Raw genomic sequence first — 141,598 nt, forward strand, 5'->3', positions numbered from 1 at the left:
GCAGAGAAAGGAGGGATGTAAATCCAACTCTTCTTCTTCTTCTTCCTCACAGCTGGAGGTTGTCCACCCTAGTTGCCATGGAGGAAATGACTGCTTAAGAGTGTCGAGTTCATGGCATTATACCCTCCAAAGTTCTCTCCCCTCCTCACGCCCCACCCCCAGATCTCTAAGAATTTTCTTTGCTAGAACTGGCATTGGCAACCCTATTTCCTTCCCATCCAACAGCCAATCTGCCTTTAAGTGCCCCTCTGTCTTAAGCTTTCCCTCTCCCCGCTCCAATTTTTTATTTACTTCATTTATGCCCCACTTTTCTCCACAATTGGGACTAAAGCAGCTTATATAATTATGCACTGCTTCCCTTTTGCCCTCACAACAACCCTGTTAGGTAGGTTAGGCTGAAAGAATGTGACTGGTCTAAATCTAAAATCATTTGGTGAGCTTCCACAGCAAGATGGGGAATCCAATCAGGGCCTCCCAGACTGCATTCTGAAACTCTGGCTTTCACAGCGTGGCAGCTGTTGAACAGTAGCAAGCAGCCAGACCTAATAGAGACATGCAAACTGAGTGGTATCAAGTCAACCAGAAGTTGCTTCCAGGTCAAGTGTTGCCAACCTCCAGGTGAGACCTGGAGATCTCCCAGAATTACAACTGAACTGTAGATGACAGAGAGCTGTCCCCTTGGAGAAAATGGCTGCTTTGGAGTGTGGGCTATAGGGCATTACATTTGTTTTATTTTGTTTTATTTACTTATACATCACCCTTTACGGCAAGCATGCTCAGGACAGTGTACAGCAATCCAGTCACAATACTAAACATAACATTTTCATATAGTGTCATATGTCACTGAGGTTCCTCCCCTCAGCCCCCCCCCCTCCCTAGACTCCACCACAAAATCTCCAGGAATTTCCTTACCTGAAGCTGGCAACCCTACCCCTAGGCTGAGTCCTCCCTCAAAGGTTAAAACATTCCTGGAAAGGGCCATGTCCCCTCCCTCTGCATTTCACTGACAGAAACGGAAGCCTGGAATGCTGTAACTGCCCAGTGAGGGAATCTGTTTCTTAAAGCCACTGGGGTTTTCAAAGAAACCCCAGTGTTTGTTTGTTTTTTAGATTTCACATATTTCTGCAAACCTTGGGTGTTTTTCAGAGGCCCCTTCCGCACACGCAAAATAATGCGTTTTCAAACCACTTTCACAACTGTTTGCAAGTGGATTTTGCTATTCCGCACAGCTTCAAAGAGCACTGAAAGCAGTTTGAAAGTGCATTATTCTGCATGTGCAGAATGAGCCAGAGCCTCAGTCTCCAGGTTTAAGTATCCTCAAGTTTGACTGACTTAGCTATTAGTATATAGAGGATTATTAATAATAATTAATCATCATCATCATCATCATAGCTCTCCTTCCACTGTAATGTCTTGTTATGAAAATGCATGGCATGATATTACTCCTTCAAGGATTTCTTCACCCTTTTAATCCATATTACTGAGAATGGTCCAAATAATGACATTGCATCATGTGGTACGCTAAGTGGATATGACAGCCAAGAAAGTGGGGAAGACAGAGGCTGATTATACACTGGCGCTCTGCCCCACAATGAGGGTACACTTCCTGCGGGGCAGAGATTTCTGTACCGACACCATCCAAGTTGCAGTGCTGAAGTTCCCAGAAGCTTCGCAGTTAGTGAGAGCAGGGAAACCCCGGTATTTGCCTGTCGGTTCAGGGTTTTGCTCCTTCCAGGTCGCTCCCCTGTCAAAAGCCAAGATCAAACATTGCCCTTTTTTAAAACAAAAACCCTTTACTGGTTGTTGTGGGCTTTCTGGGCTGTGTGGCCATGGTCTGGTAGGTCTTGTTCCTGTTTTACCTGCATCTGTGGCTGGCATCTTCAGAGGTGTATCACAGAGAGAAAACCCTTTACTTGTAATATTGACATTTCTTAACTCAATATTGTGCAGGCTGCTTTCATTGCTTTTGTATTTTTAGGGAAATCCAGCTGTGGATCCCTGCATAGACTGGGGTGGGGGGTCTTGGCTTTTGATGGGGGAGTGACCTGGAAGCGGGGCCAGGCAGGATCACAAGCCATGCAGCAGGCACCTCCTTGCGTTTAAACAAGGGAATGCAAGGAGACCCCACTGCGAAGGCACTGCGGGACTAGGAGCATCGTAGAAAGCACTCCATGCATATTGGGCCAGAGACACCCAGCAGTAAAAGTGCATTTAAAACATCATCTAGGTTCACTCTCTTTTTTTTTCTCCAAATGCACATAGAAATCAAAGCACAAATATCCTGAGGTTTAACTACCAGGATCAGGTTTTAAGGTGGGCAGTTTTGTTTTGTTTTGTTTTTTAATTCCACTGCAGGTTTCCTGCAGTTTCTTATTTTCAGGGCAGTTTGCTTCCAGAGCATTTGATTTCCATTTGAGTGCCCCTGAAGTGAATGGCTGTGTTTTCACTGATGGTACTGGAAGCTTCTTTTGTAAATCACTGGAGCACAGCATCATTAGTGAGAAGTGCAGAGAAGTTATACAAAAAGGGACTTGCCAAATTACTAATCAGTGAAAACCCTCATCCATCTTAATGAGACAGGGTTAAGAAAACAGCATCCTAAGCTGGCACAATAGAGCCCTATCCAAGCTGTTTATTTATTGTGTTCAAAAGTAGTTCAGAGCTCAGATGATAGGGTGAGATAGTGGCTCAGTCTTCTAGTGCAAGCAACAAGAACTAGATTTTCACAGTCTACCAGCCATAGAGGCTGAAATGTGGGATTCAGATATAAACTGTGTGGGGACTTTTCAATAGCGCAAGTCTGTAGAAAGCCATAACTGCAAATTAAGCCTGATGAAAACTTTCTCCATCAGAAAGGTAGAAGGAATGGCCTTCTTGATGGTGCATAAGAGGCTAATGTATTCTCCCGTGTCTCAGTCTAAAATGTCATGATCTAACCCTGTCCCGGCCCAGTCCTGTCATGTCTCCCTGGTGGGATGTGGGATCCTCTGCCTGGGACTGCTGTCTCTTGCCTGCTTTTTAGTTTTGCTATTTCGCCCAGGCTAATCAGCTTGTTAGGCACCTGCTGACTTCTACACTTTAAAGCATAGGTGTCAAACTCGCGGCCCTCCAGATGCTGGCAGGGGATAATGGGAACTGTAGTCCATAACATCTGGAGGGCCGCGAGTTTGACACCTGTGCTTTAACGTGTTGGGGACTGTGTTTTGCTCTGGTGAAGGCCGGGCCTTTGCCTTCCAATGAGAATGGAGGGGTGCTGTTCCCCTCTTGGGAACTGGTGCCAAAAGGCGGTGTCAAGTGACATAGAAGGGTGGGGGGATAGAGTGAGAGTACGATGGAAGCTGTTTTGGTGCTTAATTCTTAGTTCTGTCAATGGAAGTCTAAATGCTTAATCCTGATGATGTTTTCAATCAAGGACATCTTTTGAACATGAAATCTCATTATGGAACAGTCCAGGGGCATGACACCCTTTGCAGGATGTCAGGAGAGGCCCCTGCAGAGAACATTAGAAAAGCAATGCTGGGTCAGACCGACAGTCCATGTACACCAGCACGCTGTTTCCAGCAGTCGCCAGACAGGTGCTTCTGGGAGGATGGAGAAAGTTTTCATCAGACTTTTCCCCATCAGCCGCATGGGGAAGCAAAACCCCTCCCCACCACCAATAATCTCACCATTGGGTCCAAGCCCCAGGTGTCAGTGTCCCAAATAATGTCAGCTCTACTCCTGGCCATGCTGCTGGAATACACTCGTTGTGCTGACAGAGCCAATGGGGGCTCAGGAGCGCTGACACTTTGTTCTGCACTGCATCTGGCCTTCGTGGAGGACTGTGGCTGCCGCCTGCTGGCAGATTTGCCCCTCCACTGGGTAAGTGCCCCTGGGAGAGCAAATCCGCTGACATAGGGTTCAGCCACCTCCACAACTTCCTTCACCCTAACACTAACGCTAACCCCCCTCCCCAGTGGATTGGGCTGTAAAAGACACTGAAAAGATGAATACAATTTTAAAAGGGTTTGTTGGAAATGTAAAGAAGTAGATGGATCTTTTGCTCATACGTGGTGGACTTGTAAAAAAGTTTAAAATTCTAGAAAGGAATACATTCGGAAATGCAAAAGAATATTGAAAAATCAACTTTTAGATGGATGCCAAGCCAATACTATAAGGAATTCCTCCAATAAATCTGCTGGGAAAACTATTCTTGTATCTGTTAACAACAGCTAGAGTAACATTAGCATTTAAATGGAGAGCAGAAAATTGTCCAGAGTGAGAAATCTGGGAATAGAAGATAAGAGAATATGCCACTGTGGTGAAGCTTACGAGTCTTGTAAACAGATGGTCGAAACAAGAATTTTATGAGGTGGAAGTTGTACTTCATGTTTCGTGCCAATAAGTTTCAGTAAGGCTTTTACTTAATGGCGCCGTGATGCTTGGATCCGATGATTAGAAGAATGATTGATTATTCTAATAGAAGGGACTTAATGAGTATAAATGATATTTTGATTTAATGTTGATTTAATATAGATATTTATTTTTGTTGTTCTGACTTAATCTAGATTAGACCATAATTGATTGATTAAAATATAAGGGGAAATGTAGTTGAAGATTGATGTAGATATAGATATTGATAAAAAGATAAGTCAAAATAGTATAATATAGATCCTGCTTTTTTAAAAAAACGAATATATGTATATATTATAATTGGCTGTTGTTTTCAGGTGGCAGTTTGAATGAGCGGGGACCTACTGAGCATGACCTACTGAGCATGGGGCCTTTCCCCACTCTCCCCTATCCCCCCTGGCACGCGCCCCGGCATCCCCACGACCCCGCACTCTGCGCGGGGTCATCAAAAGGTGCCCTTTGCAAGAGCGCCAGGGATGCCGCGCGCTGGGGGGGCACGACAGCGGCAGCGTCAGGGTGGCTGCGCTGTCACCGCCCCTCTTGTGGGGAGTGCCGGGGGACCCTGCACTACTCTCCACAAGTAGCGCGGGGTTTAAGGTAAGTGGGGAAAGGCACATGGATCCAGATCCAGAGGTGGTGCAGCTGCTGGGTGTGATTGTGGTGCTGATGGCGTGCCTCGTCCACCTCATGCGTGTGCCCACTACCAGGAAAAGATGGCCCGGGCATCACTTCAGTCTGCTGTGCTGAGGAAACGTCACAGGTGGGCACGGTTTGCTCTGGCGACTGCACCCCAGCACCATCACTGGGTTTATCCACACAGGAGCAGGGACTGGTGGCACAACTGTGTAATGGCTGGTTGGGTTGACACAGAACGGCTGAGAAATTTTCGCATGACCAGGAAGACCTTCATGAGGGTCGTGGACAGCCTTAGACCCCATCTGCAGCACCAGGACATGAACATGCAGGCTTCATTCCCGGAGATGGTAGTCAGCATAAATATCTGGTAGCCCAAGCAGTTTCCACAAGGTGAAACAGCAGTTTGGCAACTGTCGCAGAAGCTGTGCATGAATTCTGCCTGGCCGTGAGGGTCGCACTCTTCAGGAGGGTGGTCTGCTTCGCCGATAGTGTGGAACAGATACGTAGATTCTTGTGTCCAGCTGGGGTGGCCCCTTTGTGAAGAGACTGCGTGTATCAAACCGCTTCTCACTTTATGTTCTTGGTGTCAGTAATATTGTGTGTGAGCTCATGACAGCCCCTCCTCAGAGCCGCTGTGCATACATGTGTCAAGCCCCTTCCCCTGTGGCACTTTTTGCTCTGTGATGCTTTCTTATGCCTCTCTCAACAGGTCATGGTGGGATTTGCCCAGCTGGGCTTCCCCCAATGTGTGGGAGCCATGGATGGATGGATGGATGGATGGATGGATGGATGGATGGATGGATGGATGGATGGATGGATGGATGGATGGATGGATGGATGGATGGATGGATGGATGGATGGATGGATGGATGGATGGATGGATGGATGGATGGATGGATGTCATATTCCCATGGATCCATCCATGGATGGATGTCATATTTCCATCAGAAATCCTTCCGATGCGCTGGGGTGGTATGTGAATAGGGGAAAAAAATGCCTGCAAGGGACAGTTCTTCAAAATCAACATTGGACACCCAGGCAGGAGTCATGATGCCCACGTATTCAGGGAATGCCACTTCATCCACGCCGTGGACAGGGGTGTGTTTATTCCAGAGAATCCAACATTGACCTGGAGGGGGTCGCTGTTCCCCCGCTAGTTCTGGCTGATGTTGCGTTTCCCACGGGGAAGTGGCTTGTGAAGCCGTATGCTCCCCCGCATGATGCGAGGGTACATAACTTCAGTTACAGACTTTCCCAGGCAAGGAACGTGGTGGAGCGGGCATTTGGGAGACTGACGACCAGGTGGTGTTGCCTTCTTATGAGACTCCAGGTGATGCCCCACATTGTCAACCCAGTTGTGGGAGCATGTGTTGTGTATGTGAAAGCAAGGGCCATGATGCTCCAGAGAGCAAAGCCCAGGCTGGACCGCTGCTGATGCAGTTGAAAGAGGGCAAAGCAAAGGAGGCCCAGGAAAGGAGGCAATACAACTGTGTGATGATACCAATCTCACGAAGGGCGGGGCTATGGGAGATGCTCTGGCCACCTACCTGCACAGGAGCGAGGGCCAATGACACTTGCTCCAACTGTGGGAAATGGCTGTAAATTGGTGGGGTTGGGAACATGGACATTGACCGCCTCACCCTAGCTTACTTCTTGCTCCTGCCTCTTAATGTTTTGGTTGTGGTCTCCTGTCTGTGCAAGCCTTTTTTGTTCTTGTTATATCCAGTGTCAGGTCAACGCAGGGGGAAAACCTGTTCTTTTAAAAAGTGTTTTGAAACTACACAAATAAAAAAACAGAGTGTGTTCTGGAACTATGGCACTGTTCACTTTTCTTCCTCAAGGGTCCCTGGCTTGGTGGAAAGGATGGTTCAGACCAAGGGGGGGGGGGTAGGCCCCTCAGTGGCCTGCCAGCCGCCTTCTGTTCAACCCATGGCTGGCAGGGGCTGCCCACATGCTGCCTGGCTGTATGGGGTTTGGTGGCTGTTGTTCCTTTCACAGTGGCCTCCCCTGGCAGTGTTCTAGGGAACGGTTCTCTCAGAACCTGGCAATTATTGCTGTGCCAGCATGAGTCAGTGAGGGGGGGTGGCAATGTTCACCACTTTGTTTAAAAGCCAGGCAGGCAGCACGCCTTTTTATTTGTGCCCACCCAGCAAGAGAGCTTGTTATCCACACAGATTCCGAGCTTCCTCTCTGAGGGCTGGGCCAACAAATTGCCAGGTTCCGAAATTCCGGTCCCCAGATGCCTGCCTGAGTGAGGATGCAGAGTCGGCCTTCCTCGCCCCTGACCTCTAAATGTGGGTGAGCATGCAGGAGTGGCCGCAAACGGCAGTTCCGGGTCCCTCCCTGATCGCCTGGCCTGCGGTTGGGGATTTCGCCCTGTGTATGTGGCTTTGAACCTTGAATTGTCAGTGCTGTTAATTATTTATAGCCCACAATGCCTTTCCTTGGGCTAATGAGCTGATCTAGCTGTAGAGAGATGCCCTAACATCGCTTACTGCTTCCTGGTTGTTTCCTTCATTAGTCCCGGCCAGCCTCTTTGGCTTAGAGATCATGGACACGGGAGAAAGCCGAGCAGCTTCGGGTCTCCTCAGTGAGGCCGGTCAATAGCTGATACATCTGCTGCCTTGTTCAACCTGGAATATTTGGATGGTGCAGAAACAACTGAATAGTTCGTTCTTGGTTGGATTGAGTTTAAGCTTGTTCACACTGATCTTGGTCATCACTGATTCCAGGAGGGTTCAGTTTATAATAGACAAAAGGAAATTTGCTGTGGAGGATACCAGTTGGCTAACTCCAGAGACCTTGCTGACACATCTCCCTTAGAAATCCAAAAACCCTAGAATGATTTTGTTACCATTTTTGCAACTAAAAAAAAAAGATGAAAGTAAATTATGCATTTTAGTGTATGTATAACACTTCCAAAAGATTAATTAGACAGTTCATCTGAAGTATGATGGATTGGGCAAGATTAATAGCTGAGCCAGCATTCAACTTGGTGGTATGTATGCACAATAGGCAAATTTCAAAGCCGAGATCAAACCACAGGTATATGTGTGGAAGGTTATGTTAAAAAGGTATGTTTATCTGCACCTAACACTAGTGGAACATTAGTTTGAAAATCAACCAATAAGATTGTCATAAATAGAAAATTCAACTTCATTTTAAGCTATGGTTGCCATTAGTATAGTTATACCTGTACCTCTGCTTAAAATTGTACTGGAAATGGCTTTTACTAGGCAAACCTTGTGGCTTTCCTACTAGGATAAATTGTGATGGGTGTTCTCTGTGAGTGCCAAAACCAAGGGAAGTTGGGAGGTGTGGGGGTGGAGGAATTCCTCTCTATATTCTTTAGCTTTTAATCATTAGAATGGGAAAATGAGGTAGTGTCACACTCTGGTCTCCAGGGCCCTGGTTCCATTCAGGGCTTTCAGAAAACAGGGTCAGACGTGTCTTCTGACCTCCGACCTCTCGCTTCCCTCCTCACCATAATTATCTTATACTGCGCTCCCCCTGTCAACTACAATGAAACAATTTGTCACTTCAATTGTCTGTCAGTCAACACTGAGCCCTTTTCAACAGCCTCAACACATGTTTTTTTGAGAGCCTGTCAGCAAGGCCTGTCTAGCCAGACACCATAACCACAGAAAATAGAACCTTTGTTAATTCTGGTTCTTAGAAAAGTAAATCCATTCACTTCTACCCACTCCCTCTCTCTCTCTCCCCCTCTCCCTCTCTCTTTTTCTAGGCCTCCAGTTTGGAATTTCCACCAAAAGCCTGAATTGCTCCTGATCCTTAAATGATTGGTCAAAGGATTTGCATGAGGAAGCAGAAATTAATTATTCTTTTCTTTTGCATTTTTCCTTTCTTTCCTTTTTAAAAAATTCTATAATTGTGTGTTTAGAAATGAGATTACATTATGGAACAGTGCAAAAGGTCTCAGAAGAATTGCTTTGCATTCATTTAGTGCCTTAGAATTAAGATCCTCCTAATCATTTAAAGCGTTTCCTAAAAGTCTCCCTTGCTTTTAACATTAATGACTAAACAAAGAGTGGAGTCCGTTCCCCCAGAGATTTCTTGGCCGCTCTTTGGGACCAGGAGTTAGGGGGGTGCAGAGAAGGAAGCAGAGGACTCTCTCCTGTGAATTTTGTTTATTTTATATGGTTAATATCTTGATACCAAAAGGCCCATCTTGCCACTCAAACCAAGGACTTTGGAAGCTGGGAAATATAATCACAGTTATGTAATTAGGGTGGGATCTGCAAGAACTTTTAAGCAGCTGGATCAGACTAACCCGGCCACGCTATTGTCCAGTCCACAAAGCAATTTTACTCAAATTTCTAATAGGAATCCCCTGAATGCAGAAAACTAAGTGACTTGAATAAACCCCCTCAGGCTAAAATTAAGAGTTACCTGGAGCCCTCTTCACAGGCAAATGTAGAGTTACATCTCCATTGTCTGGGCCATCCATACATATATGTGTAAAATGCCGTCAAGTCCCAGTTAACTTATACTGACCAGTGCAAGGAGTTTTCGAGGCAAATGAGAAGCAGAGGTGGCTCCAAACCTGCCAACATTTCAGAGCTGAAAATAGATCATGCATGTAATATCCCTGCACTCACTGCCCAAAGCTTCATCCACATGGCAATGATTTCCTGTTATATACTTGTTTCCACTGTGAATGTAGACACACTCAAAGCAGTGGAGAATCCACACAGGGATATTGTCTGAGCTTTCTCTCCATTTCCCCTCATGCCTGCCCTTTCACTCTCCCCTCCAATGCCATTGGGTGTTGGAATTTTTAATGGTATTAGCTGAATTGTTATAGCGTCATTTCCCTAGGGCAATACATCTACTATCATGGATTTTTTAAAGTTAAGTTCTCTAGTGGCACAGGTGAATTGGCAAGCATGAGTAAAAATGGATGGAAACACTGAGAAATCCCTGCTGCAGTTTGAGACCCAAAACAGAACGAACACCTTCAAGTTACACCTTGCTGTACATCCCTGAGCCGCTGTAAATGGCCCGTGCAGAAAGGGCCCAAGATTTTATGATTCAATAAGCCAAGTGTTCTCCGCTCACCATCTCCTATTCACTTGGATACTCATGTACCCCATCCCCAGAAGCCACTCTGAAGCTGCCATTTCCTCTAGGGCAGGGGTAGGGAACCTGCGGCTCGAGAGCCGCATGCGGCTCTTCTGCCCTTGCACTGTGGCTCCATGAGCCGAGCCGCCAGCCCCATCCTTGCCCACCCTGCAGGCAGCAGGGCGGGTGCAACAACTGCCCACGGTCGGCTGGGCCGCACCACGGGCTTCCCCTCTCACCCGCCCCGTTGGAGCGGGGCGGGCGCTTTCCCGGCAGCCGGCGAGGCCAAGCCGCCGGCTTCATCCTTGCACGCCCTGCAGGCAGCAGGGCGGGCGCATCCATGTGCTTCTCAGAATGAGCGGAGGAGTAAAAGGTTAAAAAAAACCTATGTATATTGTGTTATCTTTATTTTAAATATCAAAAATTATTTGCGGCTCCAAGTGTTTTCTTTTCCTGTGGAAAACGGGTCCAAATGGCTCTTTGAGTGTTAAAGGTTCCCTACCCCTGCTCTAGGGGAACCAATTTCTGTAGTTGGGAAGTCAGTTCTAATTCTGGGAGAAATTCTGGCAACCCTTGTTAATATCAACAAGAACTTTTGTGCTGAGTATTTTTTACCTGAGTTTGGGGTAGATTTATTTAAAGGCTGCTTTTAATGCTGATTTTTTAAAAAATACTATCAACACCTTTGGCAGTTCTTTTATAAACTATATTTGGCCCCTCTGGGGGAGAGGTGGGCAATAATTTTTTGAAATAATGTCATGTTATCACAACCACAGCACAAAATAAGCCAGTAATCAACCAGGTTGATACTTAACACTAATTACAAAAAAAAATAGCAAGCAGTGATGGTAAAACAATGGAACAGGCTCCTAAAGATGCTGAAATGGGTCTTCCCTGCCTCTCCCCTCTGAATGCAGTCTAAAATATCCCCAGCAGTACTGCAGCACAGGAGATTCCAAGGACTGCCAAGAGGACCCCCCACCCCCTACAAAACCCTCCCGCTGGTTACCAGGCACTGTGTGGCAACCCTTAATCAAAAGGAGAAATTGGCAAACCCCTCCCCTTATTATTTTATTATTATTATTTATTATATTTATAAACCACCCTCCCCCGAAGGGCTCAGGGCGGTGAACAAACAGATAGATAGAGAACAATAAAATCAATAATCATTAAATAATGGCTCTATATACTTAAAACCAACCCCATTAAAATGCAGCTTTCTAACATCAGATATATCAATGGTGTCCTATTAATACATCCCCTAACGGAAGAGGGGGAAGAAGAGAAGAGAAGAGAGACAGCATGGTCCCCAGATGTTAGGAAGGGGGAGGGGGTTGTGTAAATCATCTGCTGGATCAAAGTCAATAATTACAAATTTAGCAATGCCAAAGGTAAATGTGACCAGTTCATTGAATATTTCTATTTTTTTTTTTGGCTTTCATCCTGGACAATAAGGGTCAGCTGACCATTAAAAAAAATGAACACATTCAAATCTAAAGTAAAAATGTAAAAGCAATTGTTGGCGAAGAAATTGTAATACCATGGATACTACCTACTCAGTGACATTATATGCTTCATGAAGTAGTGGGCTGTAGTCAGAAGATAAGTGGGCAGTTGACCAGACAGTTGACAATACTTGTGTAGTCAAGTAACTGAAGGGCCCACCTTACCCTGAGATAATTCCCAGCTTCACCATTTAGGGCTACTCGGGCCAGGATGCTTGTTGCATTTAAGCTTCAAGGTGACCAAAGCCAGATTGCTAGCCGACCTGTCATCCCAGGGTCACCTTGGCAACCTTTTTACAGCCAATGTTTCCTCCAACCAGACATTCAGACTCCAGTCAATGAAGCTCCGGGGAATATGGATAGAGGGCAAAGTCGTACAGAAGGTTTGTCTCATGTTACATAGCTGATGGGGGGCGGGGAGGGGGAGGGAGAAAGTCTGTATTTCTTCCATATGACAAGATGAAGGAAAAGTTGTGAAACTTCACCACACTGAATTATGTCTACGCATTAGGTGTATTGCAGATCAGTATTCTTTTACGCAAACTCTGAAGCATGTATGACCCATCAGATTTATTCTTATATTGCCAGAAAATTAAGAATCCATAAATAGGACTTCGCAGCAATCCTAAATAGAGTTCCACCTTCTCAATCTATTCAAGTCAATGGAATTAGAAGAGTATAACTCTGCTATGGATTGCTTTGTTCCCCAAATTTCAAGCCTCAGTCAAATGATGCCGAATCACAATAAATATCCAGTTATTTACTCCTGTGCTCTCACAGGTTCTGGGGGTTGGACAACTTCATACCATTATGCAGCTCTTGTCCATTTCAATGGGATTTATATAGGAGGAATTTCCATCAGCTACAATCCACATCAGAGGTCCTACTCTGTGTGTCCCCACTATGTTTGCTAAGTCTGCGCCTGACCTATGCAGGAGCTTTTGGGGATGTGAATGTATGATTATAGAGATTTGGGTGAATTCCTAGCGCATCTAAAGTTTTGGGAAAGATCACAAAAAAGCCTAGATGTCTGTTATCTGGGTGGGAACGTTTGGATTCTCCTAGTTCACCCATGTGGCAACCATTTTCTCTGTCTTTTTCCCACAGTGGTCATTTTATCATCCCACATCCTCACTAATCTTTTTTTTTAATTTGCAAGTGACTATTATTATAACCATTTTGCAAAGGTCGGGTGACACATGGTGGGGGTGGAAATATCAGTGCCAATGATGCCAGATACAGAAATTTCTCTGTTATAATTACAACTGATCATTATAACTATGGGATCTGATCTACCTAATTGTTCCAGGGTTACAAGAAGACTTTTGCTGAGAAAAAATAATGCGTAGTGCCATAGTTCTATGCCCTGACATTAAGAACATTAGTCTGGGGAGACACCAGAAAGGGTGGGGGGAGGGACTTATTCTGGGTTCTTTTTCCTTGAAAACTTTAAAACAATTTTTCTGATTGACAAACTGCAAAATTTGGGGGAACACTAAAAATGCCTCCTATTAAATGTTTCTTGAAGCTAGGGTTTTCACACTCAAGAAAGTCTAATGACTTTCATTTTTCCCAGTATAGACATGCCCATTTTCAAGAATGTTCTTGTTTAAATGTAAATAATTTTGACCAAAATTAATATGCATAATTAGATGTGTCAAATGATAGCACATTATTAAGGATTCAATGTTTTAATATTATGAAGTTTAGTTTAATACTCAAACTCACTGGTAGTCCTACCTAATATGACTTCATGAAATAATTTATTTCCAAATAATATGCTTTCTTTTATTTAGTACAGAATTACTTCCTGCCTTCAATGTTTATGTTTTCCTGCAAAAATAAAATATACATGTGTTATGGTAGTGTAAGGTGAAGCAATTTGCAATATTTTCTCAAGCACTGAGTATCCATGCAATTTTTCTTATAGAAAACAAATATATTATATTTTTAAATTCCATAAATGTGCTAGATAGTGTAATTTTATAAGCTGACTAAATTTTAAACTGTATACATTATGTTGTTTAATCAGCAAAAAAAAGTTTAGGGTTGACAGTAAAATGCTGTACACTTTTCAATTTTTCCAAAAGTTTCTGGGTGAAGGGGAAAAACTGGAAAAAGGTGTGGTTTTTTGTGGCATCAAAATTTCTGGAAATTTTACATCTTTGGGGTGCTGTCTGTTTTCCAGGCTGTATGGCCGTGTTCTAGCAGCATTCTCTCCTGACGTTTCGCCTGCATCTGTGGCTGGCATCTTCAGAGGATCTGAAAGATCTGCTTAAAGACTATCTGTTTAATGATCTGCTCTAAAATCTTTCCTGGTATGAGTCCACACACCTTTTCAGCATTTCTTTAGATAACACTGCTTTGATCTCTTGGTTTAAATTTCCTGACCATCTAACCCTTTTGCCTAGATATTCTAACTGAGAAAGATGTCTTTGAATTGGATTGTTTCTATTTGATGTAAAAGAAACTTGTAGTTGAAGGGGCAGATGATCTCCCTCGACACATGGGAGGACCTGGAATTTTTGAATTTTTGTCAGTAAGGAACTGCACACAAGCATATAGTCTATTGTGCTTCCTCTGTTGCCTGCAACAAATGTCAGTTGGCCAGGATAATCTCCAGGACAGAAACCATTCAAAATGTGAAGGCATCTCCTGGGAGTAAGATACTTTAGACATAAGCCTAAGCATAGTTGGCAGAGTGGATTCCTTTTGAATCTGCCGTGACGAGTACGTGGTATCTGTCCCACCTCTCCAAATGTCCACAGCAAATGTTCTTTTAAACTTGTTTGCCAGAAAGTCATCAAGCTTTGGTCCTAATCTGGCATTGAAGTCCCCTGTTATTAATATTTGTGCTTTAGGGGTGATTCATCATCAAAGATGTGATATAATGATCCAGCCGCGGGACTATCTATTTTTCCACAAGTAAGGGCTTTTAGGTGTTCTTGGGTGGTAAGTAAACATTCACAATGATTAAGCTTGGACTTTTCTAGATGTCATGTGCATAAGGCCAAAGGGCCAGATGTAAAAGTGGGGGGTTTTCATTTTACAGTGAACATTTAGGGCTGTGGAGACTAGAATACTTAGTCCGCCCTTTAATCTCCCCGGACCTTTTCCTGGGTTTGCTTCTAAATTAAAACTATAATATCCATCCAGTTCTAGAGGAATATCTGTCCATGTCTCTTGTAAAATAATAATTCCATAGTCATGTTGGAAGAATGGGACATCTTGATAGGTATATAGACAACGGTTCCACCCTGCCACATTCCATGAGATGATTTCAAGGGGTGAGTCTCTTAGTCAGTCTGATGTAATTTGGTTCAGCTTTCCCAGATGGAAAGGCTGACTGGACAGTAATTGTTTGGGTCCTCTTTTTCCCCCCTTTTTGAAGATGGGGACAGCATTAGCCCTTCTCCAGTCTGTTGGGACAGTTCCTTTTCTCTAGGAGTTCCCAAAGATTACAGCAAGTGGTTCTGAGATTACTTCTGCCAGCTCTTATAATATCCTGGGATGTAGTAAATAGCAAATGCTAATAAGCTCACAACAGAGCTACTTGGCAAAAGGATCCTCTGAAGATGCCAGCCACAGATGCAGGCGAAACGTCAGGAGAGAATGCTGCTAGAACACGGCCATACAGCCCGGAAACCACACAGCACCCCAGTGATTCCAGCCATGAAAGCCTTCGACAATACATTTTACATCTTTATTGTCATGTGGTTGAATCCTATGATTTCTTTCTACCAAGGTTTCCTCCAACAGAGAAATATTTCCTTCAATAACCAAACACTTTTCATCACCAAAGGAAGCCTTTTTCCATCACAAAAGGTCATTTTCCATGACTGGTCTTTCTGCATTAAAGGGAGACTTAGTAGAAGAGAGGCATAGGATCCCACCCACCCATAGGTTTCCTTCTGGTTTTATATTGTTTTAACTTTGTTTTAATTGGTCCTTTTCATTCTGTTCACCTCATTATTGTTTATATTGCTAATGGTTTCACTTTTTGATGATGGCTTTAATACTGTGAACTATTTGGAGCTGGGTTTTTTTTTAAATGGAGACGCAGCTAAATAAATATTTTAACCCACAAAGACATTCGAACATCCTGCTGTGAACTCAGTGTGCCTGATGGGTTGGGTTCGGACTCCCACTCTGCTTGCGCTCCAGATCTGCTGCCTCTTTTTCCCTCCCAGCAGGACAGACTTTGCAAAAACCTTTCCCTCCAAACAGCCTGACAGAGACTGACATTTATTTTTCCGAAACTTCCCTCTGGGAAAACAAATTGACTCTCGCTGTCTTCTCAATGGGCCAAGCCACTGACACAAAGAAATGGGCAAAACAAATGGATCCATGACAGTCTGACGGTCCGGAAGGTTTTACACTGACTACCTGCTAACACAGCATGTTTAAAATATTTAGCACAGCAAGGATGGGTGGAGAGGGCATAACTGAAGATCACTGAGGCTAGAGGCAGGCTGAACTTTTCAGAGAGCTACAGAGTTGTTTTGAGACAAGCTGCGCTGCCCACAGCAGACAGTAATGTACTTATTTTGTCCCATGGCCATCTCTGATTAAGAGGTTTACGACGCAGTACAATAACCTGTGCCAATTGTTTGAAAAGTGGGATGAGAAGATGTACCACAAGTGGTGATGCATCTTTCAAAATCTGTGGGAAAATAAAACAGCCACCATCCGTGGCCTATGGGAGCAATCCTAAATAGGTTGGTTCAGGTGTTGTATTTCATTCAGTGGATCTTACTCCCAGGAAAAGAGTCCTTAGGACTGCACCCTAAACCACAGGAATTGTTTAAAATGCTATATTCATTCATTGGCTTGCAAGATAGAGCATTCAAAATGCTGTCTGTGGCTTTAAAAAAAATTAACTGATTTTTCCCCCCCCAAAATCACAATTATGAAAAGACAGCATGACCAGTCAACCATTAAAAGACAATTTAATGTGTGTAATCCGGTCCTTTTGCCAAGTAGCTCTGTTGTGAGCTTATTAGCATTTGTTATTTACAATCAATACACACTGATATACATAGCCTTCTACAAAGTAAAACAAACATTTTTTAAAAAAATCAAGTCTCTGCCCCAGGGAGCTTATACTGTAAATTAACAATGATAGCAAAAGAGGAAAGAAAAAGAGCAGGAATTAATTTATGTTCCTTGATCACCAGTTTTTTTATTTAATACTGTTTATTTAATACCTCTCCTCCCAAGAGCTCAGAAAGCATGTAGCCTCTTATTCTCTTTGCTTGTAATCCAGAAAGCAATCCCCCAAAGAAAGCCAATGGTTGTTTTCACACAGCTCAAATATAATGGGCCGAGGAAGCTATTTATCCCAGGTTTCTAAAGGGTGCCAAAGCTAACTTTGCAAATGGGATCTCGAAACGAAATCCCTAAAACAATGGGGTTTAGCTCATTATATTTCCCTCAACCTGGGTTTTATAAAAATTGCTACCATCTTTTTGGAGAAACTGTAAGAACCACAGCAACCTAGACTGTTTGCAGTCACTGGGTTCATTAATAACGTGTTACACATGTTTTTAGTGTGCTGTGCAGAAACCACCAGTGACTCATGGTTGGGGCCAGTTCACCAGCCAAGTGGCCCAAGCAGCTGCTTCAGGCATCACCATAGGGCACTGATGAACCTACCACTGGAGTTCAATTTGCTTTGGCAGCATAGGAAGAGGTGACAAGTCTGAGGCCGTTTCCGCACGATCGGGAAACAGCTTCATGCGCCCCCATCGCTGCCAAGAGTTTCTGCCGGGCGTAGGGCGCATGGCCTGTTCGCGACGCTAAGCGCTGGCGAAAGCAGGCCAAGCAGGAGGTTCTCAGAGGGAGAGGCGGTTCCGCGAGGGAGTCAGCCACCCCTTCTCTTTCACGATAGTCTCCACGTTGCTTGTTGGCCGGGTGGAAGCCTCCTCATCGCTGCCCTCCGGACCCCTGGAGGTCGGAGGATGCAGTGGGCTGGGCTTCCACGGCCAAAGCAGGCTACCAGCCTGGAGCAGGCGCATCGTGGGAGGGGCGGAGTAGCGTGGAGACAGTGTCTTCCCCGGGTGGCATGCCAGTTCAAGACCGCACAACAGCCAGGAAGATCGCTTCAACAACAACAACCTTTAAAGCTGGTTGAAATGTTTAGGGCGGCCTGACGCCGCCCTGGGGGGGGGGAGCGCAGTCAGGTCGGCGCTGCTGCATTGCAGCAGCGCCGCCTGTGCGAACGGCGGCCTGGGGGCGGCGTTTTTACCGCCCCCAGGCTGTCGTTTTTGGGCCGTGCGGAAACGGCCTGACTTACACCCCTTGTCATCTTTCAGGTCCCCTCCCATTTAGGCCCAAGGCAAACGTAAGAAGCTCAGTTTCCTCATGGTCTGCAGTTATGTGGGAAGAAACAGTGGGCTTCTCTTATGCTCATTATTTGTTCTCTTATGCTCATTATTTGTTTCCTCCTGGAGTGATGCTGCCACCACCTAAATAGGATCAGAGCCCCTGCAGTGTTGGACAGGGGCATACCGACCATGGGGACATCCCTGTCCCCAGGTGCATGCCTTTGGGTCATGTGGGGGGGAGCACTGGCCAGGTCCCCACACCAGACCTCTCCTGCGGTGCCCTGGCCAGTGCCCATTGGCTCCCCCCATGCCGGGGCGCCGCTCGCCGGTGCCCAAGGCCAGGCGCAGCCAGAAGGCCTCTCCCCCACTGGGGGATCGCTCTGGCGTGCCCAAGTGTTGACCAGGTGTTGCTCCCCAGGCGTCGTTTTCCCCAATACACCTCTGGTGTTGGGGCTTGGCTTGTTCTTATCACAGATAACACACCAGCTCAAAGCAATGCAGTACCTAGAGCTGGTGCTGCCCATGGTTACCAACTAAGCATCATAATTTGGTGAACCTTTGACTCCAGCCTTTTGTCACCTACAGCCAACACTCAAACCATCACACCACACTGACTCCACTGCCCTAGTCTTACACAGGAGAATATCCCAGCAGACTGTGTTCCATCATGACTATTGAGAGGAATAATGGTTGGAAAACACTTTGTGCTGATCCAAGCCCACATACTGTTTATTTGCTTTTATTATATTGATATGGCCACCTTCAGACAAATGCTTCCCAAATCGCAGGAGTCTAAGATATAAAGATAAGGGACAGAAGGAAAAGAAAATGGAAGAAAAGGGTACAGAGGAGATATCAGTGCAATGGAATTTATTTCCAGTGGGGGAATTAGCTGATCTTCCATTACTGGTGGTGTTTGCGTACCAGTAGCTTTGCACCTATCCTGCAGTCCCTGAGTAACTGGCAGATGCAGCAGAATTTTTTCTGGGTGGGGTGGGGGCAAGCAAGCTCCCAGCTTCTGCTTCTTCTCTGGATTATTGGAGCCAAGCTTGCTTTGTAGGGATGCCAACTCCAGGGTGGGAAATTCCTGGAGATTTGGGGTAGGGGGAGTTGAACGTGAGGACGGCAAGGTTTAGGAAAGGGAGGGACTTCAGTAGAGTATAATGTCATAAAGGCAACCCTCCAAAGCAAATTGATCTCTGTCGTTTAGAGATCATTATCCTATCTCCTTCCCATGGTGTTCTTGGGAGCAAGGGAACACAAGCTTCCTGTGGTCCTTAGTCCTATGACAGAGGCCAGAGTGTCTTTTGCAAATGATCCCCGTGAGATCCCATGGAGGTGGGATTGCGGGGAAAGGGCATGGGGTGGGTCAGAAAATATCATTTCCTATCATCTTGAGCCTCAGCGCCTCTCACTTTACAAATTAAACAGTGGCTGGCCAAGTCAACCTGGGTGCACGAGCTCAGATGCAGCAGCCCACCCGCTGAGACTGACATTTCCTGAGAAAGCTGAAGAAAGATGGAGCTCCCACAAAAGGCTCAATTTGGGAACCAGCAGCTAAATCCCACCTGCTCCACCTCCCATGCCCGTCATCAAAAGGTTAGAAAAACAAGACTCTGGCAAAATCCTGACATGGCCTCCCTCGAGGAATGGCAAGCAAGGAAAAATTTTAAAAAGAGCTTCTGTTTCAAGGGCAGCACAGAAGCAGGAATTGCCTGTCCTCCCTAACCAGGGCATTTGAGGGAGGAACACCGAGGAAAGATTATTACGGCCACTTTCCTGGAGTCGGCCCTCTTACCCATTTGACTGCATTTTCCCATTAATACAAGGCATCCTAAGGATGAAGACAGACACAATATTTGTTCAGCATCCTCACTTTGTTAAATTAAAACCTACCTTTTTTTCTCCAGAGTCAAGCTCCTGTGTTCATGCGTGTGTGTGTGTGTGTGTGTGTGTGTGTGTGTGTGTGTGTGTGTGTGTGTGTGTGTGTAAGTCTGCAGTGAAAGTCAGCTGTACGTAGTGCCAACTGGCATCTGCCCAGGATGTCAGCAAAAACCTCTCCCAACAGATTCCCTAGAGCAGTTTTACAACTTATTTGTATGTTTCCGTATTTTTAATAAAGAAAGAATGTGAATGAACATGGCAATTTAAAAGACAAAGAAAAGGCACCTAGTCCACCTGAGCCAGAGGCATGGCCCAGTGTTTCATCTGACAGAATGTATATCTCCCATGAAAACTGTGAATTTGAGAATAACCTTCTGTGACTTAGAGGTTGATGTTTGTCTCCATCCAGAAACAATGGCTTATTTCTCACTGAGGTTAACACAGTTAACCAGTGGTTGAGATGTAACATGCAAGACCCCCCCCCCCCCGCCTTCAGTCTGATTTGGTACAGTCCAGACACAGGTTGACCATAAGAGTTAAACATCTCAAAGTTTGACCTGCTAGTTTGGTGGGTTCAAATACCACCTGTTTGTTTGGCAGAATTCCAACATGTGGGCTTTGCTGGAATGGCTCCCTTAGTATCGGTCACTCCAGGGCTGACTTTAAAGTGCATTTGAAGATTTTTCTGTTTCACCAGGTGCTTCTGGAAGAGGCTGTTCTCGGCCTGGAAGTCATATCTACACTACACATTGATATCAGTTTCTTACCACTTCAGTTGGTACAGTTTACTCCAAAGAATAGCAAAAGATGAAGGTGGGTGAAGCACTTGAAAAATTCTGTATTAGAAATCCCACCTCCATCATCAAACTGCAGATTCCAGAATTTCTGGGGAAGAAGGAATGATGATTAAATTTGCACACATCTGTCTTGTAAATAAACCTTTTATATGTTTTTTCCCCTTTCTCAAAACTTTCCAGTGCTAATGTCTTGTTAGAAAGTACTTGGCATCATTTGCAATGTATTTAAACTCAAAAGTATAAAAAATTGTCCTCTGAACTGACCTTTCCCTTTCCTGATCCAATGTTGTCATTTCCCAGTTTATGATTGTGCCCCCCCCCCCTTGTGCTTCCTTTGCAGGGGCTCCCATCCCCAATTGGACAGGCTCGGCACAGCAAATTGACACCTGAGGAAGGAGGGGGAGGTGGTTAAAGTTTGCAAACACGGACCCACTGTGAACAGCCCCGACTCAAAAAAGCAGCAACATTTGGTATTTCTCAGATGCTGGATCTCCAACCTTTAGATCCCAGCTGGTTTGACTTACCAATAACAAATACAATCTTGTTCCTTCAGCTTCCCACCAACATAGGTTCGAATTACCTTGGGGGAGGGAGAGAAGGGTGTTCTCAGAGTCCTTACTGAGGAACATAAGATAAATATACCATACAAGAAACAAAAAAGAAGGCTGGGAAAGAGAGGAAGAGCAGAGGCTGAGAGCAGTGGTTCCTAGAAGAAAGTAGATTCCTTTGAAATGTGGTATTGGAGGAGAATTTTATGGATATATGGACTGCCAAAAAGACAAATAAGTGGACTGTAGGTCAAATCAAGCCTGAACTGCACCTAGAAGCTAAAATAACTGAACCGAGGCTACTGTGCTTTGGTCACATTATGAGAAGACCGGAGTCACTGGGAAAAATAATAATGTTGGGCAGCAGGAAAAGAGAAAGACCCAACACGAGATGGGTTGACCTTATAATGGAAGCCAACCCCTCAGTTTTGCAAGACCTGAGCAAGGCTGTTAACAATAGGATGTCGCCATTAATCGGAAGCAACTTGATGGCATTTCATGCACACGCACACACACGAGCACAGATACAAAGGTTTTATACACACTAGCATCTGTCTTACACATAGCACCAAACTATGCATGATGATCCATGACTGGATGCCTCATTTTTGGGTCTTCTTGCAGGCAACAGTCTCTGGAGTGCAGGGATGTGTAATATGGGGTTTTTTTACCCCCCAAAGCTAACATTAAAGCTCATGGCAGTTTCAAATAATCCATTTTAGACTTTAAAATGCCAGCATTGTCCCAGTAGCGGACTGGAAGACGCCACCATGTCTAGTTTGGTTCTGTGGCGGTGGAGTTTAAAAAATAGAATAATTTTAGAATGAGTCCTATTCAAAGAACTGAAAAACCCATAGCTGTGAGGAACTGACCCATCTAAAGCCTCTTGGCTGGCTTATTAGAACATATGAAACAAGTAGCTGAGGGATCTGTGAATAGATCTCCAGAGAGTTTTTATTGGTGAATAGCAACAGGGAGGAGTGCAAGGGGAAGGGGCTTAAACCTTTCCCTATTTGCTGTCCCCCCCACCCTTTCTCAAATGTCCTTCTATTGCTGCTTTTCTCCAGCTATGTTGCTGGTGTGTTTCCCGCAGAATGGCAAGTAGCAGTTCTGAGGGGCTATTTGAGGTCAGTGAAATGGAGGAAAGGATTAATCTTGCTATCTCTCTGCTGCAGGCCCAAATCCAGCCCCCTGGATTTGCCAATTTAACATGATCAGGAGATCTAGTTGCCTATCGCCAAGTATCTCATCTGGTTTGATTCTAAGAAACCGACCTAATTTAAATCTCAGCTATTCCCTTTCTCCATTCCTGGGAGCTACCTTTAAACCCATCCTTTTCAGTATTATTAGGTTCCTACTGCAGGCAGGGAGACAGGGTGGGTTGCCCATGGCAATACAGTTTTGGCCAAGGTTAGGTTGAAGATCTTAGCCAGTATGCCAATATTGGCTGTTATTCTTCCAGCTGTAAGGCAACGAAATGTCTTGCTCTTAACCTTGAATAATCAGCCAGGCTCATAAGAAACCCTTCCCCCTGCTGCATTGCAGGCTGGAACAGCTGGGGTGCTGGCTGGCTGGTTCAGTGATGGGAGCGATCTGTCTTTAAGCTGAGTAAGTGCTTGCCTCTCTTTTACAATTCCACAGTATATCATTTTAACAGGCTTACCCCTAGCCATAAGCCGGTGGAAATTACCCTCCACTTGTGTATGAAATCATTTTTTAAAAATTGCAATGCAATAAGGGGCTTAGTTAGAAACAGATCTGTCATGTGAATGTGTTTTGAATGTTGCAAAACAGATCTCTGAATATTAAAGAGGCAAAGCAAAGCGGGAGGATTCTCAGAAATGAAATGCTTTATTGCCTCTCTCTCTCTCTCTCTCTCTCTCTCTCTCAAAAAGCTACAACAAGGACATGGTGGGAGAAAGAGCATCCATTTCTATTCCTTTTCTGCCCTTGCACTTGCTTTGGGCTGAGATGTGGAAAAATAATATTCCTCCAGTGTGTTCCTGTAGCAGAAGGAGAACTTGCAAACAGCATTAACAACCCAAGTGGGAAGTGTGAAAATCTAGCAAAGGGTCTGCCTTGCACAAGAATTTACTGGGGGTCAGTGCTGGCAATTGGAGGCCCCTGTCACAGTCTGGACTGAGCCCAAAACAGTTCCTAAAGAACCTGGAGTTGGCCCCAAATCCCTTGAGAACCAAGTGCTCAGGAAATGCTACGGGCTCAAGTCCAGACAATAACAGAGGGCTCCAGTTGCTGTCACAGATCTTTAGCACAATTCAGGAACTACGCAATGTCCAGAGGGATGCACAATTGGCTCTAGAACACCAACAGGCCAGAGCAGGCTATATAATGAGCCCCAAGCCACTATAAACATTTGTGGCTTAAGGTTGTTGGCACAGCAAGGCTGCAATCCTAAAAACACTGTCCTGGGAAAAGGCCCCTACTGTTTGATTTCTCCATATTTGAAATCCATGGTTCAAACCTTCCAAATCGGGGATTTCCAGTTAGGTGATCACCTCCCTCTCTGTCTGGTTCTATCTAAGGCTCATTCCGCACATGCAGAATAATGCACTTTCAAACTGCTTTCAGTGCTCTTTGAAGCTGTGCAGAATAGCAAAATCCACTTGCAAACAGTTGTGAAAGTGGTTTGAAAATGCATTATTTTGCGTGTGTGGAGGGGGCCTAAGTGTAAAGAAGCTTGTGGGGTCTGTGTGCCATCATCTGGGTGTCTACCCTGACGGACTTGGTCCTCCAACTTGGCTGCTTCACTCCAGGACTTATTTAGGTCTCATAGGGCCTTTCCCCACTTACCTTAAGTAGTGTGGGGTCCTTGGGCACTCCCCACGACAGGGGCGGCCACAGCGAAGCCGCCCCGACGCTGCGGCGGTTGCACCCCCTCAGCGCGCGGCATCCCTGGCGCTGGAGAAAACGGCACCTGTTGATGACCCCGCGCAGAGCACGGGGTCGTGGGGACGCCGGGGCACGCATCAGGGATGCTGCGCGCTGAGAGCAGCGCGCAGCATAGGGGGGATCCCTTCGAGTGGGGAAAGGCCCATAGTCTCAGTATCCATGTTTTTCTAGTTAATGCTGACTCGAGGCAATCTCCAACTTCGAATCATTAGTTAACCATGTTGTTGATTTTGTTGCTGAAATCCTCTACGAGGAAACCTAAACCCAACAGTAATAAGCTCCCCTGGTTTGATAAGGAATCCTTGGCATGTAACAGAAATATTCATCGTCTTTATCAATCTTACAAAAATTCCCAGTCTCCTGTTGTTCAGAACCAGTTAATTCAATGTAAAAACAACCTTTGTCAGCTAATGAAATCAAGGCAGCTTGAACATGCTTACCATTGAATAAGCAGACCTGTTTGGGGTTGTTTCCTAAGGGATGCAGTTTACCCCTTACCCACCTTCTGGCCAACTTGGTTAGCAAGCTGCCCAGCAACTTCTGTTTCGCTTCCACTGATGCCAATGGAAGGGTTGTAGCATGTGCTGAAATATTTTTTTCCTTTGGACCTATTTGATTATTTATGTTGCCATAAGGCTAATCGCTACCTTAACCCTAATCCCAGACTGGACATCGTTTAGGAAAAACAATTAAAATGCTTATTTTAAAAAATCAGTCAAAGAATATCCTGTTCGCTCCAACCACAAAACATGTGTCCAGAGATAAAGATCTTTTATATAACCTTCCCCAGAACTCCCATAATGTTTCTCTTAAGGGCTGATTCACATTACAAAGTCCTTGTGTCCTCCAAGGGTCCTGTCAATCAGATGTTCTCTGAAAATGTTTTGCTTGGAACTTAATTCTCAGGTACTCGTGGGCCCAGTTCAGATCAGAACCATGGTGTTTAGGAAGGGGATGCTTAAGCTCCCTCCTCCCACCGCTCAACATTTTTGTAAACTGGGAAAGGGTCCCAGAGGAGTCTTTGTTGGATCTACTGTGGTAACTTATGCGAATAAACATGAATCAGCTTTATACTTGATCAAACTATCAAAGCCAGTATTGTCTTCTTAGGCTGGAAGCAGCTCTCCAAGGCCTCATGGAAGAGATCTTTCACATTATCTACTGCCAGATCCTTTCAAGTGCAGGTACTGGAGACTGAATACAGTTGCCAGCACCGGGTTGGAAAACACCTGGGAGACTTGAGGGGTGGCACCTAAAGGGGATGGGGTTTGGGGAGGGAAGAGACTTCAACGGAGTATAATGCCATAGAGTCCACCTTCCAAAGTGGCCATTTTCTCTAGGAGAGCCAATCTCTGTTGTTTTGAGAACCGTTGTAATCCCAGGAGATCTCCAGCCACCAGCTGGAGGTTGGCAACCCTAGGATTGAACCTGAGACCTGCATGCAAAGCACATGATCTTCCATTAAGCCATGGCCTATCCCCTTCAGTACTGGTGGATACAGATAGTTTCATAGCATAAGCCAATGAGCAGGTCATCTCCTTGAACCTGCAGCGTACATAGTGCTCTTGAGGCAAGTTCTAACTACTATTTAAATGGCAATAACAATAAAACAGCAATAATCAAATAAAAGTGCTGGATTATCTTTTTTTCATACCTCCCAGTCTGTGTCGACATATGCCACTAGTTGAGGGCATTCATTGATTGGTAAGCTTATAATGAGTGGTGCCCTTTAGGTACCTCACAAGACTCTTAATAGCATTCCAGTCTTTGTTAGCTGGTGATGCAGTCTTTCTACTTAGTAAATCTACTGCTGAAATAATGTCTGGTTTAGTCAGTGGGCTAACGTAAAGAGGCTTACTCCATGCTTCATGGTATACATTGTTAGCAGGCAGTTCTTGTGTGTTGTCTTGCTGATTTACATAACTCGCTTCCTCTGCCTTTTCCGCACTAGTTGTTTACAATGTATCTTGCCACCAAATGTTACTTTTTCCCATTTATGCATTTTCCCCCCTCCATTTGATTCTGAAATAGTTTTTCCTTCATTTTCCCTCCATCGTTTTCCGGAGCACTATTACTACTTTTTAAAAAACTGTTTCTGAGCCAGCTTCCCTTGAAGGTACAGTTTATTTCTTTGACTCACCAAACACCTGGCACTTATCCACACACCCATTTCTTTGCCCAACCTCCCCTTCAGCCACATTCTGCTTCCCCTCGTCCTCCATTTTTGCAAGGAATTTCAATTATTTTTCTTTTGGTCATATTGCATTAGTGATGTAACGTTAGGGCACAGACACAGCCCAGATCGCTTCTATCAGCATTGTTATTTCATCTTGAATTAGCAATGTAATGTTAAGGCAAACATGCATTGTGTCTGCAGTTAAGAGCAAGTGATGTTGACAAAGGAAGTCACTTGTGTAGTAGGAGACTGACAAGGGACTTACGGCAGCTCTATGGGAATGTGGTTCTTTGTGTAGGGGGTGTGGGCTACATGTTTCTGCTTCTTCAGGTAATGGCACCTGCTCCAGTAGTTTTGTGCAAACATGCCCCATGTAGATTCCCAATAACCCCTTCAGTTTTTCTCCTACCCCTCCTCCTCTGTTTTTAAAAGAATTGTTTCCCTCTTAGTCATACTGAACTAGCAATGCAACGTTGAGGCAGAGATACAACTACCATGGTCAATTGAAATGGCTTCGTCAATTTCACATAGAACTTGTGATCTTAACTTTCAGGAAGAGATATAAACTAGCATAGTCAGTTGGATCAGCTTTGTCAGTTTCACATAGAACTTCTGACCTTAACTTTCAGGAAGAGATATAAACTAGCATAGTCAGTTGGATCAGCTTTGTCAGTTTCACATAGAACTTCTGACCTTAACTTTCAGGAGGAGATATAAACTAGCATAGTCAGTTGGATCAGCTTTGTCAGTTTCACATAGAACTAGTGACTGATGTAATGTTAGGGCAGAGATTAGTTAAGCTCAGGATAATTGGAAAGAGCACTAGGAGTAATCACTGCATGTTATTAGAAACTGTAAAAATAGTGCATTGTTGCATACAGAAATGCCCAGCTTTTGGTGAGTTATGATTCTAGTATAGAATGCATCTTCTTGGCTTTTTCAGAATCTCTTATAGCAGACAGGACTGTTTTACTATGAAAGCTAAAAGGTTTTTTTGCTTTTCTGTCTTGTTTCTCCCATATTGTGTGTTCACAGTTATTGTTCCAGGGGGGGGGGGGCTCAGTAAGTAGATCTATCAATTCCTTTAATCCAGTGCAAACTTCAACCTGGTTCTCCATGAGGAAAACTTGTTTGTCGAGAAGATTTCCATCTTCAATTTTTCAATTGCTGTTTCTGAAATTCACTCCAGAAACTTAAGCACATATGAACCTCACTCAGCATGATCCTTTTGTCAGGTAAATTGAACACCAGCAAATTCTCTAGCTGGAGATAAATTCAACTCTTTGGGTACTACAGTTTATCTACTATAATCTGGCAGTGACACCATGATTTGTTAGTCTGGGATCCATAACCTGTTGGATTCAGAATCTGGGCCTCTAAAGCTGCAATATTCTGACTCTGGTAATTTAACAGAGTGCACAAAGACTATTGTGCACAGCAAAGCCAATCTACATAGATCAGATCCCCTGGAGAAAATGGCTGCTTTGGACGGTATACTCTATGACATTAGACCTGATGAGGCCCCTCCCTTCCCTTTGGGGAAGGGCAACTGAACAAATCAAATAAATAAATAAAAACTCTGTCCTCTCAAGGATCCATCCCTGAATCTCCAGGAATTTACTGACCCAGAACTGGCACCCTATGACAGGTATACATAATTTGACTGTCCTTCAATGCCCTTCTGATTATATCTTGCTAGCAAGGCAATGCTAAACAGAGACTGTGAGTTCAATGAATTTAGGAGGGTATAGCTTTGCTTATGATTGCACTATAAATATTGCATTTGCTCCATAAATATTGCATGTGCTCTCAAGTACATTTAAGCATCCTAAGAAATTTCTTTTTTAAAAAAAAATGGCAGCTGAGATTCTCAAGGAACTGACTTTCAAAACTACATTTGGCAGCTCTACCCAAGTGCCTACAAAAATAAGCCAGTTTTGTTTGTAAAAGAGGCATGCCCTGAATACCAAAACAATGTTCCTATTTTGCAGGATAGAAAGTGATCCTCTCTTACATCTTAAAATGAACATTTCACTTCCAATTGAAGCCACAAGAGATCTTCCTTGTTGTTAAGGGCTCATTCAGATGACCCCCCCCCCCAATAAGAAACTGATTACAGCTGGAGAAAAGATCACATCCATTTGTTTTTCATGTGTTCATCATCACATTGTGAGAGCTATTGGACTGAAATATCGGCACATTTGCATACAAATTTAAGAGATGCCTATATCAGTCTCAAGGCAATTTTACCGACAGGGCTTTAGCATTTACTGCAAAGGCCCAAGGAGTAAACTCCTATAAAAACAGACTTCTGGATGTTGTTGTTTTTTAAATGCTAGTAAAATTGTAATTGGATCAAATTTTGTATTCAAATGTGCATTCTTGCAGAATGTTTTATATGCGTGTAAAACTTCAGAGAAAATCTTAACATTATGATCTTAACTGCCTGCACATTTGAGAGAGCTAAAGGTTAGGAAAATGCAGCCCATCTGGTACTGTACAATAAAAATTTGATTATTTTTGTGTGGTGTACATCTCCTCGGGGGTTAAGACGTTGGTTGTATAGGTTCCTCATTTTGCATAGCAATACAAACCAAAATGCTCATGATGCCATTATCAGAAATCATCCAGATATTAATCTATGTAATGTTTACATTTGGGTCTTGTTCACACATTTATGCTTACATTTGTGGTTCTGTGCATGTGGTATATGTTGAAAAGCATCTGCCTGCTGCATGTTACAAAAAGATAGTGGCTTTACTCCATAAGAAGAACCTTCCTGCACTGGACTTCAGTCATGGTGTATCTAGCAAAATGTTTGCAAAAAAACCCCTGCAAGGTGGTTCCAAGGAGAGAGATGTGTTGTCTGATTATGGTTCCATGACTGTACCACTTCAGAGTGTGTGGGAGGCTGATATATGTGTAATGTTCTCCTGTGTAAAAAAAATGGAGCAAATTTAAAAATTAGCACATCAGTGAGAAAGCACTGGGCCTTTGGCTTGCTGTACTAGTTGTCCATTTACAGGGAATTATTAATGTTGGGGAACTAAACGATGTGCTCTCTCACTGGCAGTCTGAAATGGTATAATCCGTCCTTGCACTTCAGCTCTCTTCTACCTCATCCCCACCTCATTCTGCCAGCCTAAGGTATTGCCACGTAGCGTGTCAGAGAATTCCACCAACAAACGACTTGCTGTCTGAAGAAGGACTTGGCTATCTCCAGTTCACTGCCAATCCTGTCCTGCCTGACTTTCCTTTAGCTGATTTATCTCATCCTCCATCCATCTTCATTCCAAGCCAAACATTTCTACCTCCCTATCTCCCACCAGCGTACATTTTCCATAGCCACCCCTTATCATTGGAATGCACACCCAACATCTGCCTTTGTCGGTGCAGCTTCAAGAAGCATTTAAAGATTTGTCTCTGCTCTCATGCCCTTTTCCAGCCCCTTTCCTTGGTGCCCCTGCTAGATCGCAGATTGGAAGCCAGCAGGCAAGGGCTGCTTGTGTTTTTATCTTGGTAAGGTGCCCTGTCTGTCTTTAGACAGTTAATAAATAGTGCACATGGTAGATTAAATGTCAAATAGGTGGTGAATGTTGACATATACCAGTAAGTCTTAAGACTGTGTATGGCAGTAGCCAGCCTTACTCAAATCCAGATTTACAGGAAGTGTGCTCTGCATCTCAGAATTCCTGCAATAATTGTCTAATCTGCAATTTAAGAGGCAGAAGATATACTCTGTTGATCGAGCAAGGGCAGAAGGCCAAGCTTATGATATTGTACCAGTATTATCTGTCTGTCTATCAAAGTTTTCTTCCTCCAAGAAATTCAGGGTGTAGTGGCATCCATGTTCTTCTTCTTCCTTTTATCTTCACAACAAGCCAAGTCAGGTGATAGAGAATGAGACACGCAATACCAAATGAGTCTACCCACTATATTACACTGGATCACTCTTGCCTGGACAATTTGGAGGCTCCATGCAGCCTGCCAATTGTAAGGCTCAATGTTGCTGACAGTATTCCCTTCCCCTGCCAGTAGCAGAGGGGACCTGGTAACCCTAGGGTGGAGTCTAGGCCTACTGGGTGGACCCAGGGTCCTGCTCTTTGAAAGCAGTGTGCTGGGGCTTAACAGTCATGTGTGACCCTAAAAGGTGTGAGAAGCCATGATTGCTACTCCTCCAGCTGCTCCTCTTCAGCTCCTTGGGTTTCCCACTGCTTCTGTGAAGCCTGTTTGCTCATGAAGCCCCATGAGGTGTTTATTAGCATTCATTACCAAGTGCCAGAGGGCTAATTAGTTCAGGCTGTTCCTTCAGGAACTTTGGGGGAGGGTGGGAAGCTGACAAGGTAGGTGAAGCAATATGAGAAGAAGCCTTGTTTCAATTCCCGATCCAGCTTCATGCTACTGCCAACTGGGTCTATTGGTGTGACCTGTTTGCAAACAACAGTGAGACTGCATTGGCACAAACAAGGTAGAAGTTTTGCTTTTCTCAGAAAAGAAAGCCCAGCCATTGCACACTGGCACAGGTAATAATAACAACAATACTGGTAAATGTTTGTTGCATGTGGCCAAAGGCCATTACAGAGATGGTCTAAATCAAACATAGGTAGAACACAGGAAGACTAAAATCAATCATCAAAGATAAGACACTGCATAAATACCGTGTTTCCCCGAATATAAGACAGTGTCTTATATTAATTTTTGCTCCCAAAGATGCGCTATGTCTTATTTTCAGGGGATGTCTTATTTTTCCTGTGTTCTGTTTGTCCGGCATGCTTCCAAACAAAAACTTTGCTATGTCTTACTTTCGGGGGATGCCTTATATTTCGCACTTCAGCAAAACCTCTACTATGTCTTATTTTTCGGGGATGTCTTATATTAGGGGAAACAGGGTAAAACAGATTACAGAACTACAGATTTTAAGTTTCAGACACCACTTTTGCACATATTTTCTTGGCAGTCAGGGTATATAGGGCAGCCATGTGTGTATCTATAGCCACAAGAAGGAATATTATTTTCTCTTCATGTGCATGCAGTTAGATTGGCTAATACCGTTAATGTAAATTATAAGAATAACAGTGAAAGAACAACAGTATAACAAAGGCTGCAGTTTAAAACTGGACCCAGATGAGTTGAGGGCGGTGTCAAATAGACCCGTGCCACTCCTGACCCCCCCATGTGAAATTTGAGAGGAATCTGCCCCGTTCCCAAGCTCTTCATGGAGTTTGGGGGTGAAGCAATCCCCATTGGCTGGTGTTCAACTGCGCCCCTGCCACAAGCTCCGTGAGGACCTCAGGAAAAGGGTGCAGTTGCGATGGGGGACAGTCGTACAATGTGACCCCAGGAAGTGGGACCTGGGGCTCGAGCACCCCCCTGCACCCCTCTCTACACCACTGACTCTTTGCATGAGGTGCCACTTGCTCCACCCTCAGCTGGCAGCAGTGAAGCCACAGGAGGAGACAGGTCCTGTAGGGTCAAACCCAGGGCCACAACTGGAATCCAGCATGGAGGCTTTGGGTCCATCGGGATCAAACCCAGGTCACGAGCAGACTTTTAGCTGCAGTACTGCAGCTTACCACTCAGTGCCACAGGGCTCCTAGCTAGTTTGCTATAAGTAGATAATTTTTCACAAGGGAGGTGGGAATAGGACTTTTCCTTCTTTGGTAGGAGACAATTACAGTAAAACAGTTGGCTTGGCCTTGGGGAGACCAGAAGTGAAAGGAAGGAAAAGAAAAACAGTAATTCATAAGCAAAGGAAGAGTGTATTAATAAAAGTGGGCACTAGAGAAAACTCATTCTTTTGAAGTCCCATCTCTTTCCAGGGCAGGACGCCTGTTCAGTGTGCTGCCGTAGCTCCTTTGCACTGTTGTATTCACTGGGGGGTACTGGCAAATTATGAACCCCTGCTTGTTATGCATGCTGCACATATCTCTGCAGGAGCTGGACTTATGGCATGATGACTTCCCACTCAGTCATTGTCTACAATATTGTATGCTTATGAGTGCAACTATTTGCATGCTTCAAACACTGATGTAACTTACATCTTTACAATACAATATTTACAATGCAAGCAGGGACCCAGAATTCCCCCCACCTACATTTGTGTGCTGTGTTCAATGGCTGTCAGTCCCGCAGTTCTTTATTCTTAGTTCTAAGAAAGGGAGATGGGTTCAAAATAATTTTTGAAATTGCTCCTTCTAAAGTTTTGAAATGGGGGTGACAGCATTTTACCTATTTTTCTTCTGGATTTGGACACCAGCTTCACCCAGCATGTCAATACCAATGGTAGTTCACAAGGGAGAAAAGGGGGGGTTGGGGAGAAGACACCTGCATTTTTGCCTTTGGCTCTGCAGTGCCACAACCTAGAAATCACCCTTGTGCCAGTTGTGCATCCAAGTAAATGTGGAAAGACATCTGCTGCTAGGAACCCTGGCTGTGTACCTGCTCATATCCGTGTCTGTCTATCAGATGGCTGGCCCAGGTACTTACTTGCTTGCTAAACGCCTGCTTCGTTTGAGAAGCAATCTGTAATGAAGCTGAGTAATTTTCTTTCTCCCATGACACGTAATGCATCTATAGCCATCCTCCTTGCTGACAGAAAAAGAAAGCTGTGGAAAAGATGGAGAAAGAGAAGCAACAGTAACAACTTTGGAACCAAAATGTGGATTGGAACGTCAAGAGACAAAACACCATACACTGCTTTCTGTTTGTTATAGCAGGTTTATCTACATCCTTAAACAAACCGTAGAGTAGAACTGAAGACTGGAAGAAACACAGGGCTGCCACTGAAAATGGCAGTTGTTTCATGTTTTCCCCTTCCATAACATCCAGTAGGACTCAACTGGTGCTCTGACTTTGTTATGTTGCATATTTCCTCAGTGCGACCATTCCCATAACAGCGATCTGGAACTGGGCTGAGGAAACACATAGCAAAGGGGCCTTGAATAAGTTGCAGAGGAATGAGCTCCCCCAACACAGAATGGCCACAAGAAGCCCTGTGGTTCTTGTGACATTAGTCCTGCCTTTAGAGAAAATATATGTGCCATACTTTTTGTTAAAATATATTGCAAAACAAACCCCAACTTTCATTCTCTTGATATGTCATATAATGAGGAAATTCTTAGAAGAAGAGTTTAGATTTTTATCCCACCTTTCTCTCCTGTAAGGAGACTCAAGGTGGCTTACAAACTCCTTCCCTTCCTCTCCCTACAACAGACATCTTGTGAGGTAGGTGGGGCTGAGAGAGTTCTCAGTGAACTGTGACTAGCCCAAGGTCACCCAGCAGGAATGTAGGAGTAGGGAAACACATCTGGGTCACCAGATAAGCCTCTGCCACCTAGGTGGAGGAGTGGGGGGATCAAACCCAGTTTTCCAGGTTAGAATCCACCTGCTCTTAACCACTACACCACATTGGCTCTACACAATTGAAAAATATTTGGGATACTAGATCTCTACTTGAGCAAACACTGGAAGTAGAGAGGATTGGGAAAGGTTTTCAATTTTTTAAATATACAGGAACGTTTTATCTGCAGTGTCATTGCAGGATAGGTTTTACCACTGTGGTTCTTCTGAGTGTACAAACTGGCCCAGATAGGTTCCGCAGAAGGCATTAAAAGACAGCTTCAAATCTCCAATGTGCAATCTGAGTCAATGTTGTTAATGCAGGATAAAGCACCAAGGGGAAATGAAACCTCATCTATGTAAAACTTGCGTTTCATAACAGGCTGACTTAAGCAAAAGCTGGTTTAAGCCTCACATGCACAGGACACCCAACAGCTTTGAAGCTGGGTTCCCTGAGATGATGGCCATTGTGTACAAGCATTTTATAATTAAACGGTCAGCAAGATCTGCTTAAATTTTGCCCTGAAAATCTACATGTGCTGTATCTTGGTCTGCAGAACACCAGTAATCTACTGGAGTGACAGTTTAACAAATACCTGATTGGTCGATACTGTGATTGTCATTTGGGGTAGCTCAACAAAACGCACTCAGGAACTGGGTCGCTAAGAACTTCTACATTCCTGCATTTATACTGTGAAATCCATTAGAGGCCCTTTCCAGCAAAAACTGTGTTAGAAATTGACAATCAGTTTTGGAGCTCAGGAGTTCATTGCACCCATTGCAACATGGCACACACCCATTTGCCACTGGAAGTCAAATTAAACAAGACACTCAAGTTGCTCTTTTGCTGGAAAATCAGTTAAACCAGGTGGCAAAAAGTGTCCTTTTTCATCATCATGTGGCACAGTAATTGCCCCCTTTCTTGGATTCAGCTGTCCTAGCCATGCTCGTCCATGCTGCAGCACCATCAAGACTGCATTTCGGTAATGCACTGGATGTGGGGTTGTCCTCAAGGACAAACAGAAATGACAGTTGGGCCCTTTCCGCATGGGTGGAATATGGCGGCCTGGGGACAGCAAAAACGCCATCCCCAGGCCGCCATTCGCACAGGGGGCGCAGCTGCAGCGCCGCCGCGCCGCCCTCACGCCGCCCGACCGGCGCGAAGCCAGCGTTCCCAAACCACGCTTCCAAGCGCCTTCCCCACCCCCACTGGGCGACTTACCAGTCCCGCAGCCCTCCGGCACATCGCTGAGGCCTGGGGACACGCCCCCTTTGCCCTGCGACCCTGGAGCGGCCGCGCAGGGCAGGGGGGCGTATCCCCTGGCCTCGGCGACGTGCCGGAGGGCCGCGGGACTGGTAAGTTCCCCGGACGATGGCACAGCTCTGCGCCGTCGTCCCAGCCAGTTCCAGGACCGTCCATGTGGACGGTCCCAGCGTCATCGTGCGGAAGGGGCCCCCGTGCAAAATGAAGCAAGATTGTTGACAGGGATTAAGCATTCAAAACATATCCTATGCTACCTTGGCTGCCAAGTTGCTTGCATACTCAATTTCAGGAACGGTGTCAATCTTAAAAACTGTTCATGCCCTGGGACCTTCACATGTGGCCACAAAGTAGTTTTGATCGCTCGTAAGAGCTTTGTTGCTCAGGCTTGTGCTTTCTTAGCAGCTGCACTTGGGTGGTGGGATAGACCTCCTGGGAATGCAAGGAAGGTCCCAACCTTGAACAGACTTCAGAGGCTTTGTAAAGTGGACCTTCTCCTGCAAGTTTTTGATAGCTCATGAGTAGAGTTTTGTTTCCTTTTATCTGTGCTTTGCTTGATCTAACATTGTGTTTGGGTTTTTTAATTTAATATCAGCTATTTTGAGGTCTGTTGATTGGGAGAAAAGTGGAAAAGTCTTCTTCTTCTACAGTGTGGTACGGTGGTTAAGAGCAGGTAGAGTCTAATCTGGAGAACCGGGTTTGATTCCCCAGTCCTCCACCTGAGAGGTGGAGGCTTATCTGATGAACCAGATGTGTTTCTGAACTACTACATTCCTGCTGGGTGACCTTGGGCCAATCACAGTTCTTTGGAACTCTCTCAGCTCCACCTACCTCACAAAGGCCGTTTCTGCACGGCCCCCTCGCGCCCCCACGCCGGCAGGAGTTCTGTCGGCGTGGGGGCGGGAGCCTGCTCGCACGCAAGCATGCGAGCAGGCAACGGGGAGGCCGGCAGAAGGCAGGGCGGCTCCGCATGGAGCCGCCTCTGCGCCCTCCCCCGCCCCACTTACGGCGTCCTCCTCGCCGCTTTCCTTGCGCAGCGTCGCCAGTCTCGCCATCGCTGCCCTCCGACGAGGTCGGAGGACAGTGTGGGCGGGCTGCGACGCCCCGTAGGCGACGAGGAGGACGCCGTAAGTGGGGCGGGGGAGGGCGCAGAGCGTCTTCCCAGCGGCGCGGTTCGCACCGCGCCGTAGAGAAGACGCTCCCTCCCCAACAACAACCCTTTAAAGGGTTGTTGTTTAGGGCGGCTTGACGCCGCCCTGGGGGGAGGGAAGAGGCGTCAGGTCGCCGCTGCTGCGTTGCAGCAGCGGCGCCTGTGCGAACGGCGGCCTGGGGGCGCCTTTTTTGGCGCCCCCAGGCCGTCGTAAAAGGGCCGTGCAGATACAGCCAAAGTGTCTGTTGTGGGGAGAGGAAGGGAAAGGAGCTTGTAAACCACCTTGAGTCTCCTTACAGGAGAGAAAGGTGGGGTATAAATCCAAACTCTTGTTGTTGTGGTTGTTCTTTTTCAGAATTCACATGTCAGTGCTCAGACTGAGGTCCAACCATCTTTTCCCCATCGACACTCTTCTATTTCGCAAACCAGCTTTGCTGTGATGTTATTGGGCAGACCACAGTACAAGTGCATTATCCAGCCAACTGGACAGGAAAGTATGCATTTTTCCAGATCTGACTCACATTGACAATGTCTTCCTTATGCAAGCTAACCATGACCACCATTTGCTGCAGCTTTTTATGTTGTATTTATTTCATTGAAATATTAATGCTATCCATCCAATTTAGGGTCCCTGGGTTGGCAAACAATCAGAAACATCGAAGTATCATTAAAATACAAACAAAATAATGAAACAAAGCATGTAAACTGGAAGGAAAGTCAGTGAAGAATGATCAAACTAAACAAAAAAATGATGTACTTCCTCAATTCAGTCACAATGCTATTGGTAGGGTAGCAAACTCCGTTTTCTTGCAGAGGAAAAGTTATAGCACTGATAACCTGGCAAAGGAAATGAACTCCAAGCAAGTTGCACAGATAGAACATAAACTAAAAGAAAGTCCCTCTTTTATCATAACTCTTGTTAATAATTTGTAGGTTAAGTGTCCAATCCTCCCCAAGTATGCCTCACTGGCAGTGTAGATGAACATCAAACTCAATGGAATAGTGCTTTATTGCCTTAATAAAACAGGCACCAAGCTATCCTGATGTACCTATAGTTTTGTTCTGAGCCACAAAAAATACAGAAGTGATGTTCAGTAAAGGAATAAAATTGCATTGTACGAGCTATAGATACTTCAGTAGCTTTTCAGTGAGCTTGGGGTAGGCAGGTCCTTGTAGTATCTTCTCTAAACAAGTCCCAGTTAAGTCAGCCAGGAGCATTTTTGTCTACAACAACATGAGTTAGAGATCACATTTTACTACCCACGTCTGGAATTTCAAAAGCTCACGAAATAGATAACATCTGGATTGAGCTCTCCACCCATTTTTGCAAAACCTTATATTTAATAAATGAAGACGGCTTATTAATTTGCTGTACAATTTCATAATCTGCTCCTAGGCAAAAATGTAAAATATCTAACGGGTGGCAGAGTGGGGGAGAACCTAGCAAGCGCTTCCCACAAGGGGACCCTGGCTCCAGCTAATGAAAAGAGCACTGCCTCGTGTTTTCGCTTGTTATATAACTGTTAAGCCACATTGTTGTTATTGCTGTGTGTGTGTGCGTGCGTGTGTGTGTGTGTGTTCTGCATTAATGTGGTTCCATCACAACCCAAGTTCATGCTCTATTTATTTTTTTACCTGGTGTTTACCTGATGTTTCCAACATTGGGGAGGGAAGAAAAGTCCCACAGTGAATGATATGGCAATCTTTCAGATAAGCATGCATTTTTATTCACAATTTTTTTCCAAGTTATTCTTTTGGAGAATCCTCACACCCCATTATAGACCATGAGTATCCATATCCATCATCTCACATGATCCATCCTCCCCCTCTTTCTCCACCCACAATCCTCCTGATCCACCTCCCATCTCCCTCCCCGCCTTTCAATTTCTAAAAAAAATTATAATTTGATTTTTCATAAATATAAACAGAACAGAAAAAGGAAAGAAAATAGAAACCATATCACAACAGCAGTTGCAACTGCATTTAAAGAAAAAGAGAAGAAAATATACATATATAATAAACAATATATAAAAGCAGTAGACAATGTATTACACTAGCAACCATTATGAGAAGTAAATGGCGATTATCATAATAATGAATTTTAGCATAAATTATAAGCTACCCTACATGGCAAACACAATAACAGTGTTAGACAGTATTGTGAGATAAATTGTAATTAAATAAAATTTAAAAGGGGGAAAAACTTGCAGTAGTGATTAGTATTATAAATTTCTAAAAATATTTCTCAAATATCAAAAATTGAGTTCACATATTATTATTAATGTCTGTCCATGATATATTTAAATGTCCCCTTTTAACACCTTGCCAGTAAAATATATAACAAGAGAATTATTAGTAATTCATGTCTATCATTTCAACAACTTTGTTCTTTGCTCCCCATTTTTAAAGAAAAAAAGTTGTATGCTTTCCTTTTGTCTTGGAATTCTTTCACAGGTCTTTTATTCATATAATCCATTAATTTTGCATGAAACAGAATGCTGGACTAGATTGACACTGCTCTGATCTAGCAGAGATCTTCTTATGGCCTTATGTTCAGGCCTTAGCTGCTTTGAGTTAACAGTAAGCTCAAATGTGAATGGATCATACTCCTCTCCACAGCACAAGAGTTTCCTAGGCAAATTCTCAAGGGCTGCTCAGCAGGGCAGCCAAAGTAGAAAATATTCCCTGAAGGAAGAGAGTTTGAAAATCACCGAACTAAGTTTTGAGTTTAATTGACCGATTAAAGTGATTATTAAACCATGCAGCTCTTCTGAGAACAGACACCTGCACATCCATTACTTGGAGGACTTCCGAGCTATCAGCCGCTCGGCTCACCCTGAGCAAAACCACAGAACACAAATCAGAGCGGAATGTCTTTAATTCCCAACATGAATTGCTATTTATAACAGCCGGTAATAAATTGCACGTTTATTAAAGTCCCAGAGCTGGTTTTTGAAATGTATTAACTCAGAGTTGCAAGCGAAAAGCCTCGTGATAGAGTCATGTTCTTGCTTTCCCTTTGTCTATTAATCGTTAAAAACAGCACAACATCTTCCTCAAACAGGAAGATTAAAAAGATTACTCAGGAGGAGGTTGAGTTGGGCTGTTATCAGTTGCTCCGTTGCTACAGGGAGGGGCCATAGATCAGGGAGGAAAGATGAGCCAGTTCCCCTTCCATGATCCTTTTAAAGCAACATTTTTTAAATTACAAAATACAGGCAAGGAGGCAACAGGGCTGTGATTTAGAGGTGGGGGCCTTTGAGGAGTAGTTGTCTAAATCCTTCTCCTAGCCTTGTTTTCTCACTACAATCTATTCCTGCCCCCTCCCCAAATTTAATCCCACTTGAGAATCTCAGTTTGGGAGTGTAAATACATTCCCAGCTGCCAGTAGGACACAGTGTGCAGGCACAATCCTGTTCTTGTGCCTGAGCATAGTGTTCCCTCTCCCCAACTGCATGCATTCACCCTACACAGAAACCTGACTTTCCGCTGCATAAACTGTACACATGCAAACTCCACCCAGAAGCGTAGCAAGGGGGGAAGGCGCCGGTGCACCGGTGTGTTCTCGGCCCCTGCCACATCCCAGAACGTCCCCGCCATGCCCCCAGAACGCCGTTGCTACACCCCCACAGGGGCACACGCCCGGTGCATCACACAACCCCCCCCCCCTTGGAGCTATGCCTCTAACTCCACCCCAGCAATCAGGGACACGTCTATTCTAATATTCTTGATCATTGGCAGTGTGCTCATGTACGGATGGAGGTTGTGGCCAGTACATTTGTTCCCACTCTGCTCTGCCTTGTACAGATGATGACCTCACAATGTCATATGTATCATGCTTCTGCATTGCTATCCCAAGGGGTGAATCAGGACACTTCTTTATCCGTTCAGAAGTCCAGGGAAGCAGAGCAATCCTAAGGTTCTGTTCACAGTTGGCAGAATCATGGCGGACGAAGGAATTATCTTAGTCAGCACTCCACCCGGTAAATAATACTTGCCCACATTACCATTTTACCACATATGTAGTAAAATTCTCCCTGCCACTTAGTAGCTTAGAGGCATTACTTGGGAAAGTTGTATGGTGTTGAAAATCCTGGAAAATGCTAAGGATTCTCCTCAATATGTGTCAGGAGTTTAGAGACCACCAGCTATTCACACCATGGTAAATAACCACTTGGTAAACTGGCATCTATACGTGGCCCATATCTGCCCAGTGAGAGACTTATATTGACCAAACCATGACTTCAACCAAGGCATCTTGTCAGTATTTCTGAGAAGAAAAATAAGCATATAACATTTTTCTCTTGTTTCTAATAGTGCCAAGCTCTATTCAATAAATAAACAGAAAGATTGAAGGTTCTGTTTTTAAAAAATCTTACTTGGCAAGTTATCTGAAGCAAAAACAACCTGCCTTGTTGCCGTGAGATTTAGAAAGGAGTTGAGCATCTCCATCAGCTCGAGGGCTGACAGTTGTAAATAGTTTCTTAATTAACAAGGCAGCATATTAAACAAACAAGCCAGCAGCTTGGCCGAGGCCCCTAAGACCATTATCTTTCATGTGTGACTTAAGGAAACATCAACTGATTACTCTTCCAATGGTTCTGGCTCCCAGTTTGGGAGCATGGGGGAAGTTGATGTTTTACTCCACATCTGCTAGCCAAAAGGCCCTGACAATTCACTCAGATTAAATTTGGGGGTTTTCAGCCAAGAAGCTCTGACATCTACAAACAAAAACCACACAAACATTTTGAGAGAAACCCACAATGAGAATATACCAATAACACAGCCAAAATGCACTGGAGGTTTGTTTCATCTCTCCTAGAAATCAGCTGTTGTGCTTCCGCATAAGTTCGTGCCTAATTTTGGCAGCGCAAACAGCCAGAGTTGCTGGTTGCGTGTGAGGATCTGATCCAGCCGGCTTTACCAGGAAAAGGCTCTTCTAAATTCTTTAAACCTTCCAAAAGCTTTTTGTTCACTCCAGTTGCAGGCAAGAGATTCAGAAGTAAAGCTTGGTCATTATAACAATATTTCATATATATATATATATGGCCCATGCGGAAAGATATATATATAAAGATTTTGCCTGTGTGAGTTGGGTTATGGTAAAGATACCTGCCACAATATGGTTTTCTGTCCTTTGTACAGATTTCTCAGAGAGGCATTTTGTGATTATTTCTTATAGATATGATTGATTGGCTCCATAGTCTGTTACTGAACATAGACCAATATGCAACATAAAGTTGTTAAACCCATGGTTTGCGGCTTGCGCTGCTATGGGTGCTTTTCATCTTACTCTGAGGCGGATTCCGCATGGGCCAAAAACAGCGGTGTGAAAACGGTGTAAACCATTTTACACCACTTAAAACCATTTTACACTGTTTTCACACCACTGTTTTTGGCCCATGCGGAATCCACCAGAGTGATTTGCTGGATTTCAAATGACCTGCAATTCTTTGTACTGGGCACTGTTTAACCTAATAATTCTCAGCCTGTGTGATCCTTTTCAGATACATGATTTTGCACTCTAATAGCGTAATGGCAATAGCTTGTGCATTATCTTCCCAATACACACACCCTGTGTGAATGGGGTAACGTACATATTTCCCATGCTTGTATTGTCACAAACCTGCTCTGGGTCTTCAAAGTGGATGACTTCTGGGAGCTCACTGGGAAACCATTTATGCCTCTTTCTCAATGTAAGAAGAACATGTGCTTCCTGTATTGATCCAGAAGAGAAAAAATGAGTCTCAAGTTTCTAAAGGCTGAAAGACATTGATCTGACCTACTAATGAGAATGCAAAGAGCTTCCTGAATTACCACCTTATGAGAGAAACATACTGGAACCTTGGCTTCCCCTGAGGCCTGATTCACACATGCAGGAGAATGAAGCAGTGGAATGTTGAGGTTGTGGAACAGACTGAGCTTCTTCCAGCTTCAGAAACTCAGCACAGCAAACACAAACATAGAAGGGAGGACGAGGGGGCTTTTTCTCCCTGCTCTGCTAATTTTCTGTTTGTTTTGGAAATCTATTATATAAAAGAGCATGCAAAGCTGGAATCTACCACCTGAAGGCTGGGTGGCTGTAGGCTATTCTATTTTTGTTTTGTTTTGTCCCTCCTTTCTCTACCCACCCTTCTTTTTCATTTTGTTTCATTTCATTTCATTAACCTTTCAAGGTTTCATTAACCTTCAATAGGCATACATTAAAATTTACATAGACACATCCTACAACCCCAAACATGGTTTAACGAGAGAAAGAAAATGATCCTCATAAATAACCAGAATCACATTGGATTTGAAAGAAAATTGCTAAGAATAAAAAGATCAATAAAAGCCTCTACACAGGCAATATAATATTAACATATAAATAAAACAGTTTAACAATTTAAAAGTAAAGTAGAACATCTGTAGGTATCCTAAAAGGCATAATTAATAATGTCAAACAGATTTTATATTGTTCTGGTTAACAGTGTTGCTAAAAACTTGGCTACCAGAGCAGAAGTTCCGATGTAATAGTCTGGCAGGAAAAAAACTGAATTAGCTGGGCCTTGTTTACAAATATTTTGGTCTGAAGAAAGACTGAAAATCATTCACTCCGAAGACCTTCTTATAGTTGACATTCAAGGACAATGTGGAGTCTGGCGATCCAGACCACAGGTACAAAGCCTCTCTGGTTGGGGGATATGCTGAAATATTCTTTAGTGTTTAACACTCCGCCCAAGAAAGAGTTCTGTAAAACTTGAAAACTATCTCACTGCTTGTATGATTTGTAGCTGGTCCTCAGCTTCAGTCTTGCTCCCAACCTGAAAGACAACTGGGATTGAAAGAAGAAGTGGAAGTGTGAGTGTTTGGAGGCTACGTTGTGAGCACTTTCTTTTTTAAGAAAAAGAGAAAGAAAGAATCCTGGACAATAAGGGTTGCAAAACTCCAGATGTGGCCCGTTTTCTCCTGGAATTATGACTGATCTCCAAACCACAGAGATGAGATATAATATATTTGCAGTTTCCTTTTTTTATTATTCTTCTGTTTTGATTCTACATTTTCCTTTTTCTGTTCCGTTTATATTCATGGAAAAAAAATTAAAGACCCATTAGGCATGGAACACTTACCTCAGGACTCTTCTCTACACAGTGGGCTTGTAGTGGGATCTCCTTGCTTTTCTCTCTTTACACACAGGAAGGTATTCACTCCTTCCTTCAGAGCTTTTCTGCAGAGAACTCTCCCAGGCTTGGTTACCTTAATTCCACTCATCAACTAATTTTTAAAGGCACAGATTTCATTACACCAGTCAAGATTGCTTAGCCCTTTAAGGTGCACTTATATTGATGTTACTATTCCAAAAAATAATCCTTCCCCACCCACCCACCCAAAAAAGAAAGAGGCAAAGCAGTTCCCTGGACCTCAAGCTACTAAAGAAGGTGACCATGTACTAAAGTTAATATTCTCTCCCCCTCTTCTCCCCTCCCCTCCCCCCACACACACACTCTTCTTGCCACTGCTGCCAGTCTTGTTATTTCCAAGCATTCTCTGTTATTATTATATTGATGTCTCTATATATCAATATTAGCATTTAGAAATGTGTTTTGGCTTAGCCTGTGTGAGTGAACATCTTTTCTGTGACTTCAAGGAACTGGTAACATGGGGGGGGGGGGGCAAGGGGGAAGGCGTGGATGGCAGTGAGAGGAAGTGGGAAGGCTGTGTGTGGAGAGAAGATGTCCAGGGCAAAGCTGTGCTCACTGGCAAATCTGCCCCACTCTGGTGGCAAAGCAAATTAAAATGATCCTAGAAGTGGTCTTGCTTGCTGCGGAGAGAATAGAAACTGAAAGCAGGCCTAGAGGAAATACTTGAGGAAGTACAAGAAATCTTGCCACGATGGACATCAGCCCTCATTGTGCAGCAAACACCTTGTGCATAATCAACCAAAGTTTTTAAGAGATTAGGCCTGTCCCCTGGAGGAAGTGGCAGCTTCAGAGGGTGGTCTCTATGTCATGCTGACATCACTGCTGAGGTTAGGGCTGCCAGGTCCAGGTGAGAAAATGCCTAGAGGTTTGAGGATGGGGTCTGGGGATAGCAGGGTTTGGGTAGGGAGGACACCTCAGCAGGGTACATTTCATAGAGTCAACCCTACTATGCCACCACTTTCTCCAGCGGAACTGATCTCTGTAGTCTGAACATTAGTTGTAATTCCCAGAGATCTCCAGGTGTGACTAGGTGAGATAGACAAACCTACCTGTGCCCCTCTTGGCAGTTTTTATATGAATGGTGCAAACAGGTCAACAATAAACAAGGCTGACCCCATTATGTCTAGTCTGGCCCTTTGACACTCATTACACTAAATCAAAACCTGGTCTCTGTACATCTTACTCAGCACTGACTTTCTTGATCCTCTCCCTGCACCGCCCCCCCTTTGTTTAGTTAAAATGTTTCCGAATAAATGTCATTACATCCAGATCCTATTTAGTTGTAGCTATGGTGCATTTTCTTATGTTATAAACAGACTTCTCGCTGAACTCTTTTCTCCCCTCTTTTTTTAACAGATGTCTTTTTTCCTGTTAACCCCCAGTACAAGCAAGCTGAGCTGCCCTCTTGGCTAAGCGAATGCATCATCCAGCACCTTCAGATCTGGATTAACTCGATTAATGTCAAACTGCAAGGGGTCAGTTTATACAAGCAGCAGAATCAATTGGGAAGTTTTTTCCTGGAATTTACCACTTAAGGTGAGGAATCCATGTTTGAAAGCTCTTCCTTAAAAAAAAATTATTTCCTTTCAGGGAGAAAGGGAGAATCTAGAATTCTTCCTGGCTCCTATTTTATGAGCGAGCATTCAAATATGCAAATTTCACCAGCAGGACCCTCATGAAATTGTGCAGTTCAGGAAAAACTTTTCCGCTTGGGTCTGCTGTGTCCATAAACAGTCCCACATGTGCACAAACAACCACTTAGCAAGTAGTAACTTGGCAAGCTGGTTGTCTGTAGCCCAATTGAAATGTGATGTTGGCAAGGCAAAAAGAACTCACCTGTGGGATTCTGTGCTTATGTGGCTTCTTGTTTCAGCGAGGATGCCGCTTGTGCCAAGCAGCGACACGTGTTTTCAGAATCCCTGTGACACATTTGTCATGGCTACGGATCTCTGGTGTATTGTGTTAGCTCTTGGAGCCGGTTTGTAGGGGTGGCCGCCCAGTTTTGAAATGTTTCTGTGCGAGTGCCACAAAACGTCCTGTGGATGAGTTCTTTTGCCTCAGCAACATCATGTTTGAATCAGGCCTCTGTGTTGTCCTGCCAAGTGCTAATGAGGATCATTACCACTCTCCTGTTTTTCTGAATTTCTAATGGTGCGCAGATCTGTTGCAAAGAAAACTTTGCCAGGTTTTTGTCTTTCTATCAAAAATCCAAGGAAAGCAAGGGAGAAGTCTTCCCTTACCAGCTGATGAGGCAAGGCACATAGCCGATGTACCAAGCGATTCCACGAATACCCTGAGAAGTTAGCACTTGGTAAGCAGTGTAGCTTCCCCCTATCAGAATTCTTCCTATGCTGCAGTTCTACAGGAAAGGAGAATAAAAGGCACGGGGGTGCAGCGTTCAGCTTCCTGAGAATCTCAGCTTTCATTTTCTGAAATAAATTTCCAGCCCTTTATGGTTGTGAAGGTGTGCTTGAAAGCATGTGGGCAACATCTGGTAAAAGCTCACAAGCCAGAGGTTACTCTGGGGATTTGTTCCAGGATCCAGAAAGTGGGTCTTCTGGATCCTTTAGAACTCCTTGCTCTGCCCATTACAAGCAGAAGTAAAATGTCTTATGCAAAATAAGAAAGGTACATGCACATTTACTTAGTTTGTATCATACATACCAGGAGCAAAAGTCAGCTTTCTTTGATGCAGAATTCAGGCTTTGGTGCAGAATTTTGATTTTTTTTCCTCCCCTATTCCGGATTGACTTTAATGAGAGCAACTTCTGAATTTGCAGCCACAGTTCAGCTCTGTTGTAGGTGCTGGGAGAAGGTGATGGGATGGATGAGGACCAATAAACTGAAGCTCACCCTGGACAAGAGAGAGGTATTTTTGGTCAACAGGGAAGCTGCTTGGAGATTTAGCATAAGCACTTTATTGTCATTGTGCACGCACAACGAAATTTATTTATGGAGTTAGCATGTCCTGGAAGAAGCTGTCCTTCTCCTGAAGCAGCAGGTACATAGCTTGGGAGTACTGCTGGATTCTGGCCTACGGCTGGAGACTCAAGTCTCCTCTGTGGCACATGGGACCTTTTGTCGGATTAAACTGAAATGCTACCTACAACCATTCCTCAATAAGTATGATAACGCTACAGTTATCCACATTCTGTTCGTGTCCAAGTTATATTACTTTAGTGTGCTCTGAGTGGGCCTGCCTTTGAAAATGGTCTGGAATCTTCAGTTGTTCCAAAATTCAGGAGCCAGGCTACTATCAGCATTGGGATGTAGGGATTGTATCACCTCAAAAGTAAAAGACCTTCACTGGCATCTCTGCTGTTTAGGTCACAACTCAAAATGCTGGTTCTTACCATTGAGGCCCTAAACAGTTTGGGGCCAGGATACCTGGACCAAAACCCAGAAAAAGTTATCTGTTTGATTTCTCTGTGTTTCTGGAGGTCACATATTTGTGCCACCCTGGTGGGGAAAGGAAAACAGCCTTTTGGGGGGATGTGGGGGGGAGAGAATTGCCTTAAAAATGCCTTAGTGTTTTATAAAATACTGGTCTATCAGTGTGAAGACTAAAATATTGTATTCCAATATTAGCTTTGGCAAATTAGACTCCACTTCCTGAGACGCATGGAATCCATAACCCTGCCACAGGTACTCTTAAGCAGCAGAAGTGCCTTTAAAATGGTTATAAATACCTCTGAAGAAGTGAGGCTGGATTTGCAAAAGCTAATGCCAAAATTTGTTAGTTTTTAACTAGATTTCTGTTTCATTTCGCTGCAACAGACAAATACAGCTATCCCTCTGACTACTTTAGGTGGTTTTTTAAAGAAGGAAAAAAGTCCAATCAAATTGACCCAAAGTTCCTCCTAAAAGAAAAAGCTATTACATGGATGTTGTTCTTGTTTTTGAATGTTGCTTGGACCAAAGTTGCTGGACAACTTTTCCTATTGGGAAGAAGGAGCGCAAGTATAATTTTAGTCCTGACTTAGGCAAAGAGCACCACCTAGAGATGATTCAGAGGAAATATATGTTTAGCATGAAAAATGTGAACCTATGAGCAGAGGCTGTGTCCAGCCAGTATTTTTCCTTCTGTACCTGTGTGACTAGTTATAACATAGTTTATGATACTGCAGTGAAGAAGAAATTGACTTTATCCTGGATTACAAATCCCTATTAGGGTTGCCAACCTCCAGCAGTGGATATGACATATTTTCCTACACTAAATAAACATAGAGTCCTGTCACTCTATTGCATCTAGCAAAAATAGAACTCTGAAGAGCAAAGATTAATTGGACTGCGAAAGATAAATATCAGCAAAATAAACTCCAAATAATGTCTGCCAATGGCAATCTGTTCCCAGCTACTCAAGTTCCTATAAAAATAAAAGAGGAGTAAAGGTCTGAAAAGTGGACTGTGAATGAGGTAAATTGGAAAAAACCCATAATATCAACAGAAAAGATCTCAGAATGTGCATGAGAGGCTGAAGGTTGGAACTATAAGTGTCAGACAAGAAGTTTCTGCTACATGGAATTCTGGACACTCAAGCATTAGATCTGTTTTCAAAGCCCTGACACAATATAAATAGAGAGAATCTGGCTTTTTGCCCATACCTGGTCAGTAGATCAGTACCTTCAGAGAGCCAGCATGTGTAATGGTTAAAGAGCCCAGACATCTCTGCTGCAGCCCAGACATCATTTTTTTCTTTTGTACCTTTTAAATTTCATATCAATATTCCTCATATTGCTCAGGCTTGTTATCATTCAGAAATTGGAGAGAGATCAGAGAACACACACTCCAAGCAGCAGTTTATCTGGGGAGCATGATGGTCTGGAGAGTAGGGGCATAGCTACAGAAAATGATGGCCAGGGCACGCACTGAAATTGCGCGCCCCCAGCCCGGACTCCATTGCAGTGAGGCAGTGAATTCAGTGGGGGTGGACACCAAGCAACCCTAGTTGTGGGAAGGAAGGAAGGAAGGAAGGAAGGAAGGAAGGAAGGAAGGAAGGAAGGAAGGAAGGAAGGAAGGAAGGAAGGAAGGAAGGAAGGAAGGAAGGAAGGAAGGAAGGGATAGACACACTCACGCTGTGAAAAGAATGGAAGGCAGGAAGACACAGTACAAATAAAACATACTGAGGATGGGAAAAAACATTTTGGGGAGGAATTCCACACACCATTAGGGTAGCCAGGAGCAGCAGGTAGAGGGCCATGCTCATGCCCCTGGGCACCTGCCTCAGGCTCTGTACTGCAGCCTGCCTGGTGACTGACCCAGCCCCACACCTCTCCACCTAGAGTTCGCCCCATGCCTACCTGCTTCAAGCCAGCCACCCAGCCCCTGTTAAGCAAGGAGAGAGCAGGGTGAGGGGCAAAGGAAAAGAACATCCTCAACACACTCCCCTGGCACCCAGCCATAGGAAAGGAGCTTTTCGGAGGCTGAGCTGCCAGCAGCACATGCCCTTTTCACATGGCGAATGACCTCTCCTTCACCTTCTCTGCTGCAGCCCAGACATCTTGCACCCAGCCAGGTGCAATGAGCTGCAGCAGCCAGGTTGACTGAGGTGGGACATGGGATGGGAGCTGTGGGCTGCCTTGCGACCCACCCCCCCTTCCAAGTGGCACCTGGGACATCGGCCTCCTCTGTTCCCCATAAATACACCAGTGCTGGAAATTATAACACTGAGAGAGCTTTGGGCCTTATCTGGAGATTGGCAACCTTATTTGAAGGTGAGTTGACAAAAGGTTTAAACAATTTAAAAAGCATCAGCATTCACTTAGTCTTTTTATTAATTGGGTAATTTTTCTAGCCAAGCTATTTCCCAAAGAAGCTGAGCAATGGCTGATTTGACAGAAATTCTGGTATCACTGTAACAGTAGCAATATACACGCATACAAAATACACACGCTATCAATACATTTATTTGTCTAACCAACTATTTTTTTTACTGAGGAAACATTTACTTAATCTTTCCTGGATGCCCCAAAGCTAATACCAGCAGCCCTGTTGTTTTTTAATTGACAGGTAAAAGACAGACGGTTGGCTAGATTCTTTAACCTTTCTTCTGTCTATACTCCAAACTTTATTTTAAAAGCCTTATCAATAGAAAAAGAACTAGCTAAGCAGTTATTAATAGCTAGCAAAACAGTAGCTCATCTCTGTGTCCACATTCATTGTGATCCTTTGCTTTTAATCCCTGTTTAAGCAAAGACAGGTAAAAAGCTGCAGATTCCAAAAACAGAAAACCAGTCTATTTATGTAAGTGATAGTGTATCTCCTGCCCAGACTGACTGAGATTCAGGAGGATAAGGCAAACAGAGAGGCTTGAAGACATACAGACTATTATTACAGAAGGACAACGTAATGGGATCAATTGTCAACTTTCCTACCTGAACAGACAACAGTAACTAGGCACCCTCCTAGAATTGTTCTCATTGTGTAAGGAACAATCATCCAGGGCACTCAGCAGGTCATTTCCAAGAGAATCTGCCTGTTTAAGTGAACACAACACCTCCCTCTTTACATTAAAAGGATAATTTAAAATCTGAACGCACTGGGATGGAATTCACCTGGCTACCTGGTGGAGAATGGAGCCAAAAAAATGGGGCAGAAGGTTCATAGACACCCCGCATCTCTCATTAAATAGTTTTCAATGGCTTTGAAAGATGACCTCATGGACACTTTATCAGTTCCATCCTTGGAATGTGTATTTGAGCAGAAGAGAAAATAGCATATCCTTTCAGCTGGAAGAGCTTGGAAGGAACCCATGAAGTGGGAGACTAGAAACCACTTCGCTCCCCTGCTAAGATATATAAATAAAAGAACACTCCTTTGAAGCTCTGGCTATATTTACATTGAACATGAAATTCAGCATTCCTTGTTACAGAAGTTGGGGTTGTCTGTGACTTGGCACCAAATTGGGATTTTTTAGCAGTGGGCACCTAGACCTGTCAGGAGCACAGAAGAACAATCAACACAGATGTGGGATGGGGAGGACAAAGGTAGAGCCATTCTTCATCTTTAGCATCTAAGGCAGGGGTGTCCAACTCTGGCACTTCAGATGTTCATGGACTACAATTCCGATCAGCCCCTGCTGGCATGGCCAAAGGATTTACCTTGATCCTAGGATTTACCAAACACTGCCCTCCTTTTGTCAAGCCCCCCCCCCCACTCACCTGCCTGTAAGTGGGCTTTGGACAGTGGCCAGCCTTTGCCGTACACTTTGCCATACATCTGCTGCCTTTCTCCAATTAAATTCTACCATTGAGAGCAATAGATAGTTACATTCCTGCACAGAAATGGAGCAGACGCTTTGTTATGGCAAAATTTGGTTCCTTGGGCTGAATTTCTTTGAGAGAAAGAGAGCGAGACAGAAGGTGTGGGGATGAGAACTTGGTTTGGCCACAGCACCAAAATGTTATTGTCCGGATACAATGCAGGTGTTTAAAGATCCCTGACTTCACTGCCCAGCTAAAAGAATTTTGGAGGAAACTTTAAATTCCAGTTTGGTCAGAGAAGGAGTCACATTTTAGTCTTTTCCAGTCACATAAATTAAAATTGATCTTTTTGGAGAGGGAAGCTCTGTGTACCTACAGCAGAGTTGCCGACTTATTAACTGGCCCAACATGAAATATTCAGTGAGGTTTCTTAAGGTAATTTTTGCCGGATTGCCAATTTATTCAGAGATTTATATCTTGGTTTTGTCCTCAATGGGGACACAAAGCAACTTACAACACTTTTACTTTCTCCATTTTATCCTCACGACAAAACCCCTGTGGTAAGTTAAGCTGTGAGAGAATGACAGGCCTGAGATCACTAAGTGAGTTTCCATGGCAGAGTATGGAATAAAAAAACGATCCTAGTCCAGCATTAGCCACTACAATATATTTTCTTCAATTAAAAAGATTAATTTTAGGTGTTTTACCTTTTTAATTTAATGTTCCCCAAACTTACAGACACAATGTTTTGCTATATGGAGGGAAGGAACAGTGTCAAGCTAGAAATTTCACACTGTTTAATAATTCTTTTCTCATGCACTTGTGTACTGCGAGGAAACATGCTACAACCTTTTCATTTATTTATAGAATATAGTCTCAAACAAATATGAGAATTATCATTCATTTTTACGCACTGCCTTTGTCAAAACCATTATTGTGCATTATTGAACTCTGATACATGAACTTTGATACAAGAGCCCCTTGGGGATAGGGCGGTATAGAAATCTAAATAATAAATTAATTAATCCATAGTTCACTGAATGAAAAGTATTTTTTTACTTTCAAACTTTCAAATAGATGAGAGAGCAGGGAGAAGAGCAAGGTAGGCACTAGAACCCAGGCCCATTCTACAACAAAAGTCTGGCATGTTTTGTTCCATGGCAAAATATACAATGTACTAATCTTTCTAAAAGAGGAAGAACTCAGAGTTAGAGAAAGGGAGGATTGTAAAGGAATGGGAAATATTCTTGAAAAGCAATGAAATGGGAACCAGTTGCTATCTACCCAATAGAAGTCCCGATAAGACTTTCTCATTTGAAGGTATAATCAATAACATCACTTCCCCTTAGGAAGCTAAATGTAAATTCACTTGAGCTATAACGGGGACATGTGGAATGGTAAATCAATATTAAACTATCTGCTATTTTAAAGACTATTGAAGTACATGGATGGATGAATATACATGTAGCAGACATGCACATAAACAAGTCATGCAATTGGAGAACAGGGTGTCTCAAATTCACAACCAACATCCTCCGCTTCTGCAAAAAAAAAAAAAAAAAGGTGCTGCAGCTCAGTGTCCGTGATCTGAGCAACAGCGGGAGAGTCCTAAGCCCGTTTTGCGGCGAGAAGGGGGGGAGTTTCGAGGGGGGGGTTAAATCGAGCTCGATTTAAACCCCCTCCGTCTCCCCGCAAAACTGGCTTAGGGCACTCATTCTCTCGCCTGAAAGCACAGAAGAAGGAAAGGTGATGAAACTTAACGCACGCATGCGCTGAGAAACTCCTCACACGCAGACGCACCTTTCCCCCGTCGTTGCACAAAGAAAGAGCGCATGCGCGGGCGCTTTAACAGCGACCCAACCATCGCCCAGGCTGCTTCCCAGTAGGTGAGAGGCAGACAAGAAAGGAGGGGTGGGAGAGCTGGTGTTTTGTTGGTTTTACGGCAGTCGTAAGTGAGGGCGCGGAGCTGGCGCGACAGAAGCTGGAAGCGGAGGAGGCGGAGGCCGCGCAGGCGGAGGGGCTTCGGCTCTGCCCGTAAGGAAGGAAGGGGGGATGGGGGGCAAGAAGACCCCCGGGTGAGGGAGGAGAGCTTCGCTTCCCCGAGGGGGATCGGCCAGTGGTTGGCGGGGAGGGGGAGCGAAAGCTGGTTGGGAATCGGCGATCGTGGGGGAGGGGTGACAGTCTGCGTGGATTGTGGAATGGAATGTGGCTGGAGTTGTGAGTATTGGAAGGGAGGAGGAAGGACATCTTTCAGTGGACTGCCAGTCTGAGACGGGGTGTGTGAAATAATCCCGTTTAGCCTTTGCATAATGCTTTTTTGGGGGTGGGGTGTTTTTAATTTCACGTAGCCTTTCAGTGAGCGTCACTGTAAAGGAAGCCAGTATTCTTAAGTCCTTTTTCCAGGGAGGAGATGAGTGTGATTTGTCTATGATCACCTATTGTGAGTTCGGAACTGAAGACTTTGTGAACTGAAAATTGGTCGCTAGTCTGCTTAATGGCGTATTTGGGACTGGGAGGGGGGGTAGAGACAGCTTTAAAAGGTTGTGTTAAAGGTAGAGAGTAGGAACAGTGGAGTTTTGGAGGGAGGTGGTTTGATTTGAAGAGCTAAGGGAGGCATTCTAAAGGCTTTTATGGAGTGGGGACAGTTTACCTTCGTTTTTGGAATTTGGCCTCCTTTTTATATGCAAAAGGACTTGCTCTCCTAATTGCTCCAAACAAAATCATTGTAGTCTCACTGGCTTCTGTGTGGGTCATAAAAGCTACTTAATGACACCATTCACATGTAAAGGAAGGATGTGTACATATGGGGGGGGGGGGGGATTCTCCAAGTATGCAGATAAATGCACCTTTGTAAATTAACCAGAAGAGAAAAGTAACTTCATAAATAGTCTGAGGGCTGAATATATTCTGCAAGGCATAGAGTAGTTGACAACAGCTGGCTGGCCCTTTAAAGAAAAGCGGGGTGGGGAGCAAGTCCCTGAGATCTTAGAGAAACCTAACAGGGATAGGTTTCCAGTTTGTTTCTGCCTCCAATGACCTCTCATGGTGCATGGGTGTACACCACCTTTAAAAAAAATTGAATGTTTCCACTTCCAGCAAAAAAATAAGTTGCAGAGGGACCTGAGGGATGTACTTTCTAGGTAGTGGAAGGTTGTGGTGTTCATGTTGGAGGAGGGAAGACACTCTGTACTGTTTATTTTTGTTGGAAAGAAACTTTTTATTGGATGGTGGGGCAAAGCAAAGTGTAAAGGTTTCCACTTGAAAGAGTGTTGTGATTAGTTATATAGTGTAACAATCATACACGTATTAGTCCTTATTCATTGTTTTAACTGTAACAGTGATATCAGTGCAGATCAGGTGGTCACATTAAAACTTTTGAGATTAATAAAGTAATTGAAATATGTCAGGTGCTCAGAGCAAAGTCAGCCAGGCATGCAGATGTTCCCATGGAGGAGCCATGTGGTGTAAAACATAGGATTTCAGCCCTATGTTCATTTAAGGGCCTTCCCTTTAGGAGAAGCAGTGGTGGTTAAGAGCAAGTGATTCCCAGCTCTGCCGCTTGAGCTGTGGAGGCTTATCTGAGGAATTCAGATTAGCCTGTACACTCCAACACACGCCAACCGGGTGACCTTGGGCTAGTCGCAGTTCTTCGGAGCTCTCTCAGCCCCACCCACCTCACCCGGTGTTTGTTGTGAGGGGGGAAGGGAAAGGAGTTTGTAAGCCCCTTTGAGACTCCTACAGGAGAGAAAGATGGGATATAAATCCATCTCTTCTTCCTGAATGGCAACTCAGAATGGAGGACGGGAGGCAGCTAGAAACAGTGTGGCATTTAGGAAGAATCTGCCAGAAAGCAGGAAGGCATGAGTCGGTAGGGGCAGTTATGGTTGAAAAAGATCCATGCTTTGTGATGAGAGTGAGAGCTTCTTCCCTTAATGAGTCAGCATAAGGACCACTCTGCCTGAGTGTCATATCTATCCCTACTTCCAGACTGGCCAGTTCGAGCTGCGAGATGAGGCCACAGCAGCCACCTGTCGCAAGCAAGGTCTTCGTCCAGAGAGACTACAGTAGTGGCACCAGGTGCCAGTTTCAGACCAAGTTCCCTCCAGAGTTGGAGAACCGGGTAAGTGCTTGGTGGTTCTAATCAACTTCCTTTATAGTCTGACGCAGTGAGAAGAATTGAGTAGTGCCAAAGTAAGGTAGAGTCACTGTGGTGCATATTTTTTCCTGTTGCTAAAGGATACTCTTGGATGTTGAAAGTTCATGTGTAACAGCTTACATCCAGTAAAGTGCCTTTTGCCTCTGTGGGGAGCAAAGTGGTTGCATTCTTATGCGTTCAGGGCATCTAATGGAAACTGTTATGAATCTCTAAACATGTGTGGTTTTTTAGCTGGTCTGTTTTTGATGAAGTGTGAACCATTATAAAGCCAATCAAATCCTTTAGCTTACAAACTTTGTGTCTTGTCAGCTTTTAAAAAACAGTGTGTTTTATACAGTTCTTCATTCTGGCAATGCTAGGACAACATGTGTGGCAAGTCCAAGAGAATATGTATAGTAAACCCTGAAGTCTTCAACAGTGTCTGTATCATTACACAACTGAAATAAATTACTAACTGAAATTGATACATTGTCTGTCAACTCCACAAGCTTTGAATCTGTCATCGTATAATCTGAATGGCTAGTAGAGAGGCAGGAAATTTGGCCATTTATGGTTGGTCTACAAAGTCTGGTCAAAGATCAAAGTTTATCAATGTTAATTAAAGATTAAAACATCTTCCTTGAATCTGCAAAGCTAATAAGCAAAAATCTGGGATTGTTGAAGGGCCTGTATGATAAACTGATGCACTGCCTTGCAGTATAAGATAGGCTGTGCTGGCGCAAGGGGTCTGAACTGGCAGTGGAATCTGACTAAAGTTGGCTCCACCCCCCTGGAAAACCCTTGCCACTCTGACGTGGCCCAGGAGCACCAACACAGAGGTGAATGCTGCGGCCAGGCATCCCAGGGCCCCACAGCAACCAGGCATGGGCGGATTTGCCCCTCTGCTGGGGGAGGGAGGGTCCACCCGCATAAGCCTGTGCTGGCTCCACCGGGGGGGGGGGGGCGTATCCCTCCCTATTGGGCGTATCCCTCCCTATTGGGAAAATTGTGACTGTACCCAATATCAGAGCTGCAAAATTCTGTTTTACCATTTGGCTTTTGGCATCTCGAAGGTAGGAAGAATATTTTGAAAACTGAAAACATAATGTTACTTGGACAGGAACAGTCTCAGGCAGTCACAGTAGGGCTAATAGTATTGAATTCTTCAGTAATCTTTTGTAACATATTATAACATATTAATTGTGTATAGAATCATTACACTTAAACAATATATTCTTATGTATTGGCAACATAGACTTCATTCTGTTATGCTGTACATTGTCCTATGTAAAAAAAGGTTCATTCTGAGTCACTCAGACCTTGTATTTAAAACATTTCACTCTTTCCAAGAGAATATATTTCATTTTCCCTTTCAATTCTTCTATTGGAAAACTAAAGTTATGAGGGTGGGGGAGGAAAAATATACACACGCTTACCCTGCTAAACATTTCTTGATTTTTTTTCTGCTCAGGACTTCAGATCTCTATCCTATATTCTTTTAGCAGGGAATATTCATGTTCCATATGCCCACATTTGATATGAAATGGTATTTTTTTCTGTAATAATGGCTAGTGAGTTTTTAATAATGAAGTTCCCGTTCTGTTGAAAACATGTACAATGTGACTTACTAAAATCAGAACAGGTACTCTTACATGTTTTAATTAGTAAAGTGAAGAAATGGTAGCAACAATAACGTTTAGGGTTACTGCATTTTATATACTGTGAAGTAGGAATGAGGGCCTTTTAAGTGATCTATTCAAATTGATTTTCTAAAATCTTGTCAATTGATGTTTAGGGTTTTTTTTTCCTAATCAACGTTAAGAAAGTTGTAGATTCCATTGAGGTAGAAAGCTGTGGTCTATGGCAAAGCCAAAACAGTAATCTTGACGTAGCAGAGAAAGGTGTTCTCTAAAGGTCTTAGTGACTAATTTTCCATAGTGGCCATAGTTTGAATTGGACAAGATCAAAAGGAAGAGCTATATTTGGCTCAGTTTGGTCCAAAAACAAAGACGACCCCCCTTCTCCCAAGTGAACAGCAGCAGAGGTTTTGTAGAAGTTCTCCCTTTTTTAACTGTTGCTATTTATTTCTATATCCTTACTTTCAACCTTTCGTAAGGACAGTTGGAGTGCTTAAGAACAATTGTTGCTGTTCGTTCTGGGGTGGGGTTAAAAGAGACATTTACTTGTTTCCTGGCTTGGGGAGGGTTTCTGGGGTGCATAATAAAGGCGATATGATTGGTACCAGATGAACTAGCTTCTGGCCTCCAGTGGCCCATTCTTTCACAGAAGAAATCTGTGGATGCGCCAATACATATGATTCATATTAGTGACTCCTCAGGCCGTCGGCTCTTCTTTGTGTGAATTAGTAGCGCAGAAATTCTCATGATGTCAAATGAAAAACTAAAACTTTAAATGTCTTTCTGCTATTGCTAATGGATGTAAGTTCCTGTTTACAAGTTCACTAAACTAGTAGATCCTGCTGAACATTCGAGAGCAGATAATGAGTAGGTGAGTTGTTCTAGTGTCATGTTCGTGTAGGAGTCTTTCCATTACAGAGCCTGACTAAGGCAACTGTCATTACCTGCCTTCCAGAGTCTTATATCATGTGAAGGAGCATAATGCATCAACCTGAGCCAGGATTTCCAGTCCTAAGTCCCACGTGTTATCAGCTCAGAATGTAAACAAAGTGAAGAGCCTTTTCTGAAGCAATAGTGCATTGTCATCTTTAATTGTGGCGCAAATAATTAAGCCCTCGTTGTTGCTTATTGAAGTCATCAGCCTTCCTCGCATTGGCATGGCTTCTGACTCCGATTTTTATCGAATGCTTCTTGCACCCTCTTTGTGTCTTTATTTTCCAGTGCCCCTTAAACTGCTGACCATTAATGGGATAACTTATCTCCTGAAAGCTCCTATATTGACTACAGAGAAAGATCATATTAAATAGAACCAACATTATGCACCTGTAGCAAAATATCACTGTACTAGGAGCAGCAGCAGCAGTGGTTAAGAGCAGGTGCATTCTAATCTGGAGGAACCGGGTTTGATTTCCCGCTCTGCCACTTGAGCTGTGGAGGCTTATCTGGTGAATTCAGATCAGCCTGTGCACTCCAACACACGCCATCTGGGTGACCTTGGGCTAGTCACAGCTTTTCGGAGCTCCCTTAGCCCCACCCACCTTACATGGTATTTGTTGTGAGGCGGGAAGGAAAAGGAGTTTGTAAGCTCCTTTGAGCCTCTTGCAGGAGAGAAAGGGGGGATATAAATCCAAACTCTTCTTCTTCTACTACCAATGGTACTTGGTAGCTTAATTTTATTAACTGGCTGGAATCAACAGTAGCTGCATAATCTACTTTCAACACTTTATTAAATCAAATTGTAGTTTGTCAAGACCTGCCATTTAAGATCCTACATACTCTGCGATCTGTGTTAGAAGATTCAGCTCTGAAAAAGCAGGTTTAACCCGTTAGCCCTTTGCCGTCGAGTCAAACAACTGTCACTGTACAGGAAACTAGCTGGACAGATAAACCAGGCTGCACATATTCACTTCTAAATTTGATGTCTTTTTTTTCAGATTGACAGGCAGCAATTTGAAGAAACAGTTCGAACACTAAACAATCTTTATGCAGAAGCAGAGAAGCTTGGAAGCCAGTCTTACCTTGAAGGTTGCCTGGCATGTTTGACAGCCTACACTGTATTCTTGTGCATGGAGACACATTATGAAAAGGTATGTTGACTTCCTCTGACCTCTAGAAATGAAGGATACACATAAGTTGTGGATACAGAAAGTAGTAGAAATTCTGAGCACAGCTGTATTATTCTCTTGCAGCAGGAGTCAAATGTCACCCGAAAGGCTAACTTTTTGTGTCACAGGCTATGCTGAATGCTGCCCTTCTAGCCCCCCACCCCCCATTGTGGCCATCATGCCTGGGGGGGGGGGGTTCTGCTGTGGTAATTCTACTCTCTTCTCTGCAATCAGCATGCTGTCGTCCTGGCAGATTTGACCATGCTGATAATTAGATATATTGATGATGGAATTGATGCAAATAATATAGAGCTTTTTTTTAAACCTTTTCCCAGGTTCTGAAGAAAATTACCAAGTACATTCAGGAACAAAACGAAAAGATCTACGCCCCGCAGGGACTCCTTCTGACTGACCCAATTGAGAGAGGACTAAGAGTTGTATCTTTTTTTCTTACTGCTTATGTATTATTCCCAACAATGTTTCATATTTCTGTCTTCACACCACATTACCAAAACAAACGTATTATGCTTCGGGAGAACCCGGTCGGGTTTAATGATTTGTTTGAGTTTCTATGAAAAACTGTATTAGTCTCCAAGAGACTACAAAAGTTCCAAGTTAATTTCCCAATAGAAATGACAACTTTGTTTTTTTTTAAAAAAGATGAAAAATGTATGGAGTGCTTTAGATCCATTGGCTAGCTGGATGCGGGAACATATTCTGTGCTTAGTGGACAACGCTGCCTGACAGTGCATTTCAGCAGAGTCTGAGCAATGGAATATCTTCATTGTAGATTTCCTAGGCTAGCTGCTCAAAAAGGTTTGCAGGTGAAGATGACTTTTTCCTTCTGTCAGCTAACAAACAAAACCAGGCAGAACACCATGTTTTATTGTTCTTCTGGCCTTTGGGTGGAGTTGAAGTTCCATGTTCTTACAATGAGCCTCCATAGATAAGTCTTCTTGCCTGGACCTGTCTGAAATCTTGGAAAGGAGGGAGATTGCTTTTGCTGACTAATTAGCTGAGAAGGAATGAAAAGTCCTGATGATCAGGACTTTCCCTGTTTCCGTGATTTGCTCCTGTTAAGGGTCAGTCTTGAACAGGGACTCTTTCTTTCTTGGGAATGCAGTGAAAGGCACCATAGTTCTCAAGCCCTTCCCTCTCTTCTCTGCCTGTAAGGAATAGCAGATTGGGGCCTTCAGGAATCCAAGAGCATAGCATATGAGCTGGCTCTTAGAAACAAAGATGATCTCTTAACTTGATGCGTGGTCTAAGATCCTTCTCTGTTATCTTGCTGGTTTTAACTACTGACTCCTCTGCAGTCTGTTTCTTTAACCACTTTACAATGCAGATTGAAATTACCATTTATGAAGACAGAGGTGTGAGCAGTGGAAGATAAACATGTGGCATCCAAGGTAAATATCTGCAGAAGGAGCCAATAAGTATAGTATTGTCTTGTATCTTCCAGTCCCATTTGGCACCCCAGTTATTATATTAAAATTCTAGTTTCCAGATTGACCATCCCAGAAGGGAGGAACATAAAGTAAAACTGAGACCCAACTACAAATCAAATAGTGACATAAATAAACATAAAATAAAAACAGGGATAGGGAGGCCATCCATGATGTAACTGTCGCTGCCTTAATCGTAGGCCCAGCAAAATCCATTTGTCCTACTGGCCTTGTGGAGTTGAACCTCATTTGGCAAAGAGTTCTGTGAGGCTGGAGCAGAAAAGGCTCTGGCCAAGGACAGCCAAATGCTTCTAGAGCCAGGGAGCTCCAGGTTGGTTCCAGTGCAGCTTAATGCCCTCTGGAGGTTATAGTGAGAGACGCAGCCCTACAGATACGACAGTCCCAGACTGTTTAGGGCTCTGAAGGGTAACATTAAAACCTTGAACCTTATCCAGTGTCAGCTGGGAACCAGAGTAGCTAGCGAAGCCCTGGTTGAATATGCAGTCTTAAAGTCTTCCCTGCAAAAACCCGACCCGCTGCATCCTGGATCAGCTGAAGTTTCCTGAACAGCCTCAAGGGCAGTCCTGTGTAGTGGGAGATACAGAAGTCTAGGGAGGAAGTGAGCAGAATTGTATAGAGTTTAGTAATGGACTGATGGTATCTATTTCTTGAAGTACTGTGAGGTTACTCTGAAGATGCAGGCAAAATGTCAGGAGAAAATTCAACTGGAACATGGCCATACAACCCAGAAAGCCCACAACATCCTACTGTGAGGGTCTCTAATCCATTCAGTGTCTTCTCAGTATAAAAACTATTCATTGTATGTGGGAAAAGGTTGGTGCAATATATGAAACATTCTGGTGGGAACTAGAAGTTACAGCCATAGGAAACCCTTTGTGGTACAAATTGCGGAAGAGCAATACCACTACTGTCCCAGGTTTCTCTGCACTTTGAGAAATTGGTGGGTGAGCTGGTGGCAGTGTTACTTGACCACAAAAGTTGGCCGCCATGCCCCCTGGGTTAAATAGTTTATCAGTTGTCTCCATAATATTTCTGGCTTGATAATGAAAGGCATGTCCAAAAGTAGGGAAAATCCAGATCTCCTTTCCTTACCCTAAAGGCTAATTGCTTTCATTAAACAGCTTGCCAGGGTCTAGTCCTGCTTAAATCTGGTGGTACTGCAAGCAATTTGTGTCCTAAATGCTCCAAAATTCTCCAAAGGAGAATATTTGCTTATAGCTGTCCTTGGCACTGGCGTGAATCTTTTGGGTGAATTCAGAGTGGCTTATCATTTTCTTTGGCTAATAAATTCTTTAAAAAAAAATCCAGGGTGCTGATGTGTAGTTAAGCTATTCATACTCAGGTGGAAGATGGCATGTTACAGACTGAAATTTTTCATAGTTCAAATGCATTTTTTTCTCTCGGCCACATCTGTTTGGCAGAATCCATTAGATATGACTCATTTATCAGCTGCTAGTGCTAATGTTTTCTGGGAATTTTGAGCAATTACACACATGAAGTGCCTACATTGTTGCTATTCAAACAACCATGAAATTCCAGAACTGGAGGGAAGTGAATTGATGCTAAACTTCTGGAGGGTTTAATTAATTGCATATATATTTTAGTTCAGTGTAGCATTCTAAAGATCTTCAAAAGATAATGGCAAGGGAAGAGAAACCTGAAAACTCTGACTTCCAAAGCCTGCTTCCAGTCCCTCTCCTGTTCCTTTCAGCTGAATTTTTGTAAGTTGTTGAGGGAGATTATGCTGAATAATATCATATGGGTGCCAAAGCATGAGGGAAAGAGTGCTCCAAGTTCTTGGGGGTTTCTCAGTGTACACCTCTGAAGATGCCAGTCACAGATGCAGGCGAAATGCTAGAAACAAGATCCACCAGACCACGACCACACAGCCAGGAAAACCCACCAGAACCACCTGTGGTCTCAGTGTTTTCCTACCTATTTTATATCCTGTAATGAGTTATTTGCAATAGGTGTTGAACATCCAAATGGAGAGTTTGGGGAATTGTTGCTCACCTCACTGATGTAGAATTGATTTATGGACACAAGCCCTGGGCATTTGTCGGGTAGCTCTCTTAATTGAGATTTTATTTGCCTGTAATATAATCTAAGGTGGGATGGCCAACGTGTGTTCTGGAATGAGGCTACTTTATTATCTATCCAATAGCTCAGAGGCTAGAAAGAATTATAACAACGTTGGCAGGGCTTCATAAGTACGACGCTTATGCTTGTGGATAAGGGACAGGGATTAGAAGTTAGAGAAGCTCTTCACTCTCTGGCAGAGTTCCATGCCTTGCAGTGACCGTGTGGAGAAGGATTTTTCTGATTTACTGAGTGAGCTTAGGAGAAAATTAGCCACTCCTTATATAAGGAGGTATTGATGGAACTTGGCTCGAATAATGTGTCAGATGGATACAGAAGCCAAAGTGTTCTTTTCAAGGTTTTGGTTTTAAACTACTAGCATTCAGTACAGGGTGAATGTCTCAAGGTCCTAAGAGCCATGTCTTCGATTGCCACAATGTACCCTAATCATTCTCCAAATACCGTGTTTCCCCGAAAATAAGACACAGTCTTATATTAATTTTTGCACCAAAAGATGCATTAGGTCTTATTTTCGGGGTAGGGCTTATTTTAGGGGAAATGCAGTATCTTTACAATTCATTAAGGCGGGCTCTTGGCAGCCCGTTGCTTCCCTGTCACGTGTGATGCAAGCATTGGCAGGGAGCACCGTTCTGGATCACACCATCCTGATCTGTAACTACCAGTAGGACTTATTTTTGGAGTAGGGCGTATATTTTAAGCATCCTCCAAAAATCATGATAGGGCTTATTTTTGGGGTAGGGCTTATTTTTGGAGAAACACGGTACACAGTGGGAGCAGGATGGCTGATATAGTTAGTAAAGGTGACAAAGGTCACTTTTGAAGAAACACGGCTTCTACTGACTTGGTTGCAGTCAATACTGAAGTACTTTTGATCAATGAATATGTTACCTTCTACCTTCTCAGAGAACCCATAACAGAATTTGTTTAAAAGTGTACAGCACTATTTGAATAATCTTTTGGCTGTGTGTTTTTTGCTTTTTAGGATCCAGTGTGTTTCAGAAAGTTCTTTCTGCTCTCAATGCATCATTCCTCTCTGCCACCGCCAAACCTATGGTGCCATCTACCACATGGACTAACTTCTTGAAATCCTGCTCCCTCAGAAGCTATCTGCTGGGCTGGCCAGCATCCGTTTTGTGTCATTGTGGTAAGCATTAAACAGTGGTGTTGTCCAAGTCTGTGGACTTCTCCTTGGACACTAACAGCTCTGATCGACGTGCAAGAATGGAATCTCCTGAGAACAGCGTGGATCCTCTGTGGGTGCTGGGGGTGGTGTATGCTTCGTTCACAAAGTGGCAATTGCGAACAGTCTAGGCAGCTGATCTTCTGAAAATGCAGCTTCATTCACTTGAGCCTCAGTGTGGTGTAACTCTATTGTTCAAAGGGACTCAAAACAAAGGAGTTGAAGGTTGGCAAGAGAGAATAATGCAAAGGGCTATCTTGATGCTTACCTAAGAGCTGGTGTAATCCATGGAACACTTGAGCCTATTGCTTCGTCCAGACCTGAGAGAGCAGACTGTCCATTGCTTCTTTTGTTAGATGTGAGGATGTGCAATGACTAAAATGGATGCTGTACCAATAAATGTAACCGCCCCTGCTCTCCACTCCTTCTCAGTGTTGAATGTGTGAAATAGGTAATAAATGGCTTTCTCAATTCTGTGATAAGTTAAATTTTTAGGGCAATCTGGTAACTCAGCTAGAAATGGTGTCCTGGTAGCGCTTCATCTCCTGCAAACTGCTGAAAAGTACATCTCTGCAGTACAGTGTAGTACTTCCAATTGTGTTCAACATTCCTCCAGAGATGCTTGTGAAAACCTTCTGCTGAACAAGTTGGGTTGTTATACTTTGTGGGTTTTTTGTTTATTCCCTTTCTCTGGGTGTTTTGGTGTATAAACTTGAGTAGAGGCTAGCAGAGTCACTCTGCTTCTTGGAGTCACCATCTCTTGCCATGCCCAGGTACTAACAGACATCAACCAAGAGAGCTTTCAAACAGAATATTTGACTTATGAGTGATGCAAGAGATGCCAATACCAGATCAAGGTCTTTGGACTGATTACTCTTCAATTCCTGTTCCTTGCTAGTTTCTTTACCTTTCTCTAGAAATCTGTTCAATATTTTAATTGTATGAATACTTGTTTTTTCTAATCTGTAACAGTGTTTTGCCTTTTGCACCCGTTACAATCATTTTTTTTTCAGAAACTAATGGATTAGTAATGTTTTTCTTAAATAAACAGTCATTTGCTATCAGTGACTTGAATACTGTAATTTCTTTGCTCCACAATTGAAAATGGCATTTTGTGCAAGTTCAAGGAATCGTCTACAAATTAAACTCAGATACAGGATTGTAATCTTGGTTTTGTGTCTTACAACCTTGTATAGATATTGGATAGGACTTTGTATTTGTTGTGTCGTGGTAGAATCTGGCATCGTTGGCCTCTTAAGTGTTCACTCTTCATGGAATGGTAGGGAGTGGTATCTGCTCAAGACTCTTTAAGTACAGCAATAATGTTTACACATTGATACTAACTACAAAGCTGAGAGCTGGTCAACTCACTGGAAAAATTACCCAGTATAGCCTGTTTAACACTGAAGTAATTCCTCAACATGCAGGTGAAGAATTATATAACTTCAGTCTGTAAAATGATCATGCTGCATATAAATAGTATGTTGGGAAAAGATTAGGGCTGAACTTTGTTCCCTGTCAGGCAAGCTTTCCCTAGGCAGGACTCTTAAAACATGTCACCTCAGACTTTCATTTTGCACAGCCATCAGGCTGCTGCAGTCAGGACTTGGGAGGAGACTTTGATCAGCTTTTGGCCTATAGCAAAGAATTGCACCAGACAGTCTAGTATGTTGGAGTTGTTTGTTCAACTAACTAGTATTAAACTTACTACGTTAGTACTTACATTGAAGGCCACTAGTCACTGCAGTAAATTATGTTTGTAATTACAAGCTGAGTATTGTCACTAGTGCCCAATCTCTGTAACCTAGTGCCTTTGGAACTGGATGCATGTCTACATTGTGATGGTGCTGATAAAAATAGTTTCAAAGCTTTGGCTAGGCTAGGAAAAGTGGGAGAAGCTATTGTAATATATGGAAAAAAACAACACCATCTTCCTGTTGACTGCATATGAACAATATATAGTCCAGTTAGTATCCTGAAATGCAGCCCAGCAGTCTATGGCAAATGTGTAATCTGTGTCTACACACTGGTATTGCTGGCATATGTGCACGCACATGTTTTGATCACCTATGTAAGCATGCAAAGGGGTCTGTGGGACAGCACCAGTTGTCAAAGCCACACCTGTGGTACAACTGGCTGAGTAAGGCACAATACTTCCAAAGATGCTTAGTGATGTAGTATGCTGTCTGCAAGACATACCCAAGCATCTGCAGAAACACTTCAAGTGACCTTGAGGCACATCTTCCTCTGCTGGCACAACTAGGGTCATAGTCTGTGTTTGGGGTTTTCTCTTTCCTTGTGTCTTTAATGCCCCTGACATGAATAGCCCAAGCTAGCCTGACCTCCTCAGACCTCAGAACCTAAGCAGGGTTGATCTTGGCAAGTATTTCAATGGGAGATCTCCAAAGAATACTAGAGTTGTGATGTGGAGGCAGACAATGCTGAACCACCTGCAAACATCTCTTGCCTTGAAAATCCCACCAGGTGTTGCCATAAGTCAGATGTGACTTGATGGCAAAAATGAAATGCCTTTAACATCTGTATAATAGACAGCAATGTAGAAAGCTTGAGGTTTACACAATCTTGGAAATGCAGCAATGGATTGTGCTTTGCACATTGGATGCTTATCTCGGGCAGCTGCTACAGTCAAGTGGGACCTTCCCGGGGAAAATCCAGGTTTGTCGTGGTTACTCTGTGGCACAAATAGCATTGGGATGATATGCTGTAGTGGTTAGTGTTAGATTAGGACTCTGGAGGTTCACATTAAAATCCCTGTTTGCCATGAAATTCACTGGGTGGCTTTGCACCAGCCATTATCTTTCAGCCTAACTTGCCTCTTGAGAAAATAATTCCAGTAGGCTGTGTATGTGAAGTGCTGTCAAGTCAGTTCATAGCAACCCTATGAATTAACTTTTCTTCTTAACAACCTTACTCAGGCCTTGCAGACTTTTCCTTTACTGAGTCAATCCCTCTCATGAAGGAGCTAGAAAAGATTCTTTAGTGTGAGGATGTGTTGCTGGTCTTCTTTTCCGGCTGCCTTCAATTTTTTCCTAGCGTCATTGTCTTTTCCAGTGGCTACCTTCTTTTCATAATGTGACCAAATGTAGTAGCCTCAGTTTAGTCATTTTAGCTTCTAGGTCGAAGTTCAAGCTTAATTTGATTTAGAGACCACTGATTGGGCGGGGGGGGGGGGTGGCAATTGATGGTATTTGTAAAACCCTCTTCCAAGCCACGTTTCAAAGGAATTGATTTTCTTTCTCTGAGCTTTCTTCATTGTCAGCTTTCACACCCAGACAGTAACAGGGAATATCATGGCATGAATTAAGTAGATCTTGGTCACCATCCTCACATCCTCACATCTTTTCTAGCTGCCCTTCCCAGTGTCAACCTCCTCTTGATTTCTTGGTTGCAATATCTTTGCTGAGGAGCCGGGAAGCACCAAATCTTGAACAATTTCAATTTCCTCCTTTTCAACCTTAAAGTTATGTAATTTCCCTGCTGTCACTATTTTCGCCTGCATGTCCAGTTATAATCCTGCTTTGGCCCTTTCTATTTTTACCTTCAGCAGCAGTCGTTTCAGGATTTCGTTGTTTCCTGCCAGTAGGATAGCTCCTGAATCCTTTAAATAATAGAGTAGCAGGATAAACACTTTATTCCAATGCAAGGTACTCAGCCGATGGAGCCGGGTCCAGAATGCGACAGTGCGGCGTTGCCCTTTTAAGAGACTGAAACTCTGGCGGGAAAAAGCAAATTTTCCTCATGAATATTTATGATGGGTGGTTCTACTCGGTGCGTTGACGTCACTGCGTTGGAACTGGTGGCGGGAGATCGCGGAGCGATGGCGGAGGAACCGGATCAGGAGGGTTCGGACGCCGGCAGTGAGGAGGTCTTGCTGACTCCGGCTCAGCTCATCCGCAGCCTGGAACAGGTCGAGTCACCTGAGGTTTTGCGCTCAACAAAAAGGAGGAGGAGGGTGGGTGGCAAAAGGAGGAGGAGGAGGGTGGCAAAAGGGAATCTTTCGAAATGCGCCGTCGTAACTCATTGCAAAAATACAAATCGGGCTTTCTCAGTTAAAAAATACTCTCGCTTAATTGCAAAGTTTGCAACATGATCCCTGCAGTCCCATGTTAATTCATAAGAAACTCCTCCTTTGCTCGCTTGGAATTACTGCCCAGCGCACGTAGGGTTGCCGTTTTATTTTGAGAATGGGAAAGACGTCTGCTTTGAAAAATATCGACGCCAGCGGGTGCCCCTCCTTCAACTCAAGCCAGCTCCCCTGCCCAGCTCGGCCTAACTGCACCCTGTGCTCTTTACAAGTCTATCGCAGGGGTGTCAAACTTGCGGCCCTCCAGATAGATGTTCATGATCTACAATTCCCATCAGTCCCTCCCAACATGAGCATTAGCTATACTGGCAAGGGCTGATGGGAATTGTAGTTCATGAACATTTGGAGGGCCACGAGTTTGACACCTGTGATCTAGGCCCTTAGAACTAGACTTGTGAGGAGTTCTGTGCTGAAACTTAATTCCTGTGTTGCATTGTGTTTTGCACTATTTTCCCAGCGTTCAAGGGCCCTGGGGAGCTGCTGCCATGGACCCTATTGGGGAAACTTCCTTGTACGAATGGTTGCGGCCACAATGTCAGTTTCCCCCCAGAGCATTTCAGGTCTAGCAGCAGCCTCTTGATTGTGACTAACCAAATTGTTGTTTATTTATGTAGCCGATTTCTAGATCACTTTTCTAGTTTAAAATAATGTTCAATATCTGTTGATGAATAGTAACTTTAAACTGCAAAGTATCCATGAAGACAAACATTTCTCTCCTGTTGTTTGGCCTCTGAGAGCTTCTTCTGACCCTGGTGGTTCTATTTAATTATCGTATCTGTTAACAGTGCCATGCATTTGTCTGTGCCCTTTTAAAGGCATCCATATACTACATCTTGTGCACGAAATTCAACTAATTAATTGTGTGAAGAAGCTCTTCCTACATTTTGAAAAAATAAGTCTGTGTCTTTTTACTGCCCATCAACTTCTTAGGTAACTCCAAGTTCTAGTATATGAGAATAAAACTTCCTTTTCATCCTTCTTCCGCACTATCCTGTCTCATTTTGTAAACATCTAACATGATAAGCTCCAAACTCACTTTAGCCTTTCCTTGTAGGGAAGATGCTGCAACCTTTTGAATGGTTTTGTTTGCCCTTTTTGTATCTCTTCTGGAGTAGACATGAATGCTTTTGTAGGCAGCATATCTCCTTCCCACCTCAAGGATTTCATCATGCATTGTGAAGTTCCCGTATGGAAGAGGGTTCTATGCAAGAAAGATTGTGCAGTTTCCTAGTAGAGTGCCATGTGTCAGTGTTACATGCGCCTGTTTTATTGGTGTGAGGCCGCAAAGTGAAAGCAACCAATGGGTTGTGCATTTCCCGCTGCATGCACACTTTGTGTCCTTCAAAAATGCAGTCTGTGAGGTGACAATATACACAATATTTGCATCTTCTCTTTAAGCTGGCTATTTTGCAATCATTTCCTGGTCCTGTGTTTTCAATTATAAGTGCAGATTAGAATGCCATGTTCCCTTTCCTATAAGCAAACACTGACAAAGAAAATCCCACTAACTGGGAATATAATAGATAGTGCTAAAGGAGATGGAAGGGTAAATAATCAGCGTAATAATCAGCATTAAATGATCTTGGGCATCGTGCCCTGAAACGTTGGAGAGTGAATGTCTTGCAAGAAAGCTGCAAGATAGATTTGAGCCTTTAAACTGGGTAGGATTCTTATTTTCGAGACCTGTAGCATCACAAGATTGAGAGCTTATGTTGCAACATCTTTCCTGGCTACAGTGATGCTATCCTGAAGATTGAGGGGGGAGATCCCTGAAGACTGAGCACCCTTGATCCTTACTTTCCATTTTGACTTTCCAGGCCTGGATGAATGAGAAGTTTGCCCCGGAATTGTTGGAGAGCAAGTCAGAAATTGTTGAGTGTGTTGTGGAGCAGCTGGAACACATGGTGAGCCAACTGGCTGGTGGGTACACATGGAGCCAGATCAACCTGATTGGAATGCCAGATTAGGGTTGGGGTGATGCAGATTCACTCGGCCAGGGAGCTCACTGTGAGCTGTGGGGCCAGTCACTCTTTCCCAGTCTCCCAGGGTTATTGTGAAGATCAAATAGGAGAGAAAAGAACCACAAATTCCTTCTTGAGCTCCTTGGAAGAAGGGTGGAATAAAAATGTGCTTTTATTTACATTGTACAGTTTTATTTATGTAGTGCAGTTTACTCTTGCCCTTCCTTCAAGGGGTTAAGGATGGCCACCATAGCTATGTGCCCCTCCCTTTTATCCTTACAATAAGCCTAAACTAATTTTCAGAGAGAAAGTAGCATAAAAATCTACATGTTGGCTGAAGCATTGATAAAATATTCCATTGAAGACCTTTAAAAAGTGGGACAGTGCAGGGAGAAGAGGATAAGGCAGAAAGAACCAGGATGCCCAGGGAAGCAACTATTCCCACCTGGTGCCAAGATTCTTATGTTGCTTCCTGCCAATCCAGTCTTCCCCAAATCTTGTGTTTCTTTTGGAGAGACATATTCCTATTGGCTAAGATTAAGCATAGTTCACTATGACTGAGCAGGGAGTATAGATTGCTTCTGCCAGAATAAGAGTCTTGCGGCACCTTGAAGACTGTAGAATTTATTTTGACCTCAGTTTTTGTGAACCAGAGCCTACTTTATCAGATGTGTGAAGTTCTGCATTCTTGATATCTCATTTGGATCACTTTGGCAACAATGATCCCAGCACAAAGCATGTATAAGGTTTGCAGAAGATCCCAACTTCAGTCCCTGGCATCTCCACTTAAAGGATTTCAGCCCTGGCAAAATCCTGAGCCAGCTAGTGAATGGAACTAAAAGGCAGTTTCTTCATGGGTTCTCCCTCAGCAGAGCCACACCAAAAAGGCTTGGTGACTATTGAAGCCCTTCATGTTGTTAAAGCACGTTGACTTTTCTCTTGCAGGAGGAGAATCTGAAACGTGCCAAGGGAGGTGATCTGAAAGTCGGCATTCACCGCATGGAGGTCGAGAGGATCCGCTACATCCTCAGCAGCTATTTGCGCTGCCGGCTCCGGAAGGTAATTAATGCCCTATTTGGTGTGTGCAACAAGATCCATCTGGAATCTGGTCCTTGAAGGTCATCACTGTTGCAGTTCTAAAGAACTTTGCTACAAAAGGATAGCTTTGCAGTTCTTATGCTGTGTCTTTCCTTCTGAAGATTGAGAAGTATTTCCCTCATGTCTTGGAGAAAGAGAAGACTCGGGCCGAGGGGGACCCATCCATCTTGTCCCCGGAAGAGTTTGCCTTTGCTAAAGAGTAAGTGGATGGGGAAGAGGGATGATTGGGGGGGGGGGGGGTTGTCCCTTACTTCTATTAAGAATCTAGTTGTAACTTTTGGGAGCATTAGCAAAGCTGTAAACTGGGGTTGCCATCAATGGGATTCCTGAATATTTAGTTAAAGAAAGAGAGAACATGGCAGAAAACCAATGTCTTTACCTGATGAAGCTGATGCCATTTGCATTAGCTGGGCTTTCTCCAGTTTTCTCTAACCCTGAAAATGTCTTCTGAAGGAAGCTGTGTTGGTCTGCAGTAGAACAGGTAGGTTTGAATCCAGAAGAACCTTAAAGATCAACAAGATTTTTGGGGTAAAAGCTTCCAAGTCAAAGCTCTCTTTATCAGATCTTGTTTTTGACAACGGGAGCTCGGACCTTTGAAAACCTGCGTCCGAAAATCTTGTTGGTCTCTGATGTGCTACTGGACTCAAATTTAGCTGAAAATGTCTTGGTGTTACTTTTTGTGGTTTCTGCTTCCTCTCCCTCTGAGCATGGCTGTGATCATTCAGGAGGCTGGAGAGCATAAGTCCCAGACCACTGAGTTAGCCAACTGGGGAGGGGGAGGGATGGCTGGAGGAGGAAGAGGGCCAAATCCAAAAGTCCGCATATGCCCACAAGCTGAAGGCACAGGTGCACTGAAACAGCATATACTGTGTGTTCAAATGAATAGCACAAGGCTTAACATTCATGCATCACTGCAATTCCAAAATTCATCAGCCACCCTTGTGCAATTCAGAATTTTCTCTGGATTGCCACCTGACCAGAAAATTCAGGACCTGCCTTGCTCCTGTGTTTTTAATAACCACTTGGTCTACAGACATAAACAGAGAAGTTTTCCAGGCCAGCTGCTTTCAGATCAAGGGGCAGGGGCAGATTGTATTGTATTGTATTATTCAATTTGTATACCTAAGTTGACCACACTGAAGTAATACATCTGCATTTGAAAATAGGCAAGTTGAAATAAGTTAGACCTTCCATCCCACCCAGATCTGTCAAGGTCGGTCTTGTCTGCTCTGACTGGCAGTGGCTCTCTAGGACCTCTGGAAGAGACATTTCACATCTCCACTACTTGACCCTTTTAACTGGGGATGCCAGGGATTTATGCCAGTCAAGAACACTGAACAACCCAGTGTTGCCCAGCATGTGCCGTTCAGTGGTGCAAAGACTCAGTTCTTCCGTGTGTGCGTTCTCTTGAAGCCAAGGTGGCAGACCTGGAGAAGCTGAAAGAGGCAGAGAGGGTGACAGACGAGGCTTTCAGGGACCTAACAGCCGGGTCCCACTCCCAAGGTGACATCTCTTCAGATGTCATGGAGAATGAAGGGGGGGGGGGGGGTGGGGGGGGGGGGGGGGGGGGGGGGGGGGGGGGGGGGGGGGGGGGGGGGGGGGGGGGGGGGGGGGGGGGGGGGGGGGTGGGGGGGGGGGGGGGGGTTGGGGGGGAGGGGGTGTGGTTGGGGGGGGGGTGGTGGGGGTGGTGGGGGGTGGGGGGGGGGGGGGGTGGGGGGGGGGGGGTGTGGGGTGGTGGGGGGTTGGGGGGGGGGGGGGGGGGGGGGGGGCGTGGGTGGTTGGGGGGGGGGGGGTGGGGGGCGGGGGGGGGGGGGGGGGGGGGGGGTGGGGGGGGGGGGGGGTGGGGGGGGGGGGGGGTGGGGGGGGGGGGGGGTGGGGGGGGGGGGGGGTGGGGGGGGGGGGGGGTGGGGGGGGGGGGGGGTGGGGGGGGGGGGGGGTGGGGGGGGGGGGGGGTGGGGGGGGGGGGGGGTGGGGGGGGGGGGGGGTGGGGGGGGGGGGGGGTGGGGGGGGGGGGGGGTGGGGGGGGGGGGGGGTGGGGGGGGGGGGGGGTGGGGGGGGGGGGGGGTGGGGGGGGGGGGGGGTGGGGGGGGGGGGGGGTGGGGGGGGGGGGGGGTGGGGGGGGGGGGGGGTGGGGGGGGGGGGGGGTGGGGGGGGGGGGGGGTGGGGGGGGGGGGGGGTGGGGGGGGGGGGGGGTGGGGGGGGGGGGGGGTGGGGGGGGGGGGGGGTGGGGGGGGGGGGGGGTGGGGGGGGGGGGGGGTGGGGGGGGGGGGGGGTGGGGGGGGGGGGGGGTGGGGGGGGGGGGGGGTGGGGGGGGGGGGGGGTGGGGGGGGGGGGGGGTGGGGGGGGGGGGGGGTGGGGGGGGGGGGGGGTGGGGGGGGGGGGGGGTGGGGGGGGGGGGGGGTGGGGGGGGGGGGGGGTGGGGGGGGGGGGGGGTGGGGGGGGGGGGGGGTGGGGGGGGGGGGGGGTGGGGGGGGGGGGGGGTGGGGGGGGGGGGGGGTGGGGGGGGGGGGGGGTGGGGGGGGGGGGGGGTGGGGGGGGGGGGGGGTGGGGGGGGGGGGGGGTGGGGGGGGGGGGGGGTGGGGGGGGGGGGGGGTGGGGGGGGGGGGGGGTGGGGGGGGGGGGGGGTGGGGGGGGGGGGGGGTGGGGGGGGGGGGGGGTGGGGGGGGGGGGGGGTGGGGGGGGGGGGGGGTGGGGGGGGGGGGGGGTGGGGGGGGGGGGGGGTGGGGGGGGGGGGGGGTGGGGGGGGGGGGGGGTGGGGGGGGGGGGGGGTGGGGGGGGGGGGGGGTGGGGGGGGGGGGGGGTGGGGGGGGGGGGGGGTGGGGGGGGGGGGGGGTGGGGGGGGGGGGGGGTGGGGGGGGGGGGGGGTGGGGGGGGGGGGGGGTGGGGGGGGGGGGGGGTGGGGGGGGGGGGGGGTGGGGGGGGGGGGGGGTGGGGGGGGGGGGGGGTGGGGGGGGGGGGGGGTGGGGGGGGGGGGGGGTGGGGGGGGGGGGGGGTGGGGGGGGGGGGGGGTGGGGGGGGGGGGGGGTGGGGGGGGGGGGGGGTGGGGGGGGGGGGGGGTGGGGGGGGGGGGGGGTGGGGGGGGGGGGGGGTGGGGGGGGGGGGGGGTGGGGGGGGGGGGGGGTGGGGGGGGGGGGGGGTGGGGGGGGGGGGGGGTGGGGGGGGGGGGGGGTGGGGGGGGGGGGGGGTGGGGGGGGGGGGGGGTGGGGGGGGGGGGGGGTGGGGGGGGGGGGGGGTGGGGGGGGGGGGGGGTGGGGGGGGGGGGGGGTGGGGGGGGGGGGGGGTGGGGGGGGGGGGGGGTGGGGGGGGGGGGGGGTGGGGGGGGGGGGGGGTGGGGGGGGGGGGGGGTGGGGGGGGGGGGGGGTGGGGGGGGGGGGGGGTGGGGGGGGGGGGGGGTGGGGGGGGGGGGGGGTGGGGGGGGGGGGGGGTGGGGGGGGGGGGGGGTGGGGGGGGGGGGGGGTGGGGGGGGGGGGGGGTGGGGGGGGGGGGGGGTGGGGGGGGGGGGGGGTGGGGGGGGGGGGGGGTGGGGGGGGGGGGGGGTGGGGGGGGGGGGGGGTGGGGGGGGGGGGGGGTGGGGGGGGGGGGGGGTGGGGGGGGGGGGGGGTGGGGGGGGGGGGGGGTGGGGGGGGGGGGGGGTGGGGGGGGGGGGGGGTGGGGGGGGGGGGGGGTGGGGGGGGGGGGGGGTGGGGGGGGGGGGGGGTGGGGGGGGGGGGGGGTGGGGGGGGGGGGGGGTGGGGGGGGGGGGGGGTGGGGGGGGGGGGGGGTGGGGGGGGGGGGGGGTGGGGGGGGGGGGGGGTGGGGGGGGGGGGGGGTGGGGGGGGGGGGGGGTGGGGGGGGGGGGGGGTGGGGGGGGGGGGGGGTGGGGGGGGGGGGGGGTGGGGGGGGGGGGGGGTGGGGGGGGGGGGGGGTGGGGGGGGGGGGGGGTGGGGGGGGGGGGGGGTGGGGGGGGGGGGGGGTGGGGGGGGGGGGGGGTGGGGGGGGGGGGGGGTGGGGGGGGGGGGGGGTGGGGGGGGGGGGGGGTGGGGGGGGGGGGGGGTGGGGGGGGGGGGGGGTGGGGGGGGGGGGGGGTGGGGGGGGGGGGGGGTGGGGGGGGGGGGGGGTGGGGGGGGGGGGGGGTGGGGGGGGGGGGGGGTGGGGGGGGGGGGGGGTGGGGGGGGGGGGGGGTGGGGGGGGGGGGGGGTGGGGGGGGGGGGGGGTGGGGGGGGGGGGGGGTGGGGGGGGGGGGGGGTGGGGGGGGGGGGGGGTGGGGGGGGGGGGGGGTGGGGGGGGGGGGGGGTGGGGGGGGGGGGGGGTGGGGGGGGGGGGGGGTGGGGGGGGGGGGGGGTGGGGGGGGGGGGGGGTGGGGGGGGGGGGGGGTGGGGGGGGGGGGGGGTGGGGGGGGGGGGGGGTGGGGGGGGGGGGGGGTGGGGGGGGGGGGGGGTGGGGGGGGGGGGGGGTGGGGGGGGGGGGGGGTGGGGGGGGGGGGGGGTGGGGGGGGGGGGGGGTGGGGGGGGGGGGGGGTGGGGGGGGGGGGGGGTGGGGGGGGGGGGGGGTGGGGGGGGGGGGGGGTGGGGGGGGGGGGGGGTGGGGGGGGGGGGGGGTGGGGGGGGGGGGGGGTGGGGGGGGGGGGGGGTGGGGGGGGGGGGGGGTGGGGGGGGGGGGGGGTGGGGGGGGGGGGGGGTGGGGGGGGGGGGGGGTGGGGGGGGGGGGGGGTGGGGGGGGGGGGGGGTGGGGGGGGGGGGGGGTGGGGGGGGGGGGGGGTGGGGGGGGGGGGGGGTGGGGGGGGGGGGGGGTGGGGGGGGGGGGGGGTGGGGGGGGGGGGGGGTGGGGGGGGGGGGGGGTGGGGGGGGGGGGGGGTGGGGGGGGGGGGGGGTGGGGGGGGGGGGGGGTGGGGGGGGGGGGGGGTGGGGGGGGGGGGGGGTGGGGGGGGGGGGGGGTGGGGGGGGGGGGGGGTGGGGGGGGGGGGGGGTGGGGGGGGGGGGGGGTGGGGGGGGGGGGGGGTGGGGGGGGGGGGGGGTGGGGGGGGGGGGGGGTGGGGGGGGGGGGGGGTGGGGGGGGGGGGGGGTGGGGGGGGGGGGGGGTGGGGGGGGGGGGGGGTGGGGGGGGGGGGGGGTGGGGGGGGGGGGGGGTGGGGGGGGGGGGGGGTGGGGGGGGGGGGGGGTGGGGGGGGGGGGGGGTGGGGGGGGGGGGGGGTGGGGGGGGGGGGGGGTGGGGGGGGGGGGGGGTGGGGGGGGGGGGGGGTGGGGGGGGGGGGGGGTGGGGGGGGGGGGGGGTGGGGGGGGGGGGGGGTGGGGGGGGGGGGGGGTGGGGGGGGGGGGGGGTGGGGGGGGGGGGGGGTGGGGGGGGGGGGGGGTGGGGGGGGGGGGGGGTGGGGGGGGGGGGGGGTGGGGGGGGGGGGGGGTGGGGGGGGGGGGGGGTGGGGGGGGGGGGGGGTGGGGGGGGGGGGGGGTGGGGGGGGGGGGGGGTGGGGGGGGGGGGGGGTGGGGGGGGGGGGGGGTGGGGGGGGGGGGGGGTGGGGGGGGGGGGGGGTGGGGGGGGGGGGGGGTGGGGGGGGGGGGGGGTGGGGGGGGGGGGGGGTGGGGGGGGGGGGGGGTGGGGGGGGGGGGGGGTGGGGGGGGGGGGGGGTGGGGGGGGGGGGGGGTGGGGGGGGGGGGGGGTGGGGGGGGGGGGGGGTGGGGGGGGGGGGGGGTGGGGGGGGGGGGGGGTGGGGGGGGGGGGGGGTGGGGGGGGGGGGGGGTGGGGGGGGGGGGGGGTGGGGGGGGGGGGGGGTGGGGGGGGGGGGGGGTGGGGGGGGGGGGGGGTGGGGGGGGGGGGGGGTGGGGGGGGGGGGGGGTGGGGGGGGGGGGGGGTGGGGGGGGGGGGGGGTGGGGGGGGGGGGGGGTGGGGGGGGGGGGGGGTGGGGGGGGGGGGGGGTGGGGGGGGGGGGGGGTGGGGGGGGGGGGGGGTGGGGGGGGGGGGGGGTGGGGGGGGGGGGGGGTGGGGGGGGGGGGGGGTGGGGGGGGGGGGGGGTGGGGGGGGGGGGGGGTGGGGGGGGGGGGGGGTGGGGGGGGGGGGGGGTGGGGGGGGGGGGGGGTGGGGGGGGGGGGGGGTGGGGGGGGGGGGGGGTGGGGGGGGGGGGGGGTGGGGGGGGGGGGGGGTGGGGGGGGGGGGGGGTGGGGGGGGGGGGGGGTGGGGGGGGGGGGGGGTGGGGGGGGGGGGGGGTGGGGGGGGGGGGGGGTGGGGGGGGGGGGGGGTGGGGGGGGGGGGGGGTGGGGGGGGGGGGGGGTGGGGGGGGGGGGGGGTGGGGGGGGGGGGGGGTGGGGGGGGGGGGGGGTGGGGGGGGGGGGGGGTGGGGGGGGGGGGGGGTGGGGGGGGGGGGGGGTGGGGGGGGGGGGGGGTGGGGGGGGGGGGGGGTGGGGGGGGGGGGGGGTGGGGGGGGGGGGGGGTGGGGGGGGGGGGGGGTGGGGGGGGGGGGGGGTGGGGGGGGGGGGGGGTGGGGGGGGGGGGGGGTGGGGGGGGGGGGGGGTGGGGGGGGGGGGGGGTGGGGGGGGGGGGGGGTGGGGGGGGGGGGGGGTGGGGGGGGGGGGGGGTGGGGGGGGGGGGGGGTGGGGGGGGGGGGGGGTGGGGGGGGGGGGGGGTGGGGGGGGGGGGGGGTGGGGGGGGGGGGGGGTGGGGGGGGGGGGGGGTGGGGGGGGGGGGGGGTGGGGGGGGGGGGGGGTGGGGGGGGGGGGGGGTGGGGGGGGGGGGGGGTGGGGGGGGGGGGGGGTGGGGGGGGGGGGGGGTGGGGGGGGGGGGGGGTGGGGGGGGGGGGGGGTGGGGGGGGGGGGGGGTGGGGGGGGGGGGGGGTGGGGGGGGGGGGGGGTGGGGGGGGGGGGGGGTGGGGGGGGGGGGGGGTGGGGGGGGGGGGGGGTGGGGGGGGGGGGGGGTGGGGGGGGGGGGGGGTGGGGGGGGGGGGGGGTGGGGGGGGGGGGGGGTGGGGGGGGGGGGGGGTGGGGGGGGGGGGGGGTGGGGGGGGGGGGGGGTGGGGGGGGGGGGGGGTGGGGGGGGGGGGGGGTGGGGGGGGGGGGGGGTGGGGGGGGGGGGGGGTGGGGGGGGGGGGGGGTGGGGGGGGGGGGGGGTGGGGGGGGGGGGGGGTGGGGGGGGGGGGGGGTGGGGGGGGGGGGGGGTGGGGGGGGGGGGGGGTGGGGGGGGGGGGGGGTGGGGGGGGGGGGGGGTGGGGGGGGGGGGGGGTGGGGGGGGGGGGGGGTGGGGGGGGGGGGGGGTGGGGGGGGGGGGGGGTGGGGGGGGGGGGGGGTGGGGGGGGGGGGGGGTGGGGGGGGGGGGGGGTGGGGGGGGGGGGGGGTGGGGGGGGGGGGGGGTGGGGGGGGGGGGGGGTGGGGGGGGGGGGGGGTGGGGGGGGGGGGGGGTGGGGGGGGGGGGGGGTGGGGGGGGGGGGGGGTGGGGGGGGGGGGGGGTGGGGGGGGGGGGGGGTGGGGGGGGGGGGGGGTGGGGGGGGGGGGGGGTGGGGGGGGGGGGGGGTGGGGGGGGGGGGGGGTGGGGGGGGGGGGGGGTGGGGGGGGGGGGGGGTGGGGGGGGGGGGGGGTGGGGGGGGGGGGGGGTGGGGGGGGGGGGGGGTGGGGGGGGGGGGGGGTGGGGGGGGGGGGGGGTGGGGGGGGGGGGGGGTGGGGGGGGGGGGGGGTGGGGGGGGGGGGGGGTGGGGGGGGGGGGGGGTGGGGGGGGGGGGGGGTGGGGGGGGGGGGGGGTGGGGGGGGGGGGGGGTGGGGGGGGGGGGGGGTGGGGGGGGGGGGGGGTGGGGGGGGGGGGGGGTGGGGGGGGGGGGGGGTGGGGGGGGGGGGGGGTGGGGGGGGGGGGGGGTGGGGGGGGGGGGGGGTGGGGGGGGGGGGGGGTGGGGGGGGGGGGGGGTGGGGGGGGGGGGGGGTGGGGGGGGGGGGGGGTGGGGGGGGGGGGGGGTGGGGGGGGGGGGGGGTGGGGGGGGGGGGGGGTGGGGGGGGGGGGGGGTGGGGGGGGGGGGGGGTGGGGGGGGGGGGGGGTGGGGGGGGGGGGGGGTGGGGGGGGGGGGGGGTGGGGGGGGGGGGGGGTGGGGGGGGGGGGGGGTGGGGGGGGGGGGGGGTGGGGGGGGGGGGGGGTGGGGGGGGGGGGGGGTGGGGGGGGGGGGGGGTGGGGGGGGGGGGGGGTGGGGGGGGGGGGGGGTGGGGGGGGGGGGGGGTGGGGGGGGGGGGGGGTGGGGGGGGGGGGGGGTGGGGGGGGGGGGGGGTGGGGGGGGGGGGGGGTGGGGGGGGGGGGGGGTGGGGGGGGGGGGGGGTGGGGGGGGGGGGGGGTGGGGGGGGGGGGGGGTGGGGGGGGGGGGGGGTGGGGGGGGGGGGGGGTGGGGGGGGGGGGGGGTGGGGGGGGGGGGGGGTGGGGGGGGGGGGGGGTGGGGGGGGGGGGGGGTGGGGGGGGGGGGGGGTGGGGGGGGGGGGGGGTGGGGGGGGGGGGGGGTGGGGGGGGGGGGGGGTGGGGGGGGGGGGGGGTGGGGGGGGGGGGGGGTGGGGGGGGGGGGGGGTGGGGGGGGGGGGGGGTGGGGGGGGGGGGGGGTGGGGGGGGGGGGGGGTGGGGGGGGGGGGGGGTGGGGGGGGGGGGGGGTGGGGGGGGGGGGGGGTGGGGGGGGGGGGGGGTGGGGGGGGGGGGGGGTGGGGGGGGGGGGGGGTGGGGGGGGGGGGGGGTGGGGGGGGGGGGGGGTGGGGGGGGGGGGGGGTGGGGGGGGGGGGGGGTGGGGGGGGGGGGGGGTGGGGGGGGGGGGGGGTGGGGGGGGGGGGGGGTGGGGGGGGGGGGGGGTGGGGGGGGGGGGGGGTGGGGGGGGGGGGGGGTGGGGGGGGGGGGGGGTGGGGGGGGGGGGGGGTGGGGGGGGGGGGGGGTGGGGGGGGGGGGGGGTGGGGGGGGGGGGGGGTGGGGGGGGGGGGGGGTGGGGGGGGGGGGGGGTGGGGGGGGGGGGGGGTGGGGGGGGGGGGGGGTGGGGGGGGGGGGGGGTGGGGGGGGGGGGGGGTGGGGGGGGGGGGGGGTGGGGGGGGGGGGGGGTGGGGGGGGGGGGGGGTGGGGGGGGGGGGGGGTGGGGGGGGGGGGGGGTGGGGGGGGGGGGGGGTGGGGGGGGGGGGGGGTGGGGGGGGGGGGGGGTGGGGGGGGGGGGGGGTGGGGGGGGGGGGGGGTGGGGGGGGGGGGGGGTGGGGGGGGGGGGGGGTGGGGGGGGGGGGGGGTGGGGGGGGGGGGGGGTGGGGGGGGGGGGGGGTGGGGGGGGGGGGGGGTGGGGGGGGGGGGGGGTGGGGGGGGGGGGGGGTGGGGGGGGGGGGGGGTGGGGGGGGGGGGGGGTGGGGGGGGGGGGGGGTGGGGGGGGGGGGGGGTGGGGGGGGGGGGGGGTGGGGGGGGGGGGGGGTGGGGGGGGGGGGGGGTGGGGGGGGGGGGGGGTGGGGGGGGGGGGGGGTGGGGGGGGGGGGGGGTGGGGGGGGGGGGGGGTGGGGGGGGGGGGGGGTGGGGGGGGGGGGGGGTGGGGGGGGGGGGGGGTGGGGGGGGGGGGGGGTGGGGGGGGGGGGGGGTGGGGGGGGGGGGGGGTGGGGGGGGGGGGGGGTGGGGGGGGGGGGGGGTGGGGGGGGGGGGGGGTGGGGGGGGGGGGGGGTGGGGGGGGGGGGGGGTGGGGGGGGGGGGGGGTGGGGGGGGGGGGGGGTGGGGGGGGGGGGGGGTGGGGGGGGGGGGGGGTGGGGGGGGGGGGGGGTGGGGGGGGGGGGGGGTGGGGGGGGGGGGGGGTGGGGGGGGGGGGGGGTGGGGGGGGGGGGGGGTGGGGGGGGGGGGGGGTGGGGGGGGGGGGGGGTGGGGGGGGGGGGGGGTGGGGGGGGGGGGGGGTGGGGGGGGGGGGGGGTGGGGGGGGGGGGGGGTGGGGGGGGGGGGGGGTGGGGGGGGGGGGGGGTGGGGGGGGGGGGGGGTGGGGGGGGGGGGGGGTGGGGGGGGGGGGGGGTGGGGGGGGGGGGGGGTGGGGGGGGGGGGGGGTGGGGGGGGGGGGGGGTGGGGGGGGGGGGGGGTGGGGGGGGGGGGGGGTGGGGGGGGGGGGGGGTGGGGGGGGGGGGGGGTGGGGGGGGGGGGGGGTGGGGGGGGGGGGGGGTGGGGGGGGGGGGGGGTGGGGGGGGGGGGGGGTGGGGGGGGGGGGGGGTGGGGGGGGGGGGGGGTGGGGGGGGGGGGGGGTGGGGGGGGGGGGGGGTGGGGGGGGGGGGGGGTGGGGGGGGGGGGGGGTGGGGGGGGGGGGGGGTGGGGGGGGGGGGGGGTGGGGGGGGGGGGGGGTGGGGGGGGGGGGGGGTGGGGGGGGGGGGGGGTGGGGGGGGGGGGGGGTGGGGGGGGGGGGGGGTGGGGGGGGGGGGGGGTGGGGGGGGGGGGGGGTGGGGGGGGGGGGGGGTGGGGGGGGGGGGGGGTGGGGGGGGGGGGGGGTGGGGGGGGGGGGGGGTGGGGGGGGGGGGGGGTGGGGGGGGGGGGGGGTGGGGGGGGGGGGGGGTGGGGGGGGGGGGGGGTGGGGGGGGGGGGGGGTGGGGGGGGGGGGGGGTGGGGGGGGGGGGGGGTGGGGGGGGGGGGGGGTGGGGGGGGGGGGGGGTGGGGGGGGGGGGGGGTGGGGGGGGGGGGGGGTGGGGGGGGGGGGGGGTGGGGGGGGGGGGGGGTGGGGGGGGGGGGGGGTGGGGGGGGGGGGGGGTGGGGGGGGGGGGGGGTGGGGGGGGGGGGGGGTGGGGGGGGGGGGGGGTGGGGGGGGGGGGGGGTGGGGGGGGGGGGGGGTGGGGGGGGGGGGGGGTGGGGGGGGGGGGGGGTGGGGGGGGGGGGGGGTGGGGGGGGGGGGGGGTGGGGGGGGGGGGGGGTGGGGGGGGGGGGGGGTGGGGGGGGGGGGGGGTGGGGGGGGGGGGGGGTGGGGGGGGGGGGGGGTGGGGGGGGGGGGGGGTGGGGGGGGGGGGGGGTGGGGGGGGGGGGGGGTGGGGGGGGGGGGGGGTGGGGGGGGGGGGGGGTGGGGGGGGGGGGGGGTGGGGGGGGGGGGGGGTGGGGGGGGGGGGGGGTGGGGGGGGGGGGGGGTGGGGGGGGGGGGGGGTGGGGGGGGGGGGGGGTGGGGGGGGGGGGGGGTGGGGGGGGGGGGGGGTGGGGGGGGGGGGGGGTGGGGGGGGGGGGGGGTGGGGGGGGGGGGGGGTGGGGGGGGGGGGGGGTGGGGGGGGGGGGGGGTGGGGGGGGGGGGGGGTGGGGGGGGGGGGGGGTGGGGGGGGGGGGGGGTGGGGGGGGGGGGGGGTGGGGGGGGGGGGGGGTGGGGGGGGGGGGGGGTGGGGGGGGGGGGGGGTGGGGGGGGGGGGGGGTGGGGGGGGGGGGGGGTGGGGGGGGGGGGGGGTGGGGGGGGGGGGGGGTGGGGGGGGAGGGGGGTGGGAGGGGGGGGGTGGGGGGGGGGGGGGGGGGGGGAGGGGGGGGGTGGGGGGGGGGGGGGGGGGGGGAGGGGGGGGGGGGGGGGTGGCAGGGGGGGGGTGGGGGTGGGAGGGGGGGGGGGGGGGGGGGTAGAGGGGGGGGGGGGGGGGGGGGGGGGGGGAGGGGGGGGGGGGGGGTAAGACAGATAGATGGCACTAGTTTGGAAAGGTCCGAGCATGTGAATTTGTTGCAGGGAAGGCAACTTCTCAACTGGCCACTGTAGCTTTGCCTATAACAGCGCTAGCTACACTGGTATTGGCAAGCACTCATATATATCTCCATTCATTGGTGGTATTCTGCCAAACAGAGGCCCCTTCCACACATGCAAAATAATGCACTTTCACGATTGTTTGAAAGTGGATTTTGCTATCCCTCACAGTAAAATCCAGCTGCAAAGTGGATTGGAAGTGGATTGGAAGTGCATTATTCAGCATGTGCAGAAGGGGCCAGACAGTGGCCAAAGGCAGAAAAGCAGGCTCGGATTTTTTGTTTGTTTGTTTTCCTTGTCTGATGGCAAAATCCAGGGCAGACACACAGAGCCACTTGAAGACCGCCTGCTTTGTTCAGACGACAGCGCTTATCCCTGAGCACAGCATTAGCAATGGCACGTGGTGGCCTACTTTTTACTGGCTGCGGGAGCACGGTGGTGCCACTAAAAGTAGGCCCGATTTGGTGTCCCATATTGGCACCTGCTTCCCATTCGTGGCACATGGCAGTCTGGCTAGGGAGGGCCTGGGTACATGGGCACATGCTATGCTGGTTGAGAGTCTTGCTTTCAGTTCCGGCCGTCTCATCTTAATGAGGAACTCAGCCATGGAAGCTCATTGGATGACCTTGGGCCAGTCACACCCTCTTAACCTAACCTGCCTCACAGGGTTGTTGTGTGGATAAGGAGAACAGAATAGTATGAGCTGCCTGCATTGGGTCCTTATTGGGGAGAAAGGCAACATAGATGAAGTATTGTTGAAGGCTTTCATGGCCAGAATCACTGGGGTGTTGTGGGTTTTCTGGGCTGCATGGCTGTGTTCCAGTAGCCTTTTCTCCTGCCAGCCACAGATGCAGTTGAAACATCAGGAGAAAATGCTACTGGAGCATGGCCAAATAGCCTGGAAACCCCACAACACCCCAAAGATGAAGTAAATACACAAAATCTTGGGCAGTTGGGTTAAAGCCAACTTCTTTCTAATATTTTGAAGAGTTGCTGCCTTAAGAGTAGACCATACCGAACAAAATGGATCGATCAGTGCTCTGACTTTCAGAAAGATATCTTTCTGTAAATTGGAGGGAGGTTATGGTATGGATAATTATGTTTGAATGAATGGGCCTTGTCTGTTCCTGCTAATCCTTGACAGTACCAGTTGCCACATGAAAGAGCCAGCATGATGGAGTGGTTAAAAGCAGTGGACTCTAATCTGGAGAAGCACATTTGGTTCCCCACTCCTCCACATGAGCAGCAGACTCTGATCTAGTGAACTAGGTTTATTTCCCTGCTCGTCCACATGAATCTTGGGCTAATCACAGTTCTCTTGGAATTCTTTCACCCCATCTACTTCACAAGGTGTCTGTTAAGAGAGGAACGGAAGGGGTTGGAAGCTGCTTTGAGACTCCTTATGATTGAGAAAAGTGGGGTATAAATCCAAACTATTATTCTCTTCAATGTGTCAGTTGCTGGGTGTGGGGTGGGGGACAGCAATAACCAGGGAAGTTTGTGGCCTACTTATTTGTAAGCCTTCATTGGGCATCTAATCAACTTATTTGGATAATAGGGTGCTTGCTAGGCTAGGTGGACTTCTGATGTGATCCAGGAGGGGTGAAAGGCAGAGGCGTTCCAGGGGTAAATGGTGCCCAGAGACAAATTGTCTCCAGGATGCCCCCCCCGCCCTTGATGCCCTCAGGCTCCACCCCCACTGCCCTCGACCCCGCCCACATCACCATGGACATGGGCAAGGTCTAGGGTGCCCACCTCCCCCTCAGACTCGCCCTGCTGGCTGGGCTCCCAGCCGGCAGCCTGCAGTCTCTTCTGACCTCCCCTCCAGGCAGGCCAGAAGAGACTGCAGTCCCGGCCTCGGAGACCTTCTTTTATAAGCACTGAGGCCGGGGGATGGGGCTTGGGGATCAGGAAGGGGTTGGGGCATGCGGAAAGGGGTTGGGGCACGTGAAAACGAGGAGACAGCAGGACTTCCTGGTCACGTGGGGGGCTGATTTTGCGCCCCTCACGTGACCAGAAGAGTGGCGCCCGGGGACAAGGGGTACCCCTTGTCCCTAGGTAGATACGCCACTGGTGAAAGGTATCTTTTACCTTATCGGGGGTTTCTCAAAATCTTCTCTTTCCAGTTTCAAGAGCCTAAGCCCTTATGTGCCCAGAGATGGCACCTTTTGGGTATTGCTAGTGCTGTGTGCAGCATAGTGTCGGGTTGTCGCATAGCTCATCTTTAGTTTTATTTCCGTGTGGTTCAAGCATATCTGCTTTCCCTTATGGAAGAACTGGAATTTGGATTTTCCCATTGTCGGATCACATATACTAGGATGAACTTTCGTTTGCATTTCACTACACAAAATGGATGGAATTCCACCACTTACACAGGGCCCGCTGTGCACAGTGTACTAAGAACGTGTGCTCTTTGCAAGGCTCCTAACAGTGTAAAGAACTTCTTACTTGATTGAATTGCCTGCCTTCTGACTGATGAGTCAGATCTGTTATTCAAACCTCAGTAAAGTGCTTTTTGTCAAGTACTGAAAGACATTTATTAATTTGTAGGTGTACAACTTAATATTACTTGTTAAAGGAGCAACCTTCTTTTTAAAAAATAGACGAATGGCTGCCATTAGTCTTTTCTCTGTCATTTCCTATTAGAGCACAGCATCAGAATGAACCAAAATAGCTTTTGACAAGCTACCAAGCACACCCTTACCTTGCCTAGTAAATTTTGACTGGGGATGGATTCAGTGGTAGAGTATCCGTTTTGCATGCACAAAATCCTGGGTTAGGTGCCCAGCATTTCTTGGTAAAAGGACCAGATGTAGCTGTGGCTATGATATCTTGCCTTGTTGAGTTTGTAAGCTGAGAGTCTAAGCATTTTTCAACCGTCAGTGAACCTTGTTTGAATAAAGTTGCTTTCATCTTGGACAGTTAATTGAAGCAGTTACAGAAAAGTTAGATTAATTGCTTTTTAACAGGGGTTAAGAGTTGAGACTGCCCATCTTATCTTACTGTATCAGATGTAACTCATATGTACATGCTGATTGGCTTATTGGAATCCATGCTGATTATCTCATATTTAGTTATGAACCCATCAGTTATCTAGATTAAAAACATAATGATAAAACAGATTTAGAGAAAGATAAAACTGATATTTTTCTATACACATGCACAACCAAATCAGATTTCTCTGGACTGAAGTCTCAGAAGAAGGCTAGCAGCCCAATCTTGGGGGGTAGGGGGTCAAAACAGTATGGGGGAGCAGCGCAGTCTTCTGCCAACATGCCTTTGCACGTATCAATCTTCCAGCAGTGGAGTGAACATGGAGATATGCGTGCTACTATGAGTGCTTTTATTGATGTGCATGTGTGTTTGGAGAAGGAAGGTGCATGTGAAGCCGCCCTAAGTTTCACATCATTTCCATTCCATCTGGGGCATCTCTGGGCACTAACTCCCTTTCTTGCTCTCAGCCTTTTCCAGGTATTCAGCACACGGGCCATTGTGCCCCAAGCCACACCAGGAGACCGGGCCACGAGGCTTTGCTTAAGCCACCGTCCTCCCATCCGGAAGCTGCTGGACTCCTACGAGGAGTTGCGGGGCGGCCTGGGGCACCAGCCTTTGAGGTCTTGCCTGTGTGCAGAACACGAGAAGCAGGAGGAGGCCAAGAGCTGTTGTGGCAAGAAGAAGAAGAAGAAGGTGGTCTTTGCTGACATGAAGGGCTTCTCTCTGACAGCTGTCCGGATTTTCTCCAAGATCGAGGAAGACCTGTGTGATTTGCACCATGTCCTGTCTAATCTGACCAGCTTCCGGAATAAATGTCGGGGCCCCGGGCTTGAGATGAAAAAGTATGTGCTGGACTTCTCCCCACCCTCTGCTGATTATTCAGCTTTCCGCAGCCGCCTGCAAAGCAGCTTCGTTTCTTTGGAGAGCTGCGTGATCCAAGAGAAGTCCCTCTCTGGGACCATCAAAGTCAGAAACATTAGTTATGAGAAGGAAGTGTACGTCCGGATCACCTTTGACTCCTGGAAGACCTTCCAGAACATCTCATGTCAGTACATGCACAATACATATGGATATACAGACACAGATGCATTTTCCTTTGAGGTGGCTCTGCCCAAAACTCCAGTTCCTTGTGGCTCTACTGAGTTCTGTATCTCCTTCCATTGTGGTACAAAAGTCTACTGGGACAACAACCAAGGGGAGAACTACAGAATACGCCAGGTGGCAGCTTCTTCGCCTCCTGGTGCCCTTTCACGGCTGGCAAAGAGCACCCTTAGAAGGGTGAGGCCGCCACCGGGGACCTCTCAGACTAGGCTTTGGAATTACTCACGCACAGAACTACCAGCGGTCAGAGGGAGCAGAGGCCCTTATTGGTAGGAAGGTTTTGGATCTTGCTCTCTCTGTACAGCTCCTGACACTTTCTACCTGGCGCCTACTGGTGGTTTTTGGTGAGGACTGTTCTGTGGCTGGTGTCACATGCATCATATGCACAGTTGATCATTCGGCAGCCTCTGCTATGATTGTTGGTTTGCAGTGGCATCTTGGAGAAGTCTTCAGAACTGGAAATGGCTATAGCAGTGGCTACCCAGTGGCTGCATAGATTTATGGTGCAGGCAACATGCAAGTCTAGCAGAAGGAAGGAAGAGCTGGATCTTCCTACCATGCCATCATAAACATGAGTTGGAATGTTACACAGGAAGAAGCTTGACAGAACTTGGTTTTTATTGGCATGCGCTGGCAAAACTCCCAAGGGCTAGAGCAGCATAGTGACGTAGAAGCAAAGCTGTGATCCAGAAGGACCATGTTCAGATATTGCTTTGCTGTTCACTCCTATCAGGTAACCTTCTCTGCCTTAGCCTCAGTTCCTGTATCTGCAAAATGGGGATAATAATAATGTGGAAAGGCTGTTGAAAGACTGAGCCAGAAAAGGTATCTCAAGAGTTTTGAAGGCTTGTGAGGCTGCAATCATGGGTATGCCTGCTGGAGAATAATCAAGTGGAAGTTCAGTGGCATCTTAAAGACGAACAAACTTTATTTCAGAACAAGCTCTTGTGAGTCAAATCTCCCTCCATCAAATGCATTTACATCTGTTTACAGGTGCAGTTGGTCTTCACCCAATCCGAGTGGACTGAATTCTCTATGATTAGTTTTTGTTTCTTGCCCTCAACTTTCTGTTGCTTGTAGCCAGTGTGGATTTGATTTAAATCACTAGTCAGTAAGACTAGATTTAAATCATGGTTTTCTGCATAAACATCATTTCTCATGGTATTGTTTCGTTTGGGTCACCAGGCCTTGCATGTCTGTATTGTAGTGTTTGCATTTTGTATGCATGTATGCTTTACCCATAAGTAGAGGAACTTCAGTAAAATATTCCCAAACTGGGGCTCTTTTACAGCCTGCTGCCATTCTCCAAAGAGAAAATGATGTGATATATACATAAAGATCATAAGACTTGTTGTTCGAAAGAGTTCACTTTCATTTTGCCCTTCCCTCCTAACATTTAGCTCCTTGTGCAGATCTATTTCATTCTAAACAATCTTCTATTTATTGAACTTTCTGAAACTTAGCACTTAAGAAGTAAGGGGCTGATTCTGTGTACAAAGGAACAATGGTATTAAGGTCTTTTTCTCAACTCTGTATACTTATTTCATAACATTTTTGCTTTGAAGAAGAGGAATGTTATCTCTGTTAAATATTATCATAGTTTCGAGAACCACAAAACCAAGCATCTGTGATAATATCTTCTAGACAGAAAAATTGCCCAATATAATCTTAAATAAACTTCTGCAACATCGTGATTGAATTTACAGAATGCATTTACCAAAAAAAATGAAGTATTGTAAGAATATTCAGCCTCATGCTACATAATTAAAAACTAATCTTTATTTCATGATGAATAACATTTGGACTATAATGTGTCTTAAACAGAAACCTATCTTGGGATAGATTTTGTCCCCAAAACCATTTTATTAAAAAAAGATTTAATTTTTTAAATCTTTTTTTAAAAATCATTGATTTTATCCACCCCATTGCAGTTCCAGTGACAGCGTTTATTGTGTAATTAAAGAAGCCACTGAGAGCGGATCTCTACAAGCTACCCCCAAAAAAAGTTCTGAAGCTATAGTGTCATAGTTTTGAATGCTCTCATGTGTCAAATAATTCCTGCAAGTAAAAGGTTAGCATTGCAGGGAATGCGCAGGAATAAACCCTGATGTACTAGCTCTTTTACTTACAGGCACGGAAAGGGTGTTCAAAGGATGAGGAAGGCGTAAGAAGAGCCTTTCGGGATCAGGCCACAGTGCCTAACTAATCCAGTCTCCAGTTTCTAACAGTGGCCTGCCACATGTTTTCCAGGAAGCCCACAAGCAGGATGTGATCTGCAGTGTTACAGTCCACTCTACCATTCTGCTGCCTATCTGAATTTCAAGAGAGTGAACTTCTTCATGGTGGATGGCAGCTTCTTTACTGGAAACGAAACAGGAGAGCAATGGCTGAATAGCATGGGTGGTACAAGGTTGGGTATTCTGAGCGGCAAGTCCTGAGTGCTATCACTAACTCATTAGGAATCACAGAATCATAGAGCTGGAAGAGACCCCAAGGGCCATCAAGTCCAACTCCCTACCATTCAGGAATACACAAATCAAAGAACCCTTGATAGATGGCCATCTAGCCTCTGTTTAAAAACGTCCAAAGAAGCAGACTCTACCACACTCCAAGGCAGTGCATTTCACAGTCGATCAGCCCTTATTGTCAGGAAGTTCTTTCTAATGTTTAGGTGGAATCTCTTTTCCTCTCACATTCTCTCTGCCTCACCTTCATTTCATGCTGAAATATGGGAATAATGCTGCCACATCTCCCCAGGTTTTTATAAACATCACTGAGGCAATCTACATAACATTTAGAAACTGGCAAATCAGGGGCAGAACCAGGGGAAATCTGGCATGGCAGTGTTTTATTTATTTAGATGTTTATCCCATGCTTTTCTCCCCAATGGGGTTGCAAAGCTGTGTATAATATCATTTGATCCTCTTCAGCTCATTCCGCACATGCAGAATAATGCACTTTCAACTGCTTTCAGTGCTCTTTGAAGGTGTGCGGAATGGCAACATCCACTTGCAAACAGTTGTTAAAGTGGTTTGAAAACGCATTATTTTGCTTGTGTGGAAGGGGCCTTCCATTTTATTCTCACAACAACCCTGTGAGGTAGATTAAGCTGAGAGAGTGACTGGCTGCGCAGCAAATTTTCATGGTGGAGTGAGGATCTGAAGCTGGATATCACAGATCCTAGTCTGACAATATAATTATTACACCATGCTGGAACTGAGTTAAATCAGAATCTGGCATCCTAGCAAAATAGAATATATTTTTATTAAATTTTGTGGCCATAGGCCATAATAATACAATGTAAATACTACAATACGACAGTGCATTTTAAATTAAACCTAATAAAACAGTAAAATAATAAAAAAGAAAGTTTAAATATTACATCACTTTAATTTAGAATTTTATCAGCATAAATCAGGAACTGATTTCTTCCTTACACTAGTTGATAAAAAGGTAGAAGTGACTACATTAAAGGTAATAGAGGGGAAGAGACCAGTCAGTAAGAAATTAATGTGATCCACATCAGAGCCAGGAAAATTTGTCAAAGTTTGATTTAGTTTAGGATGAATAGAGGCACATAAAATAGAACAAATGAGATACTCAACCTGATTGGAGCAACATAGACAGAACTGTGAATCCAGAGGGACATTATTAAATCATCCCTGTAAGAATGTAAAATGCACAGTTTGGAATCAAGGGATTAGTAAGATCTGTTATAGGAAAGAGATTTAGTGGATTTGAACCACAGATACCACAAATAAAAGCTAGAAATTCGGATCATGTCAATGTCGCTAAATGCATCCTAGCACTGAATTGTGCTGTTGGTGGAAGTAATGAAATGCTGCCTTTTTCTGAAAATGCGGAAATGGCCTCTCTGACCCTTTCCAAATTGCCACAGACAGGACCGCCTTTTGATTCCACATTCCCTTCTTAGCACCTCCATCTTTAGCTGGTGAATTAACCTGGCCTATGACACCTGGATTTTCTGTGCTTGCGTCATGGAAATCAAATCCTGTTAGGTGCTGCAATTTCTGCCAGCATGATTAGCCAGCAGCAGGATAGGGACAGCTGAAAACTAAAACGTGCAGCAGTTCTTAAGCTAAGAGTCCATTTAGAAAAAAAGTCTCTTGGGTGTAGAGGGTGGTCAGGCAGAAATTTGTTTCTGTAGCACAGGGGTAGGGAACCTGCAGCTCGAGAGCCGCATGCGGCTCTTCTGCCCTTGCACTGCGGCTCCATGAGCCAAGCTGCTGGCCCCATCCTTGCCCTCCCTGCAGGCAGCAGGGCGGATGCATCCATGTGCTTCTCAGAATGAGCGGAGTAAAAGGTAAAAAAACCAATATATACAGTGTCATCTTTATTTTAAATGTCAAAAATTATTTGCAGCTCCAAGTGTTTTCTTTTCCCATGGAAAACAGGTCCAAATGGCTCTTTGAGTGTTAAAGGTTCCCTACCCCTGCTGTAGCAGCAGACCCTGGAGGACAGCAAACACAGTCCTGTTACTTACGGCAGGTGAGGTGCAGATCATGGAGATGATCTAATCTACCACACAGGGTTGCTGTTAGGAGAAACAGGAGAAACTGCCTTGGATATAAATGAAGAGAAATAAATTTAAACAATCTTTACATGTGTAACCATGTATATGCAGATTTGACCGCAAATAACTTTCCAGAGTTGCACATAAGATTTGCTGTAGTGTAAAGGCTGGATTGCTGCATTGGGAAATGTTATGCGCATATAAATTGGTTAACATCTGGACAGGAGACAGGGTGAAAAATGAATGGCCTGGGATTCATTTCGCCATCTGTTGTGGAAGCCCTATGCTTTAATTCCAAGAAATTATTCAGCAGTAAAGGCACCCTGCACATGCACAGAACTCTTCCGAATTATCACTGCATGTATTTCAGGACTTAACCCAGGTATTGAAAATAGAATTTAGGGTTTAATCTCAGTGAGGCAAACTGGAGGGTAAACCAAGGTCAGCAAGGTAAGAAGATTAATACTGTCTACTAACTGGAATACAAAACATTAATCCTATATGTAATTTAAATATTTGCTGGAACACAGCATATACATGGATGCTGAAAAAATTTGTACTGCAAAAATCCACATCAAACAGGAAGAAAACCTGACATTTGCCCTCGCAGATTTTGATACAAAGAAGGGGTATTTCTTCCAAATGTACAGCATTTTGACTTCTCAGCCATGGCAGTCTTGCTAACAATAAAACTGTTTGGCTGTTACATAGGGAAGACAATAGTTATATAGCTCTGATCCTCTTTGATCTGAGATTGCAAATGCCTTAACAGTCCAGGTGCTTGGGAGCAACAGCCGCAGAAGGCCATTGCTTTCACATCCTGCAGGTGAGCTCCCAAAGGTACCTGGTGGGCCACTGCGAGTAGCAGAGAGCTGGACTAGATGGACTCTGGTCTGATCCAGCTGCCTTGTTCTTATGTTCTTATGTTCTTATGTTCTTGCTTACAATGTGCCTCTTTCATTTTGTGTGTGTCCTGACACAATTCTCTATCAATGGACCTTGCAAGCTTATTGTACTGCTTCATTGTGGCCCTTAGAAAAGGTGAAAAGAAATCCCACAGGAATAACCAACACTGCTGGAACATGAATATATACAATTTTGGAGTGGCAATAGAATATAGTGGTTAACACTAGGGTCTGGGACAGCCATGTTCAGCTCCTCACTCTGCTATGGAAACTAGCTGGGTAACCTTGGGGTCATACACACTCATCCCAACCTACTTCACAGAGATGTTGTGAGGATAAAAAATGGAGGAGAAAACGATGTAAACTTTGTTGGGTCCCCGCTGGGGGGAAAGGCAAGATGTAAAGTAATAATAAATATTGCCTATGGAGGTTCATAATCATATCCAACACCCGAAATGCTTCTGGAACTATTTTGAAAGCATCACATACAAGCTACCTCAGCACATCCATACAGACTCTCCACGGAAAGAGTGAAATTGACTATACTGAAAGTCTTTTGAGACTCTGGTGTGTTAAATTTCACCAATCCGTTTTTATAATGGAACAAAGAAGTGGTTGCACTTAAACTCTGAAAATGAGGGCAAAATGGCCTTTCCTTTCCCATGGTCAGCCGCCTTTTATATACATAACCCACAACCTTCTCCTCTATTACACTAGTACAAGTATTTATTACAATATTTCCTAGGACTGCTAGCTCTTGCCTCTTGGTTGGAACATATGTGAGGATCTGGGGGTGAATCCTGGGGAAAGTGGTGTTTGGGGAGGTATCTCAGTGGGATATCACCATAGAGTCCACCCTCTCAACATTTTCTCCAGAGGAACTTATTGCTTTCATCTGGAGATAAGTCTCCAGATCTCACCCGGAAGTTGGCAACCATATTTCTACTTTTCCCTTCCATCCTAATACCCTCACAGTAGATCACAATGAATTTAAACTAATAAAAATATGCAACAGTCTTAAAAGAGTCTTAAAAGACCATGTACTCTGTCTCTCTCTGTATGTATGTATCAGCAAAATAGATAAAAGAATAAAAAACACCCAGCAAATCCACATACCAAGAAGAGCACAACTAGCAAAAGTCTAAGAATGGTTTCAGTTTAAGGGCTTTTCCAAAAAGTATCTTCCGCATTCAGTGGCAGTCCAAAAAAGATAGGGCCAGGCAAACTTTTCTTGGGAGGGTTTCAAAAGGTGCTGTACTGTTGTCAAGAAAACCCTCTCTCTTGGCCACTCAGTTTATTTTTGGTAGTGAGGGCAGAGAGAAGGAACATGATCTCATTGCTCAGGTGGGATTTTATGAGAGCAGGTGCTCCTTGAACATGGTTGGTTCAAGGTAAAGTTTGTAAACAGTTTCTAAGATTTAAAAAAAGCCTAAAAGGGTTTTAAAGGTTGTACCTAGTACTTTGAATTCAGTTCAGAAATGAACCGGCTACTTGTACAGATAACGCAGAAGAGGATTGTTACCACCAACAATGTGGCAGCCATGTTGGGACCACCTTCTGTTTCTAAACATTTTTCACTTAGGGATGATTCTGCTGGAACCTGGCTACCATCCCAGTGGGGTGCAGAGAAATCATTTAAGTGAACCAGCCATCTGTGTGCAATCCAAACTCAGTGGGACTCACTTCTGAATAAGCAAGATAGGAGCTGTACGTTTCTTAAATGCCAGTGAATTGATTCAAATATTTATTAGGATATAAAACCACAGCGTAAAACCTGGTGGCCTGTGAGGATTTGTGCACTGAGGGGCCAACAAGATAAGCTTGAACTACTGACTCAGTGAGGTAAATATGACTTAAAAATATCTCTGAAACTCTGGGAGCGATGAGTCTCAGGACTGCCAAACCAAGGAGGGAACATGCACAATGCTTTCTGGAAACAAATTATACATGTTTCATGGAAGCAGGAATTAGAAATCATAGGAGACTCCAACTAGCCTGGAATCTGTTGGTAAATAAAATCCAACAAGCGTGGTATGTCCAGTAAATTCCTGACATGCCTTGCTGACTACTCCCTTTTGGACAGCGCAGGAAGAAATTAAAGGATGGGCTTATCTTCAAGTTGATCCTGACCAACAGGGAAGACAGGTTGATGAGGAGAAAGAAGTGTGCACTTTCCCCCCAAGTGTTGGCACAATACTGGAATTCTTGATCTCATGGAAAATTAAAGATAAATGTAGTCAAACAAGTACCTTAAACTTCACGAAAGGTTATTTGAGAGAGTGAGAATGAACTGGGCATGTTTAGCCTAAAGAAAACTGAAGGGAATGTGAGTATGTTCTTCAAAACCTGAAGCATTATCAGAAGAGTGCACGCCCTTTTTTCGGAAGGAAACTCTAGATTATAAATGACAGGAGGTTAGACTGCAGTTAAAAAACTTAAGGGGAATAGTTCCACTGTGGAGCAACAACAGAAAAATAACAGGCTGTCTTTTATTAGAGGATTTCAAGCAAAGCTTTAATTCTACCATACAGCCTACTCTCCAAGAAATTATAAATGATCAGTGGCTTGAAATAGCCTGTCTCCCTCTCTCCCTAAACTTTCAGTATTCCGGGCCCCTTTTGGCATCCTGAATCCCCATCAGACTGTGTGTGTGTTGGGGGCTTGTGATTTTATGCAGCCGAGATGCCCTGGGTGGGATTCTTGTCTGTGCCATTTTGGCTGGCATGAACTACTCACTTTATTGTTAGACATCATAGCATTTTAAATTTAAAATGCATGCATATTAAGAGTTTTGTTGCAATTAAAGAGTGTGAAATCCTGTGAGCTTGCTAAAGCCGCCCTAGAATGATGCTACTCTGCAAAATCAGCCCTTACATTTCTTTAGGTCAAAAATGCCTTTACAGTCACCGTATCTCTTTCAAGGTCACAGAACAGTCCTAACTTTAATATAAAGAAATCTCAGACATATTGGATTTAATTCTTATCTTAACAAAATTAAACACTTTGTGGTAAAACGTTCCTACACCTACAATCTTACTTAACACTTATCAATTAATATTTAAAACTTATATAGGCTCACTAGTCTCTAATAACACATTTCCTTTCTGCTGTATCACGTTTATTGGACCGTTTTGTTTCGATGGCTGCAGCAAACCCCCCCGGAGTTTGTTCTGGATCACAATACGTTGCACAACTAAAATTCCGGGCTGCTTCCACCCGTCGTTGGTTCAAGTAGGTATGAAAAAGCCATTCAATGGGAAGCCACAGACAACCCTTTTCCTATCAAACACCCGCAATCAACTCATAATGCAACATCAAGGACTCCAAGGTGGGGTGTTTTAAAGACACGTGACGGCTGCTGTCCATGGGGAGGCAGTCCGCATCCACCGATCTCCTTCTCCCAGGAAAAAAAAATACAGCGGAAGAGCCGCGCGCCTCTTTGGGGCAGAGGCAGGCCCTTTGCGCACGCGCGTCTGTAGTCACCGGCAAACAGCGCCCCTAGTGGCTTCTTCTGAGCTCTGACGAAGCGGGCGGCGATTGGCTGCAGGAAGGGAGGTGAAGAGAGGCGGGCCTTCAGAGGAACAGGGATCGATAGCGTGAGCGCGGAGAGTACAACCGTAGTGGCGTGGGCGGGGCTTGTGCCTTGCGCTTGACAGGCAGACGTTGGAGGACCGGTGACGTACACGAGCGCGCGACGGCGCGCAGAGACGGTTTCTTCTGCTTCGGCGGCGTCCTCTGTCCCTCGGCCGGAGGGGGAGGGGCGGGAAAGCGGTTGAGGCGACAGGTGAGTCTCCCGCCCCCGCCTGCCCGAGCACCGCCAAGGGGCTGGAGGGCTGAGGAAGGCCCACCTCCCTCCCCTTGGACTCTCCAGAGGGCTGTCTGCCTTGGCAGGTCTCTTCCTCCACCAGTGGGTGGGCGAGGAGAAACCGGACCCTCGCAGATCCACGTGGGTGGGTGTGAGAATGATGCCCGTTCCTACAGATGCCTACATCTAAGCCCTGTTCACAAGTTACATTGAATGCACCAACAGTCTGCGTTTAGTGTATACTTGATTTTTCTTTTTACATATGTCGAGTAGGGCGCGTGTTACGTTCAAAATTTGTACAACTGAATGTGTGATTGAAACCCTGCATTGGTTCAGGTTCTGGTCCCATTTCTGAAGTTAACATATGTTGGCATGTTGGCCTTTTATTACAAATGAATGTGGATGCGTTCACTGTGACATGTAAGCAGGGTGGTAGCCGTGTTAGTCTGTTGAGGCAGACTTGAACAAGAGTCTTGTGGCACCTTGAAGATTAACAGGTTCTTATTCTAGTATAGATATTCATGTGCTAGAGCCCAATTCATGTAGTCCGTAAGAGGGAGGGAAAGATGAGAATGCAGACCTCTTTAGTTTATATGTGTCTGGGTATGATTATGTGCATGCTTCACAAGCCCGCAATACATCGATGTTAAGAGAGGAGTTGAATATTGCCTGCCTCTCACAGGCTCAAAGACTTGTAGGATGGTTCACACTCTTGCACATCCATGAATATAGGGATGGTATAATACATACATATGTATACTATATATTGAGCTGTCTATACACTCATACAGCTGTGTGAGTATCATGTGCTATGAACTCACAGATCAACACCTGTTTAGTTATGAAGTTCCTTGTTTTTTTCTCATGGAACATTGATATTCTATCTACATATGGTAAACATATGGTACGAGACTACTTTGTCCACACAGGCCCACACTATTGTAGATGTAGACACTCTGCTCTCTTATCTTTTTACAGCTGACTTGGGGGGCTCTCTGGTGGGCTTTTCAAGGCAAGAGCCGTTCAGATGGGGTTTACCATTGCTGCCTCAGTGTCATGGTATTCTTTGGTATTCCATGGTATTCCTTGGAGATCACCCCTCCAAATACTTGCCAGGGTTAAGGCTAAAAGTGTGTGATTTACCCAAAGTCTCCCAGCAAAATAGAATGAGTCTCTGTCTACAAGCTTCAACATGAAATTTGTTTTTAATTTTTTTTTCTGTGTAAGTCTTTTATCCATATCTTCTGCCCTTATGTTCTCCTTTAAAAAATCAGCATAACTTAAAAGGTAAGACTGTGGTTGTATTACTTGTGTGACCCACAGTTGATCTGATGTAACCACCCTTAAAGAGCCATGACTTATATGACGCACAAAAGCACATTCACTTTACTACTTTTTGAGGGAAAGGTTGAAATTGACAATGAGACTGCATACCCTCATGTAAGTATTAACTTTATTCAGAGATATTTTTACACAATAACATTGCTTGAAAGGTTTGACTATAACTTAGCAAAAGTAGGATGGGCAGAGCTATATCACAACTGCTTTCAGCTTTCTACTGGAAGAGAGGGTTATGTAAATTAAGTGAGGAAGGAATTCTTGAAAGGAACCATTCCACTCCCTTCTACTGGAGGACTTTTGTTGCAGTTGTACTCCAGTTTTTAGTGGCACTCCTCAAGTGGAGTGTTCCAGGTTCACTCCCTGGTTTCTCCAGTTAAAGATTCTCAGTATTAGAGCTGGGAAATACTTTTTTTTAAGACTGAAGAGAGGGTTTTTCTTGAATCTGTCTAAGACATATAGAGAGCCAATGGGGTATAGTGGTTCAGAGTGTTGTCCTAGTATCAGAAGATCTGCATCTCCACTTGTGCCATGGAAGCTTGTTGGGTTATCTTGGGCCAGTGACAGTCTCTCAGCCTAACCTATCTCATAGGGTTGTTGTGGGGATAAAATGTAGGAGAGTGGCATAAGCCACTTTGGGGCTTCATGGGAGAGAAAGGTGGGGCATAATTTTATTCTCCCTTTCTCCCATGGATCTCAGGGTAACGTATGTGATTCACATTTCTCAATTTTATTTTTGCCCAATTTTATCACAACTATCTGTGTGGTGGGCGGGGCTGAGGAAAATTGGCCCAAGATCACCTTGTTTGCTCTCTGGCAAATGGAGATTTGAATCTGGGTATCCTGTTTTATGCCTCAATGGTACAATAATTATAACACACTGGCTTTATCTACTTAATGTGCATTCTTCCTTTCCACTCTATTAGCAGCTCGATGGTGCGTCAGTGAATGGCCCTTGCCTTTTGTTACTGTTTCTGCTGCTGCTGTTGAGTGCAGTAGTGAAAAATGCAATGTTGCATGTTGTGGTCTGTCCTTGCCATTTGCAAACTCCATGGAAAAAGGAGTGTGATTAGGGGACTAGGCTGTGGCCCTAACATTTGTCAGATTTCCACTTTGAATGGCAGGAGGGTGCCCCTCATCCACCATTATCCACTCCTTGAAAGTGGCTGTTCGGTAAGACCAGCTGCTGACCTCTCTTATTTCAGTTCTTTCCACTGGAAGGTAACATGGAGCCTTTCATTGACCTAGGCAGATAGGAAAGCACACTGCAGGTCATACAAAGAAAGCTTAGTTTATGACAGTGGTCTCAGGATCAATCTGTGTTGAGTCCTTCCGGCCCCTTCAGGCTTAATGCTGAGATGAACTGGAAAAGACTAATGAGATGTGGTTATACAGGGAAAAGGTAACAAGGTAAAGGATTGAATTGATCATTGTTTCGAAGATAACCTTTTGCTTACCTTGCAGCTTGGGTGTAGCAAGTTCTTAGAAAGATTGGCACATACCACGCTGTAGTGAAGTCTACCTGATACATTGTGTTCTACAGACTGCCACGTCTATATTCTGTTTCTAAAATATTCAGGGCTGCAGTTCTGAAATCCAACAAGGTGCTCTGGTTGTCTCCACTGTTTAGAAGTTCTGCTTTTTGTAGTGACTGGAGGAGCAGTCCCTTCTTCCCACAGATACTCCACAACTACTGTGGAGGGCTCAGGCCTTTTGAATACCTGGAGCATTTAGAAGTTGTGCCAAAGCAGCTTTTTACCTGTGCGCTCACAACATTTGAAGAATGGTGTCTGCTCCTTGGGTTACACAACAAATCCTGACTCTTTTTTGTACATCTGAGTGTTATAGCCATCATCAAAAGGAAGCCTGTATCCCATTTTCAATCACTCGAAACTAAATCTAATATTTAAGTCAGCATTCTTCAGACCATATTTCAGTTAACTCTTGGATTCCTTTGAAGACTTTTCAATGAAAAATTCAGTAATGGCAGATACGCTTCCCTGAAAGACAATGTGTCTCCTGTAATGAGCCCTGGCATAGCTGGGTCGCAGTGTTCTGGGTTTCACTGTGAATTTATACTTTGTGATCTGAAGCCTATCTTGTTTCTGTTATGAATTGGCTGTGCACACTATAACTGTTCCCAGAATCCTTTTCAGTAAAAGATTCCATAACAAACACATGGAGATTTCTTGATAGGCCCAGGTTGTGTGGCTGCAACTCTGTATGTTGTATTCTCCATAGTTTGGTGGGTACTCTGGAGTATATTATGGCCCAATTCAGATGGGGGGGGGATTGGTATTTGGGCATGGTGGAGTCCTGCACTGGCACTTTTCTCTTTGCCACCAGTATAAGGGGCACCTGTGCCAGTGGGAGATCAAAGAATCCAGTGTGCCGGCTTCGCTGAGCTCCTCAACGGCCAAACCAAAAAGCAGATGCTGGCATAGGAAGGGGTGGACTTTGACTGTTTCCAGGAGTGGAGCCAACTTTATTCGGCTTCCACCAGGCTTCCAGCCCAGGAACGCCCCCCTCCCCTCTACTGCCACAATGTAGAGGAGGCCTGTTTCCGAAATTGGGCGATTTGGGTGGCAGGAGGGCTTTTTGATTTCTCTGCTCCCTGTTTCATCTGAAGCCCCTTTGGCCACGATGGTATTCTCCATCCCAATCTGAATTGGGCTGTTAATCGTGGGTATTTTTGAGACCCCATACAGCGACATATTTTGTTTATTTATTTACCCAAAAAGCTGAATGAATCTGGACTTTGTGATGTTCTACCGCTGGTTGTTCTTTAAACAAGAATTTTTCTGCATCTGTCAGTATTTACTAGATGAAGAAAAAACTTCTAGTTAAAGTTTACATAATTGCATCAGCAATTGATCATTTTTTGCCAGCAGGAGTCTTGGGAAATGACAAGTACAGAATCCAAGGAATCCTAAGAGTGAGCAGATTATCTAAATCGGGTTCTCCAATTACGTGGGTGCCATTGAATTTAAGCCCAGAAATACTAGCTGAAGCAGAAGTATCCAGAAGGATGTCAGCCTCTCATAATCAAGGGGTTTCTGGGCTTCTGTGTTGAAACATTTCTAACAATTCAAAAATTCTAAGGAATCTGTATGAATTTTTTTCCTCATTAAAATTGGTGTTCTGGAAACTTTCAATTCTTTTTTAAAAAGTGAGGAATGAGGTGAAACATTCTACTGAAGTTTTAGAACTAGATAATTTCACCTTGGTAATTCTGAAATGTTGTTGGTGAGCATTCGTAACACAGATAATTTTGAAGGAAGTAAAGAAAGAACTCCCCTGGAACAGTATCCTGGGTCCCTAATGTAATGTGGAGTGGAATTTTTTTAAAGGGAATGGAGACGTGTAAAGAGAGAAAAGGAGTAGATAAGGTGGTAATAAATGTAAAGGGAGAAGAGGGGAAAGGAGATTACAGGAACATACAGATACACAGAAATACTGGCTGCAACTTATTGGAAGCCCCATAACAATCCCCTTTTGTGGGACTAGGAAAATATTTCAGATTCTTCAGATACCAACATTATATATAAGTCTGGGACAAATCCATAACAATATTTAAAATTCCTAGTGTGGGCTGCTTCATTTGAAATGTGTTGTTGGAAGGAGAGTCTTACAAATACTGTAGACAACCCAAAAGACAAGTTGATTCTAGATCCAATCAAGGCCTGAACCCTGCCTAGAAACTGACAGTGCTAAACTGAGGCTACCCTACTTTGGTCGCAAGAAAAGACAAGAATCATTGGAAAAGACAGTAATGCCAGGAAAAGGTGAAAGGAGCAGGCAAAAAGGAAGACTCTGCTTGAGATGGATTGAGTAAATCAAGGAAGGCACAGTCTTCAGTTTGAAGACCTGAGCAAGGCTGTTAACAGTGGGATGTTTTGGAGGACATTAATTCATAGGATCGGCACAAGTCAGAAGTGACTTGACAGCGCTTAATACAAGCACACACACACACAGTGTAGGCGGTCCATATACATTTTCAGCTTCCTTCTCTTCTGTAAACTGGCTTTTCCTGTTTTAGGTTAAAAATAAAACAGAAAGCCAGCATATCTGCTGACCATGGCTCATTCCGCACATGCAGAATAATGCACTTTCAAACTGCTTTCAGTGCTCTTTGAAGGTGTGCAGAATGGCAAAATCCACTTGCAAACAGTTGTGAAAGTGGTTTGAAAATGCATTATTTTCGTGGAAGGGCCGTGTGTTAATATAAAAAAATGGGAGTTGTCTCTTTTGTAGCATGGCCAGAAAAAACCAAAGTGAGGCTGTGTGAACTTAGGTTTGCTGCTCAGTGATTAGGGGTCACCAGTGACTGGAGGAACTTTAGCTTTGGCCTCTGTAATGTTTGTGAACTGCCCCTGAAATTCTCCCACACAAGTAAATGGTACAGTTCACTGTTGTGGGAAATATTGTGCCATACTGGGGAAATGTTTACTCAGTGAGAGCAGAACTTGCTGACGGTGAGTGATTTGTTCTCACTGACAGTGAGCTTGCAGGGGGTGTGCCTCCAAGGGGGCCCTTGCAGCACGTCAGCTGCTCACACATCATGGCCTCCTATCAGCACACATTCTGTTAGCATTTGATGAAAGAATTAGTTCCTTGTTAAACTGTAAGGTGCACATAACTTTGTTTACATTTTAGAGTTCTCTGGAGTTATCTGAGTAAGGGCATACATACAGCCCCGATGAAGTAGGACAGAGCATTTGCTTAGCTCTTCTAACATGGAGCTCTGGAGCAGGAAAAGTTGTGGTTCAGATGTCACCTCTTGTAGGACCTAAGTTGGTGGCCTTAAGCTGGGAGTTTTGCTGCTTCAGCTGGTGGGCAATTTGTTGTTAGTTTCAGAAAAATCTCTCAGCTCTGCTGAAATGGAAAGTGAATAGGAGAGGTCCGAATCATTACACCTGGACTGAAGCCTAGCCGAGAAACCCCCTCCTTACTTCAGCTCACACTTGCCATTGATGAGACCATCAACGGGACAGAAGATACATCCAGGCCCCCTTTCCTGGGTTCAGCTCAGTTGAGATTCCCTTGCCAAGGAACATTTTTGTGCTAAAAATGTTGGATTAAGGTAGGAATGGCCTGTGTGGCTCAGACCACTTTCCAGGAATGGCCTGTGTGGCTCAGACCACTTTCCACTTTTTCTAGTCCTGTGTTTCCAAAAACAGCCAGCCCGTGCTCGAGACATGATAACAAGAAGCAGGACAGTCATCTATTGGTCACAGCCCACATCCAGTGTCCATTTAGATCCCATTTAGCTGTCAAATCTAACAGCCATGACTACAGCTAACAGCCATGACTACAGCTATCCTGTCCACATTTGTCAAGTCCTGTTTTCAACCATCTGAGCTACTGGCTTTAACCACATCTTGTGATAGTGCCATGTGTTAATTAGCCATAGTATGAGGAAGTGCTTCCTCTTGTCTGACCTGAATCTGTTACCAGGCAATACCAACCTTGCTTTGCATATGTTGAGGGTAGTTAATTAACTTTCAAATGATAATGTTATCCTTTGATGGGTACCATGATAAGGAACTCTGTGCATGATAGGTTTTCTGCATCAGTCATGTCATGCAACCTCAATAGTTGTCCATACCATAACTATTGTTTTAATGGGTTCTGATTAACGCATCCTGGATGCAGTCTCTTGCCAATAGAGCTTGTTATGATAGCAATGTATTCTCTAGATTCTGCTATTTTTTTAAAAAAAGATTTTGTAGTGCACTCACATTGTTACAAAAAAATTAACAATGCCCACCCAACATTTAAATTATGATTGAAGGGACCCTGCTTATATTAATTTACTTGATTTCATGTTTTGTTTTTCCTGTATATTGTTCTGAGGATATGTTCATTTTGAATGCCTTAGTTACTCTGGGTTTTTTATAAGCTTTTTAATTGCATGGAACTCCCTTCTTGTGGAAAGAGTTCTGTATATGAAAGCCAGCCATGCTGTCAGCAGAACCCAGATCAATTTTTTTAATCTATTTGTTTTTCCTGCTTTTTTCTGTTTTGGGAATTGTGAAGCTCAGCTCTCTTATAGTAGCACATAGTCGTCTTGCGTTTGTTGCTGTTTCGGCTTGCTTGTGTTACATGCAAATATCTGCTTCGTTTGCTGGTGTTGGGGAAAAGGCAGGTGCTCTGGAGCGTGGCCTCCTAGAATCAGGTTGGTATCCTCAGGCAGCGGCTTCTCATGACTCTGACGTGTTGCTTCCCACGTGGAGGAAGCTGATTCATCATTCCCAGCATGAATGCTGAAATCTTTTGGAACATGTTGCGGTGATAAAATAACCCAGCAGAGTTACGTATGCTCAGCTCCTGCTTCATTCCAGCAGTGATGCAAGGCTGGGGCTGAGATCTGTTTGAGCACTGTGGGAATTCTGTCTTCTCATTCAGCCTTTCTCACTTTTGAATATAACAGAAGGTCTCTTGGGTTACAACTCCAGTTCATCTCTGCAGGCCTGTTTGATTTCACTTTACTTCTGCTTACAGTGAGTAATATGTCTTGTCTGACTCTAGGGGGTGGTCCCTGGCAAGAAGGGCCTTAGATCAGGATGTTTGGGCTACATCAGTGAATCCAATCTAAAACAATGGAGGAGAGAGACAGCTCACTAAAGCAAGGCCTTGTCCTGGGGGGGCTATACCCTCTGAGAGTGTGGTGTGTGTGTGTGTGTGTGTGTGTGTGTGTGTGTGTGTGTGTGTGTGTGTGTGTGTGTGTGTGTGTGTGTGTGTGTGTGTGTGTGTGTGTGTGTGTGTGTGTTAGTTATATTCTTTTGGGAAAGCTTGGAGCAGTTTTCATGGGTTTCCTAGTATTCCACACACACATTAAAACTGATGATATAGTCTGTGCCTCTAAGTTGTTCATAGCTTCAGGGTGGGATTGCATTTTAAATTGATACTCTTAATCACTGATTTATCACTGAACTTTATCACTGAACTAATATAAAATATGTTGATATGTCAGGCTTATAAAGAACCCCATGTCTTTAGACAGCTAGGAGGAACAATTTGTGGGTTGCTGTGGTTTTTAACTCTTTTAATGTCAAAAATGGTAGGTATGTGTGGGCAGGCTGGTTATCTGAGAAAATTGTGAATTGTTGTAGTAGGATGGGCTGGTTTCCTCCCTGTCTCCATTTATGTGGACTTCTAGATGATCCCCAAGTCAGACTGTTGGTACCTGTAGCTTGATATCATCTCTTCTGACAGATAATGTTTCTTTAATGACTCTGGCAGAGAACAATATTTTTGAGTATGTGCTGCCTGAGGTCCTTTAAGTGGAGACAATCAGGAGCTGGATGTGGGATTATCAGCACTCAAAGTATGTGCTCTGCCTTCTGCTACAGTGGCTGTTTCCACACAGCCCAATAACAGCGCTGGGTAAGCTTACACGCCCTGGGGTGCTGTTCCTTGTAAAACCCATGCTGGGTAACCAACCAAAGCAAAAGCCGCTTCTTTTGAACTCTCTCAGGGAGTGAGGTTTTTCAAAAGCAGCGTCTTCTACCCGCTCAGCAGGTGGAAGGCGACATTTTCCCCATGCTGGCCCCAAACAGCTCCTTACCTCCTCCTGGCTTCCGTTGCCCTGTAGGGAGCCAGGACTTGCCTACATGCAGTGCAGCCCGCTCTCTGGCTGCATGGAGAAGCTGCTGACTGGAACTGTAGCTTGACTTCTCTGAGATCAGTACTCCACATCGATGTCACTTGTTATATATGATAGTTGGTGTCAAACCTTGCTGGGTTGATCGTATGAGTCTGGGAAGTAATGAATGTCTCTCTGGAAGATAGTGCAGTTCCATCAGCTTTGAAAGAGGCCATCGTGAAACCTCTCCTAAAGGAGGTATCTTTGCACTCCACTGATGTAAACAGCTGCTGCTTAAGGAGATGATGGCTACACAACTTCAGTCAGTCTTGGAGGAGATGGATTATCTAGATTCATTCAAATCTGGATTCAGGTCTGGGACAAAAATGGCATTGATTGCTTTGACTTTAACTGAAGAGAGTTGAAGGAGTTTGTCCGTATTGATTCTCTGACATACCTCTTGGTAGTTTTTGATACTTTCAGTCATGTTATTTTTCTGGAGAAGCTGGCTGGGGTGGGAGTAAGGTATTCCATGTTATGGTAGTCCTGCATTTCTTTGACCAATTCCAGAAGGTGGTGCTGGGGGACTGCTGCTTGGCCCCATGGTATTTATGCTGTGGGGACCTGCAGGGATCCATCTAGTTCCTTTGCTGTTTAACATCTGCTTGAAACTGTTGTGAGAGATCATTGGGATTTGGAGAAAGGTCTCACCAGTGATCCCCAGCTCCATTTCTCTTAACAGCTGATTCAGGTGGGTCTGTGGAAGTCCTGAACAGGAGTCTGGGGAATGTGGGATCGACAAGAATGATGTAGAAATCCCTAGGCAGACTGAGGAATTAACATTGGCTGGTGAAGGGTCTACTGCAGGATATTAGCCTGTCCAGGAGGGGGTCTGTCTCCCCTGAAGGAACAGGTTTGGAGGTACTGTCTAACCTGCTAGCTAAGATCTTCCTCACAAGCCTTTTTCTCTGTATATCTATATTCTGAGGTGAGGTGGGTGATAACGAAAATCAGAGTGTTTTCATCCGTGGCATCTCATCTGCAGAATTTCCTTCCCCTTCAGGTTTACTATTTTCTTTTAGAAACCTGGCTGAAGCATTTCTTTAGACCCATGTTTTTAACTAAGGGGTTGGTTTTTCAAAACCTCTTATTATAGCCTGTTTTCAGCCTAAGAAATGTTTAAGACTGATTGTACGCTGCCCGGTGTTTTATGCTTGTGCTGGGTTTTTAATGCTGGGTGTTAATTAAAACTTTGATACTGTCTTTTCTGTTACCAAGCTTTGTTTTGCAAGCTGCCTCAGGCAGGTTCACTGAAGAGGTGGCATAAAACTCTTCTAAATGAATAAGTAGTATTTCTTTCTTTTTTTTTTTTATAATAAGCCTTTATTTGGCATAACAATAATCATAACACAATAAAAAACCTGAGAGATAAAAAAAAATTTTAAAATACAAAGGTTTAAGATAAAAGGTATCCACATACAAAGGTTTAAGATACAACATAAATTATTTCTTGTGCATCACCTCCAGTACAAAGTGTGCAGCAATTCTAGAGTTTCATTGTCAGAATTGTCAGAAGAAAAGGAAGTCTACTTGATTCTTCCATTTCACTAGGTATCCTAGAAAGAATGTTGGAATATTTTGATCTGATATTAGCAGATTTAGGGCAGCAAAGCGGTTGATGTGCCAATGTTTCAATTGTTGTTCACCACAAAACTACCCTTTCACTCATTTCAAGTTGTTAAATCTACCCACTTGGCCAATGGCGGAGAGGAAAGAAGAGCTGTTAGGCGAGCAAGTGTGAGGCTCTTCTCTGCATTAGTTAGTCAAAATGCAAATAGGGAGCCATCCTGTTTGATATAAATTATTGAAGATGTAAGGGTGAACAAGTTTTTTCATAGCCCTAAAATAAATTAATCCATTAAGCTTTCCAGCAATTTTTTGTTTAACAAGTTGTAGGATTCTGAACTAGATAGCGGGAAAAGCGAGAAATTAGAGAGATATACCAAGTGATTCAATCTTTCTTTCGATCCAGAAGAGAACCATGGATTAGCCACAATTATCAGACAAAAGGAAATGGAATTGAATCGAGTGCTCATCATCTGCGAGAAATGTAGGCCAGCCAAAATTTAAGCTCCTTACAGCCCTATAAACTAATGGTGCAGTTCTAAACAGAGAGGCGCCTCTGATTACACACAATTTGGCAGGCCCACATAATTTCACGGAAAAAATTTGAGTTGGACCCAGTATTCAAGGGAGTAGATCAACTGCTTGGAGCAGATAGGTACTCCATAAAGTAACTTCTTTCTATCTTAGAGTTAAAAGATTTTTTAATGCTGCTGGGACAAGAAGGGTGGCCTCCATAAAGAAATGCAATGGCAGAATAACTGATGGTAGCACCTGCAATAGCAGCTTTTGTGGGAGTAACAGGAAGGTTATAAGAAAATGTAATTCAAGATATTTGTATTAGTTAACCTGCTCCACTGGCACTTTATTATCGCCCAGTTATGTTTTGTATTGTTTGGCAAAGATCAAAATCTTGGTCTTTTGATAATTGATGACTAATCCGTTATCACCTGCAGTACTGCCTTACATCTATTCAGCAGTCGACTAAGTCCAACTTTGAAGATAGAAGGATGGTATCATCCATATAGAAGTATTGGAATATGCCTTGAGCCTAATTTTAGGGGCATGGTTATTAATTTCAATAAGGAGCTGATGAAGTCACTCAAAATAGAATTGAAAAGGGTTGGTGCTTCATACAGCCTTGCCTCACACCTTTAAAGGTAGAAATAGAATCAGTCATGAGACCTTCCGTGAGCACTTAACTCTGCCAGTTTGTGTTGGTATAAAGTTGCCTGATTAGAAAAAAAGAGAAGTTTGTGTCTATTCTTGTACGCTAGCCAATTTATTCCAAAGAGCGTTCTCTAGAGACTGTGTCAAAAGCTGCCTTCAAATCAATGAAGGCAGCATAAAGACACTTCTTGGACTTTTGGAGTATTTATTAACCAAATCGTAGAAGCATAGCATGTCCTAGCGTGGATTTCCCCCTGCATTGAAGCCTATTTGCTCTAGATTGTGATGTTCTGGTAGATCGTCCAGGCCTGTAGTTTGGATAGAAGTGTCTTAGCATATATTTTCCCAATGACTGATGTCAAACTAATTGGTAGGAAGTTGGCAGGATCATTGGTCACCTTTTTTATAAATAGAGTACAATGACTGCAGATATGAGGCTTAGGAATGAGGCCTGAGTCATTGATTTGGGTGATAGATTGGCAAAGGGGTGCCCACCACTCTATATGCGACTTCAGTATCTCTGGGGAAATTATATCTGGGCCAGAGGCTAAGTAGTATTTCTGACTCTTTCTCTTTCTTACCCTAGCACTTGGGACATGTGAACATCTCGCTCTCCAGAGAGCCTTCCAAGCAGGTACCTGCCTTGGCGTTCCTCTGCAGATGGGCACCAACGACCTTCTGAACAACACTTGGCGCAGGCAACATGAGAGACTTGGAACTGATCCTTCTGCCCCAGAAAAGACTATAGTGCTGCAGGCAGCTGATTTTTCCTCAAAGGCAGGGCAAGATAAGGAATTTGACTCAGCCTTGAAAAGAGACTTTTTATGCATTTGACTGCTCAGAGAGACTTTATCCTTCCGGTTTTCCATAAGCTGTTTGTGAGCGCTTCTCTGCTTCCCTTTGTTCAGCTTCCATAACCTGGCATTCTTCAACCAAGTGTTGTATAGCTTGTCTGCCCTCACTGGTTCTGTTTATGCTGTGGCCTGTTTCTAGTGTGGATCATGGGAGCTCTGGGCCACTCCGTGTCCTCTGCAGGAAAGCTTTGAACTTGGAAATGGAGTCTATAACAGGCCAGGGACCTGTATGCACAAAGCTGTTGATTAACAGGAGAACTGGCTGACTGCCCCCAAGTGGCCTCTTTCTGCCTGGTCCTGGCCGTCCCTCTCCCGCTCACCATGTTTCTACTCCTGCCCTTTGACAGCCTGGTGGTTAACTTGCTGGGCATTTCCCTGACAGTCCTTTTCACTCTGCTGTTGATTTTCATTATCGTGCCAGCCATCTTTGGGGTTTCCTTCGGCATTCGCAGACTTTATATGAAAACCTTGTTGCAGATATTCCAGGTGAGTCAGGCTACTTGACGGTGTGGGGGAATGTGCTTTGGGGTGTGGGATCCTTCAGCAGCGGAGCTGAGGCAATGAATCACAGCATTAAAGAGCTTCTGAATTACTGGCTGAGCTAGGGGTGTGTGTGTGTGTAAGGGCTTGCTTCAGTTTCAGGTGTGTTCACGCCAGGCCTGATTTGTAGTAAGTTTCAGTACTTGCATCGTTTCAAGAGGGTAGCAATGTTAGTCTGTGGTAGTCAAACAAAATTCATGTCCAGAAGCACCTTAAGGAACGAAAAGAAACTTCCAGGGTATAAGCGTTTGTTTCATTTCTGACAAAGCGAGGTTCGACTAACAAATGCTTATACCATGGAAAAATGTGTTGTTAATTCTATCATCTGTTTCAAGTGCTGAGGCCTCGCTGGAGAACAAAAGAATGTGCTCCTGAGCTGATTCAAAGTGTGTTTTTACTGTTGAATCATTGTGGAGATTTCCCACATGTCAGAGATGATGGGAGGCAGGGGGGGGACCTTCAACATCAGCATTTCCTTTGCAAACATCTGTATTTTGAGAACAGGGAGTTTATAGGATCATGTTTTTATAAAAAGAGTGAGAATGGGATAAGCCATCCTCAGCTGTTGCAGGCTCAGGGAGAAGTCTGAAATTGTGTGCATCGAGGAATGCTGCTGTAAATTTCGTTGTGCGTGCACAATGACAATAAAATGCTTATGCTTATGTATTGTCGAAGGTTTTCATGGCCGGATTCAACTGGTCGTTGTGGGTTTTCTGGGCTGAAGATGCCAGCCATACATGCAGGCGAAGCGTTAGGAACAAGACCTACCAGACCACAGCCACACAGCCTGGAAAACTCACAACAACCAGTTGCTTCTCACACTTTCTCATGAGTTTTAGGATTAGAGACAAAGAATGTCAGACCTTCTCCAATGAGTCTTGTATTCATGTCTCTGTGGCAGTAGAACAGTTGAGTGGCTGTTTGGGAATGGCACATGAATTTCCCCTTCCAGCCAGGTTCCATCTTGCAAGGGTTTATCACCAACCTGGATTAACCATAATAACCATAATATTTTTAAAGGGTTTTCATAATAGAGAATGACAAGTTAGGTAACATCAAAAGAGGGACTTTTCCACAGGTTTACACTCTAATAAGCAACGAAAAACAGAAAGAACAGGGAAATGATGAGGAATTGCTAGTATTGGAACCAGGTTCTTAGTCCACTTTAAAACAAGCACAAGACTGGTTGTGGTGGGTTTTCCGGGCTGTGTGGCCGTGGTCTGGTAGATCTTGTTCTTAACATTTCGCCTGCATCTGTGACTGGCATCTTCAGAGGCGTATCCCAGAGAGAAGTCTGTTGCACACTGGGATACATCTCTGAAGATGCCAGCCACAGATGCAGGCGAAATGTTAGGAACAAGATCTACCAGACCATGGCCACACAGCCCAGAAAACCCATCACAACCAGTAGAATCCAGCCGTGAAAGCCCTCAACTATACAATAAGCACAAGAGTGTACCTCTGTCAACTTTTGAGAATTTGATTCCAGTGCTGCCTAGCTAATTCTCTGTGGACTCAAGTGGTTTTTTAAAATATGTAATTTACAGGTAAATGGGAAGGGGCAGTGGGAAGACAGGAGAAGTGCCCACCCTTCTTCTGATTTCTGTCCTGGTTGGTTTACAAATACATTCACCCTGTTTTGAATGTGTATCACCTTCCAGACTTTATCTCAGGTTCACTTGGGGAGCTTTAAGCTGTGTTTTCTTGACTTGGAGAAGTAATCAGCAAGCTCTGGAATGACCGTTTTAGGGCAGTCAAGAAAGTGGGTCATCTATCTCTGCCATCAAGAGCGAGCACTGTGGTTTTCTCCTTCCATTGGAGCTAAGCCACAAGAGCATTTGCACATATGGGAATTTGGCCCTGCAGTGCAAATGTTCTGCCCTGGGACACCTGTTCAAAACCTGTCTGTGTTCATCCTTGGCCACTTGCTAACTAAGCAAGGTCTCCAGTGTACCTGCACCCTGCAGATAAAGAGACTTCCAGTAGAATGGTCTCCTCCCACAGCAAGCCAAGCTGGTTCTATCAGTGGGAGTTGGTTTCTCCTTGGCACCCATAGATTTTGCATCTTGGCAATTCTAGAAGTTGTTTTAAGAAGAAGAGCAAAACTTCAGTCCTCTTTCAGTTTTCTTCCTCTGTTCTGTCCCTTCCCCAGGCAGCTTGCTCTGGTTGATGCTGAGAGGAAGAATTATTCTTACACATGTGTTTGCAAACAGACCTTGTGCTTTTTCCTCCCAAGCAATCTCAACTCTCACCAATATAAAACACAAATTGAGTGACTTCAAATATTCTGTTTACTGTGTACAGCTTTGCAAGATATACTCTGACTTTGCTGTCATGGAAAGAGGGTGAGAAAATATGTGGGATGCTAATCAGAGCCCTGCGTTCTTGAACACTTATATGTGGGCACACACTTTCCGGTTTCACCAGCCACTGCCTGCATGTGTTCAAGAAAGTCTTCACAATTATAAGAGATAGAAAGCAGTAACTGTCACTCATTGAGCGTCTTCTATTCAGCCATGCACACGCAGGCCCAGGCGGGACTGCACTGAAGACATGATGATGACATTTTGGTTAATTTTTGGCTATTGGGCTATGCTGAACTGCACTTAACACCACATTAAGCACTTCCACAGAACTGCATCAGGCATCCATCTTGCTTAGAAGTCTGATGTGGAAGACTGTGTTACGCTGAGACTGTCAGAGAGAGATAAGCCAATTTGTCGGAAAACAGGTCACCGTGCTGTGCCCTTGAGAGGAGAAACTGACCTTAGTGTACTGTGGAGACAAGCCTGGCCCTTGGCACATTGCCTGGATGTTGCGTAGACAGTGTGTTGCCCAGCCTCCTCAGTTGTCATCCCTGGCTCCTTCCCCGCTCTGCCTTGGGATAGTGAAAAGACCTGCAGCCGTTTGGAGAAGGGAACCAGAAGTGCATGGCTAGGCAGTTGGCCAGGCAACAGACTCCTAAGTGCCAGCAGTTAGGATAATAAAATGAGATGAAGCAGGCGAGAAATAGCCAAATAATAATAGGGAGGAGCAGCTGCCACCCGAAGGCAATGTAGCAGGTCAAAAAAAATGGAAGCAGCCTTAGTTTTGATTATAATATGTTTTTATTTTATGCGAGCAACCTTGGGGATCATAAGGTGGGGTGGAGTAAAGCCACTGATGTTTGCTAGCTGAACCTTTTGGGCCAAAGGAAGCAGGAGCTCTCTGTGACAGTGGGGAAAGATGGGGGAGGGAGGTGCTTTGCCCCAGCTAGACTGTATGAGCAACTTCAAAATGTATCCTTTACTTGTAATCACGTCAGGACCAGCAGCCCAGGGCCCTCTCCCCCTCCTCCTAGTTTCAGCAGAGCACCTTGCTTGCTTCCTGCTAGAGGCAAAGGTTAGGCAGGCAAAGGCTGTCAGCAGCAACACCTGGCACAGAAAAGAGCTTTGCCCTTGGCCTTGTTGAAGGGACTTCAGCCAGTTATTGTGTCACTTGGGTGTTAGTTTCAGACAGTGAGAACTGGAGAGGTGTTCTGCCTCCTGAGCACCAAAACTTTCTAAAGCTCTTCCTCAGACTTGGCCAACCCTTTCCTGTTTTTCAGAGCTATCTGTCCAGCCGGTGAAAGCCCTTTGAAAGGGGCTGATTCTTGCTTGACACAGAAAAGCTGACCAAGTAGGGACTGACCAAGTAGGGCCACTACGCAAGATACATGAAACCCATGCTATGTGTTTTCAAAAGGAGTAGATACCAAGCAGAATTTCTGCCACAGGGCTGGGGAAAACGGAGAGTGCCCATGAAGCTACCTGGCTGGCTCAGTGTTGTCTACTTGACACTAGCTGTGAAACAGAGTAGACAAAAGGCTAAACATATGAACCAATATTCGGGCTTCCAAATTGGCCAGTTGGGAGCCTCTGGGAAACTCACAAACAGAGCATGTAGGTGAAGGCCATTCCTATTTGTGTGCATCTTCTGGCATTTGACTGTATATTGCTCAATAGAGGTTCTCTTCACCCATTGTAGCAGTAGCCATTGATAACGACTATCAATATCCTGCTGCCACAGGAGATGGTGATGGCCACTAACCTGGATAGCTTTAAAAGGGGCTTGGACAGATTTATGGAGGAGAAGTCGATCTATGGCTACCAATCTTGATCCTCTTTGATCTGAGATTGATAATGCCTTAACAGTCCAGGTGCTCGGGAGCAACAGCCGCAGAAGGCCATTGCTTTCACCTCCTGCATGTGAGCTCCCAAAGGCACCTGGTGGGCCACTGCGAGTAGCAGAGAGCTGGACTAGATGGACTCTGGTCTGATCCAGCTGGCTTGTTCTTATGTTCTTATGTTCTTATCTTTTGGTGGCAGTGGACTGCAAAAGGTCATTGTGTGTAGTAGCCTCTAGCTTGTCTTCTTTTGTAGTGGGCGACTCTGAGGATTGAGCGAGGTGCCAAAGAGAACAACCACCCACTTTACAAGCCCTATGCCAATGGTAAGAGACTCACGTGATCTTCTCTTGGGGTGAGGGGAGATGTAGGTCGAGTCCCATTTCTCTTCACTGGGCCTGGTTGGAGCTTTCAGTGTGTGTTTGTTTTAGGTATCATTGAAAAGGAGCCCACTTCACTGGAGGAGGAGATCAAGGAGATCCGGCGGAGCAGTAGCAACAAGGCCCTGGATGCTCCCGAGTTTGAGCTTTCTGACATCTTCTATTTCTGCCGCAAGGGCATGGAGACCATCATGGACGATGAGGTGACCAAGCGCTTCTCAGCGGAAGAGCTGGCGTCCTGGAACCTTCTGAGCAGGACCAATTACAACTTCCATTACATCAGCCTGCGGCTCACAGTGCTGTGGGGAATGGGCGTCCTCATTCGCTACTGCTTTTTGTTGCCACTCAGGTAAGATCCTGCGTTGCTTAGGGTCTCCCAGTGGGAAGGTCAGTAAAGACCTGTGGGAAGACCAGGTCAGGCATTTTGTACCACCCATTTTCTGCCATGGTGGGAGAAGAAGCCTAGCAGCTTGAGAGTACAAAGTGGCAATGTTTTACAACAGGAAGCATTCCACTGACTTGCCCCCTATTTGCTGGGGCTGGGGGCCAGTGCTGTTGGCAGTCTCCCCTCCTCCTTGTCCTTTGAAGTTTGTTCTTCGTCTCATTGCCTTTTTCTCCCTTGTGCAGAGTCGCCCTGGCTTTCACCGGCATTAGCCTCTTAATAACTAGCACTACAATGGTGGGCTACTTGCCCAATGGAAGGTGAGTTCTCAGCATTTGGGCTGCTGCAAAGATCCCCATTTTTCTCAGAGGTGATCCTTATTTGGCTGACCTCTCAGCCTGAACTATCTCACAGCGTTGTTGTTGTTGTTGTTGTTGAGGAAAGGTTGCAATTTGCTGCTTCATACAGGGGGTGTCAGCCCAGCAAAGGACAAAATCCTCCTTCCTGATCCTATCCCAGATCCACTTGAGAAAGGACTGAAGTTTGCTGGGTGTCAGCAGTCTGACCTTGGAGTCATTCTGTGACTAGATCATCTGGAAAGAGCCTTCTACTTCAGCCATACAGCTAGCATTTATAGTAATATTGTTTTAATTTTTGTATGGTTCCTATTTTAAATGTTTTAATGAATTGTATTAATTTGTTGTGGCCTGCCCTGAGCCTGCATGGAAAGGGCAGGATATAAATCCAAAAATAAATTTAAAATCTCATAAGGTTAGAAGAAAGATGGCAACAGTTGTAAAATTCATTTGCCTCATGGAGTGCTCCCAGAGAAGCTAGAAGTTGTCCACTGTGTGGTCTAGCCTTTCATCTTTTCCTTGAGTTTATAAAGTGGGGAAGGGAGATTTGAATTTCCTCTTCAGCTTAGGGCTGCCTGTAAACGGAGACTTACCAAGGCACTTGCCTTTCCCTTTCAGGTGCAAAGAGTTCCTGAGCAGGCACGTCCACCTGATGTGCTATCGGATCTGTGTGCGAGCCCTCACAGCTATCATCACTTACCACCACCGGTATGCAGGAGACTTGGTGGGATATGGGTGGGGGGGTCCTTTTCTCAAGGAAGGTGAATGTTGACACTGATCAGTCTTGTGTATTCCATGGGAAAACCTGCAGAATTATATTGGACACATTCCTAGGGGGTCTCAGGTTTGTTTGTTAGTTTTATTGTAAGTTTCTTGTCAATGTTTGCAAAGAAACACATAAAAGTATAAGGACAGCATCTAGTGAAAATTCAAATACTACAGAGTGAATTAATAAGGTCAAAGGGTGGGGCTCCAGTGCTCCGGATAACTCCTTGCCCAACCCCAGAAAAAATGCAAATCAGTTTAATTTGTGTGTCACAGAATTGTGAAATATGAGCATAATTTCAGTTGTGTTCAAATTATACAGAGTTGTGCCTCTGGTATGTTAACTGGGTTACCATCGGTGGCACAGGGCACGATTGTTCATTGCTCACAGTACGGTGGATGCTTAGGAACAGGTGAGAGCTGAGAGACAGCCTCTCACTGTTGCTTTTCTAGAAGAGGTGGTGTTTGCGTTTTGTGTCTGATTTCTTTTCCTATCATCTTCAGGGAAAACCGACCCCGCAATGGAGGTATCTGTGTAGCTAATCACACATCTCCTATTGATGTCATAATTCTGGCCAGTGATGGCTACTATGCCATGGTGAGTGTGAGAACCTCTGTCAGCTTTATGGGGTATGGGAGGGTGATACAGCTTGATGTTCACAAAACTTCTCACCCCCTTCCCACTCTCTGGAGGAGGACACACACTTGAGCAGTTAGTTGTCTTGCCATCATATGGGTCAAAAGAGGAGTGCCTTCTTCCACAGTGCCGCCTGAGGATCCCCTACCCCTTCCCATTAGTGCAGATGAAGAAGGGAAGGAGGAGTCCTCCCTTTTTGGTGAGGCCAGCAGCTCAACCACTGACGTGATGACAAAAGTTAACTCTTATCTTGCATCCTACAACCTGGCATGAACCTTTTTGTGAGCCAAAATGCTTGTTTGGGAAGGCTGTCTCCTTTGAGGAGGCAAAATGAAGGCAAGAAGCTACCTCTCCTTCAGGCTAGCATTAAGACCTTTTCTTTGACTCAGGTGGGCCAGGTTCATGGAGGACTCATGGGGATGATCCAGAGGGCCATGGTGAAGGCATGTCCCCATGTGTGGTTTGAACGGTCGGAGGTTAAAGATCGTCATCTGGTAGCCAGAAGGTACGTATGCAGTTCCCCCTATTCTCTGGTCTAGGTAGATTGAATTGTTAGCAAACACTTGTTTTCAAGGGTGTTGGTAATGGTTTTCTAAATAAAGATGGCAGGCTGATGGGAGGGCCTTGTAGGCTCAGTGATGGCTGGACGCTGCCTTTGAAGTAGCCAAAGATGTTACTTACTGGTGCACACAGACTGACTTTCTCTTTCTGCCTGCAGACTATCAGAGCATGCTCACGATAAAAATAAATTACCCATCCTCATTTTCCCAGAAGGTAAGCAGGAGTTAAAGCAGACATGTAACTGCTCTGAAGCGTCTTTCCATGTTGTCATTGTGTCCCAGTTGATGGATGGATGGATGAAGATGGTAGATGGGGGCTTTAAAGTGTAGAGCTGAGTGAATTCGCAACCCTGATTTTTTGGCATTGCATTCAAACCAATAATTGGAGTGGCAGAACTGTGGTGGAGATTGGGAGAGAGGCACTCTGCTCCTGCATCTTTAGGGTGAAAGCCCTAAAAATATCTTTGCTCAATTTGAAACCAGACTGCACTGGGACTGGCACACCCCCGAACTTAAAAAGCTTTCATGCAAATCACCCCTGTTATGGATATAGTTTTGAGTATTCATTCTGTCACGGACTGTGTGTCAGTGATAGTGATTACTGGGTTTGCAGTGATGCTGTTTCCCTTGACAGGCACTTGCATCAACAACACATCTGTAATGATGTTCAAGAAAGGAAGCTTTGAAATTGGTGCCACTGTTTATCCTGTTGCCATCAAGGTAAGGAACCGTCACACTTTAGCAAAGCATTCTGGAGTTTGCTGCATAAAGCAGGAGGACTTTATCTGTATATGGGGCCAGTGTTGAGAAATCATGTGGTCTTATGGGCAGGGGGTGTAAAAGTCTATATTGTGAAACCTAGACTCTAAAGAAGCAAATTCTGATTCTGTAAACTGAACCTATGATAGGTATAAACCATTGGGAAGTTCTGCTGTGAGCCAAGTTGGAATGAATGGGAGCCACACCAGAGCAGACAGTGGTTTGTGGAAGTGCTTCAAATGTGTGCAAGGCATTAGGAGGGGCAGGGAAAAAACCCTGTGGGTGGAGTGACATGGGATCAGGCACGGGGAGTCGGTAATCAGCAGTTTTACTTTGCTGTGCAGGTACCATCTTGGGCAGCGGTCTCTCCCCTCTCCTTAGCTGAGTTTTCCACAAAGGTTTCTTGAAATGTGTTCAGCTATCCATTAAATTTTGACTCCTCTGATCTCCCCTGAGTTACGAGGAACCCAGATCTCATCTTTCTATTCTAAAATGCTGTCTCTAGCCAAACATTTGACGTTTAGGAAAGAGTGTGGGCATTTTAAAGAAAGAATGTATACCTTGTGTGCTGATGTCTGAGCCGATTTCCAAAGCCTTTAATTCACTCAAGAACTTTTTCATGATCATAGCCATGCATTTAAAAAGTGTGTATCTTGAAGCACCAATTTGCCCTTCTAGATTCTTTAAGAACAAAGGATAGTTGGATGTGAATATCAGACAGACATACCTTCCTCCAGGAACTTGGGGGCGGGGAAATTGTAGGGTGAACTCTAGTTCTCTCCCTGCTGCTCTTTTGACCCATATATTTCTGGCTCCAGCATAGCCTTTTGCTCCTCTCTCCATGCTCTGGCCAGACTTGGATGTTTTATCTTTTTATTTTCATGTGTCCTACATGTTAAAATAGACCAATGTCTATTTGATGTCCTTTCTTAATGAAATTCCACTAATTTGAGTTTTTTAAACTTGGAGCATCCTCGGGGTGGGACTTCCTAACTGCCCTAGGGGTCAAGCGATCAGCATTCTTTGATCTGCCTCATAGGGTTATTGTGAAACTGTAACAGGAGAAATCCTGTCTGCTGTCCTGAGCTCCTTGAAGAAAGCCTACAATGCAGATCGGATAACAAATCCATTGACTGAAACTCTTCCCTTTAGCTACTGATGGGATGCCACATTTTGTAAGCCATAGAGGATGGGAGGTGTAGAAAGTCTTTAGTTTTGGGGATGCTGTTTCCTCAGCCCTGGCTGGTGTCAGAATGTTTCACCTCCACCTCCTTCTGTCCTTCAGTATGACCCCCAGTTTGGAGATGCCTTTTTCAATAGCAGCAAGTACGGCATGGTGACCTATTTGCTCAGGATGATGAGCAGCTGGGCAATCGTCTGTAGTGTCTGGTATTTGCCTCCGATGACTCGGCAGGTGAGTGAACTGGGCTGGTGCTGAATGAATGGCTGGCATAGCAACCAAGCATGCCGCCACTCGTTTACTAACACTGTCTGACTGTTCTCCCTTAGGCTAATGAAGATGCTGTGCAGTTTGCCAACCGGGTTAAATCCGCCATTGCTCGGCAGGGGGGCCTTGTGGATCTCTTGTGGTAAGTCCTGAAGCAGAGCTGTCTTGTGGCTGTTCTCCGAGAAAAGGCAGGAAGGGGGCAGGCTCACTCAATTCCCTGTCCTTTGGCTGATTTCCCCATCAGATTATCAGTCCATTCATTCCAGTGCTAATAGTCTCTCCTCTCCACGTGAGCCAAGTGCTCTGCCATTGAGCCACAGACCTCCCAGCACAACTATAGATCTGTGGCCTCCTCCTGTCCAAATCACCCATTGTGTGGGATTCTTTTATTCTTGTTCTGCATTTCTTTTTAAACCCAAACCAGGCTGTGTCTGAGCAAACAAAGGGCAGGCAGCAAAAGTCTTCTAAACTCTTTGTCTTCCAATTATTTTGATTCAAAGTCGTCCTCTCTGAGATGCTTTTCAACTCATACTGTGTGTGGGGTGTATGTGTGTGTGGGGGGGGTATACAAGCAAGAGTCTGGAAGCCTCAATCTCCACTTTCACCTTTGCAGGTGAAAAAGCAGCTTATGGAGGCCAGTTTTGGGATGAAAAAAACACAAAATATTTTCAACCTCTTCCTAATTGCTTTTCTTCTGTTTGGACGCAGTAACTTTGGGCCTTTAAAAATAACAACAACACTATGTGTAGACTGAGCCTTGGAAAGGCAGAAGAGCTACCTGTAGCATCCAGGTGTCCTTTTCTCTCTATCTGGGTAGATGGGAGTTAAATATGGCTCACCAAACTTGGGGGGATGGGAGTTAAATATGGCTCAGCTTCTGGAGCTGAGGAACTAGAGTTCAACTCCATTAATGGGAACAGCCGCTTAGACAGGCCTCTGGACTTAATGCCACATCGAAAAGGGTTAGTATTTGCCAAAAACTGCAGATTTCTTTGCATTGTAATACCTTCATATATGGAATATATTGTCCAGCATGGAAGAAATGCATAACCTGTACACTGATCCCACATCTGGTTTTTTTGCCCCTCTGCCATCTAGATAAGCACTCTGCTTGATCGCAGTGTACATGTATGGAGCCCATAAATTCTGCCACCACAGGTGAAAATCCACACATGAGACTTATGTATGGGGATGGATAAAATGAACTGGTTGTTAGACCACGATCTGGCTGATGTGTAGACATAAATATGCAGTTGCAAGGACTTTTCTCCCCATCCTCCTCTTTCAGCATCCTCGCTTCTTTCCTCTGCCCCACACCCCCCAGCTTCTCCTGGATAGTTCTTGACGATTTCTAGTTCTCAAGTACCGTCCCCCCTACAATCTGTAGTTGGAATGAAATTCAAACACGATCTCAATGTGTAAGTTTTACACAGAGTGAAGTATTAGAAATAAGCCTTCAACTCACCTTTCCTCTTGCATGTGGGAGTTCCCGTGTTTGCTAGGAGCTACATGATCCAGAAGCCCCTTTTTCTGCAGCAGGTGAAGTGAAAGCAGGCCTTATGTGAGCAGGCATCAGATCACATTCCAAGGTTCCACTTGTGTTTCAGGAGAGCCCATGGACACATGGCTCTTTGCTTTGCCATACCACATGTACATGCCATGGGCTGAGACTTATGCAAGGGTAAAATGTACAGAGCCCAGCATTTGTTGTGCATGGAAGAGTTCCACAGGAGTGGAGGGCACACGGCTTTCCCTCCTTTTGCGCCAGTGCTGTTAGCCGGCTCTAGCGTTTAGCTGAAAGATGCTGTAGAACTTAGATTCTCACAGCAGGAGGAGGCCTTTTTGACGCCCGCTGGGCATGAGAGTGAGATGCAAGTCTGTTCCTGCCACACTTTTACTGGGCTGGAGCGTTGACCCTGCCTGCCTCTCCAGCAGAGTTTGAGTGAATTTTCTGTCGGGAGTTTGACTGTCCTCTGTCTCCCCTGCTCCCCCCAGGGATGGAGGTCTAAAAAGGGAGAAGGTGAAGGACACGTTCAAGGAGGAGCAGCAGAAGCTCTACAGCAAGATGATTGTGGGCAACCACGAGGACCGAAGCCGCTCCTGATCGTCTCGGCCGGTGGCATGACCCACTGCCTCTGAACTCCTTCCAGCCCTGTCTTTTCAGGCCCGCCTGGAGCAGCGGGTTCTCCTTCAGGCTCCGGCTGTCTTTGACTTCAGCGGTCCCCCAGTGGTGCTGCCTCGGGGCTACTGAAAAAGAGGCCTTGTCTTAAAACTGTTGCCCAAACAGTAGCATCCAAGGACTCTTTGCCATGCTTCGGAGTGGCAGTTTGGGCTACCCGTATTCATATGTGTGTGTGTGTGTACATGCTGGAGAATGCCTGTGTGTATATATATCTATATAATGTGTGTGAGTGTGTTCAGGCTTCTCCAGTCTGGCTTGGAGCACAGCCAGACCAGACAAGCCCCTACTGCCAGCGACAGATGCCTCCTGCAGATTTTCTCCTGTTGCCGTCTCAGGGGAAAGACACCCAGATCTTTTTGCCTCCTTTACCTCCCCTTCCTCAACTGCCTATGGATGCATAGATACACTTTGCATTTTATAATTAAATGATACGGACGGAAGCCTTGTGTCGAGTGTTCCCTGGCACCTTTGAAACAAAACAGTGTAGCTCAACATAGGAGGAACCCTCCCTTATGCAAAAAACGTGGCTGAGAATTCAGGTGGAACTTTTCTGGTCTTTTGTGCTATCTAGTTCTTTAGGGGGCTAGAGGGCTGCCTAGAGGATCTGCCTCCCTCCCCACATGGTGGCCCAGCCCCAAAGCAAGGTGGGCAGCTGGGGGTGGCGTCCCTCACCCCTGCTTTAAAGCTGCTACTTCTCAGCCTTTTGTCAAACCTGAAATGTCTACATTTCCAAGCCACCTCATCTCTTCAGCCCAGGGTGGGGCACTATAGAGCCAAGACACTAAAACTCTTTTTAAAGCAGAGGCAGATCAAAATCAACACATCGACTGCCCTCTCCTTAACTTTTGTTCCTGGGGTTCATTGAACCATCTAGACAAAAAAAAAAAAGCTAGAGGAAGGTGCTGTCATTTTTCAAGACATTGTTCTTTCTTCCCAAACAGAGAGATGGATATTGAGTAGGAGATACAGTTTGTGGTATGTCCAGCCTAGTATTGTATCCTCTGGCAGTAACTCTCCAAGATCACAGAAGGCTTCGCTACCACCTTTTAAATCTAGAGGTACTAAGGACTGCATGTGATTTCTTTGAGCCTCTGCGCTGGCACGAGTTGCCTACCACAGCTCAGAGCTATGCTGATTTTGTGTACCCACGGCAAGCTTGAGAAGCACAGTAGCTACCCCATCTGTGAATTGCCAAGTCTTCTGTATGTCCCAGTACAGGTCTCAATCAATCAGGACTAGATTTTCCTTACCTCACTGGACGGGAAGTTGTCTGGTGTGCTGAAGTTCCCAGTCCTTTTCAGTAGTGTCCTGTTGAGCTTAGGCAAACACAGGTTATAGTTCTTGCCTATAATGTCTTTTGAAGTTGGGCTCTGCCCCACAGGTGGTGATGTTGAGCATTCATCAGTCAAAGGCCCACTTCTCAACAATACCAGCCTTCTTGCTTTCTGCTGCTTACTTTAAAAAGTCTGAAGTGAAGTGGGAGGAGCTGCATGCCCACCTTTTTCCTAATTAAAGGTGGTCACCAAAGTTGTCTTACAACAACCTTGCCCTCCCAATCCATGCCTTTCTGCTGTTGCTTGCAGATTATTTCCATGAACAGGACTGTCTTTCCAGTCTCCGTGGTGGTGGCCTGGTCCTCTTGCAAATGCTTTTTCCAGGATACAACAAAGGTCTTCCTTGTTCCTGCAGCAAGTTCTGGCTTGGATGCAACTTCCTGGATATAGGAAGAGAACTCTGACCAGGATCCCCCTGAGGAACAGCCCAGCCTGAACCCTCCTATGTGTACTCAACCCTGAACTTTGCCCAGGGCTGATAAGGAAAAACTTGCTTCTCCAAGGAGCAGTTTAACATAACCACCACACCCAGCTCCTTAGCATCTCTAATTGTCCCACAAAGGTAAATAGGTAAGGGGAGGAATGTCCTTTACTATTGACTTCTGGTCAAAGGGTGGAGAGTTTGGAACATGGTAATTTCCTCTGGCTGCACCTGGTTCTTGTGTAGAAGCACGTGAGCTATTTTTCCATGGACAAAGGCCAGCAGCATTAAGCACTGCCATCAGGATTATTTGAGAACTGAAGAGTTCTGAAACTTGAGAGTCATCACATCCAGCCCGCCTAGATGCCTCTAGGAAGTTCAGAAGCAGCGTTGGAAGCCTGCTCTTATTATTACTGCCCACCCCATTCACCCCACACACAGTAAATTGCACATAGAGGTGCCATTTAAGTACATTAGCTATTAGGAGACCTGTTACTCTAGACTTGTTGAATCCTTTAAAGTCATCTGCAAGTAGCTATCACTGCATCTGGATTCCACTAGTTAAGTATGGCCTCATGTAGATCAACATCATGGTGGCTGCAGCTGCATTAAATAATGTGGGCAGGATTCCTTTCTTTAAATTTTCATGAATAGCAGCTGGGGGGGGGGGGGGGCCAGGAACTATGGGGGTGACAGGGGGGAATCTAACAGTTGCCCTGGGCCATTTTTGTAGTTCTTGGGCATGGGAGGCAGGGATAGACAGAACGATGCACACTACAGTGTGGTATAGTGGTTAAGAACAGGTGGATTCTAATCTGGAGAACTGGGTTTGATTCCCCACTCCTCCACCTGAGTGCAGAGGCTTATCTGGTGAGCCAGATGTGTTTCCGCACTCCTACATTCCTGCTGGGTGATCTTGGGCTAGTCACAGTTCTTTGGAACTCTCTCAGCCCCATCTACCTCACAAGGTGCCTCTTGTGAGGAGGGGAAGGGACAGGAGCTTGTAAGCCACCTTGAGTCTCCTTACAGGACAGAAAGGTGGGGTATAAATCCAAACTCTTCTTCTATTGCATGTCAAGCTACTGCACCGAGTGGTCTGAGCCTTGTGCGTAGGCTTGACATGGCACTGGAAGTGCTTTGCAGCCCTTAAAATTCAACCTACTTTCACTGCCTGAGGTGGGTCTTCATTCTCTTACCATGTGACCTGGCTTACCTGGTCACTTTAGATTTTGTAGCAATAATTCTTTGGCAGGGTTCCACATATTTTGACAAACTGTATCCTCCCAGATCTCCCTGGAAGTAATAGTGACCCAAAGACCAATGATAAATTTTGAGCAAAGCTCATCTGGTTCTCAGTGACATAAAATGCCCATAGAGGTTAGTGCGCGAGTGGAAAATCCTGGGGTGGATATCTGTTGAACTTGGATCAGGCATTCTTACCTTCAGTGTGCTCAAAATGGTGCATAGGCGAAATATTTCCAGTTATTCTCCGATTTACCTTCTGGTTGGACCACACACTTTTTTCCTGCCTGTCATTTTTTAAAAAATCCCACTATTCCTCTAAGGAAGTTGAAGTTTACAAAGTCCACCCCTTTTCTTCATAACAATCCTGAGGGAAAGGTTAGGCTGAGCCATTGAGTCTCTGTCCCGAGGCCATTCACTGAGATTCAAGAGATGTAAATCAAGGCTTCTTGGTCCTGGTATGACATTTGACCTCTCCATCACACTGGCTTTTATGGTGACATCCATTAAACCACTGCTACACTCATCACTGAAGAATCCACGTCTTCATTTCCACACTTCAAAAAAATTTTTCTTAAAAAACACTTATGTGAAACACACATGCTTCATCGCAAATATCCATAAGTCCCGATTAAGTATTATTTCAATGGCCAGAAATTCCCAGAATTCCTTGAGAATGAAGTCTAGGGACAGGCCCCTGAGTTTTATAACCACCAGTCTTATACCTCAACCCCAGCTATCAACCATCGTAAGGGTAGCAGTTCACAGCAGCACCTGTTTGGCAACCATGACAGGCACACAAAACGCTAACCCACAGTGCATTGTGTTTTGGGGCTCCTGTTCTGCATCTCGTTCTTAGCTGAGGAGGGACCAGTCCTCAAGGAAGCCAGATGGGTTTACCAGCACAGCCTTCCTGCCTCCTCTCAAGACGAGCACCCACTGATGTCTGAAGGATGCCCAGTGAATGAGCAAGCAGAAAGCTGGCTGGCTTGGGCAAGGGGCGTACACTCCACAGGGCCACATAGGTGACTACAAAAACATCCATCTCGGCCTGGATGTCCTACTCTCCTGCTGCCAACCGCTGCCCCTCCACCTACCCACCCAGTCAATACATCTCTCTCTCCGATGGGAAAGTTAATAAATTTAGCTCTAGATTAAAAGTATCGATCATTTCATTTGTAAATGATATATAAATAGGGGGCTCCACAGACGGCAGGCGAAGCAGAGGCTGGCTGGAGCTGCCATGGGGCTGGTGGGGGAGGCAAGAACCCCTCATCTACATTCTGCCCTGCTGTGGGCATTGATTTCCTATTAGTCTCCCTGCACCACCCAATAGCCCATCATTCCAGGATCTGCTATTAATGGCCTTTTGATAAATAATCACTTGTAAGTCAATAAATTTTTATTAAAGAGTGTGGTGCTTTGATTTATGAAAATCCGACGGGGTTTGTCTGGGAGAAAAGGAATGTGGAATTGAAATGGAGACACCATCCATCCGGCTGCCACCTTCCTTCTCTCACACCCCCTTTGGCTGTCCGCTCAGCTCTCGCCACCCACAACGAGAACCAAATCTTTGCTTTCCAGCCTGGCCGTAGCTCAGCTAAACTTTGCCTTGAACTACAAAGCCCGTTCAATAAGTGAAAGTACCAAACTGTGCTCAGGCTAAGAGTTTTGTGCTACAAAACAGCAGTGGTGTAGGAGGTTAAGAGCTCGTGTATCTAATCTGGAGGAACCGGGTTTGATTCCCAGCTCTGCCGCCTGAACTGTGGAGGCTTATCTGGGGAATTCAGATTAGCCTGTACACTCCCACACACGCTAGCTGGGTGACCTTGGGCTAGTCACAGCTCTTCGGAGCTCTCTCAGCCCCACTTACCTCACAGGGTGTTTGTTGTGAGGGGGGAAGGGCAAGGAGATTGTCAGCCCCTTTGAGTCTCCTGCAGGAGAGAAAGGGGGAATATAAATCCAAACTCCTCCTCCTCCTCCTCCTCCTCCTCCTCTTCTTCTTCTTCTACTCGAATGACTGCAGTTCAAACAGCTGGGACATAAAGTAAGAAGGTGCAAACTTGAGAGGCACACAAAGCTCTTCTGCAGGCATCAAGGCCTGGGTGCTCAGTCTCCAGTTTGGTTATTTGTGTGTGAAACCGCTACTCAGAGGCCCAGAATGGATAACAGAATGTGGCATTAAGATAAGAAGAAAATCATCTTAGAAAAGAGAGGTGCTAAATCCTTGGCCCAAACTACCAAGACTGCTAAAATAAAAAGGACTCCCCCAGCTATCTCCCCAGCTTTGAAAAGATGTCCAGACTTTTGTGAGTTTGCAGAAATAACTGCTTAGAGACTTTGGAAATTAAGTCATCTTAGAGTGACCCAGGTTTACAGCAGTAACAGCTTGCTTTAGGCGCAGGCGTTCCAGATGTTCGTGGACTACAATTCCCATCAGCCCTTGCCAGCACGGCCAATCATAGTCCATGAAACTGTAGTCCATGAACATCTGGAACACCATAGGTTGGCCACCCCTAGGGGATCAGAAACTGGTGGCCTGTAGCTGCCCAGGAGGCACCATCTGACCTCCAGTTGCCAACATGGACACAAGATGTCTGTGTTTATAATCGGGGGCTGCAGCCATGCAGCTTTCTGGCAACATTAAGTTGGCCATGTTTTGAACTGATGCTGGCAGGGGATGATGGGAACTGTAGTCCATAACATCTGGAGGGGTGCGAGTTGGACACCTATGCTTGATGCAGCCTGGAAATCTCCAGTAATTACAACTGATCTCCAGACTGCAGAGATCAGGAAAAGGCTGCTTTGGAGGGTGGAGTCTAGGGCATTACCAGTATGTGCCCTCACCATAATCTACCCTTTCCAGGCACCAACCCCAAATCTCCAGGAATTTCCCAACCCAAAGTTAGCAACTCTAGCTGGCTGCCTGCTTCTTGTCTTTCGTTTCCCCTGCCCATTTTCCTTTCTGCCTTGAGGACCTAAACTACCATGCAAGTAGACACATCCTCTGAAGCTTACCTCACAGTAACTCAGAGGTGGGCTATTCATTGGCCAGGGAGGACAGTGGGGTAAAAGCCAGCCTTTTCCTCTATGGCACCAGGGAAACAAGGGCCGAGCTGGGCCAGCCAGCCCTTCAGATGCCATTTGTCATTTCCCCCGGCTGCATGAGGCCCCTTTGCCACCTGCTGAATTTTTCTTCCTGCACTGACGGCATGGCAGACAGGTGTTAAACTACTTAATCACTTTAAAATTGTTTTAATTTTCTGTTTCGTATTGATCTCCCCAGCACCAATTAATCAGCTCACTGGACCAGGCAGTTAGTACATTAAAAATTGTCAGCTACGCCAAACAGCTTAGAAAATGTCAAAAACATATTCCAGCCGTAGATGCTGAGCAGGCCAGAGGCCTTCCCACTGCTGGTTGCCAGGGAAGAGAGGATGCTTCTGGGACCAGCACCTGCCCTGACTTTCAAAAGAACAGTGGGCTGCTCCAGTTCTAAGAATGCTGACCTGCCAACACCGCTTAACTTCTCAGGACAAGCTAAAAAGACCCTTTGGATAGCGGCAAAAAGATGACACATGAACCTTCTCTTTTGACAAATGTTCTTTCTGCAGCTGAACACTACCTGCAAAACTATTCACAAGGCTTAGAAAACAGGAATATATTACTTCTGGTTGAAAAATCTAATTGAATCATTTGCATGAGGTAGCTTTGCATGGATTCATTGTGCCTCTTGCCCTTCCCTCCTTTATTTTAATCACTGTTTTTTCTATAAAAATTGGCACTTTCGAACCAAGTTTTAAAAAAATAGAATTGTCCTTCCTCTTCGGTTTTACTGTAGAATCCCAAAACATCCCTCCCAAATGCTTCCACAGCACTTAGGAAACTCATATATATGTAGTTCAAGACTTCCTGATTACAAGCAAAATCTGAAATGGATGGTGTTTGTATATCTGATAGCAAAAATTCAAGGCACGGCTTTTACCTGAAAACGAAGGCCAGGATTTCAACCTAGACTAGAGCAAGTTGCTAAGTCATGCATAGAATAAACTGCCATTCCTTTTTCATCATATGAATTGGGGCAAGAGACCCACAACTTAGAAACGGGAAATGCTGAACATGCAAGAAAAGGGAAGGTTGTGGGGTGCTGGCTTAAAATATTGTAACAATCCTCAGCCCCATGGAAGGGAAACGTTACTTGGCAGTTTGAAACATATCTGTGCTTGCCAATGAAACCTGAATTCCCCCCCCCCCCCGAGAAAAGAACACTTCCCAAATCACTAGAGTACTTCTACAACAGAAAATTGAAATGTGGTAAACATGTACTCCAGAACATTTCAAGAGTTAGAAAATGTTTAACGGCTGGAAGTCTAGATGTACACCCTGGACAGTGACCAGCCTTTCAACCTACAGAAAGAACATGCCCTTCAAAATATGTGTGTTTTTTTTCCATCTGAATGCTACCGTGTTTCCCCGAAAATAAGACAGTGTCTTATATTAATTTTTGCTCCCAAAGATGCGCTATGTCTTATTTTCAAGGGATGTCTTATTTTTCTGTGTTCTGTTCGTCATGCATGCTTCCAAACAAAAACTTTGCTACGTCTTACTTTCAGGGAATGCCTTATATTTTGCACTTCAGCAAAACCTCTTCTACATCTTATTTTCAGGGGATGTCTTATATTCGGGGAAACAGGGTAGAAAAAATATAGGGAGTCACTCTTGGTGCCTAGGAATTAGCTGAATCTCTGGGAATGATTGTTGCCACAGGACCAAGGGAGAGACATGGTGACTCTGCCCTCTTATTCCCACAGCTAAGAGCAGCTCTTGACTCAGACGGCCTGGACTAGACCAATTTCATCAGATCTCAGAAGCTAAGTAGGATCATATTTGGATGGGAGACTACCAAGAAAGTCCAGAGTTGCTACACAGAGGAAAACAATGGCTAATCACTTCTTTTTGTCTCATGTCTTGAAGACCCTCCAGGGTCACCATAAGTCAGGTGCTACTTGAGAGCCTTTCCAGCACAAAAGTGCAAATAGGGAACCGTGGTGCCCCTGGACTGTTCAATAAGGAGACTTAATATTCAGACCGCAGCTTGGTCAAGACAGACAGTACCAACAGCATATTCTGCTCCAGAGTCTCCGTGCAAATCAGCACATCATCCAAGTAAACTACAACTCCTCTATATAAATGTTCATGCAATACCTCATTAATCAAGTTCATGAACACCCCTGATGCACCACTCAACTCGAAGGGCGTAACGAGTTACTCAAACAGGCCGAGTTGTGAATTGAAACTTGTCTTCCATTCATCACCTTTGCGGATTTTGACCCTATAATAAGCCTCTCTCAAGTCCAACTTGGTAAATACTTTCCCTTTAGCCAGACACGCCAACAAGTCCTTAATAAGTGGGCAGGGATAACTGTTAGTCATGGAGATGGCATTTAAACCCCGGTAATCCATGCACAATGGCAGGGTACCATCCTCCTTTTCTGAAAGAGTACAGGAGCTGCCATGGGGGAAGAGGTGGGTCGTATTAACATATGCCTCAAATTCTTGTCTAGGAATTCCTTGAGCACTTCCAACTATCTTGGGCTCATGGGGTATAACTTCCCCTCGGTAAGCTTCGCTCCCTTCCCCTGCTCAATTCCACAGTCTGACTTGTGATGGGGAGAGAGAGCGTCACACTCAATCTCGTTGGATACCTCCTTTAAATCATGGTACTCTCAGGATATGGTTTCAAGTTCCTCTGTAGTCAGCAGAGCCAGAATTGACTCTGAGGCTGGGGGACCCCACTCACCAGGGAAGACCCCACCCACCAGGATCTTCCAACAATGGATGTCACAAAAAGTAGAGGAAAATGCAACCATCCCCTGACTCCATTTAATGTCTGGATCACGTCTTGCCAGCCATGTCAGTCCCGGAACCAGTGAATACTTTGCCACTGTTGCCACTATAAATTGGATCCACTCTCAGCCAACACGGGCTCAATTACTTGAGACATGAGGGGCCCGGCCATCACCTGCCCACCCATCTGTTCGAACAAAATTGGGTGTTTCAGGTTCAGAAGATGTAAGCCCAGTCCTGTGGCTACTGCAGGGTTAATCAAGCAGCAACCACAGCAACATAGCCCGCAAAGTCACACAGGTCTCTTTCTGCGTACTCCGTAAGTTTAACTTGAGCAATAAAGGTCACCCGTGCCTTGCTTTCCTACCTGGTCTTTGATGCCATCTAGGTGAGGTTGGCCCACTTTCGCTGCAGCCAACTCCTCATCCATCAGGTCCTTGCCTGAGGTCTCACTCTCCAGTACAGAACCTGACATGGTGGTCCCCAAGGTAATCTGCAAGGTGGGTTCCACCCTCCTCCCAGTTGGCTTAGGCAGAGTCTTCTTCTTTTTCATCCCTTCCCCTGCACTCACATATACCTCATGGCTCCTCAGGCTTCTCCGGGAAAACGAGACTAAGAGACAAAAAATAATACCTGGGGGAGGAAGCAGTCCATGGAGAGAGAATCCCACTTCCCGCCTGGGAGACACGGCAGGATTGGGCCAGAACTGGGCAGATCATGACAGGAACCCAGTTTTGCTCCCTGAAACAGGGTATGGGTTGAAGGATTAAATTTCTTTTCCAGTTTCTGCATGGCCCAGTTCCTAACGGCAGCTGCAGAGACATGTGCATAGTTGACCTTTTACAGACTGCCCCCAAACCCTGATCTTTATTAGATGTGGGACAGAGTCCAGGCATAGGAATTTCTCTTTTGCTTATTTTAAAAGCCCCCAGTCTGTACTGGAGAGGGATTTCATCTGGTGGCCTAGAAAGTAGCAATGTTTATAAAATGCAAGCTCTGTACTTCTTTGTATTTATCCAACCAATGCTCTGGAGACAAGAATGTGTTAGTCTAGGGCAGAAGTGATATTACAACAGGCAGCAAGAGCAGGCCTAAGGAGACGCAGGAAGGTTGCTCTGGGCTGGGAGTGGGGAACAGTCCCAGTACACACAGAGCTCCCCACCCCCTTCATTAATTAATTGTTGTATGATGTCCCTTATCTCCCATTGATTTTCCTTGCTGGGACTCCGCAGCTCTGTTTGTTTCCAGCCAGCTGCCGCAGAGCTCTTGTCCCTCAAATCAAACTGGTTTTTCTCCTTTCTGCAGACCTACTTATGTAACTGTTGGTGGCTGATATTTTTCAAGGGACTTTTGAACATCGATTGCACAACGTTATTTCTATAACCAATGTATTAACGGTCACCATGTCCTCAGACAATGTTATCCTTATGACCTCAGATTCATTGGATGCATACATAAATGGCATCATGCCCAGCAGTGATCATTCGACCTAATTTGCATGCTGCTTTGTGGTTTTTCTAGACCTTAACTAGGCCCCAAACTAGATTTTGAGCATGCTGACGTACGTATTTTCTTTTAGAGCTGTCGGCCTCCATCTGGGCACTAGAGATCTCCCAAAATTCCAGTTGATCTCTGGACACAGTCATTAGTCCCCTGGAGAAAATGGCTTTAGAGGGTGGATTCAAGAATTGTTCCCTGCTACTCAAACCCCCCCTTCTCCAGTGTCCACCTCCAAATCTCCAGGAATTTCCTAACCTGGAGTTGGCAACTATGCCATCTAACATTTTATTTATTTGGTACATTTTAATCTCAGACTTTTCTCCAAGTTGGGATTTGCCACCTTTTCTTAGTGAGAGCTACTTCAGAATAATAGAAAAATATGCTGACTCAAAAATCTATTAAAGCCAGTGGTGGGATCCAAAAATTTTAGTAACAGGTTCCCATGGTGGTGGGGTTCAAACAGTGTAGCACCAATGGGGCTGGGCGGGGCACGACGGGGGGTGGTGGGGTGGGGCATTAATAATTTCTCTGTTACTGTTAAAAACTCTTACTGTAAAAAAAAGTTCCTAATTTCCAGGTGGTATCTTTCTGTCCATAATTTAAACTCATTATAGCAAGTCCTATCGTCTACTGCCAACAGAACAACTACTTCTCCTCTAATTGACTGCCTGTCAAATACTTAATACTTTCAAATACTTAATTTTGTTTCTAGAAATCAAAAGAAGGATACTTTCCTTAAACAAGGAACTTTACCATATTTCTGAAACATGTTTTTAAAACAGCCCAACAGGGAGAATTATCTCCTGTTTTCTACCTTCGCTAACCAGCCACATAGGAAACAACAGGACTTTATGATTTTTGGACCTAATGGAATTTCTAACGGAAAAGCAGACCCAATTAGTAACCCACTCTTGGCACACACAAATAATTAGTAACCCACTCTCGGGAACTGGTGAGAACCTGCTGGATCCCACCTCTGATTAAAGCCATAGAGTTTCAGGTGAATCCCAGAGCATCTTTCTTCCCGTTACCCAGACAGGAGTGACAGATTGGTATTGACAGACACCATTACGTTTGGCCCAATCCAAATCACAACTGCACACATATGCAATTTACTTTTCACAGATAGACAGAAATCTGTGACTTTCATCACAGTTGTTCTGGATCTCAGTGAACACTAAGGCAAGTGGAAGCTAGCATGTTGTCAAGAAACAGGTACTGGGGATCAAAGCACCGGACAACAAGCCATTGCTATGTTCATATCAGGAACTGTGTTCGATGTTCCCTTCCCAAATCTGGAAACTGGCAACCTGGTTCTAAAACTTTCAGAGTGATGTGGCTGACATTTCAAAGTTCCACTGCTCAGAGACAGGGCTCCAGCTCAGAAACTGCTGTTTAAAAAATAACCTGCTTCTTTCTACTGTCCATTGTCCTCATTTTTCTCCCTTTTCTCCTCCATAGTGATTAATGGCAAAACATGCTTTACTGTCTGAGGCTTCCAGGCACCAAATCAATCAGAAACTGTAGCGGTTCCACCCTGGCCAACTTATCGCCCTCACTAAGCCTTCAGAAAACAGAAACATAATTTAACATCAGTTTATGGACAGATATGGTTTAGAGCAGGGGTAGGGAACCTGCGGCTCTCCAGATGTTCAGGAACTACAATTCCCATCAGCCTCTGTCAGCATGGCCAATTGGCCATGCTGGCAGGGGCTGATGGGAATTGTAGTTCCTGAACATCTGGAGAGCCGCAGGTTCCCTACCCCTGGTTTAGAGGAATACTCCTTCTGTGCCCCTTGTCCAGGCTGTGCCCAATCCAATGTCAGTGCCCCTACCAACTGCCTTCCTATTCTAGTTGCAAAACTGCAAACAGGTTCTTCGCAAGGTTTGTTGCACTCACATACACTTTGTGGCTCCACGGGCAGGGCAGAAGTGTGAGCAAACACTCCACTGCTATTGACACACCATCAATCCTGTAGCCCTGACAACTCAATGGGTTTTTGCTGCTCACCCCAAGATAAATTGAGATTGATCAGGTGCTAATATGTTCCAGCAAGAGGCCCTAATGAGGGACTTTTGAACTGACACTTTGGGTGACTTTCACAGCCTGAAAGAAAAATCACTCTGTGCAGACTGTCTGGCAAAGGAAACCTGTCTCTTCTCGAGATTGCTGTTTGGGCTGCATGACCAGGTGGAAGGAAGTTCTTTCCAGGGACTCCACAAAGAATGGATTGATATCTGCCAATTTTTTTGTTATCGGCAGACAAGTGGAGCCAGTCGGATTGAGCCACACCAAAGGGTCTGACAGCAAAGGAAACCAGGACAGCCCCAAAATATTCAGTCAGAAAATCTAAATAACTTCTGTTTCCAGGGAATATGAGACCCAATCCACTGGGAAGTTCTCTTGTTCAAGGCCTACTGAAACAACCAGGAGCAACCACAACAGTGTCCTCCTCCATATTAAAAATATCAACAATGACAGGGAAAAGCGAAACCCCAAACTCTTCCCCATTTTTCACCATGTTTTTGTGAGGGATTAGACCACATTTCAAAATATAAGTATCCCCATTTTGATTTTTCTCCTCCTTTTGAGAAAAACAAACCTATGGCTTCACACCAGTTTCTCCTCATGCCAAATTTCCCACTTCAATGTTAGCACAATTTTCCATGACATTTTGGCATAGATCGGGTAAAAATTGCATAAAGCAGTTGACGCTATTGAATTTGAAACTGACAACTTGGAATAAAAGAGAACACATTCACTCATTACACGTCTATTTCAGTACCCATAATCTACACACATCACAACCGCTGGGTGAGATTGGAGGAAACTGAATCCACTGGAGTCAGCCCATATGGTACTCCAACTTTTATGGCAGGTTCTGCTCTATGATCTTTCTACGTTGCTTAAAGGCCCTTTATTTAAATTGGTGGCAAGTAGAATTGAAATGGAGGTTCTGCACATTACAATATCCCCAGTAAAAATCAGTAATGCAAGTCCCGACAGGCAAGATTTGGGGGTTGGGGGGGGTTGGGGGGGGTAAAAAAATCAACTACACTCAGCAAATGTCCCAAGTCGCTCTGCAAATGTCACTTCCGCTACTTCTAGCTGAACTGCTTAATTCATTTCTCCCTCTTCACTTGTGGGGCCCTGGCATTGCTGAACTGATTAATAATCTGTTTCTGTTCCTAAAATGTGGGGTCTTCACTACTTTTGCCTTTTCAGCAAAAGTAACTGTTTGTTTTATCTTTGTCATAACCATACCAATTATAAGTCGAAGATAACAATTTTAATAAAATAACGAAAACACTTGCAGCCAAAGAAAAAAGCAACATTTAAAGTCTCCCCTTTCTCACATTCCATTCAGGCATTCCAGGGCACTTGAATAAAAACAAAATAATTACATACAAGTATTAGAAGCCACTTTAAAGCAACCGAGGCAAAGATGATCGAAAAGAAGTCTGAATAACTGTTTTTCTCTTTGACTGCAAAGTGTGTTCATTCATATTTTTATTTTTCCTGGGTTATTTCCTTAAAAATTATTGTAATTGCACAATTATTATTGTCACAAAAATATACAAATCACTTCCATAGCTAATTAAAACAAGAGCAATTAAAGTCTTTCCCTCTCTAGAAAAAAAAGGGTCCTTCCAGGGTTATCTAGGGAGCCACAGCACCACAAGTGAACAGGAAATAGTTAAGTGCAAATAACTGGGAGCTACAAAACAATATGGACAAACAGAATGTAAAGGGACACTAGCTCCAGGACACAGTGAGAATGCACATGGGGATGTCTGGAGCTGCAGCTGCATTTTAAGTGAAACAATTTCCACAAATGAGTTCAGGAAAAAAAGATGACAATATGACAAAAGGCTTAACTTAAGCCATTGCATTCCTTCCCAAAATCAGGGCACCAAAACTGCATGGACTAATTCAAGTAATTTCATAATAAGTAGTTGGTATGAAACCAAATTTTGGTTCCCATTGACTGCGTACCTTCTTGAGCACTAAAGAAAGTTTGGTGGGGAACAGCATGGGCTGTACTCAAATAATGGCTCAGGGCTTGGAGACAGGGTGGCCTCACTCTACGACCAGGGACAGACAAAACAGAGGAGACCCGACTCTTCTGCATCCCACAAATGGCCCACACTGCAATTAGCTCTAGGCTTTGGCCTGAGCGCACTGCAGATCCCTCTAGAGCAATGAAAATAAAATCGGCCCTTTGATTGTTCCAGCTTTGGCGTTGGTCAGCTCCCTTTATTACACATCTGCAGATGGTGTGTGGAAATAGGCAGAGTTCCCAGACAATCAACCATCAAACTCAAACTGCTTAGCTTCAACAAGTTACCACAATGAGAAATACTTTAAACACTGAAATAAGAAGAAGAGTTTGGATTTATATCCCCCCTTTCTCTCCTGCAGGAGACTCAAAGGGGCTTACAATCTCCTTGCCCTTCCCCCCTCACAACAAACACCCTGTGAGGTAGGTGGGGCTGAGAGAGCTCTGAGAAGCTGTGACTAGCCCAAGGTCACCCAGCTGGCGTGTGTGGGAGTGTACAGGCTAATCTGAATTCCCCAGATAAGCCTCCACAGCTCAGGTGGCAGAGCTGGGAATCAAACTCGGTTCCTCCAGATTAGATACATGAGCTCTTAACCTCCTAAGCCACTGCTGCTCCTATAAATAAGAGGGTTGTTTTTTTTACAAAACAGGGAGTTTTAAGAGGGCACGGTATTTCAACCCTTTATTATCTGGAAACGAGCACTTGTTCCTTTTGCACTCCCTTCAAGGAAATTACAGTGGCCTCCTGCTACAGCAGGGCCCTTCTTATAATCTTACATAGCTAGAGAAAACAATAGCTTCTGAGAGTAGACTCTATATGGCATCACATCCCTATTGAGCATTCTCCCTTCCCCAAAAGGGCCCTCTTTTTGATGATTACTCTTATTCATACTCTTATTTTCATGTTAGCTCTTCCTCCTCTTTTTATCCCCACCCAGTCTACATGCCACAGCCTCGTGCCAGGGCCACTGTCATCAAACAGTTGACTCAGCCAAGACAGGCCAGACAATGGAGCAGTAGGCAGAGAATCTCCCTGTGCCTCAAACTCTCTTTATAGTCACCTGAGACATGATACATCTGAAAAATGTAATCTCAGAGTGCCTGAATCAGTATGTCAGGCACTCTTGGACTACTTTTCTCCGGATGCACTAAGATGTAGTGCCGTTAATGCATCAGAAAGAGTCTGAAGTACCAGCTGAGTTGAGGAGAGATTTTTGGCCCGGCAGGCAACATAGACAGGAGGAGGAAGAAAGTTTCTGTATCGGTTATATTATCTTTTCTCTTCCTCCTCTCTTCCCTACCGTCTGACTCCATGAACTCTAAACAAACATCCAGATACCAACATAACAAAAAAGTCAACTACCAGATGTGCTTTTGTTATAATGACATTAACAAAAAATGGCCTTTTAGCAGCCCCACACTTCAGCCAATATTTATTCTCTCTCTGCCCCCTCCCCAATTCCTTTCTGATCCCACCTCAGAAAAAGAACTGAGTCCAGATGCGCTTCAGGATTAGGACTTTTATTCAAGAATTTGTCTATGACCTGTATGAATGTAGACTGCATCGAACTGAAGATGCTCATTATTCCATGGGTATCCGACCCTCTTTAGGGTTGCCATACATACATATACACACAAACATTCCTTGACAGATATTCTGGGGCCTTCAGTAGCCACAAAGTTAAGGGAAACTGGATGGGCAGATCCAAAAGTTTGTTTGTCCAGTGGCAGGTGCTGGAGTGAATGTCTGCCAAGAAGCCACATGAACAGCTAGCTCCCACCAAGCCAAAAAATAAAAACAAACCCCCCTTCTCTAGAACTGAAGAATACTTAATGTGGCTGCTGGGCTAAATTGAATGGGAGGTGAACATCTTCAACCAGGAAGTTTACTTCAGAATATGTGGGAACCTGATGGTTAAAAAATCCTTTGTACATGTCCAGTGGCATTCTCTTCTTGTGGAACTTAGGGGGAAACCACTATACAGAGAGGAACATGAACCTGTTTTCCAGGTGGCTGGTGGGATGGAGTGTTCCAAACCCTTCCATGATGCTGCTTCTCTCCTTCCAGCTGTACCACAACATTTTAGTTTTTAAGTCCATGGACACTTTCAGTCTTTCCCAATACATTTCAAGCCATGTGACCCATTTTCAAGGTCAGCTTTAAAACTGGACAGCCTGAATTAAACCAGTAGAGGACAATGATGGGGAAATGGGAAAGGAAAAGGCAACAAGTACAAAGCTCCTAAGCAGCTTTGCCTAGAAATAGCTTCTCTTCGTGCTGATGCTTCTGTATTTTACCACATTTCTAACGTGGTAACAAAATAAGCCTGAAATGCTATATTCAAACTCCATAACAAACAAGCAAGCAAGCTACTGCTTCTTAAAAGGGATAGGTTTACTTATGTCAGCTTTGTATCTTGCAAAGAATACTGGGAATCTATAGTTTTGTGAGGATGCTAAGAATTTAATGAGCTGGAACCCCATCACAGAATCACGGTGTCCAGAATCCCTCTGGAAGATAGAGCAAGCTGTTTACATGTGTAATGTAGATGCACCAAAGAGCTGCCAGGATCTAAACACAATTCCCTTTAATCTGAAATTCTAACTGCCACCAGCTCTGTATCCCTGACTGGAGGGGAGTTAGGCTGTGTTTACTCAGTTACAACCGAAGCGAACTTGACATACATTCAGAGTAGCCGCAATTATGATTGCTATATAGGATCCAAAGTGGAACCCTGGTGCTGAAAGGTTTATGAATGCTGGCTCAATTGAGGCGTAACATGTAGTGTGGTGGCCTGTAAAATGTCCTATACATAAATATTCCTTTTCTTACCCCAGAGTGTGCTCTACCAGTCAGCCTCATTCATCCTGAAATGGGGAAAGCTGACTACAGAGGGTGCCTATTGGCTAGTACTCTTTACATCACCACCACGCCTTCCCCTCCCTCAGAAATAGTTTTGCAATTGGTCTTAAAACGTTTTGCAGTTTTATTTTTGATCAAGGGAAGGGTGAATGACATATATATTTATAAATGCTGACTGAAAACACTGTGGACAACCTGTCTTTAGTATGAGGAGAGACGGGACTGACAGCGGACTTGCTGGAGTATATGTGTAAGGCAAGTGGCCAGAATTACACGACGCCCAAAGGACCTGCTGTGCCCCCATTAAAACATTCCCTCTGTCTTCACTCTGTGACCTGCATGCAATCCAACTGGGAGCTGACAAACATAATTGGGAGCTGATACCTCTTCTTAGCTCCTCCTCCCTTCAAGGCAGGCCTCTCAAGGAGCCCAGGCTACCTCAGCCCTCTCCTCCCCACCCTCATCACGAACTCCTCAAGTCCAGCTTACCGATCCAGCCTCCACCCACTTTGGGCTACAGGTGCCTCCCCTCCCAGCAAAGGACGCCCTCAGCCACTGTGAGAACTGAGGCCTATGACAGAAAAGGCCGCCCGATGTTTGCGCAAGAGGAGGCGGATCTTCTCATCATCCAAGTCAGGGTCCAAGGGTTTGTTGTACTCGTCATCCTCGTCAGAGATGGAGCGTTCGCCTGATCCAGCCCCTGCCCGGGGAGAGGACGATGGCTCCAGGGCGCTCTTCTTCCTCCATTTGGTGCGTCGGTTCTGGAACCACACCTGGGAAGGAGGTGATGGTATGTGGATGGTCAGCGATACCCAGTGCAAAGAGGTTCAAGATGCCAATTTTTCATCCTGGCAGGACTGGTACCTGTAAGGTTTTTTCCCCTTCAGGCAAATAGCAATTCTAAGACTGAGTTGGAATAATTAAAATCAGAATCTGGAACTAGGGAATGAGTTAAAAATGACCCAGGACTACGAGTCAATTTTCCCCTGCAGGTTTTTTTTTTAATTTCTGGAAAGCGTAACATCTCATCTTACAGAGCAGAGGAACAGGCAACAGGAGAAGCAGGCAGCTATAGCCTCTGTCAATACCGTAGGCAGGCATTTGACACTTGGTACTTCTGTCCAAGTGTGGTGCAAACTGTCACTGCCCCAGGCTGATCACCCATGGAATGCTCCCATGCTGGATGGCACAGAATATGTACCCTGCTAGTAGATCTCTCTGGCAGATCCCTCACAGTTCATGTGGACAAGATTGCACAGATGCTTACAAGTTCTCTTTAGCCCGAGTCTGCAACTAGTTTTCCTGGCCGGTCACTTCAGCATGGGATTGAGGAGTGTCAGGTTGGCATGGCAACCATCTCTCCCCCTGTGGCCCTACCCGACATTTGTGTTCAGCAGAGGCAAACCTACTTGTGGTCCCTGGCCCCTCAACAATGCCGCTAGCCTCCACTCAGGCCAGGGCTTTTACTGCCTTGGCCCCTGCCTGGTGGAACATTCTTCCTTCAGCCATCAGGGCCCTGTGGGACCTTGGACAGGGCCTGTAAAATGGGACCTTGGACAGGGCCTGTAAAACGGAGTTGTTCCACTGGGCTTTTGGGGAGACAAGCCACTGATTGGCCATCCCCAGCCATTCCCTGTATACCATCTTAACTGGTTGCCATTGTTGTACCTAGTCCCCTCCCAGGGGGGTAGGAGGCCTTTACCTCTGAGCTGCCATCTGTGGTTAGGTTTTTTGTTGTTATGATGTTATGTTTAAACATTTTGGTTTTAATTTCTTCTTGTAATTCTATGTCTTTTAATGGGTTTTATCTTTGTATACCTCCCAGAGCCCTTCAGGGGTGGGCGGCATATTAAATTTAACAAATACATAAATACTATCAAATTGCCCCCTAACAGTGGTTTGCTGTTAAGTTCAATTGCCCCTTCTTCCGATGACTCTTTTGCCTCTTTGGTTGTAGCACTTCTTAAAGGCAAATTTGGCCCAAAGGCTTCATGTTCCCAACCTACAGATCTTCAGGCAGATCTTCCCTTGGCTATCAGCACTAAGTACAGCTCCTGATGCCTGACTCAAAGGCTAGGGGATCAACTACGGTATTGTGCCTAGGTATTGGAGACTCACCTTCACCTGGGATTCACTCATGCCAAGGGAATATGCCAGTCGTGCCCTCTCAGGCCCAGCCAAGTATTTGGTCTGCTCAAAGGTTTTCTCCAGTGCAAAGATCTGGTGGCCTGTGAAGGTTGGCCGCGTGTGCTTCTTCTTGTGAAGGCCGTCCCCCATGTGCCCTGTAGCTGTGCAGAGGGAGAGGGGCAGCATGGTCACTGACTGGCACCCAGCAGGCATAGAGCGATGTATTTCTTAATGGTGACCCAATGGCTGAGTGGTTCTCCACAGACCTCCCAACAGACAAGGCAGTCCCTTCACCCCGGCTTCTCACACTCACTGCCATCTCCAGCACTAGATTGTTTTTTTGTCCCCACAGCAGCAAAGATGCTTTTAAGAAAATGCACAAGCTCACATTGGTGTTTTGGGCCTTGTTCTTACAAGTAACTAGTGGCCCTCTAGAATAGCTGCCCACCAGGAACTTTACCAGTATGTTAAAGGGTCAATCCTCTCCTGTTAGTTTCCTGTGTGCAGAGAGTTGATTATATGAAAGAATATTTAATTGTGTGGCCCCTTGACTCTTGCAGTCTGAGGTGATCCAGTCAAGAAACAGGTTTACCATCACATCTGTCGTTTGAGAGGCTTCAAGTGGTTTCCAGCAATTACATTTGTAGAGTATTGTTGAAGGCTTTCACGGCCAGATTCAACTGGTTTTTGTGGGTTTTCCGGGCTGTGTGGTCGTGGTCTGGTGGAAGTCACACTTCTCTCTGCGATACACCTCTGAAGATGCCGACCACAGATGCAGGCGAAATGTCTACCAGACCACAGCCACACAGTCTAGAAAACCCACAGTAACCAATACATTTGCAGAGATTACGCAGGATTAACGCCAGGGTTTCTGCACAAAATACACAAAGTGTAAATGACAGAAGCACATCCTTAAAATCCACAGACAAATGCCTGGAAGCCCTGCTTCCCAAACAACAGGTGTGTGACTGTTATTCACACGTCATACGACAACTATGGAAAACACGCACCAAACATGATATCCATATAAAGTGAGGGGCCGCGTTTAGAGACCTCCTGATCTATGCCAGGATATCTACAACTATTCGTTACCCAAGGACCCTGTATTTTTTTACAACAGCAACATGGGGGTTGCTTGCTATGGTTTTAATCTACTGCATTGTAATAGAACATTTACAGGTCTGGTACCACATAGCAGGGCCAACAGGACAAGTCCTTCCCACCCAATTATTATTTCTGATCTGTGTCAAGTCATAACGGGATGGGAAGGACCACACGACTGGTCCTTGCCCAATGGATGCCTAGGCCTTTTAGCATCACAGCAGTACTGTGAGATGAAGCCACAGAAAAGTAACCTCTGTAGCCATTCACGTCATGTACAATGGGTACTCGGGCTGAGAAAGGTGACCCCCACGCACCATTTCTTCCTCCACTGAGAGTCACCTGCCACTTTCCCCAGCTCCATTTTTATTTGTTTTTTTGACAAACTGAAATTTTGCAAGCAAAGCTTTTCCTGACAAGCAATCAGCATTATGGAGGAAACACTCAACCTGCTTCATTTCTGTGAAGGATGAGAGCCCGGGTGCCAGGTATGGATACAAAAGGGGGGGGGGGGAGGACACAACTGTGAATGAGAGAGGTAGTGTAGGCTGGCTGCCGTAACCCACTTTTATCACCCTGTTTCAACCCACTGCAGCTGTGCATCGTCACCAAGACTCGGAGATCCGAAATAGACATGATGGCATCAGACATCTCAGTCATTCCCATGCCTCATAGACAACTAAAGTTCAGTTTTGGCTTTCCAGTGCCAGAACGCCAGCATCATTATTATCTGCTAAGAGACTGAGCTTTGCAACTAAGAGCTAAGAGTTGTAGCTGAGATTGAGCTTAAATCTCACCTCTTGAAAGGGATATACCCTTTTTCAGAAGGCTGTGGTACCAGTGGTAGAGCACTTACGTTGCATGCGGTTAGTCCCTGGTTCAACCCCTGGCATCCCTGTCAAAACATCACTACTAGTGACAAGGAGAACTTCTTGAGTTAAAGCTAGATGGGCCGAAAGTCTGATCCCATTTCAGGCAGCTTCAAAATCCTCAAGTATGGGGAGCTGAAGCCTTCCTTATCCTCCACACACACACCCAAGCGCCCCAGGCACTCGCCTTCTAATTCAGGTGGTTAAGTCACAAAGACTTCTGCTCCACTTAACAACGCACCCCCTCGCATGGCAAAATCATACCCAGGGCCCCTTCCCTTGCACATGGACACGGCCAAATAAATGGAGCTGCCCTGTCACATCTAGTGTGGCCCTGAAACCCTGTTGTGGGGCAGCTTTTTATGTGTCCTTTTCAATAGCACTGA

General features: G+C 47.8%; 5 protein-coding genes across 8 annotated transcripts in view; 4 read left to right on the forward strand and 1 right to left on the reverse strand.

Moving 5' to 3' along the window:
* Positions 1–52,268: 52,268 nt before the first annotated feature.
* GOLGA7 (golgin A7) lies at positions 52,269–64,075 on the forward strand. Of its 3 annotated transcripts, none has more exons than XM_048513255.1 (6): positions 52,269–52,422; positions 54,376–54,508; positions 58,095–58,247; positions 58,601–58,702; positions 59,611–59,674; positions 62,814–64,075. In XM_048513255.1, exons 2-5 carry the CDS (start codon positions 54,398–54,400, stop codon positions 59,656–59,658), a joined length of 414 nt encoding a protein of 137 aa, XP_048369212.1. In that variant the 5' UTR covers positions 52,269–52,422; positions 54,376–54,397; the 3' UTR covers positions 59,659–59,674; positions 62,814–64,075. The 3 variants fall into 3 exon arrangements, with proteins under 3 accessions (XP_048369212.1, XP_048369211.1, XP_048369210.1); XM_048513254.1 differs by having other exon boundaries at positions 52,417–52,435; XM_048513253.1 differs by lacking the exon at positions 52,269–52,422 and adding an exon at positions 52,547–52,664.
* A 2,735-nt stretch (positions 64,076–66,810) lies between these two features.
* Positions 66,811–70,378, forward strand: GINS4 (GINS complex subunit 4). The gene is made up of 4 exons (XM_048513240.1): positions 66,811–66,939; positions 68,934–69,020; positions 70,023–70,136; positions 70,277–70,378. The coding sequence occupies exons 1-4, from the start codon at positions 66,850–66,852 to the stop codon at positions 70,376–70,378; spliced, it is 393 nt and encodes a 130-aa protein (XP_048369197.1). The 5' UTR covers positions 66,811–66,849.
* Positions 70,379–85,056: 14,678 nt separating this feature from the next.
* LOC125441504 (protein phosphatase 1 regulatory subunit 3C-like) lies at positions 85,057–87,572 on the forward strand. Its single transcript, XM_048512114.1, has one exon. It carries the CDS (start codon positions 85,057–85,059, stop codon positions 86,149–86,151), a length of 1,095 nt encoding a protein of 364 aa, XP_048368071.1. The 3' UTR covers positions 86,152–87,572.
* Positions 87,573–94,912: 7,340 nt separating this feature from the next.
* Positions 94,913–120,287, forward strand: GPAT4 (glycerol-3-phosphate acyltransferase 4). Of its 2 annotated transcripts, none has more exons than XM_048513215.1 (13): positions 94,913–95,101; positions 107,428–108,181; positions 112,636–112,705; positions 112,811–113,108; positions 113,387–113,461; positions 114,116–114,205; positions 114,767–114,860; positions 115,289–115,404; positions 115,618–115,673; positions 116,094–116,179; positions 117,504–117,632; positions 117,728–117,807; positions 119,661–120,287. In XM_048513215.1, the coding sequence occupies exons 2-13, from the start codon at positions 108,017–108,019 to the stop codon at positions 119,767–119,769; spliced, it is 1,368 nt and encodes a 455-aa protein (XP_048369172.1). In that variant the 5' UTR covers positions 94,913–95,101; positions 107,428–108,016; the 3' UTR covers positions 119,770–120,287. The 2 variants fall into 2 exon arrangements, with proteins under 2 accessions (XP_048369172.1, XP_048369173.1); XM_048513216.1 differs by lacking the exon at positions 94,913–95,101 and adding an exon at positions 102,884–102,963.
* A 17,376-nt stretch (positions 120,288–137,663) lies between these two features.
* Positions 137,664–141,598, reverse strand: part of NKX6-3 (NK6 homeobox 3) — a 5,858-nt gene continuing 1,923 nt past the window's right edge. The window contains exons 2-3 of the mRNA XM_048512115.1: positions 139,234–139,403; positions 137,664–137,888 (exon numbers count right to left, since the gene is read on the reverse strand). Of these exons, the coding sequence (XP_048368072.1) occupies positions 137,664–137,888; positions 139,234–139,403 (395 nt within the window). The remainder of the gene's footprint in view (positions 137,889–139,233; positions 139,404–141,598) is intronic.

This window comes from Sphaerodactylus townsendi, linkage group LG12, assembly GCF_021028975.2.
Source record: "Sphaerodactylus townsendi isolate TG3544 linkage group LG12, MPM_Stown_v2.3, whole genome shotgun sequence".
Taxonomy (NCBI): domain Eukaryota; kingdom Metazoa; phylum Chordata; class Lepidosauria; order Squamata; family Sphaerodactylidae; genus Sphaerodactylus; species Sphaerodactylus townsendi.

Bases quoted from the DNA above. Each gene is read 5' to 3' on its own strand.
- LOC125441504 (XM_048512114.1), top strand. From the start codon at position 85,057: ATGCCTTTGCACGTATCAATCTTCCAGCAGTGGAGTGAACATGGAGAT.
- GPAT4 (XM_048513215.1), top strand. From the start codon at position 108,017: ATGTTTCTACTCCTGCCCTTTGACAGCCTGGTGGTTAACTTGCTGGGC. The intron at 112,706-112,810 runs GTAAGAGACTCA...TGTTTGTTTTAG, and splicing joins TTACAAGCCCTATGCCAATG to GTATCATTGAAAAGGAGCCC. The intron at 116,180-117,503 runs GTAAGGAACCGT...TCTGTCCTTCAG, and splicing joins TTTATCCTGTTGCCATCAAG to TATGACCCCCAGTTTGGAGA.
- GINS4 (XM_048513240.1), top strand. From the start codon at position 66,850: ATGGCGGAGGAACCGGATCAGGAGGGTTCGGACGCCGGCAGTGAGGAG. The intron at 66,940-68,933 runs GTCGAGTCACCT...TTGACTTTCCAG, and splicing joins TCATCCGCAGCCTGGAACAG to GCCTGGATGAATGAGAAGTT. The intron at 69,021-70,022 runs GTGAGCCAACTG...TTTCTCTTGCAG, and splicing joins TGGAGCAGCTGGAACACATG to GAGGAGAATCTGAAACGTGC.
- GOLGA7 (XM_048513255.1), top strand. From the start codon at position 54,398: ATGAGGCCACAGCAGCCACCTGTCGCAAGCAAGGTCTTCGTCCAGAGA. The intron at 54,509-58,094 runs GTAAGTGCTTGG...CTTTTTTTTCAG, and splicing joins CTCCAGAGTTGGAGAACCGG to ATTGACAGGCAGCAATTTGA. The intron at 58,703-59,610 runs GTATCTTTTTTT...TTTACAATGCAG, and splicing joins TTGAGAGAGGACTAAGAGTT to ATTGAAATTACCATTTATGA.